Consider the following 144,179-nt stretch of genomic DNA (forward strand, 5'->3'; position numbering starts at 1 on the left):
GAAAATCATTTGTCCAATTCAGAAGTTGCTACGGACTTTATTGAGTAACTATCTCTAATTTGCGCCGATAAAGAACAACCAAGTGTCTTTTTGACCTGAAGTATGTGTCCCTGATCTTCTAATACAAAAAGAAAAACAACAGAATAAAATAACCAAATACACATTTTTATCATGGTTGTTGTAGACACATATTAGCGCCTGCTAATCGACATAGTAAGTATAGTTTCATTGGAGGCACTTTTCAGGCATGTCTATAGGGATTCACCATAATCTACAGTACGGATAATGCCTGCCAGGTTTCATTCCTCCTTGTTATGGTGTTCTTACTGGATGATCTGGTAGAGTAAAAAAAAAAAAAAAAAACCTGCTGCGGTCCATCAACAAATAAAGATATTTGTTTTTGTTAAATCTTATGCAGTTCTTCTGACACCAAATAATGTAATGTTGAAAAGAATATTTCCTTTACATGGCAATTATGCCTAGGTGACAAAGCCAGCTTTGGCTGTTATGAAAGTGATACGTGATCTGCATGATGATCCTTTTCTTTTCAGACCCCTTCTTTAAACAGCACTGTGCTAGATTGTCTTAGGTAGCTCTTTCTAAACATCTGAATAAAAGCTGGTAAAAAAAAGGAATGACATAGTGCTATATTGTGTGGATGTTGGACAATGGGCTATATTGTATGTTAAGATTGGGGGATGTAATTACTACTGTTTTTGCTGAAGTAACATCAGCATTATCTTTTAAATAGCAGTGACATAATTAGCCTAAAACCAGGACTGTATTAACGTCAGTATCATACACTGCAATTGTGCAATGTAAATAGTTGAGACAAAAAAAAAAGAAAGCATGGAAAAATTAAAGCATCACAAGACATCACAAATATCACAAAAGGGGTGAAAGACTGTTTCAGTAACCATTGCTGGGAGTCCATATAGCCATCATTGCTTCCAGTTGGGAACATTGTTATCTTTCATGGCTGCAATGCTCACAATCTAGATAACTCGAGGCATTACTGCTAATAACCACATTTACATTAATGGAGGTAATAACATAGCAAGAAATCTGAAATACACAGACAGTAATGAGTTTAGTACCTTGAATGAACGCGCTGTTGCCTTGGCAGTAGAAGACTTAACAAAAGAGAAACTTGTCTAGTACTGACAAGCATATTTATTAGAATTGTAAATGGATGCATCATTTTATATTATCCCACACTTTGTATAAAAAACACATATCAACCCTTGCTATTCTCCATTTAGGTAAAGCAATTTATTGAGGAAAAGGATAAGCAGCAAAACAATTTGGAGTACATGTGATACACCATGTTTTTGTAAAACACTCAACCAAATCACGCATACATACTTAACACAATAAGTACATTTGACTTTCACTGATTTTAGTGCAAATATTTGTGCTTAACATGAAAAACAGCAAAAACATTCCAATTAAAAACACGCAATTAATTTTGACACATGAATTCCATTTCTATAATGTTCCAGTTATACTACTAGTCGTTCGTTTTACTAATCGAATTTAACTATTGTTAAAGGCATACTTTACCGTCTACATGTTCAGAATACAGTATATCATTTCGGACTGGTGCTTACAGTCCACGTGATGAAATTCTAAAGTGCGTTGTTTTAGAAATGACCACTAGGGGCGTTCAACTGGGTTCTTTTTCTTTAAATTGTATATTTTCCATAAAGTTTAAATGGCAATTGAATGTTAAATAAGCAAGCTACCTTTTTATCTTATAAATGCATATTTTATTTATATTATAGTTATCCCTTTATATTTATCAGGTACTGGTAATCTTAAGAAAACAGTTATGAAACTGAAAAAAATTGTTAACTATAGTATTACACAACATAATGTATAATGTGTCAATGTTGAGCATGAGTTCTCTAGGACACTTTACAAGGTCTTCACAACTATTTGAATAGCAGATATGTATATAAAACTGGACAGTCTGTTTTGTTTTTTCAGGGCTGAGTTTTAAACCGATGCTCTGAACAAGCTGTGCAATTACAAATAATTGACCTACTAGTATGCATGAAAAAAAAGTTTTAAAAAAACGCAGTGATTATCTAAATGGATATTTCTCGTAAAGTGCTTCTCTTCAGAAAATAATTGTAACAAGCTCTACATTTTACACAAGGTCTCTTGCCACTGTATCTATGGTTACCACAGTTTCTAAGCAATAAAGACACTAAAGAACCATCACCATCTCAGATTCCCAGGTTACAAACAAGAGATGTCTCTGCAAGTGAAACTGTTCTTGCTTTATAGACAAGTGGCTCCACCTGCTGGTCACTGTGCTACAAAGGGACTCTTCCTGCTTTATGTTTTCCTGCAGATTAAAATTTCAAATTAGACTGGTTTAGGAGTCTCCCTTGACCGTTAGCCTATATTCCTACTTGCTGGTGGTGAATGCTCTCTGTTTAATTATAAAGTCTGAATTTGAGAAGATATAGGATTTGAAACAATTCAAGGTCTCCTCACCAGTTACATTTTCATCAAAGGGACCATTGATACCTTTGACAGTATATCTTTGATCATTCTAATGCATTATGGTATTAGCCAATTTGTAGGATAAGGACACTTTATTAGGTAGGTGGTACTTAATTAACTTAATGTACTTGGTGAAAATCCATCCTGCGTAACACTTCCATTCAGTGTTTGGGTTACTATGCTCATTGATTTATGCCATAATGTCCCCTTAGTTATTGTATTCCCCGATCAGTTACCAGTCTTCCTTACATGGAACAATCAGTATTGTTGTTGTGGATGGTTGATGACTATACTGTATATCAACAATATGTACAGATTAGTATAAAATGAGACTTCACTTAAATAAAAAAGGGAACCAATCTACTCGAAAAAGGGATACTCGAGGAGGTTCAGAAGCATTTAAACTAGAAAAGAAGGAGGGAGAAATCAACAAAAAAACAGAAGGGAGACTACATCAAAACAAGGGCAACAACTCAGGTAAGATAGCCATTAAATGTATTTATCTAAATGCTAGAAGTCTCAGAAACAAAATGTTAGAACTTGAAGCTGCTGCACTAACAAATAACTATGATGTGATAGGTGTTACAGAAACTTGTTTATCCGAGAGTGATGGAGACGAATATAATATTAGTGGGTATACACTGTATAGGAAAGACAGGCAGGACAGAAGCAGCAGAGGGGGTAGCGCTATGCAGCAAAAATAGTCTTGAAACCCAGGTGTTAAATCTGGATGAAAAAAACAAAACGCAGAATCAATATGGTCACAATAATGGACAAAAATTCAAAGCGAATAACAGGGCATGCTATAGACTGCCAAATTCAGACACCAAGCAAAATAATCTGTTATACAATGACGTTAGAAATGTGTGTAGCAAAGGAGAAGCCATACTAATGGGGGATTTTAACTTTCCCATATAAAATGGGAAAACCTGGTGGGGAGCACGACAGACGAAGTTGAAATTGTAGAAATGACAAATGACTGCTTCCTAACTAGAGGGGAGGCATGCCTTGATTTAGTCTTTTCAAATAACGAAGACAAAATAACTAAAACAGAGATTAGAGAACCATTGGCAAACTCAGATCACAATCTAAAACAAAATGGCCAAAATAGTTTAATAGATCAATTAAAAATATATTCAGAGAAAAAATGCACTTTACAGAGCATTTAAAAGGGACCATAAACAAAGTACACAGAAAGAGTACTTGGAACTGCAAACGCAAGTCAAAAAGGAAGTTTGAAAGGCCAAGAGAGAGATAGAAATGACCATGCCATGGGGGCTAAAACCAATTCCAAAAAGTTTTTCCAATATCATAACAGCAAAAGAACATTCAAGGAGGAAGTAAACTAAGAGATACAAATGGCAAAATCATAGATGAAGAGAAAAAAATAGCAAATATATTAAATTATTACTTTTCACAAGTTTTTACAAAGCAGGATACGGACAACATGCCCGACATGTCGACCTGTTCATATCCAGTTTTAAATAACTTTAGCATAACAGAGGCAGAAGTGTTAAAGGGACAAGGAGCTCTTAAAATAAACAAATCCCCTGGGCTGGATGAGATCATCCCAATAATACTCTTTACATGGCAAATTAAAGAAGTTATCTACAAACTGCTAACAAAGATCATGCAACAGTCTCTTGAGACAGGGGTTGTACCGACAGACTGGAAAATTGCAAACGTAATACCGATCTACAAAAAGGGACACAAAACCGAACCAGGTAACTACAGACCAATAAGCCTGACTTCTATTATATGTAAACTTATGGAAACTATAATAAGATCCAAATTAGAAAATTATCTATATGGTAACAGTATCTTGGGAGACAGTCAGCGTGGTTTTAGGAAAGGGAGATCATGTCTAACTAACTTACTTGATTTTTTTGAGGATGCAACATCGACAATGGATAATTGCAAAGCATATGACATGGTTTATTTTGATTTCCAGAAAGCTTTTGACAAAGTCCTGCATAAAAGATTAATTCTTAAACTGAATGATGTAGGGATTCAAGGAAATTCATGCACATGGATTAGGGAGTGGTTATCATGTAGAAAACAGAAAGTGCTGATTACAGGAGAGACCTTAAAATTGAGTGGGGTAACCAGTGGAGTACCAAAGGGATCAGTATTAGGTCCTCTGCTGTTCCTAATCTACATTAATGACTTAGATTCTGGTATAGTAAGCAAACATGCTAAAATAATTTAATGTATTCAGTCTTGAACAAAGAAGACTACGCGGCGATCTGATTCAAGCATTCAAAATTCTAAAAGGTATTGACAATGTCGACCCAAGGGACTTTTTTGACCTGAAAAAAGAAACAAGGACCAGGGGTCACAAATGGAGATTAGATAAAGGGGCATTCAGAACAGAAAATAGGAGGCACTTTTTTACACAGAGAATAGTGGGAGTCTGGAACCAACTCCCCAGTAATGTTGTTGAAGCTGACACCCAGGGATCCTTCAAGAAGCTGCTTGATGAGATTCTGGGATCGATAAGCTACTAACAACCAAACGAGCAAGATGGGCTGAATGGCCTCCTCTCATTTGTAAACTTTCTATGTACTTATGTTCTAATTAGAAACAAAATGTTTAATCACAATTTGATAAGCAACTCTCCAGATATGTACATAATTGTAAGTGTGAAATACAGATGGACAGATATACCAACAGACAGACACCTTCCAATATCTCCAGAATCTTACATGCTCAATAACTTATGCAAAATAATGTTAATACCATGTTTCATGACAATTAAATAAGTGATTTTCCAGATATACTGTATGGAAAAATGCGAAGTGTGACACACAGGGATAATAATCTTGCTTTATCATACAAAAAAAAATATGTTATGGGGTTTGATACCTTGGCACATGATCCGTTAGTTCTATGCAAACTGTTTAAGCCACTTACTTGTGTGACTTTTATTCAAATAGACTGTTGCTAGCCAGGAGTCTAATTCCATTTGTAAAACAGGAAAATAAAAAAAAAACATACATACAGTACTCTCAATGTAACAGATTCACCTTTATTATTACTTTTATAATGTAAAGAGGACATATTGTATCATTGTAGTATTTCTTTTTCAAAATTATTTGATGTATGCTAGCTACCCCAATGCTCCCTGGGAAGCTACTGTATGGGTGCATATCCCTTACATACAAGACCCAGCAAGAACCATATCAGTATAAAAGACAGGATAACCAACTAAAAAGAACCATACATTATTAACTGGATACATTTTAACTTGAATGATTGGGAACTTCCAGTGCTCTAATAGCACTATTCCTTTAGTGTTGGATAAATGCATTTTCCATCACAGTCTGCTCAATCTTATTATTGCATGTTTTAGACATATTTAACTGTATAGAACTATGTTTTTCCCAATCACAGTCGGACTTTCAACCATAAAAAAATACTAGGGAACTTTGCCAATCCCATCCTAGCATTACAGAGCAAGTATCTTCAAATTTCATTTATACATGTTTGTTGTACTGCCATAGCTAGATCCACCAAAGTGTTGCTAGAAATAAGAACTAGCACCTTGTAGTGATCTGCCATTTAGATGTCACAACCTGATTTTCATGTCACATGTTAACCTCCCTTTGAGTAACACAAGCCATCATCATTGTTGAACCTGAGGAAAATGTGCATACATACCACAAGATGGCACTCTTTCAAGCCTTAAACAGAAACCAACCAAAAACTGATTTATTCATTACACATTTTCTAAACTGCTCATTTATGAAGCAAATTAGAGGGCATTAGTTCATCTTTGTAGGTAAAATGTGTCATTTGCTTTGAAACCACTGAAGTACAGTATGTGCACACAATGCCTCTGACATCCCATATCCTAATGAAACATTAGCAAACTGGTAGAGAGAATAAAATGTATACAAATTAGCAACTTCATTTTTTTATGTACATTTATTGATGTTATTTAATATTACAAATGAAATACACAGAACCTGGAAAAATGCTAATTTAATAAAATCACGAAATTGTGGGCCTGGGGTAAAAACCAGTCCTTAAGGGTGGATTGGATCAACAGTGGACACCTTTTCAGTCAGTCTCAAAAAGAGTGTGAGTTTAGAATATGATGGGTAGTCTTCACTTAGTGAATAGAAGTGCATTAACCAGCTGTGCCACATTGCCATTACTGCGTTTTAATTTGCCGTCTTCAAGTCGGGATTGTGAGGACCATGATAATAACTGATACAGCCAGCCGTGAATCTGGAAAGCAGGCAGACGTTAGTATTGCTATGCAGGCCAGTGCTTTTCAAATCTAGTTTCAGCATGACCCAATTATTTGCCTTCTGCAACCTCTTGGTCTTCACTGAGGCTGTGTGGTCCAGTGGTTAAAGAAAAGGGCTTGTAACCAGAAGGTCCCCGGTTCAAATCCCACCTCAGCCACTGACTCATTGTGTGACCCTGAATAAATCACTTAACCTCCTTGTGCTCTGTCTTTCGGGTGAGATGTAATTGTAAGTGACTCTGCAGCTGATGCATAGTTCACACACCCTAGTCTCTGTAAGTCCCTTAATAAAGGTGTCTGCTACATAAACTAATACAGCTACTGTATATAACATGCTCATTATTCAGAGATACTATTTTTTAAAGAAAAGTATTGTTTATAAAGGCAGTTTTAATAATAATATGGATATGAAGTTGACCATGTGTCTTAAGTGTCTGGGGGTAGAGAATGAACAACTTTAGCTTGCCTTAATATTAGGTACATTACATAGATGTACAGAATTAATATTTGTTAAATAGACGTTTTCCATGATTTTGTAATGAAGTTGCTGCTGTTTTAGTGATGTTTTAATAAGACCACACACACAAGTTCCACATCCAGTGTTCTGCAGTAAAAATGAATTTTACATTTTGTTCCCTATTGCATTTATTTCTTAAAAAGTGAATTTCTTTAATCCATAAATGAAAAAGAATGCTGAAGTTATTTGGTATTTTCCAAAAAAGACCCGTATAGTGTGGAATTTACTTAACGCTATCAACATGTACTTAAGTTGATTTTCTTTTCCCCAGAGCTCTTGCGTGCAGATGTGCTTGGTACCGGTAATGAACGTGTTAAAATCTTTGAGACACTGTAGTAAAACGGTTCAGAGTAGGAGAATAGTCACTGCACTGTTCTCTTATGTAGGCAATTTGAAAAAAGGCTGAATATATTTTACTATTTTGTTTTTAGTTTTGTCTGGTCAATTTGCATTTCTGTGTCTGATTTTGGTGTTTTTGACGAAACCAGAGCTTTAGTTTCTCGCACTCTACATGCAATTAGGGCTACCAGATTTGAGAGTGAAAAACTGGGACTTTTTTTTTTTTTTTTTTTTTTTTTTTACTTCAATTCACTGACGCCGTCCAACCCCGAAGCCGTTAAAATAACAGTATAACACAATGACAATATGAACATTAAACAGGTGTATTTATTGCAGATGATAACAACTAATTGTTTTCTTCATCCCAAAACATGTTAAATGTAGAAAACTCCTGATTAAAAAAAAAAAATAGATCAGCTATTAGTATTTAGAATTTACCATTTAAACGTTTTTTTTTTTTTACTTGTGCAACTTTTTTGTCAACATTTTGTGTTTGTCGTGATTTTTTTTTTCTTTAAAGAAACATTAATTGTCTGTTTCAAGTTTAAGTTTGCAAAGAAAATTATGTATAATTAACCGTAAACGTACCTTCATCAGAATATGTGAATGGTCATACCTTGTATAGTTAATTTTGATTGCTAAGCTCTCATGGTTGTTCTTCTGTTTGATATTTTTCCTTTTCAAAAGCAATAAGGAGCAACATATCACAGTCTAACATTCTCCATACCAAAAAATGGAATAATGTATGTATGCCTTTGTCTTCGGTAGGTATTCACTTCAATTTAGGCCATTTCAGTTTAAAAAGCTGTAAGAGTTTCCACTGCGAGTATTTTTTATTTTTTTTTCAAGAATGCCTTTTCCTGCCCCGAATGTAGCTGTGACGGTAACCATGGCGATCACACACCATCCGGCTAAGTTACGTCACCTGAACCTGAGGTACTGCGAGTTCTTTTGCTTTTAAATACAAATAAAAAAACCATGTAGTCCAAACAATCATTTTGATAAGTCGAAATACAAAATTGCCTTGACAAAATGTTTTCTCAGTACTCAGTACCGGGTCGTACCGGCTTACCTTCACCGACTTCCAAGGAAGTAAAATATTATACTGTAAGTGTAAGCAGTTCCCATGCGTTCACTGCGTTTTACAGACCGTTGCTACGCTGTTACTATGTTATAACCACAGTAAAACTTTTAGAAGTCGTAATTATCTCTTTTTAATTAAATGCTCGATTATCGTAGTTGGACAGAAAGTTAATTCCTGGTTCGATCCCGCGCCATAATGGGTCGAATCTCATGGGTTGTTGAGTCAACTCTGTAGTGCAACTAACACAACACCGTCATCCATCACTGAATAAAAAAACAAATCCGGACGGCTATAGATCAAAATGTTGAGAAAAGTATACTTATTTTTATTGGTAGATTCGACCTGCTTTTGTCTTCTATGCTGTCCAATGATGTCGTAACAAAGGCGGGACTAACAAGCCTTGCTGCTGCTGGGGAGGGTTGCAGGAAAAGAAAAAAAAAAAGATCTGCAGTGTTGTGGAGTGTACCGTTAAACTACGAAAGGAAAGAAAGAGAAAGTTCTGCAGCTTTAAACAAAGGGCGCGTTGAAACTTTGCGGATTGATTGTTTACTGTACACAAACAGATTCCAGAACTTGACATCACCCCGGTAAGTTACGATTTTCAAGCCGCTGATTTATTTTAAAACAATATCTCGTCGTATAGACACACCAGCATGCAAATTGCATTGGTATGGAGGCAACGACGCAGATAGTCGTTCACATGGATGCTGCAGGAAGTGATTAGCTTGTAACCAACAATACGTTTTGTGTAGGTTAACGCTTTAGTTTTATATCTTACAATCTGTTATTATATCCCCCTTTCACGCTGTACATGGGACATATTAATGAAACAACAATGTATTATTTATTTATTTATTTATTTATTTATTTATTTATTTATTTATTTAAATACTTGCAAAAACTGGTTGGGCGTACTATCTACTGTATTGTGTCGTACGGGTTGTAATTCAGTTTTATTGACATGATGAGGAACTGGGGTAGTCCTCAGTCTTAGTTACTGTCTGTAGCCTTGCATTTTTTACATCAAAAAATAACACGTTCATAGATTTTTTTTTTAACTTCATGCCTATGTCATACAGTACCTATTTGGTTTAAACCATAACCCTAGTAGTATTAGTACTGTTCTACATTTCAATAATTGGGATTGTTATTCTGTGAAGTTCATTAAGTTGAAAAATTGACGAATGTTGCTGTATTTGCGTCTGTGTCTTGCGATTCAGATGGTATGTAAAACACAATGTGACAAGCTGGGGCTTTTCAGTACTGTGCAAGTCAACGAACATTCGGCCAGTGCTTTGGAGACCTTCCAAACTGTTTCACATTATGTTTTCTGATCCTAATACAGTGAACTGGACCACAATAAAACACATGAAACCAAACACAAATAAACACGTACTTGTGTCTGCTGTAGGTCCCACAACGTAATTCAATCACGACATTAGTTCGTTTCCCATGTAGTCCTAGTAAAGCTCACAATCCATGTTAAAGTGGACACACCACAACATAGCAAGATAGGCACAGCATCAGTATTTTAATAGGGCAGTGGTTCCCAAACCGGTCCTGAGGACCCACTGTGTCTGCTGGTTTTCATTCCAACTGAGCTATGAATTACTTAACTATACCCTTAATTGAACGAATACTTTGCGTAATTAGACCCTTTTATTGTTTTTAGCTCTTAAGCAGTTGCAGAGTCCAGGTTACTTATAAAATGTTATAGCTAACTTGATCTGCAAATGTTTAAGATCTGAAAGTCTAAGTAAATTATCAGTTATAGTTAATTAATTGAGAGCTTGGTTGGAATGAAAACCAGCAGACACAGGGGGTCGCCAGGACCGAGTTTGAGAAGCCCTGGTGTAGACTGAAGAAGTGAAAAGAAGATTTTAGAGTTGTTGGATGCAAGACCTAGAAGAAATGACAGTAATACTAGGGTGCTGCTTACACAGGAACTGGTCTAAAAATACAATAACTGTTGTTTCAATCAGTGTTTTTTAAATTTTAAAATTAGAAGTGGGAGGATTCCTTTTTTTTGCATTAAAAATAGTTCCATTTTAAAAATTATTTTTACATTTATTATTGCACCATACAGTCAGCAAAAGTCCAGTTGGACTTCAAGCTCACAAATGGAATGTTCTTTTGAAAAATTGTCTGGGAGATATTCTAAGAACAGAAACCAAAAATAGAGATAAAAGTTTGAGGTAAGCATTTTGTTTTTTTGTACGAGTACCTTTATTAATGATGTACTTATTCTGAGGCTAAAATTTACAGTACATAGTAGGCCTACATAATGGGCTAGTACTGCTTCCACTGTTCAAAAACAAATGTCTTGTCTTCTTGCAACTTTAATTAGTATGTTGTTTTCACATCTCCATGATCTGAAACAACCTATCATTCAGAATCAAATGTGGACGCCTGGGATTGGATGCTGAACATTTTTTTAAAAATGTTTGCAATGCAAATCTAACTTACTCCATTATTACTGTGCATGTGCTTCACATTAGAGAATCAGCTGATGAGTCATAGGAGAGAGATCTGCTATACATTACTGTGAATTGCCTAAATATACGTTGTACATATTTTAAAAGCAAATTATGAGTGCATAGTCTGTAATTCAGTTTTAACAAACTGCTGTTTCGTATTGCACTCCACACTCCTCGATTGAAATTGTAAAGGATACATTTTGTGAAGTCTGTCATCATATGTGGTCTTTCTATTTTAATCCTTATTACTCAATTAGGCACGGCAGAGGGTGGAATATCACACTTAACCCCATTCCAGGTGGTGTCAAATAATTGCCTGTTGCATAATTGCCTACATTTATGTTTTAGTATGGAGGTATCTACAGTAGTCCAGATTTTTTCGCAGTTGGGTGATTTAGAACCTTCTGGGTGTAGTTCTGCAGAGGAGTGTATTCTTCAGTCAGAAATCTAAATGGTTTTTTTATGGACAAGAGGTGTGGGGTATTTGCTACGGCTAAAGTTGATTTTAGCATAGGAATAAAGGAAAGGTTTTAACTGTTTCTGGAGTTTGAGAGAATAGCCATAGCAGGGCACTAGGAATTTTTTACAGCTGGGTGTAAGAGCATTGTAGCCTGAAACACTTTTTTAATAGAAAAAAAAAAAAAATGTGTTTGCGCTCCTGTCTACAGTACCAGGAGTTACCTTAAAATGATTAAGAAGGCAATTCATTTGAATACAAATGTAATATTTGTATTGAAATGTATGTCATACATGTTTTTGCATTTGTGATTAACATTTCAACTTTACAAATTTTATTTAAAAGCATAAACTTTTAGGCTTTCAATTTTTTTTTACTCTTACTTAGCGTATCAATAAGTACATGAAAAGTACATCTGTGTAAATGCACTATAAAAAAAAATAACATATATATATATATATATATATATATAAAAATTATATATATATATATATATATATATATATATATATATATATATATATATATATAAAAATTATATATATATATATATATATAATATATATATATATATATATATATTATATAATTAGTTCAAGTTTGAGGCTAGGTGAGAAAGCCGAGTAGTACTGAGACTTGTTTTGTACAGGATGTGGAATAAAAAGGTAGTCATATGAAACTTTCCTTTTCCTTCACTTGATTCATAGGAACATGAACACAGCATTAACCATTGTTTACTGTAATTATGATATTTGTGGTGTAGCATAGCAGGAACGGTGTTAATACTACAATGTATCTAATCTGTGGTAAACCGCACAGCCGGTAGATCGACTCGCCCCTAATCAGCACTAGGTTTCTTTTTTTGTGCACAGGCCTCTCTTGTTTTTTCCCCTCTTTCTTTATTTTGCTCTTTGTTGGTTATTGGGTTGCTTTTATTTGCTTTCTACATTCTCTTCTCCTTTTCGGTTTGATTACTTTCATGGTCATTTTCACTATTTTTGTTTCCAAGATGATTATTTTTCTTTTCAGTAGTCACGTTAACATTTTAGCCTGTGAAGTGCTTAAAACAGAAACCTGCCCCACCATGGCGTAACACTACAACGCAGCTGTCAGTCAGTGCAGTTTCCATGCTCTTTTGTCACCCATCGGGAGGGAGGGATTGAACTGTGTTTTTAGTATGTAGCCAAAAACACATGGCTTGGTGTTAAATGATTGGGTCATTCCATCAAACTTCACTTACTGGTTGGTTAACAAGACTAGCATCACAGTTACCAGTTTTATTTAATGTAAGGGTACAGAGCTTACTGCTTTAAGAAATGCACCAAATTCATTTTGTTGTGAAGGCAGAATTTATCATCAGTGTTTTGAAGTTCTTTTGTCCCTGTGGTTCCTATATGCCTCATTGTGACACAGGCGTTGTACCTAACCTAGCCAATACAAAGTCAAATTCAACACTTTGCCTTTCTTTTTGTTACATTCCAATTGAAGAGGAACAAAAAATACAGACGCACCCTACTGTACAGTAGTTCTTGATTTATACCGCTTTTGCTCTAACAAACTCCACAGCAAACATTGATTAGACTTCTCTTATTTTAAATAGAACAACAGTTATGCAGACATTCTTGAGTTACTGTACTTACTGTCTATATGTATATGCAAATAGTGAGTTTCTTGCCATTTTGTCACATTTCTTAAGTGCTAAATGTTGGTTTACTCACCCTGTTTGCATGAAAAAACAGACTTGTAGCTTAGAAGTTATTATGGGAAGTTCCTCTTTCCCATTATTACATTAGGTTCAAAAGTACAGTGTCCACAGATTATAAACAATCCAACTACAGTAGAACATGTTTTATCGCCAGGTGTCAAAAATATCTGAAACCGTTCTATACAACCAAGAACGAAGTTCCCCTTATCTTCACACAGCAAAAGTTCCTGCTTTAAACTATAATACTGTTTTTAAAATTCCCAAACACAATGTTGCTATGGAGTATCTCATTGCTTTATATATGTTGAAGTTATTAGCTGGTGTATCTACAGTAAGACTGTTCTACAGCACTGTTCAATCTACTGGTAATTACTGGGATTTCAAATCAATTACACCTGTTGTATGCCTACTTGTATACAGTACTGCTGCTGTCTCGCATCATTTACTGACAGATTTGTGAAGTGCACAGGTTTATTTCTAATTACACAATATGAATCGCAATACTATACATGCGATGAGCTCCTTTGTATGATGCTTAATACAATAAACATTATGGTGGACTGTTTTGTTCAAAGGCAGACGTTAAATGATTAAAGTAGCACGTAAACCAAATTTCATCTTGTGTCGTTATCACACTAGCCAAAACATGTGTTTCCTACAGTTTTACTTGATCCAAAAGAGCGAAAGGAGCTGCTTTTCCACACTTTGGTCAGCAGATTGCTTGCTAGAGCTCAATGAAAGAGTTCTGCCAACAGAGGCCCAGCAGCAGCTGCTGTCAAGCACACTTCTATGAAGCTGGTGTTTGTATATTTTGAAAAGGTGTTGATGGTGCATCGCCCAGTATAAAATACACATCTCAACAGCTATTGCCCATACATAATAAAATAAAAATAAAATATTTCCTGTATTACAGTATGCATTAGGTGATCGCTCTTCTAAAAGTCACACCTAGTAATATAACGTTCAGTCTAGGTATATAACTTAAAGCTATCCTTACATTTTTATGAAATAAATATACGTCTTATATAATGCAAAAAAATTATATATATAAATATATATATTTGGACATTTTTTGCGTTACATGCTTTATGCCTGTAAAATTACTGTGTCTGTCATAGTGTTGCGTTAGTGATTTATTTTCTTCATACGGTAATTATTATTTTCAAAGATTTATCAATATTAAAATTCTTATCTGTGGTATCCAGTTTTGAGACCACCTGTCTTCCAATGACTTCAGGTTTGTAGGCTGATCATTCAGAAGAAACAGACAGTTGCACTGGCACGAAGCTTCTGGAGCACTGCAGGTGTCAAAGGACGTGACTTTTGAAGCACTGACTGGATGCTTTCATATTGAATGCCATCATGATTCAGATTATTAGATGGCATGAAGCTTACAGTATTGTACTTATTTAACTTTTTCATAAGATTGCTTGACAAGATATATTGATGTACTGTCCCTGTCTGACTTTACAATTTATCAAAATGCTCTAGCTGTGTATGCATTATACTGAGCTCTCTGTTGATCAAGCAGCCGGGAATTTCCTTAATTGTGTACTTCCTCCTTTGTAGCTGGTTGTAGAGTAGCAAAACAACGATTGTTCCTTGAACATACAAGATAGTGCTTTTGGTACATTTTTTATAAACAATTAAATGCTATGCAGGTGTCAGCGTTTACACGTTTTAAAACATATCTACATACACACACTCTTTTTATATTACATTCTGAGGTATACTTACAGACCTGAACCACACCTAAAGGTTAACATTACTTACACTGAAGCAACAAGCTACCATGAAAAAACACTGTGATAAAGCAAGTCAATCATCAGGCAGCAAACTGATTACTCAGCTGAAAGTTGTTTATCACATGGCACAAAATGACATTCCAAGTCACCAGTTTAGCGAATATGTACTCTAAAATATCATAACGTTTGAAAACAAGTGATTTAACTGTTTTGTTTTATGTTTAATAAAAAATATGAATGTGAAAGGATTTTTTCTACATGTAATTTTGAATACGTGTGTGCAGAGTGGACATAACCGGTTCGTTTTGTGTGGTGACTGGTAAAATATTTAGTAACAGGTCACTGTGACAGGCTGCGTTTTTTCATAGCGGAAACGCTGCAGGGTTGGCCGATTTAAAGTCGATAAATCACTGATTTAAGTCATGATTTAAATCACTGATTTAAGTCATGATTTAAATCACTTGATTTAAAAAAAAAAGATATTTGATTTAAATCATTGCTTCATTTACTACCTATTTTATATAGTTTCTCAAGGAAAAGACATGAAAAGTATGTTTTAAAAATCTTCTATTAACGCAAACATCTTAAACTCTTACTGTCTATAAAAAAAAAAAAAACCGTTAGGGCTGTATGCTGATCACAGCGCAAATGCAAGTGCAGACACGAACGGCGCTTGCCCCCGATTCTGTGACGCATAAATGGAGTGAAGACAAAAAAAAAAATACTGCACTGAAAATGCTATTCTGAAGACTTGCCTTGTCTTGCCCCATTATAGAGCGCCTTCCCCATCATTAACATATTCGCCGAAGTGATTCTGATGATGGTGCAATGGGGTCCCAAATAGACAACTGAGCACTGTGTTAAGACCCACAGTTTGGAGGTACTGTAGAGCAACAACTATGGTACTATAAAAAAAAAATAAAAAAAAAATCCATAATTAAAAATAAATAAATAAATAAATGAAAATCTGATTGAAATCAAATAAATCCAATTTAGTAAAAAAAAAAAAAAAAAAAAAATGGGGAGGGGGGGCGAGTATGGAGTGTGTTAAGCACTTACTACAGTCTGTGTTGAGAAGGCCCTGTGCATTGTTTAGTTACCATTTAGCTTACTGCAGGTGGCTTACAGAAAAAAAAAGATGACAAATGGCAGCCTTACCCACAAACAATTTATTAGAGCAAAAACAAGTGTTATAATGATGGACTTCCTGTGCTTTGTGTATTTCAACTCCAGTACAGTCATTTAATATACTGTAACGTATCAGGTTTCCGGCACACATAAAATAGAATGATTTTGACGGGACATGGAGTACTTCATTTTGCATACAGGAAGCTCATGGTTTTAACAGAAGGATAATCCCTGATTCAGACCAGGATCAGAGGGAATATAGATAAGCAATCATTGATATTGGCATCTTGGTTTGCACGAAGATCTGTAATCATATGAGGATTACCGAACCAGTTGATCCTGTAGTAGAACCTTTATCTGGATGATGATGATGATTGATCATTTGTAATTGTAAACTGCTTACTATTATCGTTTAGTGTATGTGATTAATGGCTTAATGCTGCCTTTGCCCTCAGGATTCTACTGAAAACAATGCCTTGGTCTCAGTGGGTTACGCTGGTAAATTAGTTAAATGGAGTCAACAAAAACTATGCTTTATCCCCACAGGCTTATTCACTTAAAGGCTGTCCTCGTAAGTCTTTTGTAGCAAATAGGCTACTTCGTTTTTGTGCCCAGGTTTCTGACGTACAACTTTAACTTTCTGTGAAATATACCCGTTTTCATTTTTTTTTTTTTAAATATTTTTTATTATTATTTTAATTAATAAATATCTTGCACCAGTGTACTATAGACCTGGGCAAAATGTCTTATGGCAACATTTTGGGGATTTTTGACTTTCTTTTTTACTGTCTTGACATTTATTAACCTTGAGTGCTTTTTAGAATGTGTATAGCATGTCTGTTGATCAGTCAGAAACTCTTAGTTAAAACTTTGCAATGATTTCTGCAGGGAGGCAAGAACAGCAATAGACTGATCTATAACCTACAGCTATTGCCAACCAATACCTGATACTGTGTATTGACATGCATGCTGCGCGCAGTTGGTTGGCAGAAAAATCAAAGTGCTAATTTTCCAATACTCTTCCCCCTGTGTCAGCGGAACAGCTCACATTGTTGGGCCATAATAATTCAAACAATTGCTTTGCTTTTAAGAGTATACCTTTTCCAACCACATCAACCAGTTTCTCCCAGTGTTTTTTTTTTTTTATATAAAAGAACCCCACAAATACCGAAAAGGTTTTTCCATGATATTGTGCACTGCAGTAGAGAAAGTGGATTCGTTGTGTTTGCATGACAAAGGGTAATGATGTCTGTTTACACTTTAGAGTGAGGCGACAGAGAGGACAGAAGTGAGGGATTGAGACTCCAGAGAAATCAAAACTAAGCGAGCAATTTTATCAACAAAGGAACTACTGTTGCGGCCTTGTATACATTACTCCCTTTACTGTGTTTTGAACTGTTAGTAAATCATTTTACAGACTGCTTTTTATTTACAAATATGAGTTTGTGAAAATTGTGGTGCAATTTGAGTAAAGGCATGCCTTCTGCACAAATCACCAACATGTGACAGTGTATAACTTTTTGTTCATGCATACTGTACTGTAGTTTATTAAAAGACACTTGTCGACATTCTGCTGTTTAAGCATTTCTAAGGTTGTGCTCACCAGCAGAGCAGTAGTTGTCTTCACCTGTGTGCAGGACTCATCCCTATTATATGTTCATCCGTAACTTCACACACATAATCTAATTAAACTAGACAAACCTTACAGCAACATGTACAGTAGTGCTTTCATTAGTGTGCCATTACACTGAAGGCAGCATTAGCTGAAACTCTTTCCAATTGCACTGCATATTAGTTACGAACAAAACACTTTTCCCTCAGACACTACTGATTTATAGTAACTAGTGCATCTTATGGTTTTATATGTATTAAGGTTGTTTCCTGTAAAGACTGTGTTGAAAAATATCATCTCGATACATTCCTGCTTCCACTGTTGCTCCCTGAACTACTTTATAAAAGAGCTTGAATGTTCAGCAACATTCTATAAGTAGTAGTAGAGGATTTGCTCACAGAACGACATTATCAGGCAGCTTGAAACTTCTTCTCAGACCCAGCTTTCCTGTTACGGGTACAGTAGTAATCATGCTGGCCCCTTGTTTGTCATGTGCAGTACGGCACTGAAGTCCAATCTGACACTGGACCCCTTTTGAGTCGTGGAACAATCATGCAGCTGTTTATCATGAATCAAAAATGAATATGGACTGAATAAAAAAAAAAAAAAGATAAAATAAAATGTAGCTAGGCTACATTCTTTGCTCGTTTTGATACAAGTCATTGTTTTGTCTAAAATCATTACTTAAAGTGCACATATTGCATGGATGTCAATTCTCAAGGTTTACCCGATTTTCACAATTTGAGAGTCTCATGGCCATGCAATGGATTCTCACGTTTGTTGTTGTTTGCGAGGCTGCGAAACCCTTTATACATGATACAGCGGTAAATCCAATACAACTGTCCAAGCGTATTATTTCATTTTGGGGGGCGGGGTGTCACCATGGAGAGGTGTATGTTACCATTCTATATTCCTGTAGCTGTTATGCAAACTCCCCCCTTAGTCCAAAGATAGAATTCTATGTTTCTGTTCACGCATGTCATCACTCGGAGTCGAAGGAGGGGCTGTCAGATTGTCACTGTCTAGTTCACGCAGAAATTACCACAGAAATAAAAGAGAAATGGACATCAATGAGAATTTAATTATTAAAGTCGAAAAATATAATGTTTATGATGCCAGTGTCAGTGGTTATAAAGACAATAAAAAGAAAGACTCCATATGGTAAGAAATAACTGAACAATTGGAAATTGGTATGTCTATCTCTCTATTTCACCTTAATTTTAGTTAGTGACAGGGAGCAGCACACACTGGTTTCGTATTTCTGTATAAGGACGCTTCTTTGTTTTAATAATGTTGACCAATAATAATAATCACATTCACACACTAACTGCAGATTTTATTAACTGAAAAGCAGTAAAAAAGTATATCAAACAAATTCTCAGTATTTACAAAGAAATATGTGTAGATGTATTCTTTTTGAATAATTTACATGTTAAACCAGATCACATATAAACATTCACTGTTAAATGTCATTGTTTTTAGTGTGTGGTGTACCCAGACTATTTCTTTTTTGTATTTATTTTATTTAGTCTCCACAAAAGGAGCAAAAGCAGGCAGTATTTTCTTTTCATGAATAGCTACAGTTTTCTTTTTTTTTTTTTTTATGTACTCGTGCTGTATTTGTGTCGTTTGCTTCGCACCTGGTGTGCATCTAGGTCAGTGGCGTAGCAGTCAACCATGTGCAAAAATCTTGATCCGTCACCAGCACCCCCCCCCCCCCAGGTTTTTCAGCAGGGGTCTCGCTGGTATGAATACTTAGGGGTTGACATGTCTGATATTGAAAACAGCCATTCTAACCTTGATCCCTGGCCCTTTATCACCCTGTATTGGACAAGGAATTAACTGTGGTATTACTACAGCTGGACATTTCTAAGATACTGTATACTCTAAATAATGAATCACTAACCTCCTATGCACAATGTGTTCCAATGCATATTGCACATTAAAAGTTATCTGATGTGGGAAGTAGTATATAGCAATATGATGAGTATTTTCTTCTCAAGAGAAAGCTCTTCTTTGCCAACATCAAGTGACAAGACACATTCTTCAAGATAAGTCTTCTATAATTGCAGTCTTACAAAGCACAGGTAAAAAAAAAAAAAAAAAAGTGGACTGCAATAGTGGATGTTGAAAATTGCAGACAAAGCCAACTTTAATTTGTTACTGTGTGCCATGCTTTGGGGAGCTGAATGGTGTCACTTGGAGTAAGTACAGAATTAAGTACTCAAAGATATTTGTTTTCCGCTAAGCTGGGCTTGCAGTATGTTGAAAAGAATTTACAAAGATGGCTTATCACAATAAAAGCTCTACAATTAAGCATTAACTTTAAGAACAGGTAAGACTTCAATAACAAGAGCACAGTGTTTCCCCAAGTATCTACAGTAGTAAAAATGGATGGATGTTTTTGATGGCATGGAACTGCAGAGTTCTCAATGACTGTGCAGCTGTCTTTTATCCCATCAATTTCTTGGCCATTTTACAAGTTCCTAGGTGCAGTAGTTGTGTTTAAATTTACACTAGTTTAGACTGTTTGTACTTTTGCTTCACTATATGCCATGGATACCTAATAATGCTATAAGATAGGAACAATTATTTACATTGTCGATAAGGGGGGAAAAAAAAGTATATGAATGAAAAGTTGTTACTGTAATCTGTGCAGTAGTTTAGAGCAGTGGTTCCCAACCTTTCCTCTGCCACGGCACACCTTGACACCTTTAATTATCTTTTGAGGCACACCACCATATTGTCTCCAAATGAACTTGCCCTCTAATCATCTCGGTTTAAGCTGTTTGCCACCCTTGCTGTTCCTCTAACATGATTCACTTTGTTGTACAGACTGTGCCCAGTATTTTCAGTTGACTCACACATTCACCCCAACAAGATGCCAAATAATAGAAAAAATGTGTTTTATGTGATGAACAACACATAATACAAAAGTTGTACCAAATCAAGAAACATCAACTAATGATATTATCTATCAAGACTTTGTTAAAACCTATGTGGTATTAAAGTCATACTTTCTGTAGTGTGAGCGAATACAGTGACATTTATTTATTATCTGAGCTATTTAAATCCTGCTTTGAAGCTGTAACTTTTGAGATTTGAAAAACACACTGTGATTACCATGTGACTCCCGTGAACGCAGTGTAATGTTGCGTCTGGCATGTACACCCGGAGAGCAATGGTGCAGAATGCCATCTGGTTTCGACACTAATTCAAATACAAGGGAAGTTTTGTTTTTTGTGTTTTTTTTTCTGGCATGTAATTTTTCGAAACACTGGTTTAGAGCATACTACATTAAATTAATTAAATGGACATTGACAATGACTACATGTTTTTGTTCTTTCCTTGTCAGCTTTAAAAAAAATAAAAACGAGGCAGTATGCTGTGTCAGTGTGCATAAAGCATACAGTATTTCACCTTATTAACGTTTATAAAATATTATTCTGTTTACTGTGTGCTTCTTTAAAAAAAAACTCCCTTGGAGTTAGGGCTGTGTATCTTTGGGTTCTCAACGATCTAATACATACCTTGATACATGGGTTACAAACCGATGTGTATTACAATACAACTAATAAAACATGGCAAATTGTTTGTCTTTGTTATTGTGAACTTGCAAAGTTCTATTTGCTGTTTTTTTTATAGTAGTAATGTAAACAAGTAAATTAAAAAAAAGATAATATCTCTTATAAAGGTTTACCAAGGTATTTTTGCAGTTTTGCCATGCTTTTCCCATGGTTATACTATGCATACTAGAGTTCAGCCTGGTTTGCCATGTTTATTAATGCTTTACCATACCTTGCTATTCTTTACAATGCTTACCTATGCTTCACCATGCTTTCACTATGCCTTATTACACTTTGCTATGCTTTCACAGTGGTAAACTTGTACAGTAGTCTCTGCGTATAGGATCACCTCCTAAGAGAACACTTTTGTTCTGGGAACCACCTTGTGGTGAAAACAGAATTTTCACATTGTAAATGTTCCGCCTAAAGGAACAAGAACTTCGCTTAAAAGAACACCTTTTTGGCACCGATAGCGATTTAAAACTGATACAGTACGGTTTTGTAACCTGATAACTCATTGTAACAGGGGGAGGTGTTACGTGTGTGGATGATCACTGGATTAAAAGTCAGGACACAGAACACTGCATCTGACACGCCTCACAGGCGTGCAGGTTTTATTCAAACACAGTGGCAGTAGGATACCAACAATGGTAACCAAGTACGGGGTGAAGCAGGTACAAAAACATTCAAAACAAACAATGAAAACACAGCTAATAAATAAAAGGTGCCGTCAATACGGCTAGCGCTACCTCCACTACAAGGAGAGTCCCGCTAGTCTGTGAGCTATTACCTCGCTATACTTTGGGAGGATTTCTAAAATCCCCTAAACTAACCCTAATCTGGAACAATAAAAAGTCCTGGTCCCCCACACAGCCACTGCTTTTCTTTCTATGCTTTTTAAGCCTGATGCCTGTTATTAGCTGTTGTGTCTTTGCTACTTCTGATCTTTCACTGTATCTTCTTCTGATTCTATACGACATACGCATCCACAATGTTTTAGAATGTTCACATCCTAGCCTTGTAGTTAATGTATTAGGCATTGTGTTTTAATGTATTATGCATTGTTCCTCACTATCTTGTAAAGCGCTTTGTAATGATGGTGCACTATGAAAGGCGCTATATAAAATAGATTGATTGATTTGTTGCACAGTGTCAGGGCTCACTTCCTGGTTTGCTGCCTGCCAACAGGTTGCTTTTCTCTTCGATGGTTCGGGCTGTGCCATGACTTCACTGACTCGTCTTGCAGCACGCATCTCCCAGCACAGCACACATTTTCTCTCTGTAGCGTAGCATTTTCTTATGAATGGCTTAGTGCTCTTCAGGGTCCGCCCCTCAGCCAATCGGGGGACTTTCGATCCGCCAAGCTCAATCGGTTGCTTGGCAACGCGTCTCCCATTGCGCCTCCATGATTGGCCTTGGCATATTGTGTCCGGTGTGTCTTAGAGAACATGCTTCGGCTAAGAGAACACTTCGCTTGCTTCCTGAGGGTTGTTCTCTTAGCCAGAGACTACTGTGTAAGGGACAGCTTGAATATATGCAAGTATGAAATATTTCCATTGTATACAACAGTATAATCCAATAATGACATCAGCATTGGTTTGTTTATATGCAAAAGTTACTAACTGCAAAAAATGCCATTCTTAATCAGTCTGTTTATGAAAAGATTATTTTAATCTTCATTACCAGTAAACATATTAATGAACATGACACATAAATACACCCTCAAAATCAAAACATTCACCACAGAAATCTTTCAATATTGGCAATAAGGGAAATAAAATAGAAATAGTTTAGCGTCTCTGTACTCTACTTTATGAAAACCGTGTTGACAGTCTGGTTTGTTTACAGTCTTCAGTGTAGAAGACATACATTGTTCACCTTAAGGTTTTCTTCAGAAACACTTGGCCTACAGAGCACTTCATACTGTTAATGTACTTACTGTATCAGCTGCTGTAGTGAACACTTCTCCTGTTGGCACACGCGTGCTTCTTTTCAAGTGGGGGATTTGCAGGGATTTGCAGTCTGCAAGGCTGCATTTTCAGTATGATTTAATTTTTCGGGCTTATTTTACAGTACAAATCACATGTGATATCAATCTCGATTTATATATATATATATATATATATATACACACAGTGTGTATATATATATATATATATATATATATATAATATATATATACACACAGAATTATTCCACCCTTTTGATTTGAAGCTTGTTGTATAAGTTTGTCTTTGTTTTTGCCAGATGCTTATTCTTTTGTGACTGCCATTTTAGCAGCGTGAACTGTTTTAAAGTGCTCAGTGGCTACCTCTAGTCAAGTTGAGAGCATATTTCTTGCACACTCTTTGCCCGTGAGTGCAAGAGAAAAGTACACTCTCGACTTGATTAGAGGTAGTCACCACACACTTACTGTATAAACATACAATACAGTATTAGAAATCATTACATCTAAATAAATAAGACAAAACATGATATTAACAGACTTTATTTGTTTTTATAGAACAAGTTGTGGTTTAAACGTTTAGAATGATGAGTGCGAGGTCTACACTCTCGGTGAAATGAGTGTAATTGCAGCTAATAGATTCCAATGGGGGCTTTTAATACTTGCAGTGAGCAGGCTTCAGTGATGAAAATACTGGATTGAATTACAGTAGGTGAATGAATGTATAAATGGCAATCGTACAAACTTTGTGTAATGTCCACAAATTGGATTGCTGATCTTAAGCCCCAGTTTGAAATTACTGTAGAGCTCGGTGAGTCTTACCTATTGGTTTACTGGAAGCACAGTTACTGTACATCAGACTCTTAATATTTCACCACAGAATTCCCTCCAGCAGTAGTGAGAGCTGGAATCGACCCATTTCTATATCCTATCAACATCTACTTGGTCTTTTATATCGGTTTCATACAGCTGTGGTCTGAATACTGTAACTGTGCCATTGGTATGCAGCCTGATTACAGTATGTGGCATCCGTCTAAATACACTTCAGTTTAAAGATTATGTGGCAGAGAGGGGGTATCATTTACAGCAACAGTATTACAACTGAACAGAAATAAATATGCTCCTGTTGTAATAGACTGGTCTAGGCATTATCCTGCCCGGTAATCCTATACTGTAGCTCTGTAATGCACATTTGAACTCCCTGTTGGCACAGGACATGTTATTTCCACTAAATAATCCTCATTCATTCATTCATTCATTCATTCTGTGATGTTGTGATCTGCCTTGTGTTAACGAATGATTTATATCAGGACGCTCATCTGATATTCATAGAAAATGGAAACCCTTATGTGCTGATTCTGTCTGTCTGTCTGTCTGTCTGTCTGTCTGTCAGTCACACTCATGGTGAACACAATAGCTTCCTTGATTTTGCACCCATCTTCACCAAAATGTTGTCATACAGTCTTCGCCTCCTATCGACAGTTGCATTTGAATATAATCTGATAAATTCTCTATTCTATACATATATTTTGAACCAGTTCATTCAGTCTCACATTTTTACCTTTTACACTTTTATTGAAATTGCTTTTTGGCTCTTCCTCACAATATTACACTCATAATAAATTATATTATATTGGAAAATTGTACTGTAGCCATAGACCTAAGAATGTGCCTGCATTGGTTATGTCTTTATTTTATCACCGCTGTCAACTACTTACACTTTCTGGCTATTAAGAAGAAATGCTCAGAGAAGCTGCATACAATATGTTTGATGCCTTAGCTTGAAGTAAACAGTGTGTTCCCTCTGAGTATTTCAATATTTTTTCCAGTGCTTGCTGTACTGTGAACAATATGGTACAAAAAACTAGGGCATCAAAGTGTTCTTGCAATAAAATTAAATTAATTAACTTTCAATAGAAACATGGGATACAGCCTTACTGCAAATCCTGCAGGGAATGATAAGTGCCCCATACACATATTAAAAGATACTGTGGTTAACACTCTGCTGTACTGTGCATGCACACTGTTGCTAAGAAACCATATTAAATTGCATATTGAGGGAACATGCTCAGCAAGGGTGATGCATCACACAGGGTCACAGAGCGCTTGGAATAATGGTAAATTAACCGTTTATTGGACATGAAAACCTGACTCTTGGTTGCACTATAGTTCCTTTGAGATGCAGAGATTCCTTGAACAGAAGTACCATTCACAATGCGAGCATGTGGGAGGTACACTGATGGGACATAGCATCCGTACTTCTGGGCTGTCCATTAAATGCCAGCAATGGCATGCATATTAAAACACACAAATGTATGCAATTCATAGCTTTCACTACTCAAACTACTGCCTGTTCTATAGAAAATGTGAGTCTGCAGCAGTGGGAAAGGACACTGAAAAACAAATGGAACAGAATGACATGGCCCATAGCTTCCTGTGAGTGTTTTCATCCGTATTGTGTACATTACATTTATCAACCATTGTATGGGTGTTTTGGAGAATTAAAAGTAAGCATGTTTATATATCAGTGTGCATAGTGTGTAGGTTTGTTTATTTTTTATTTTTTTTACAAAATATATCACTAGCTTTCTAGAATTGTATGAACTGCTTTGAACCTACTGTAGATGTACAATATTGTGTTTGTTTCTTGCTGGTTGGGGGAGGGGGTGGGTGGCCTGTGCTGTTGCACTGCGACTGAGCCGACTGTGAAAAGCAAATGAAGATGCAAACAGCCATTGTACTTGTGGTCGGTTACTTCCTAGTGCCTCTGCCCATATAAGGGAAAAACTTGAACTGCCTCATTTAGTGCTGAATTCAACTGCTAGTCACATTAGCTTAAGTCTGAGGAAGCAAAAAAAAATCTTTATTAATTAATTCTCTATTGTAAACATTCCAATAAGTTTTTTGGTTAAAAAAAAAAAAAAAAAAAAAAGAAGCAACGAACAAAACAATCTTGTTCTCCATCTGTGCTGAATAATGGGGTACACAAGCTGCAGGACAAAACATTGCAAACACCTGCCATATGTTTGCAGGGCACATTGTGTTCATGGCCTGTCCTTTGTGAAGTGATTTATTCCTTGTGCAGGGAATCGCTTTCTGATGGGGAGACTGTCCCATACAGACAAAGGTCGTAAGTTCAGTGCAGTGTAAATTGAAATATGGGATAATTCTGTTGAACTAGTGTCAAACTTGGCAGTACTTTATTAATAGAAACGATAGCATTCAAAGATGGCAGAACTTTGTTGATGTATGTGTGTTTTTTTCATTTATTTGCAGTATTTTGAAAATGAAAATAAAAAGATCCCCTTAGTAATACTATACTAAATAGAGAAGTTGATGTTTAACTTGCAGGCTGATTGTTGAGTCATTCCCATTGTTGTTACTGATTGACTGTGCACTCCCTAAGGCCAGCGTCAGGGATTTCCCCTGGTTGCTAGAATAGATGGTATTAGGCTTTACTGTAAATCGGTATTGGCTCATCCAGGAAAAAGATCAGGGTACTGTTTTATTACTGTGAGAAACTGCTTTTAAAAAAAGACTATTATGCTTGCACAGACATAGGGCTTTATATGTTTCCAGTCAGTTTCACAAATGTAACATATCATATTAAACTGAAGTTAACTGTCCTGAAACATTTTGATATTCTGTTTCTGAAATGTAATATTAATTCAATATGTACTGAGTGGGAGAGAATTGGGGGTCTGAGGAGTATGTTTGCTCTCTGTGACAGTTAATGTAACTTCCCCTTGCTCAATTCAGTTAAACACTCCCTAGAATCCCTTACAAATCGAAGAAGCAAAAATCTGGGTAGCAGTGGAACACAAACCCTAACTTTTTTTTTTTTTCATGATAATTTTTCAGCACAATAAACACAATTATTGATTTTTAATACCAATCAGTTGTTGTTTCAACCATATTGTACTGTATTTCAAGGCATTTTTTGTTTGTTTGTTTATCTACTACTGGTGCAATTTAGTAGTGCAGTCTTTCAAGTGATTCACAATGAATGACAGTGTTGTTTCTATTGGGGCTTTGTAATGGATGTCCGTCTGTGATGAAATAAAGTATCAGGTGGGACAATTGTTTTGCAGTGGGAGTAAGTATTGTATAATATAGTACTGTAAGCAGCACTGCAGTATGGACTGGGTATTATTATTATTATTATTATTATTTTTTTTTTAAATTATTATTATTTATCCAAGGCGACTTACAGAGACTAGGGCGTGTGAACTATGCATCAGCTGCAGAGTCACTTACAACTACGTCTCACCCGAAAGACAGAGCACAAGGAGGTTAAGTGACTTGCTCAGGGTCACACAATGAGTCAGTGGCTGAGGTGGGATTTGAACCAGGGACCTTCTGGTTACAAGCCCTTTTCTTTAACCACTGGACCAAACAGCCACCACAGTGCTCCAAGAATTGATTAGCTACATACCCTTATTGCAATGTGTTGTGTGGCTAAGAGTGAAACGTAGACTTTCTGTCCTTCAAGAACAAACACCAGAAGCAGGAAATATGTTCTATGAACACGTCCAGTTGTGGTATACCTAAAGTGGTTGCAAAACACAAACAAAGCGTGTTTACCACAACAGATACAGTACTGTACACTGGTCAGTGAAGACTAATCTGAATTTCAGCTTCATACTATTGACACTTCAAAATGTGGATGCCTACAGTGCATCATGAAAGACGAGCAAGGCTGTCTCCATGTGCTGTGCATGTGCCTGCTCATAGGGTAATAATGTACTGGCTTGCCTTTGATTCAGTATGCAATTTGCAGTGCAATACAAGAAAAAAGAAAAAAAAATGAGTCAGACTTGTTAACTGCTCGGTGCTAGTATATTCTGTAGCTTTTAGAGTTTCTAAATTATAAGTTGTAACCTAAAGCAAGAGGTTTCAACATTTAAAGGTGGCATTTGAACTACCAATAACTTTTTTTCAGTCTAAGGTTTGTTATTGTGTTGTCTAGATTCCCTCTTTTGTAATACTGTAATTCTATCTTGGGCACTGATTTCGGAACATTTTGGGGGAAGTAGGGTATGAGATTTGAAATGTTGTTTTGTAATTTCAATAGTTTAAAAAGTACTGTATTGCACACCTTCTTAGCACATAAGGTACATGGCTTTCACAGGAAATATTTTGAACCACATGAATTGATCAATATATGCTGTGGTGAGGAAATAACCTGTTGTGTGAGTGGCATTCGATGTTAAATATTCTACAAATCAAATTTGCACCAAGTCAGTTTTGTGTTTTAAACTTAAGTGAAATATATTACACCTAAACTAGTATGGCATAGTCTGCTGTAAAAAATAAAAAGCATGATTTATAGTAGATACAGTAACAACTTGTTTAAAAAAGTATACAGTACTGTAGGTAAGTCTCCTAATGTAAATGTATTAATCCTTGATATAGCTTTCACATCCAATAAGACATAAACATGAGACAAAGTTTTCAAGTTTACTGGTTTCTTCCTGTCTAATATTCTCACGGGACAATATCATTTGCACAGTTCATTGAACTTCCTACTTACCCTGCCTTTCATTGAACTTCAGGACTTCAGTGTTTCCAACTACAGATGGAGAAAAACATGCAATCCTCTGTGTGATTGCAGCTGCCAATTTGTAAAAAGTAACTTTGTATAACAGTTACTGCGTAACTTTATTTATTTATTGATTGATTGATTGATTGATTGATTGATTTAATTGAATAAAAAGGTATCATGTTGCAGTCAGAAATTGTCATCTTCATCTTGCACAATGTAACCATAAGAGTCAGACAGAATGGTCCTACAGTATGTTAATGTACCTAGCTTGGTTGAGGTTTCGGCATAATAAAAACAGACAGTGCTGTGTTCAAATATGACTCTGGCACTACTTCAGCAACTCGTATCTTATCAGTTTAGTCATTGCAATGACATTTGGTGTACAACGGTATTCTATGATTTTGATTACAGTATTGTATGCTTGTCCTGCAAAATAAATAAACCCTTGATTTCTGTTTTATTCTTTTCGGAGGTGGGGGTAGGGGGTGTCATGAATACAGAAACTATGGTGCTTCTACACCCCCCACGGTTCACATGTAGAAGTAGTTTGGTGATCTTGGATTAGCCCCAAGTTTACATCACTGTAATTCATATAAATATAAAAACAATATACCGTACAGTACCAGCATTATTCAGTCTGCATGAGAGTGGCACAGAACTGGGTTCTGGTCAGGAATGAGGTGTAACCAGCGCACCAGATAAGGTTTGGGGTCTGGAAGTAACTTTTACTCTCTAGTTTTAAAACTGAGCGAGTAAAATATATTTTCAGGGGGTAAGAACATTACCTTGAAGTGATGAGTAATCTCAATAAATACAGTACTGTACAATATTTATTGGTAATGGGATAGGCATTAAAAAATATACCTTCCATTTTAACACACATGTGTTCTACAAGGTTCTTTATCGGCTCAGCGCATTTTTTTTCGAGGTATCACACTGACTCTGCAAATTAATTACTTTTATTTTAACATTAAATTCTTGAACTCAGTGAACATGTTTAAAACTTCAATATTTAGCCATACAGATAAATAAATAAAATAAAGAAATGCATTAATAATAAATAATAAGTGAATGATTTCGCTAACTCATGAAACTTTATTGCTCCTTGCATGAAGGGTGGAGGTGGAAAACAAGATAAAAGTGCCGGATGCGTCCTATAGTCTGGACGTCGCGAGTTCGAGTCCAGGCTATTCCTTTGCCGACCGAGGACGGGAGCTCCCAGGGGGCAGCGCTCAATTGGCCGAGCGTCCCCCGGGGGGAGGGAGGGTTAGGTTGGCCAGGGTGTCCTCGGCTCACCGCGCACTAGCAACCCCTGTAGTCTGGCCGGGCGCCTGCGGGCTTGCCTGTAAGCTGCCCGAGAGCTGCGTTGTCCTCCTGTTGATCCCTGTGGGGAAAAAAGCACATAACTTGCGACGCCTTTTATTTGATTTTTTTATTTTATTTTTAAATATGACACATTTCACATTGTACTTGTAAAACATTTTCTCCTTGACAGGCTTTCTATTTCGATCCATTGTAATACACAGTACTGTACTGACAACAGGATTTTAAAGGACTTTCACCTCATTACACTAATCACTTTGTTGATGGTATCTAAGCATCTGGCAGATGTTACAGTAGCTCATGAAAGCCAAATTAACTCCTAATGGAAACGGCTTAGGGGGTATTACTGGATATAGTATGCATTAACTGTGTGGTCCGCAAGCCTACAGTAACCAGTCGGATCTGTGCAATTAAAGTGAGTGTGTGGCAGGTGGTGGGTAGTGTGACACTTGCATATTTTAAACTGTTTATTACCTTGCAGGTTTAAAAACAGCATGGTAGTTAATAAACCTAGAGTACATGTTGGCAAACAACCTGGAGAGTGTGTTTACCCTGCTGTTGCTATCCTGGGAATAGGTTGAGGGGAATGCAGCACATGGTGAGTCTTGATGTTGGATAATAAGCAGCAGAATAATTAATCCAAACGGGTGTGCTTGTTTGCCGCTGATTTATAAAGGAAACTTGAGAAGAATTAGCAGGCGTTTTTGGTTGCAAAGACCACAGTGAGAAAATGTAGTGGCGAGATTGCCTTTTGGTCAATTAAACAAGAAAGCTGCAGCACATACTGGGGTACAGTGGGGAGCACACTGAGCAGCTTTTTGTTGTCGGAATGTTAGTACCTTTTCAAAGAGCTTTGTGACTGAAGAACGCTTTATGCTGGATCACATCTGCTGTATTGTAATTGTAAAATGTCCTCTGGCACTAAAAACAGATCCCCTACCTCTTTGTGTTGTTAAGATGTATCTTAATCTGACAAAAAGCAATAAGTGTAAATATTATATTTAATTTTTTTGTTTATTTTACACACTTAAAAGGGAACTTTTTAAGGCTGTCTTGTCTACCAACCAACACTAGCATGGAGATTACTGCCCCCTGGTGGAAGCACTAAGCTATTTTCCCTTGTTCTAAGGGGAGTGTCTTGCTTTGGTGGTGCTGGCTCAGGTTAGTCCTTATTCCAACAGCAGTGATATAAAGAATGTATTTCTAGTAAATCAATTTCTGCAGCAGACCTAAGGATGGTTAACATGTTCTGTCTTGTATGCTGTAAAGGTGTAACTAAGCAAATTATCAATAAAACCTTGTCCATGTTATGCATATTTGTCATGACATGACATGATGTGGAACAAAGAGCAGCTGTAAAACTCAGGTGAAAGCTTCTTCACACAGACACAACCCCCTCCCCCCTCCAGTATTAAAGTAATTGTAATAAGAACCACCCATAATTGCAAACATCATAAGACAAGGAGACAGTGAAAAGGGTCTATATGGTTTGGCCTCCAGAGAATCAGTTTTGCATCAAACTTGAGATGTGTCACAACTTTGGCCCTAGTGGAGTAGTGCATCATTCAAATATAAAATTGTTGCACATTCCAGCACATTTTGCAAAGTGTTTTTAATTAAACTCTTCGATTTAACCCTGTATCCCACTTGGCTAATGTAAGGCAAAATGACCTAAACTATTTTGTGCTGTTTTCCAACAAAACAGTCAATACAGTAATCGAGTAGTAATTCTTGCCATCTGATGCCACCTCAGAATAAACAAAATGGCAGACCTGCCACGACATTAGATTTCTCCTGTATAAATAATTTAATAGTTTATTACGTAGCTTTAAAAAAAAAAAAGTTACTGACTGCAGTTTTTACATTGTTCAAAACCAGAAGATTCAGAAAAGTGACTCAAATTACCATTTTTATTCATGCAAATTTCAGTTTTTAATTATTGTTATAAAAAGTGTTTTCATTCCCGACATGCTCGTTGGCAGGATATGGCACAGTACCAAAGCAGCTGTTTAAAGCTATAGTGTACAGTAATTCAAAATAAATAAATAAAAACTAACAAAAATCTGCACTATAGGAGCAGGTGTACTACTATTGCTACTTTAATGCTAGCAGGAGGTCATAAATAAAAATAATTTTAAAGTCTTGGTCATCCCTTCATTTCTATTGTATCCGTGCTTTCATAGCTGCTTTGTTATAATGTAAGTGGTGGCTATGCTGAGCAATTTGAGCTCTGAAGGCTAGAAACATGCTGTACGGTATTGCAGGAAACCTCTGAACAATGTTCTTTTAACATGCTTTACTGTTGGTATCCATTTTAAAATGGTAGTAAGATTTGACTGAAGGTTTACTACACATTTGATTATATCTATCTATCTATCTATCTATCTATCTATCTATCTATCTATCTATCTATCTATCTATCTATCTATCTATCTATCTCTATCTATCTATCTATCTATCCAGCAAATACCAATTGATTTGTTTGTTTTCTTGTAGGCAGCAGTGTAAGATTTTGGTGTCTGTTAATATAATAGAAATGGCTGTATTATTGCCCAACCTTGTGTACTGTACAATCACATTTTACAATGTCTGCAGGGACCTAGCTTTTTAGTTACCACAGAAACCACGACAGCGGCTGAGTGGTTGGCTGAGGCAGCTCCCCGTGTCCTATTGGCTGCTGGAGTGTGTGTGAGTGGGGCTGACGAGAGAACTGCAGGCAGATGAGAGAGCTATCGGCATGAGCAGAGGAATGAGAAACTGAAAAGGACACAATATAAGAGAAAAGGTTTAGGTGGGGGAGGAGTACTGGGCAAACTACAGTAAGCAAGGAGAAGTGAGCAGAAGGTGGACAATCCCAAGGTACTGTACTACTGAAATCAGGAAAGCGTGGATAATCCTGGGGGCAGGGCAGGTTCTTGCCAGTCCACAATGAGATTTACATTCAGACTTAATGGTCACAATTGTGTGTCACTTCTGGGTCAGTAGTGTAGCATTGTTTGCTCTAGTAATTGAACTGTTACAGTGTTTGGCTACAAATTGGTCCTTGGATTTCTATGCCCTCTAGATTTCACAAGGACTTGAATCTAGAGCTGTTTCCTGTGACCCAGTTGAAAGCAATGTCTTGTAACGCATGTAATGAACATGATGTTAATGCCCTATGATTTTCAGTTAAGGGAAAGGCATGGTCAATCCTTTTTGTTCTGTGCAAAAAGTGGCAATTTGCCATTTTGTTTAAAAGAATTTTACTGCGTAGCAAATAAATGTTTAGTGTTACAGTACATTCATGTGAATTGATGTTAAATTGGAAGAGCGCTCAGAATATTTTCAGTCACTGTTCTGTTCTGAATACACTGTAAACCCACACAAGCTATGCTACTGAACCTAATCCATAATTAGTTTTATTTGGGATTTAGGCCTATTTGTGGGTTCATCTCCAGGGCAACATTTGAATGCATAAGGGGGGTGTCATATTTCCAATGCTTCAGAAACTGGAGGTTACTGTGCAAACCCCTCCATTCTTCCCCACCCTGTAATGAATCCTGGAACTAAGGTATAACATTGCTTATTGGAGAGAGTTAATGTCCATATAAGGCAACTCCTTTCATTGTGGGTGTCCCAGTGGGGGCAGTATTCTTGTCACCAGACCATCTTTTTTTTTGCTAACCCTATAGCTGGGTTTTTAATGCATGTTGAATTTTGGGGGGCGGGGGAGGGAGATCACTTGGGTGTATTTGTTTTGGCAGATGGAAACAAGTGGGTTGATTTGGTCGGAACAGCTTTTTTTGTTTTTGATTTTCAGTGAAATTTAGAATTGATGCTGAACAATGAAGATTAAAGGGGGTATTCTTGGGTAATGTAGAATGTATGTGCTGTATGGAATTGCTGGGCCAGAAGTGAATGATAGCATGCATCATTGCATCAGAAACTACAACTTAGTAAGTTGCTGCTGACACACAAATTGTGGCTTGTTTTTGCATAAGCCAGGAATGTACTGCAGTGTTTTTTTCTTTCTTTCTTTATTTTTTTAAACCTACTATACGGTTGCTATCTTTGTTTTGGTAAGATTGTATTGTATTGTATTCTGAACTGAATATCTTAATTATTAACTCAGTTGCATACTTGTTTGTATACTGTTTCTTTATTAGATATAGTTGCAAGATACAGTATAGCATAGATGTGGCATCAAAACAGGAAGCATTACAAGGAATGACAGCAGCGTGCAGTGCGTTCCAGGGTCTGAGATGGTCATCAAACAGAGTCTGACCATTTTCTTTGCTGTGGTTATTGGTTTATAAACAAGGTCTGGTTTATTTCCTGACCTGTCTTTTGGATATTCCCAAGTGCTGTTTATTACATTAAGAAACCATTTGGTCTGTTTTTGTCTCATCATCCGTAGATGTTACAAAAATCAGCCATAGTTATTCAGCCCTTTTTTGGCCGCACCTGACTACAGTTAACTGCAGTTGGTGAATGTTTGTGAATGAAGAATGATTGATATTTTTTTTTTTTTTTTAACAGAACAGTATGTTGTCAGGAGATTGTTGGTGTCTGTTTCAATGTGATACAATTTGCGGGACATATCCCCTAATTGATGTTAAAAACGAATAATAATAACACAGAAAAAATCAGCTGAACTATTGTCTTGTTTGTTTCTTGTAGAAAACAAGGATACGCTGATGCTATAAAAAGCAAGACTTTGAAACTGAAGTCCTTCTCCAGTAAGTAAAAAAGGTAACCCTTTCCTCTCTTTATTGTTTAGTTTTGTCATGAACCTTTTGTTAATGTCAATAACACCTCAGCCATAAACAAATGGAAAAAAACCTGTGGTAGCAATATGCCTGTAGTAAAATACACTAGTAATTTATCAGTAGGACAAGTTTCAGCTTTTACAACAAATACTGCTGCCTTTTGTAAAAGTCAAAGGAATGTAACGTCGTGTAGCATTTGCATTGGAGTGCGTATGCAAATACAGTATCGCATTACTATGGCAACTGATTTTCCATTCTGTTTTTAAAAACTGACCAATTCTGTGTTTTTTTTTGTTTTTTTTTAATCAATTTATTGATAATTAAACATGACATTTCAACACAAATATAATGTTGATAGTTAAAATAAGTAAATTAAAAAAATATTTTGACAATTATTGTTTTTATTAATGCCAATGTTTTCAGGCAGACTCTTGATGCTGTAATAAATAGTAAGTAAAGCACCTGAAGACACTTGCATGTCATAAAGTTTATGAACATAATTCGGCTCATTGCTGGCATTAAAATAATCAGGAAAACTTAATTATATTACCACAGTTCAGAAAACAAATGTCCAGTACTGTTGTGAGAGAATCATATTGCAGTCTTCCACCAACACTGTAGTTTAGTCTTACAAATAAAGGTGGTTTTAAAAGACCTGTTTAGCTTATTTCTGGCATTACAATAACAAAATATGAAACAGATTAGTAACAGCCCAACAATGTCATGTGAGAATAATGCTATTTACAGTACTCCACAAATGAAGTTTAGTGTTTTACTGGCATTACAGTAATCAGGATAAAATATGAAACACTTTGATAAAAAGGCGTATTATTATTATTATTATTTATTTCTTAGCAGATGCCTTTATCCAGGGCGACTTACAGCCGTAAAGAAAAAATACATTTAAAAAATCACAGTACAAGTATTAATACAATTAAGAGCAAGATAAATACAATCACTTCTAGTAAGTACACGTATATTACAAAATACGTATCAATATCAGAGCAGATAATAGTGTCAGTGGTAGTTACATCAGGATACGATTAAATGCAAAATACTACAGATTGAATAACACTTGTGTTGACTGACTCATTGCCCATTGTAATTGAAATAGCACCCCTCTGGATGTAAACACATAATGAATCCTCCCAATTCTTTCTTTGCTAATTCTGCCTTGTTGGCAAAATTTAACAAGAGGTGTGTATGACTAGCTTTTAATGGTATTGTCTCGTACATGATCAATCGAGTAACAGCAACATTTGTAGAATAATATCCCACCATCCTCATGTAGATAATCAGAAAATGTTTAGTTTTTGTCTTTTGCTGAAACATTGATTTTTTTTTTCATGGTTGGTGCAGCCTCCATGTTGAGTTTCAGCAGAGACGCGTGAGTAAAGTCACATGATGAAATAACTCCACTTTGCTGGGTGTAATGCCAAAAAAACAAACAAAAAACCAGAATACCTCTGCTTATTTTTCTCTTTTCTAGGAATACTACACAATAGTAATGCAAGGTTACCACTTAAAATGAATGCAGTCTCTAGTGATTTGTCACATTTTAATTTTTGTATTTATTACATTTTTTTTACAAGATGATCTGCAGAAATTATTTAAGCTATAACCACAGAATGCTTTTTGTCTTAGGAGGAAGGGTTAATAGAGTGAGGGGAGACTGATTTCTCAAAGTACACTAAATATACTATGTAGTATTCCGCAGAATATCGATCCCTACGATATATCATGATACCAAAATCCTACGATACCTAACATCGGGGTAAAACCAACTCTGTGATTGTGTGCTTTAAAAACAATATGAAGTAAGCTTACTAATTTCCGCTTAGCGGAAGTGACCAACTATACTGCGCGCTCTGGGAAAATGAAACTACTGCAGCAGTCACGGCTAATGCCGGGGAGAGAAGCTTGATGTGGGACTATTTTGGATTTCAGCCAGATGACAACAGCAATGTGGTTGAATGCGGACAGTCAAAATGTCGAAAGTGTTTTAAATAATTTTCTTAATAAGAAAAAAAACGTATGCCTTAATTTTTATATCAAGAAAACGTGAATATAATAGGCCTTCTTCTGATTTGGCTTTGTCCAGCGCAAATGTAGAGGCATAAAGTGTGTATCCTAGCAACACGCTAATCTACCGTACTACCACTAAAAGAAGCACACTGTCACATTGGTCAATGATGCATCGATTAACCAATATGTAATCGAAGCTCAGGAAATTTAGGGACAGATGGTCAATAATCAATGCATCGGTTAATTGTTGCACCCCTACAGTTTATTATAGTAGCCAGGGTGGTTGTTTGTTTTTTTTGTCTAATTTTACTTTCTTTGCAAGATTTTTAACAACCAAATGGGCAAATTGCCTCCTCTCGCTAGTAAAATGTCTTATGTTCTTATTTAAGGTGCACTGGGGCATTGTTTTGACTGAGACATTTGGCTTGAATACGTTTAAACAGAATTCTGCTCTAATAGCACATAAGAGGAAGGCATCTACATTAGTGGCCCGTTTGTTTTAGAAAATTAGAATTAAATATAATGCTTAACTTTGAATTTTTCACTATTGAATTGCATATCTTAGCAGCATTTTTAGTAAAGCAGTTCTTTGCCAGAAAAATATTTTTTTTATCCGCTGAACTAATTTATTAAATTATTTGGAAGTGGTTATTTTCAAAATATCTAACATTATACAATTGTAAAATGAACGCATAGTGTTTAAAATGAAGGAATACAACATTTGTGTGTATTCCTTAATGTAGTGTTTGTTTAAAAATAAATGTTTTACAGTGTACAGGAATCAATCAAACTAGTCTAGTTTAGCATTATACTCTGTTTATTTTTGTTTTACTTCCTAAAAGATTTGAACAGTATAGATTCATGGAGATATTATGTTGTATGTGACTTTAAGAACATAAGAAATATTACAAACAAGAGGAGGTCCATTTGGCCCATCTTAAGAACATAAGAAAGTTTACAAACGAGAGGAGGCCATTCAGCCCATCTTGCTCGTTTGGTTGTTAGTAGCTTATTGATCCCAGAATCTCATGAAGCAGCTTCTTGAAGGATCCCAGGATGTCCGCTTCAACAACATCTTGCTCATTTGGTTGTTTATTGATCCAAGCCATTTCTGAAGTAACTGTGTAAATCAGCTTCCACAACAGTGTTCATTTTTTCATTCCTTGCTCACATTTTTAGGACACTTCCTAAAATAGCTCTGTATGTAAAACACCTGGCCTAGTTGTGAAATGTCTGCTTCAAGGAAAGTATTTCTGTGTTGTTTTGTTATATATAAGAATTAAGAGATTCCTAATTCTGTTTTTATATGTAAGAAATAAAGAAAATGGTGTATTTTAGTGATGCGCTTTCTTACCAGTTTTATTTGAATTTTATAGTTGGTGGCAATGACCTTTTGAATATACTGCAGTGTTGTTGACTGTGTATTAGCCTCTTTTGCACTTGCAAAAAAATGAATTTGGCAGCCATTTAAATGTAGTGGACATAAGATCCAAAGTATTGCGATAGTATCGAATATCATGATACTGTGCATGGTATCGTAGAACACTAATACCGTGTAGTTGTAGCTGTCACACATGGCTGTTTTAAGATTCAATAGATCTTTGGATCCTCTGACTTTTTTTTTTTTTTGTAAATCCAAACTGTATTTTTTTATCACAGGAAAGCAGGATTTGGAATTCTAGTGAAAGTGAATGGTGTTTCCGCATGACAGAATTTTGGGGAATGCACTGTAGTCGGTTTATTTGCTTCAATACCTTGTTAAAAAAAAAAAAAAGACCTGCAGTAGACAGAACTAACTGTGCATTTATTTTTGCAAATCAGTAGCACCCTCTGGTGGGATATTCAAATATTACAGCAAATAGGGTATAAACCTCTTAATGTGTTGGTGTTTGTACAGTATACCTTCATTTTAATCACATGAAGTGGTTAATTTCAATAAGGCAAAGGTTTTTGTATTGGGAGAGTAGTAGAGGGAATGCAGTTTTTGGGCCATAATTGAATTGAAGAACTGACTTTTGCTGCAGATTTTCACCATGTTGTCTATAAACAGGGAAGTGAAATGGAATCACCTTTACAACAAACAGAAGTCTTGAGAATTATTTAAAAATAGTTGTAGATATACCATGTAAAAGCCAGCCAGCAAGCTTAGTGATTTATTATTGCATTAAATAGGTGTCTGCGGCAGTGGGACTCCGCCTCACAGGAAGTCTATGTAAAGCTTCCTGTCTGATTCATTTTCCTTTTGGGTTCAGACTATTGTATCCTGTTTACTTCTGTACTTGTCATTGCACTTTATTATTCTTGCTGTCTCACTATTGTACTTCCTAAGAGAAGAGAGTGCAAAGGCATCGTTTTTAGTAGAATACAGCATTTTATTGGTATAAAGCGTGGAAGAAACTACTCCAAACAAAAACGTAACTACAAATAACTATTATTTATTTTTTTCCTTTTTTAAAACCATTTGAATAATATATTGATAAGGGGTATTGTGGTTCTAACTGTCCTGATTCTATCCAGTGTCAGGATACATTATGTAAAAGGCATTTACTGTATGCTAGTGTTTTAGGACTCCACCACTGAAGTGTTTTGGCCCAGCCTTGTCTTTTGACTACAGAGCTCACAGATTTTCACAAATAGAGTTTAGAGTTTAGTTTGCTTGACTGAATAAGGAGGGGACAACTAGGCTTTGTCATAGAAGAAGATTATTATTATTATTATTAGTATTATTATTATTATTATTATTATTTACACAAATAGAAAATACTAAAAAATTGAGGGGGTCCCTGATTGGCTCACCTGGTAGAAGCACAGCCGTGTGGCGCGCAGTGTGAGTCATACAACGCAGGTTCATTTCTTGGCTGTTATGAGGGGGTCCCTGATTGGCTCACCTGGTTGAAGCACAGCCGTATGGTGCGCAGGGTGAGTCATACAGGGCAGGTTCATTTCCTTGCTGTGAGAAGTAGGCCGATCTTCGCTGGGGACTCCGAAGGGAGTGTCCCATTGGCTCTGGGAGGGTGGGGGGATATCAGCACTGTTTTTTAAAAAAAAAATGCCTTTCTTTATTTGTTTATTGGAAAAATGTTAAATAATGTCTCGTTTTGGAGTGATGTTTTTTTTGTTTAATTAAATATTTTTACTAATTTAGGGAAAAGTGCATTTGTAAACACAGTCCTACACTCAATGTTGTGGCAGGATTAACTTCACTTGAAAAATAAAATCTGTAAAACCAAAATCATAAGACAGTTGTGATTAAGCCCACACATCATTCCAGTAATCATTCAGAAGCTACATGCACGTTTTCAATCATAACAAACAAGATCAGATCACTAAAGCTCAGGATTGAAGAAACCTAATTCTCTGTGCAACATACTGTAGAACACATGAATTAATCATGTACATTACACAGTGTTGCCTGCCTGCTTCATCTAGGAAGTGTTTCCACAGTGTAGAACAGCTAGACCTGCATACAGTATTTGATTTTGTGACTTTCAGGTGCTGACCATGGTTAATATGAAGTTGTAATTTTATGATGCAAAATCAAACTCCTGTTTGAATTCCAGTGCGCTACTAAACAATTTTAAAACTGAATAATCCAGACCCTTCTGCTGGACCAGGCCTCCAGAGGCAGCATTTTTTAGGGTAAACTTAAGTTGCACATCTGTCCCATTTATTTTCTTCCCTCAGGTTCAGCAAATCAAATATAAAATGCTTGCATATAAAATAGGGCTGCAACAAGGGTACAGGTTCGGAACACATCCCTGAAGGAAGGTTCAAACCTGCGATAGTACTAATTTGCATAATTTACTGATGACGTCAGGGTAGCTACTTGTTTTAGAGGTAATCCATATAAATGCAATAAAACATTCACGTGTAGTTTAAAAATAGGTTATGTAGAACAGTAATCCTGTTTTTGTAATTTTAAATAAATATACACATTGTTTATTTACACGTAATTGAGGCTGCTTGCGACATACAGTAAGCTTGCATTGCAGCAGCACCAACTGCAGTGGACTTAGGCAAAACAAAGCTTTATTTAACAGTCCCCGTTACAAGCACGTTATCAGTCACATTTTACTACTACTAAAAATATTAATAATACTATGAACTTACGCCCACCTCCAGCCACAAGAGGCTGCTAACATCAATCATTGCTTTATCCTTCAGTACAGAGCCTTACAGCTACAGTAGAATAACCGAAAATGCTTCCAATCTTCAGTCCGCTGTTGAGCAACAGTGAAGCTTCAGGCAGGTTCTGGAAGATAACTCTGTGAGCACTTCGGTCTTACCCCCACCCACCTCACCCTGGGCTTCTCCCAAGCAAGACTGCTTCTTCTCCAGTGATGACAATTTCTAAGGGTCTTCTTTTAACAGTTATTGACTTACTGAGTCTGTCATAATCTAGGGAATATGGAGGCTGTCTGACCAGCAAACAAATACGTATTATCAGTATCTTATCAGGAGTTACAGTAACAATGAAATTAAATTTCAATTACAAAACAATTAACAGTATTATAAATGTAAAAGTCCTGTGCATTCTATTGAAAATACAGTTGCAAGTGAACTGCACTTGAAACCTGCATGTCCAATTCTGATCATGGGCATTTTTAAACCACTAAAGCAAGGCAACATCAGGGTATTGAGCAAATTGGAAATGCTGACAAACTTATAGGCCTGTGTTATTGTTTTTTCAGAATGGTTGACAAAGTGATTGCGTGAATGATGAAATCTGCAGCAACATCTTTCTTTTTCTTATATGGTGGTGCATTATCCACCGCTTTCAACACCTCCACTTTTGTCGGGAAAGATAGTACCCGTTTTTGCTCTGCTTCATTGAAATGGCATTGATGCATGAGCCCTATGACAACTCAAAATGCGTCACAGGATCAGTAATCCCGTAACCGCACTAAAATACAGAAGAGAGGTGCTAATCTTGATGCAAGTTAATACATTTCCCAATATCATGTATAATCATCTGTTTGAACTGGTGTGATTTCATTTTATTAAAATCTTTCTTCCCTGGGAGAGCTCCAAAATACCCCCCCCCCCCCCCCAAACAGAAAACGTGTTTTAAGTCAATTGGTATTTATATGAAGTAATTTACAATAAACAACTGCTAAATTTGTCTGGAACCATGTAGAATATTCATAGTGTCATGAAATTCGTCTAATCAGAGTTTGTTTTAATGAGAACGGTCTGTACTTGAAATGACTCATCCTATTGTAAATGCCCCTGCTGGTTGTGTGTTGGAGCTGTACTGTAGCTCAATACTTTACCATTTCTTATTGATATGAAGTTTGCAAATATTTAAGTTATGTGTGCAGAACAGATGCTGCTTATCTGCAACACTAAGGACAGCAGTGTGGAGTAGTGGTTAGGGCTCTGGACTCTTGACTGGAGGGTCGTGGGTTCAATCCCAGGTGGGGGACACTGCTGCTGTACCCTTGAGCAAGGTACTTTTACCTAGATTGCTCCAGTAAAAACCCAACTGTATAAATGTGTAATTGTATGTAAAAAATAATGTAATTGTATGTAAAAATAATGTGATATCTTGTAACAATTGTAAGTCACCCTGGATAAGGGTGTCTGCTAAGAAATAAATAATAACAATAAATAATAATAATAATAGTTCCAGTTCCCTTCACTGAGTCCTTCACCACTGTAATTGCACTAGGGGTGTACTGATAATCAGGAGCCTATCAGCATGGCTTCAATATAAGGAAAGAAAACACAATCCGCTATCGGCAGTTTTTGTTATTTTAGCCAATAACGTACACAGATATTCATGGTTGAATTTCTTCCAGCACAGGATGTAATGTTTGGTCAGGCGTGCTTAATAATGACACAAGAACATTGAGACGGTCATTTTCCCAGTGCTGTGTAATGTGCGATCAAACTGCAGTAAATATGTCTTTCAAAAGAGCGGTGTTTGGATTTTTCTTTTTAAATATCTGAATACAAACAATAAGGTTACAGAGTTGTGTGCAGCAGAACAGACTTGATGCTACATTAAATCCAACGACGAACTGTGAGTAGAATGTTATTCTGATGCTTTTTTTTTAATAAAGCTCTCTTTGAATATTTAAAACTCTGGAATGTTTGCCTGCCCTGTGCTGCTCAACATTCTCTCTCCGCGTCTGAACAGCAAAAGTAGTCATCTTAGTTAGACTGCCGGGTCGTTACGTTGTCGTTGTTGTTGTTATTATTGCACAATGTACTTAAATGGCCTTTTGTAATTTTTGTTTATCATATTTAATCTGCATTGGTCGTGGGTGTATTTGGCAACATTTTGAAGCAGAAATTGATTACTGTACTGTCTTTGTTAAGTAACAAATTCAAGTTTGACTGAATTTTGTAACTGGAAATTTAATATTCTATTGTTTTTTTTTTTAAGTGAACAATTTAAATTGTGCTGCATTCTTAATCCCTGTATGCTTAAAATAAGAATTTAGGTAGATAACCATCAGCTATCGGTATTGGCCAAGAAAAACTTTATCGCTGCACCCTTAAATTGCACCAGACTTGGTTTGCTTTCACTCTGAAATTTGAAAAGTGAACCTGATCATCTGGATGTTTGCACCTGAACAAAATGCTGTCTGGCTGTTGATGCCCAGACAGATGTTCAATACAGTGAATATATCCACTATATAATAAACATGGAAAAACTGCCACACCGAACTTAACCGAGGTTAACTGAGCTCCAGTGCAAATTATCCTCCCCAAACGAACCAGGTATGAAAGGACCCTAAGCTTCTAGCTTTTATCGTGTTTCAGGCACAGCAGTTATATTGTAAATGCCTGCAGGAATGTAGTATTTGAGTGCCAGTCTATAAATTCTTCCCATGTCATACCAGCAAAGATCCTCCAGAGGGCAGTGTTTGACTTTGTATCCCTGTTAAAACAGCTTTCTATTCTCTGTTGTCTCAGTATACTGCAAAAGATCATGTCTAAGGCTGGTGTAAAATGTCTACAGCACAGGAAATCCACTGAGCTGCGATGTGAGGTTGTCAAAACAACTGCACAATGTCCACTTTCATGTAGGTATTTGGCCTCCGTCGTCTTACTGGACAATAACCTGTGTTCTTTGCGCAATGTAGCAGGGTGCTTCTTGCATAATAAAGGCAACGGCCTGTGTTTAACTCAACATTCTCCTTGTTTGATTAATTACAATGTAGATTTAAAATGTGCAATGTGGAAAGGGCTGGTGTGGTTTGAATTAAAACGTTTTGTGCTACTGCTAACCAGAGTCCTGGTGCTGTGATGCAGTGAAATGTTTCTTGCTAATGAAAGACTAGAAAGGAGGCAGTCACCATATGTTTAAAATTAAACTACTGAAGAGGTCTACAGCGATTTGCCAGATTTTAGGTTTTTTCTGCGTCATGCTGATAATTAAAGACCTTGTTTTAATATTTAATATTCTTCTGAAATGGTATACAGTTTGTGTATTAGAAATGTCCCACAATTGATGAGAGGAATTCAAGTTGAAAGCAAAACATTTTTAGGGTTACGGTTAGTCCCTGTTTATATATTTTATTTATTTATTTATTTATTTATTTATTTATTTATTTATTTGGACTGTCAGAAGTTTTTTATTCTGCAACCACACTGTAGATTACCTTCCTGTGGAGCTGGTATTTGGAGCCCCATCCAATGTGCTGCAAGTTTTAGGTGGGTTTGTGATACTGTACCTGCTTCACAGTTTTTATATAATATACTGCACTGTGCAAACAATTGTCAGAATGGGTATTTGTGTGAACTAGAATGATGTGCTTTACACCTCTGATATGGTTAATATTGAAGCAGAATTTCTGTATATTAGGTTATATCATGCAACATTTTTGTGGGGTCGATTTAATGAGCCAAGACGGCATACAATTGTCGTCATACAGTCAATATTTAATATAATCCCTGTAAACCAGTATTTGAATCTGCGGTCATTAAAAGAGACCCCAGTATCATCTTCACGTTTCGAGAGAGACCAGAATACTACATGTTTTTGGTCATGTCATTAAACAAACCGCTCCCATTGAAAACCTATGTAGGTAGGCCCAGGGCCGTACCAAGGGGGGTGCGAGCAGTGCAGCAGCACAGGGCGCTGACCTGAGGGGGCGCCGATTGGCTGACGAATAATAAGTAAAACAAATGTGTGCAATAGCGATTCAAAACAAAAATAACACGACGAAAGAAAGGATTGGCTGAAGAATAATAAGGCCAAAAAAACCCAAAAAAAAACACGTGCGGTTCGGGTTACTCAACCGACCCTATTTTTTCCACCCAACCCTAAATATTTTTTTTACTGATAACGGGCTACACTTTTCGTTATCAATCTGATAAACTGACCACAGTGCGCCGCCACGTTTTTGCTCATGCGGTTTTCCGGAAGCCGCGTAGCAAACAAGATCTTCAGTTCATATAAAATGTTGGGGTCTGAGCAGCACGGCTGCAGTGTATTGCCAAATAGTTGTTTGGCACTGTTTGAAAAATGCGACCACATACCAGAAAAAAGAATTATAACCAGTGTCAGACTCTGGGTGAAACGCCATTTTTCACACTCCATCTTTGTTATTTATCTTGAATAGTAGCCTATTTTATTTCTCGCCTATATTTTTAATGTTTCATGTTCCCGACGCATGTTTTCCTTGTACTGTGTCTGCGTGTGCTCTCTGACAAGCGGCATCGGGAAATGCAATTGATGTGGTAACTGTTTTTTAAAGGGAGATTCACATTTTAATTTTTTTTTTTTTTTAAAGAATGTTATCACATAACGTGTTGATTCAGTTATGACATTTCTAAAATAAACTAAGTAAAAATTAGTACAATAGCTGACCCTGTTTTTTTTTGTTCCAAAACTGACAAACTAAATACTATCCCATAAATTGATGAAAAACAGCACACAAGAGGCACTGCCTTCCCCATTGATCCTGCGTTCCTAGCAAGATCTCTCGACTTGCTGAAAATAATTGTGAAAGCTTATAATACAAAGCAAACATTGTTTAGTATCATATCAGTGTTTACAAATACAAACCACACCTGCTTTTATTAGGCTATCATATAAAACCTTCTGTTCTTATTTTATTGCTTACATTTTGTCATGTTAGTTTTGTATTTGTGACCTGCTATGTCTGGCTTTAATGTCTTTTTTCTTTTTTTTTTAATTGTATGCATTTTATTGCTTGTTTCTTATTTCTGTGATCTGTAATGTCTGTATGATCTTTATGTATTTTATTGTAAAAGAGCTTTGGGATACTATGTTGTATATAAAAAGGGCACAAGTGCTAATATTGTCCTTTTTTTATGCTTTCGTTTTTTATTTGCACCCTGCAGTTTCATGGTCTTTTTATTACGGCTTAGCATGCTGCAGTCATATTTATTCGATTGGACGTATGCTGTTAGTGTGTAGTCTCTATTGTGGTCATTTTGCGGACTTATTTTATTTGAAAGAACTGAGAGTTCTTTTGCTATATTTCATTGTGACTGACTGTGCTGTGTTAAAGGACAGTTGGTCATTTTGAGAGATGTTTATACCAAGCTTTTTCTATTTTGTGGGCAGAATATCATCCAGTTTTAAATAGTCATTGTCTAATCCTAAACATTTTTAAACCAGACATTTAGTGTATGTAAAATATCTTTTTTTTTTTTTAAATGCTTAAACGCTTTTTTGGGGTCCAGTTAGGAGTGAAGAGTTATATCTCGATTTTATATCTCGCACAGGGCGCCATCAGTGATCGGTATGACTCTGGGTAGGCCTTTGGGTAAAAAGCCAGATCCTGTGTCCTCTTGATTTGACATCTTGACAGTTCAAATAATTTTACATGCATTGCTGTTTGAATAGATTGACTGTAGCCCAGACCTTTTTGTGCTCATGGAATTGTGCCAGCTGACAGACAGTGGAGACAGATTTACTGTATAACCCAATGACTCATTGAAATTATCTGCTTAAGGTCTCTGATATTGCAAGGAAGCAGTGCTGGCAGTCAGCTTTTGATGTTGCTGGCTTAACATCTTTTAGCCGTATGTTACAAATTTATGTGTTTGTTTTGGTTGTTTTTTTACTGTTTACAACTGGGGCCTCCTATTGTGTGAAACATTTGGTTATTTTTTACTTAACATTTGGAAACTTACCTTCACCTTGGGATGATGACCACAAGTGAAATGTTATTAATTGGGGAAATATGAGCCAAAACAGAAAGCTGGGTTATCTACCACATATTTTAGTTTTGTTCCTCTCTTTTTAATTTTCCAGAAAATATTTGTGTATGGTAAAATGAAGCAAAATGAGGTGTGACTGAAATTGTGGGAAATCTTTTTTTCTGGACATGTCAGTCACAAAACGGGGGGCTTTGAAAATTAGCATATCTTTGTTTAGAAGTTAAGTATGTTGATTGGGACACCTGTTACCCAATACAATTAATTATACAGAAATATTGCCCTACAATGTCCTGAAATGTAAACTATAAGGCTAATCTTTAGCATCACAACCCAGTGCTCCCCATCTCACACACAGAGTATGCACAGTGTACAGTAGGAAGTAGTTAGTGTGTAAGCATAGCCAATGTGATTGTGTATTCCTTGGCAAAGTTGTATTTTGGATCAAATCGCTTGTCCTGAATCGGAACAGCAATTGCGAAACAGATTCATGCTGTAGTATAAGGCAATTTAAAAGCTGTGTAAACGGGAAATAATTTAGCACCCATCTTCAGGAATGCAGCAGACCAATAGGGAATCCTAATGTGGTTGTTAATAGGGGTGCCACAAATAGTTGGTAGCCTTCACTGGCTTGCGACCATGCCACAAATGTTGGATTTTTTCAACATCATCCTACCCTCTGCGTTTTGCGGTTGCAGACACACAAGAAAAGGCTGTACGACGTTTAAAAAAAGACACAGCTCGCAGCAGTGCAGGTGATGTCATTCCGACCGTCGGAGACCAAAATTGGGTCGCAGTCAGAAGTATAAACCAACCTTAACCCTTTGTGGCCCTATGTCGGACCAGGTCCGACATTACAATTTTTCCTTTCCAGTCCGATGTCAAACCCTGTCCGACATCATCAAAAAGGCGTCATACACAGGTCCCTAGTTTTTCTCCGGAAAAAGCAGAGAAAAGCTTTCAATAGCCGAGAGAAGCCAGAAAAAAAGAGGCGGATCTGAGCAATACGCATAGTCCCTTCACCATAGACCTAACACGGACATAAACAAACAAGACAGCTGCTATCACATCCAGTGCTCAGTGAAAATCGCGGACATTTGTCAAGCTTTTTGAAATTTTTTAGTAAGAAAATAATGACTTGGATAGCATTATTGAGGAGTTTGGTGATAAATCGAGTGATCAGGAGATGATTCATCAGTATACACTACTATGAAGAGATATGTGATAAATACAGCAAACAAGGAGTGGGGCTGGGCTGGAGATGCAGTACTGAGTGTCCTGTTGATATGCAGTGCCTTTTAAACCTGTTTTACTGTGAATAAAATTACTTTTAAACACGTGTAAAATAAACAGTTTGTGTGAAAATAAATTAGACCTGATGCGCCTGACAGACGCTGAATAAATGGACCACAAAGGGTTAAATCGGGTGGTTGGCAGTAGGTTTGTAAAGTTACAGATTGACTTAATTATTTTAATACAACTTTGCGCTGCCCACAATACAACCATCGTAACGCCCACAAAACAAAATTATTTCTCTTCATCCAATGGCCATATAGGAAACCAAAACGTATTAAACACCGTTCTTCGGGTTATGTAGTTTAGAAACCAATCCTTCAGCCCTTCCTCTCCAGTGAACATTCTACCTGTTTAAGGTCTGACTGACATAACATGACATTCTAAACCACTGAGAATCTGCAGATTTATTAACCACAACTGTCAGGAGGTATGATCAGAAAGAATTTGATAAGTACCATGTCTGGTTTTCACTTTACACCAAATTGTTTGACGGGTGCGTAATGTGAAGAAGTTTGCCGTCAGATAGATCTATCAACTCATCAACATTTTCTGTAAAAAAAAAAAAGTATATTTTCTTTTGAGTCCATAAGCATTCTTGGCTATGGAAAGCAATTTAGTATGCTGTCCGGTAATGCTGCGCTTTAAAATCATGGTATACAGTAATTGAAACCAAAACCGAAGATACTGAAATGCAGTTTTTTTTTCCACAGTCAAACGGGTTTAAAAGGCCCTGCATATCAACAAAGCACTCACTAGGCATCTCCAGCCCCGCCCCCCCCTTTCGTTCGCTATAGCTTTCACATATGCTAAGAAATAAATACTAATAATAATAATAATAGTCGTACATACCGATCAATCATCTACTGATCACTCATTTTATCACCAAACGCCTCAATAATGCGATCCAAGTCATTATTTTATTACTATAACATCTCCAAAAAAGCTCTGCAAATGTCCGTGATATTCTCTGAGCGCTGATGCAGTACCATCCAGCTTGTTTCCTTATGACCGCCCCTATCTGATGCCAGGGGCAAGTATGACTATTCATGAGATACGGCCTTTTGTTTATTTTTTTATCTTTTTTTTGGCTTGTCTCGGCTCCTGTCGCTCCCACTCGGCCATTGAATGGTTTTCTCGGCTTTTTTCTATCTCTAGTGGCCTGGTGTGTGGAGTCTGACTTGCCATGTATAATGCACACAAATTAGATGGGCTCAGTTCTGAAGTATGTTCTGAATTACATTTTCTTTTATTTGATTTCATGAAGCAAAAAGTATATTAACCTCTTATTGATTGTTTATTGTTTAATAAAAGCAACATTTCTAAAAGTGATATTCTGTTTGTGTGTGTGTGTTTTGTAGGACGGTGAGGGGGCAAGTTGATTTTTAAGAAGGACAAGTGGATTCTTCTAGCATTTTGTCTCATGGACAAGAAGTTTTTTTTCAAAACTTACACACACTGGTAATAAATTAGGCTACGTGTATATGCAAAGCACTCTGTTTAAATTCTGAAAAAAAATCCACCGCACCGACTTTATAAATTTGAGCCGTGCTGCTTATCGCATCCTCAGTGTTCCGCCTGGCTCAGCTGATGTGGAGAGAGTATTTTCTAAATTCAACTACATCCAAGACTGCAGGAGAATGAGCCTTTGAGCCTTTAAAAAAGAACTGCTGTTTGCCTACGCTACAAAGGACTTTTGGAATTTACACTGAAGCCCCTTATGTCAAGCGTCCGGAAGGGCTTCATAAGGCTGGTAAATGTATTTAAATATATAATTGTAATGGATGTAGATTGTGTAAAATAATTTAGCCTAATTATACAAATATTTATAGGCTAATATTGTCAGAGGTGGCGTACAGTGTTTTGAGATCTACTGCATTCTTCTGTTTGTTACCACAGCATTAACCCTTTGAGTAGTGAGTTCAAAAATGCACTGCCGGTCCTACGCGAGAGAGTTTTTTTTTTTTGCATTCTCTTGATTTATTACGAGTACAGCGTACAAACAAGCTGAAAGCTATATGTTTGTATGTATGTAATGAATATTGATGAAATACAGACAAATCATTTTTACTGTAAATAATTAAAACAAATAAATATATTTCTCGGGGTGATATACACAAATAAGTAGAGCAAGGGGAGTGAAAACTGCACACTGATTCACATATATTGGTTCCAGAATTTGCAAAATAAAGTTGTGAATAATTGCAGAATAAAGGTAAGTGGATCATAGTCTATACTTTTATACTTTATCAGGCATTTTCCATTGCTACCACAAGGTGATTCATTAAATGGCTGTGAGTTCCAAAAATGATGCAAAAGCCTTAATTGAAGAATGAAAGAAAATGAAAGCTTTAATTGAAGAATGAAAGAAAATGGTTCAACCACCTAAAATTAAATGGTCTGCTCCATTTATCTGAAAGACATGTATTAAATAACCATGAAAACTTGTGGTTTGTAATTTATGGATGTATTTGTCAGTGGTGTAATACTGCTGTGCAGTATAGAAACAGTGCTGCATTTATAATAATGTAAAATTTTCCAAGAACATTATTTATTTATGAAATTATTTCAGCAGTCTTAATTTTATTGTAAAATGTTAACTACTATAATATAAATCTTGAAATACCTGATTGGTCCCCAATTAAAGGTTAGATGGCAGGAGTGAGTTCATTAGAAATGAGTCCAATAAAGGCCTGTATATTGTTACCCACTCTAATGAGCTCATAAACCAAATTGGGCAAGTGGGTTAGGGAAAGGTGTGTATTTCCTGGTAAAAGGCAGCACTTTTTTGTTTTTGTAATGTGTAACCGTTTATTTTTTTTACTCATTCTTTTATTTATTTTTTTTATATATTTTTAATTAGGTTTGCTGGGATGGGTAATCTTCTTAAAGTCCTTACAAGGGATATAGAAAACTATCCACATTTTTTCCTGGACTTTGAAAGTAAGTTTTAAGGAAGGATTGGGGAGTGGGGGTGGCCACTGAATTAGTTTAATTCATTTGACACCTGGTTTAAACAACTAAGTGCTGGACACACTCCTTCTCTCCTTCCTAGTACACCAGTGGTTGCAGAGACCAGGGGAAGGTTTTGATTTATTGTTCACAACACAAGACACCTTTCTTCTTGCTTTTTCTCTTTCAGGAACCAAATGGGGAATCTGTTAAAAGTTCTCACTTGCACTGAGCTTGATCAGGGGCCAAACTTTTTCCTTGACTTTGAAAGTGAGCAGAGCTTTTGCCTGGCTTGAGTTGCTTTTTACTAACCGCATGCATGTGTCTGTGTCAGAAGATGAATGGGGGTTGCAAACAGCTTTACAAATTTTCATTACAGTACAAATTTTATCAAAGACAGATTCTGACTATAGCCTACTTTTAATTTTTTACACCACACTATTTTATGTTGCTTTTTTCTCCATATAATTTTATGTTAATATATTATTTGAAACAGGTAAATTTGATCACAGAGCAATTTTCACTACCACTGCAGCCATCTTTTTATACTGTCTGCTTGTGTTAGATTTGCTGCCTAAAGTATGTACCTGGATGTTGCCATTGGTCGCCCTCATGAATTTTACCCAATCACAGGGCTGAATGGGATTTGAATGTGAAGAGCATCGTATTGGAGAGATTTATTCGCCAAAACATTATCGTATTAAGTGGAGGCAAAAAAAACAACAACAAAAAAACAGCAGTGTATTGCCCTGAATTAGTCAGCAAATGGTATGTAAGTCGTTTTAAAGCATAACATTAAAAAAAAGAAAAGAAATTTCATTTAATAAACAAGATACATGATATGTTCAAGGTACCTTGTCTGTTGCAGTTCAGAGGAACCGAAGGGTTATTACAGGGTTCAGTAAAGATGCTGCTTCTTGAAGATAGACCATCAGCCTACCTTGTAATAAATGACCTTTCCCCAGGACATTTGAAGATGGATTATAATGTAATCGTTGCTGTTTGCATACCCCACTTTCTTAATTTACATGCCTTTTTGTTAACATACTGCAGCTTTATGTTCTTTTCCAAGTATAAACATTATTTTCTGGTACCACTGTTCACTCTGTGTGTTACTAATACAGTAAATATTGTTAGCTATTACAGAATAGCCCAATTAATTATGCATCTTTGGCTCTGCCTAATCTGGACTAAATGACTCTAAAATGCATCTTTCTTTTTTATATACACAGTATATAAAAAAATACAACTTTCTTTTATTGTGACCTTATTATAACATTTTTGACTAACAGTTCCAAAGAGAAAATAAGGCCTGTCCAGAAAACACACACACACACACACACACACACACACACACACACACACACACACACACACAGAGGTTTGCTCTATATTGTAACAAACTGGTCAATGTTTAATCCCAACAGAAAATGTAATTTTCAAAAATTGGTAATTAACTTTAACTGGCATTATGGTAGAGCCTCATACTGCAGTCTGTGTCAAATACCAATGTTTTATTATTAATATTTACTGTATGTGCACTGGCCCTACAGTTTGGGTTATTGTAGCACTATGGCTAAAAGTTTTAATTTCTTAAAAAGTAAGTAGCTAAATCAAATTTTCTGATTTTTGATCAGTCTGTGTTAAGGTGCTTTCATCTGAGTTCATGAGCTGGTCCTCGGTTCTAGTTGCTTGCCATGGTTATAAATGACATACGCTAGATTTATGCAAAGTGTCTTTATAGAAGTCAGCGCCATCAAGTGATCTGCCACTTTGAATCAAACTTTCCTTCAGTTTTTCTGGCAATACATCACTGTGTAAAACAAAATATGGGAGCTGTTGCAGTAAGAACCACTTGGAATGATTGCAAACATTAGAAAAAGGGAACAGAAAAATGAATTTGAAGCTACTTGCTCTTTAAATGTGACCATCTGATCTGTATGTTTTTTTTGTTTTTCTTCTGGTGTGAGCAAAATATCTGTTGTGTATTGTCTCTGTGTTGTATTTCTAGCTATGAATCGCTGCATGCATTGCGTATCTTGCTGTTGTCTGAGTCTATATTGTACATTCAAAGTGTATTATGTTTTTTAATGTCTATATTGCTTAGCAGGTTCCAGATCCAACTACATACTCACAACATAATACAATTTTTTTTTTGTGGCCTTGGGTATTCCCTGTTAAGTGAAACAAATTAAAGCCAAATAGATATTAGTTATTTTTGTGAAGTTTCATTCTACCTAATTGGCTTTTTTTTTTTTTTTAGAATGACTGTCAAGCGTAGACTTTAATCGAGCTTGAAATGTTTCTGTATAGAACTTAAAGTTTAATAAACCAAAAAGTATGTGCTTTCAGTGACCTTGCTGTGCTGGCTGTCTACAACAGTTCTATCCCCTTGAATAAATATACATAGATCAAGTCTAAGAGGTCTGCTGTATAATTGCAGACCCTGAAATAAATGTTGGTATGTCAGAATCTAAAGTGTTACGAATCAAAAAAATTGAAACTGCTGCTGAACTGAATCCAGAACAAATGTCAACTAAAAACAAGCCAACACTTGCTTAAGTTCCTCCTAGGTCTATTTAAAAAATCCTGGAGCCAAAAAAAATGCAGTTGTCAATCACTTGCATTATTAAATTTACAACATTGAGAAGCTGAATGAATAAGCTCTTAAAGATATCACTTTTCAATAAATACTAGTATTGTGAACATGGAGGTTGTCTGTTTTGTTAAATATCTCCCATGTGCTGTTAAAATATTAGTGGATTGAAAGGGGGAATAGCTGGTCAGGGTTTAAACAGAGCCTTCTGTATTACAGGGTGTTCTTTTTATTCCTGACATGTCAGCACATCACGTTTTGTGGTCCTGCAGTAAAAACTTTAAATAAATCAGTGAGGCCTATAGCTGTATAGATTTATTCTATTGTGGATTAAAACACACACACACACACACACTGTTTCAAATAGTCAGGTGGTCAACAAAATAGGCAATAAAGAATACATGTGATCTAAGCATACACATGAGTGTTATTAATACATGTGATCTAAGCATACACATGAGTGTTATTAATACATGTGATCTAAGCATACACATGAGTGTTAATTAACACCTGGTGTTCAGGCATATATGGCTTCTTAATAAAGGCATAACTGCATTATGACATGAAAATAGTAATATACTGTATATGTACTAAAGGGTTACTGTATCTGTCAGTAAAATGCTGCCTTTATAAGGTCATGGCTTCCATTTAGGCCATGCCATTCCACCACCACTTGCAATCTCATTATTAATAGCACAGTCTCTTAACTGTGGCTCATGACTACAGGGTTTTTAAACAGGAGCACATCCATTTGATTGTACAGCTTAATATGGAGTAATCTGATCATTTCATTTTACAGGTTAAGCAGACCCTTAAATCTCGTTTGTCTCTTAGATGCGCAGCCTACAGATTGTGAAAGAGATGTGTGGAACCAGGTCAATGCAGTGCTGCAGGATTCGGAAAGCATTCTTTTAGGTCTTCAGGCTTACAAGGGAGCTGGTCAGGAGATAAGAGAAGTACGTCACCTACTGTTACAATACTAGCCAATCCTCTTTTTCACTGGAGTATTGTTTGGCAGAGGAATCTCAGTCACGGACATTCTTTGCATTAATGTCACTGTCTAACCTTGCATATACAGACAGTCCAGTTGCTGAGATATGTAATGGAAGCCTTAGGCTAGATAGACTGTCATTTCCTGGACTAGTTGGTTCCAGTAGCACCCCCTCACAGATTGGAGAGCTCACCCTAATCCTGATGTTAACCCCTCCCTGATGTTCAGTCCTCTCATGCTGGGGCCACATTATGTGTTGGTTTTGTGCTGTAGAATTCCATCCATTCCTGTTAAATATAATACCTGTATTGTCAGATGTTTATTTTAAAAAGTACATTTTAATCAACGGTGCTGTTTATTTGGGTCTAATAGAAATTGCTTTTGTGTTGGTGGTAGAAACAAGTGTTTTTATGATTCTGTTAATGTAATATTATGCTGACACTCTTGCTGCTGGTCCCACATGACACTGAAGAGTCACACTGCTAAAGGGTATAAACTTAGCAGCACTATATTTAGTACAGCTTTTTATAAATCACTTTTATACTCTGGCGACAATGTGTTGTGTGCCAGTTCCAGTCTGGTCTGTAACACCCATCAGCATGTATACTTTAAGCTTTACCGTTTTCATTAAAGTGCATCTAGTATTTTATTTAAGAGTTGTCATGTCAGTCACTTGGATGCAATGGATTATCATTCATGTTTTTGCAATGCTATCAAAAGCTTCTGAACATTTGGTTTGTCAGGTAGCCAAGATGCAGGTTATATTTTCCTTTTAAAGGGTAGCCCAACTCTTGTACTTAAGTTGCAAAAACATTCATCTGTAACTTCCACCTGCCAAGAGAACATTAACTGGGCCTGAAACTACTTGTCAACAGCTTGCAAGTTGTTTCTGTACATTAATAAATATGCAGATAATTTACAGATGGGAGTGAAGTGTGCAACAGAGGAACGCCACAGGGGTCTTGCAGCCTGTCGCTTCAAAGATGATAATATCTTAAATTAAAAATGTCATTGGCTAGCAGTAAGTAAATAATTTGCCCCCTTTGACTTAAAGGTTGATTGTCTGAGCCCTTTTGATCTGAGCCCTATCTCCTGCTCCTCTGGTCATTCTGGGGGCTAGGCCTTGTACGACAACAGAAGACACAAAATAAAATATTTTCCGGCAATATTTTATTGTAAAAGCAAATATAAAAAAGTTCTGGTAGTGGGCCCTATTCATGAAACTGGAAATCATGTTTTTAAGGGATGTAGACAAATGTGAATCAACTTCTATCCTATTTGAAAACAGGTCCTTTAAACGGTTCTTACTATAATATCTCAAGTCTATTCTGATCCTGAGGTTCACTACTGTAGTGGGTACTTTTTAGTCATCAAGAATGAATCTCCTTTTTTTTCTTCTTTATTATAGGGAATACAAAATCCAAGTGACTTCCAACTCCAAGAACGAGCATGGAATGCTGTTTGTCCATTAGTCATCAAACTGAAGAGGTTCTATGAATTCTCGTTAAGACTGGGTAAGCTTTAATCGTTAAGGACTTCACAACAGATTGTTAAGAGAATGCTTTTGAAATGTTTGAATTAAAGAATGTGTGTCTGGCTGATTTAAATGCAAGTCAACTCGTATAACCTATTCTAATATTTAACTTGTATAACCTATTCTAATATTGATATAATTAAAAAATGTAAGAAATGTATTTGTTGACATGGTCAGTGTGTTCAGTGTTTTCAATGTGCCCATCCCACAGAGAAGGCCTTGCAGAGTCTCTTGGAGTCCCTGACATGTCCACCCTACACTCCAACCCAGCACTTGGAAAGAGAACAAGCCCTGGCCAAGCAGTTTGCGGAGATTCTGCACTTTACACTGCGATTTGATGAGCTCAAGGTTAATAATGCTGCTGCTGCTGCTGTTGTTGTTGTTGTTGTTGTTGTTGTTGTTATTATTATTATTATTATTATTATTATTATTATTATTATTATTATTATTATTATTATTATTATTATTATTATTATTATTATTATTATTATTAATTTGTGATGACTTTAAGCATGCTTGTTGTATTGTGTCATGTCACATATGGCACAGGCAGCCACTGTTCACACTGGCTTTCAAATGTGCCCCCGTCCTCTCCATTTGAAAAGTTATGTCTAGAAATTTCAACTTTCAGCGCATCACTTAACAACTGTGGTAAGATGAGTTCCCTTTCAAGTCGAAAATAACCATCAAGGTATGGGATATTGCCGTCAGGCAGTAGCGATTGGCTGAGCTTTTATAGCAAAGCTGCCGATAGGCCTCTGCGCGAGCTGCCACGTAAGCCCGCCCCCTTGGGAGCTTACTATACGCAGCGCGCAGAGACTCACTTCCTCTTTTGTCTTCAGCATTGGTAGCGGTAGGTATTAGAGCCCGTAGCTGATTGTACTCAATAAGCTTAAAGCTTGAGAAGCTGGTTTTTGCCCCTTCTCGGCGTTTATTTCAGTTACACTCTTCGGAGTCGTTATTATTATTTAAGGATTTTATATATTGTGTATATTTTTATATATTTTATATATTTCCTTCACGCTTTGCTTGCATCGCGTTTCTCGTGGTCTCCCGTCTTTCCTTTATTAATTAATTTTGATTATTGTGTTGTGTTTTGGGTTGTATTAAAATATATATTTTTCTGTGTGTATTTTTATATATTTGTGACGCACGTTGCGTTGGCCTTGGCCGCGCGCGTGTCTGCAGCCCCGGTCTTGCCTTGGCTAGACCGCGTGTGTGTGGAGCCTGCTCTGCTGTCTCCCACGTACTGCCTGCGGTAAAAAAAAAAAAAAAAAAACCGCGTGGTAGTTGTACTGTGCCCACATATACTGTGTCCCAGTCACTTAATCACCACCAGCAGTACTGCTGCAGCAAAAAAAAAAATAAATAAATAAAAATCCCATTCACTACACAGAGGAAGACGACCACTAAGCCTCAATCCCCAGCACCAGCAGGTAAGTAGTGCACAGCATCAGACACTGTACCAGCACATAGCGTCTCCGCTCTGCGGGTCAGCTGACGCTTAGGCGTCTGTGCTAGCGTTCTACGCTCGGTACTCACGCTCCGGCGTGCTGCGCTTAGGCGCTTGGTGTCGGCACTTTGCCACTTGGTGCAGCGCTTCGGCGCTTTGTGCAGCGCATCAGCGCTTGGTGCTAGCGCGTCTGCGCTTGGGGACTTCGGCGCATCGACGCTCGGTGCACGCACCTCGACGCTCGACGCTTCGGCGCTCGACGCTCGGTGCACGCACCTCGACGCTTCGGCGCGTCGACACCTCGACGCTTCGGCGCTCGACGCTCGGTGCACGCACCTCGACGCTCGACGCTTCGGCGCTCGACGCTCGGTGCACGCACCTCGACGCTCGACGCTCGGTGCACGCACCTCGACGCTCGACGCTCGGTGCACGCACCTCGACGCTCGACGCTTCGGCGCTCGACGCTCGGCGCATCGACGCCTTGACGCTCGGTGCACGCACCTCGACGCTCGGTGCACGCACCTCGACGCTCGACGCTCGGTGCACGCACCTCGACGCTCGGTGCACGCACCTCGACGCTCGGCGCTTCGACGCTCGGCGCTTCGACGCCTTGACGCTCGGTGCACGCACCTCGACGCTCGGTGCACGCACTTCGGCGCTCGCTCGGTGCACGCACCTCGACGCTCGGCGCTTCGACGCCTTGACGCTCGGTGCACGCACCTCGACGCTCGACGCTTCGGCGCTCGACGCTTGGCGCATCGACGCCTTTACCAGCGATCCCCATGAGGACTGTGTGGCGTGTCTGGGGCCAGAGCACGCCGCATCCGCGTTGGCGGATAGGGCTTTTTGCCATCTTTGTGCTGGTTTCCAGACACGCACCCTCCGCCAAAGGGCGAAGAAAGCAGTGGGTGGGCGCTCTCCTTCCACTGGATCGTCCCACACCATTTCTGCCCCGCCGTCATCTACGGCGACGCCGCCAGGGCGGCTGCAGCTCTCCAGGAGCCCGTCCTCCCAGCTAACGGCTGGTCAGAGGTCCCCCACCAGACGCGCTCGGGAGCGCAGCCCCTCCCCTCGTAGGGTACGCCCCCGTCGGGAGTCTAGGTCGCACTCCAGATCGCCTCGACGGAGAGCACGCTCTCGTTCCCCTCGTCGGGACAGGCGATACAGAGACAGGTCGGGGGTGGCAGAGCTAACCTCCAAAATGTCTCAATTCATGGAGGTTATGATGGGGCAGCAGTCCATCCTCATGTCCTTAGCAAATGTGGTGCCTCCAGTCCCAGGACAACCGACTGGGCCCATTGCTAGTCAGCCAGTGGCCCCTCCACAACCTGCACCGGTCGTCGCTCCTCCAGTGCAGTCTCAAGGGGAGTGGGATATCGATGCGCTGTCTAGAGACGCATCTGACATCCTAGAGGGGGACAGTACAGAGGCTGAGGTAGCCTCCCAGCACTCTGAGGACGAGCTCCACGTGCTGGACACCAATGACCCTACGTGGTCTGTGGTGGACAGAGCAACCCGCCACTTGGGCGTCGAGTGGCCGATGGCGGAACCGCCTCGGCGCTCCTTGTTTGAGTCGCCTTCAGCCCAGTCCAGTCAGTCCAGGATGCTTCCGGCATTCCCAGACTTTATTAAGGAGGTACAGTCCACCTGGGGGGCTCCGGCCTCTGCCCCGGCGACTTCTCGCAAGGCCTCGGCCTTTAACATGCAAGGGGCAAGTGAGGCTGGGTTGGCGTCCTTCCCACCTGTGGACGCTGCGTTCGCCGCGTTGGTGAAGACGCCAACATTATCGGGGCTGACGAAAGATCCTGCATGCCCCAATAAGCAGTGCAGGACCACTGAGGTACACCTCAAGAAGGGGTACGCTGCGGCCACAGAGGCGGTCAAGCTCTCTAATGTGGCCAGCTTGCTGACGGTCTACCAAGCGGCATTAATCAAAGACCTGCCTGAGTGCCCTTCGGCGGCCCTCAGAAGCGAGTTGGGGACCGTCAGTCAACTGCTGGTGAAGCTGGCCCAGCTCAACGTGCGGGCTCAGGGCAGGAGCATCGCGTCTCTGGTGGTGGCCAGAAGGCAGCTCTGGCTCTCGCAGGCGAGAGTGCAGGAACCTGATAAGGCCCCGTTGCTGGATGCCCCAATTACACCGGGACACACATTTGGTCCAGCGGTGGAGGAGATGCTGCAACGCTCCGCCAAGGCGCGGGAGGCGTCACAGCAAATGGCGAAAATGTTGCCAAAACCGTCGTTCCAGCCGAAGCGGCCTCAGGAACATCAGTGGCGCAGGGCACCACCACAGCACCAGCCACGGCCAGGGGGTACTAAGACCTCTCCCTCAAGCACAGCAGCGCGCGGTCAACCTCCTTTTTCAAGACCGCAGCACGGAGGGTGGCGCCCTAGAGGTGGTGCCAAGCCACGCCCTCGGGGCTCTGGCCAGGCCCCTCGCGAACGAGCCCAGCCCAAACAGCCCTGAGAACACCAGGCAGCTGTTAACCCTCCCCTACACTGTCTCCCAGCTCCAGTTCTGGCAACAATGCACCAACGACATCTGGGTGCACAAAACTATATCCACCAGGTACACCCTTCAGTTCCAGTTAAAACCTCCCCCCTTTCGGGGGGTGGTCGTAACTGCAGTGAAGGACTCGGTTCAGTCCTCAGCTCTGAATGTGGAAATACAAGCATTGCTCAGCAAGCGTGCCATTCAACAAGTAGACCCTGCTCTGATCGACCAGGGGTTCTATTCCAAATACTTCCTGGTGCCCAAGAAGGACGGCGGGCTCCGTCCTATTTTAGATCTGCGAGTACTGAACAAATACCTGCGGGTGTTATCGTTCAGGATGCTTACGCACAGGCACATCATCCAGTCAGTCCGACACGGCGACTGGTTCACCACCGTGGACCTGACAGATGCGTACTTTCACGTTCCCATCTGCCCGGGTCACAGGAAGTATCTGCGTTTCGCATTCCAGAGCAGGGTATACGAGTTTTGTGTCCTTCCATTCGGCCTGTCACTAGCTCCTCGAACCTTTTCGAAATGTATGGATGCCATTCTAGCTCCCTTGCGGGCTCAAGGTGTCCGACTGCTGAATTATCTGGACGACTGGCTCGTCTGCACACAGTGATGGTTACAGACCATCTTCGGCGGCTAGGTCTGAAGATCAATTCAGAAAAGAGCCGCCTAGTGCCGAGCCAACAGACCGAATTCTTGGGTCTGCATCTGGACTCAGTGTCCATGGAAGCGACCCTGTCGACACAAAGAGTTGCCTCAATAGAGCGGTGTCTTTCCCTATTCAGGTTGAGACAAACAGTCAGCATGGAGCTGTGTCAGCGCATGCTGGGGTTGATGGCTGCCGCCTCACAAGCCCTTCCTTTGGGCTTACTACACCAGAGACCTCTGCAGGCCTGGTTCAATGCCTTCGCGTTGCATCCGCGGAGAGACAAACACCGCAGGCTAAGGGTATCCCAAGCCTGCTGGGAAGCGCTACGCTGGTGGAGAGTTCCGTCAAACCTCCGCCAAGGCGTACGCTTGGGTCCCATTTTCAGAAGGCAGGTCATCACGACCGACGCTTCCAACCACGGTTGGGGAGCAGTCTGGAACGGGACAGGGACCCGTGGAGTGTGGTCAGGACCCTGGAGGTCAGCCCACATCAACGCTCTGGAGCTCAGAGCGGTGGACCTCGCCCTCCGGCACTTCTTGCCAGTGCTTCTAGACAAGCACGTGTTAGTGCGGTCAGACAACACCACAGTAGTGGCGTATATCAATCGCCAGGGCGGATTGCGGTCCCCCAGTCTTCACCAGATGGTAACGCGGCTGTTGCTCTGGGCTCAACCGCGTTTAGCCTCTCTGCGTGCAGTTCATCTGCCGGGCAGAGTCAATTACGCAGCGGATCTCCTGTCCAGAGGAGGTCCTCTTGCGGGCGAATGGCGTCTCCACCCTCAAGTGGTGGAGCGCATCTGGGAATGGTTCGGCACAGCGCAGGTCGATCTCTTCGCTTCGCGAGAGACCACGCACTGTCCCCTATGGTTCTCGGTGAAGGACCTCGACAGCCCCCTGGGGGTGGATGCACTGGCTCACGAATGGCCGCCAGGGCTCCTGTATGCCTTTCCACCGATTCCGATGCTCCCCGCCTTCTTGGAGAAGGTCAGGGTAGAGCGAGCGACAGTGATTCTGATCGCTCCTCGGTGGCCTCGGAGAATATGGTTCCCGAGTCTAGTGCAATTACTGCACGGTCGCCCGAGGGAGCTCCCTCTGCGAGCGGACTTGTTGTCCCAAGCTCAAGGAGAGCTTTGGCATCCGAACCCCAAACTCATGCAGTTGTGGGCTTGGCCTGAGCGGGAGCGCCTGTCAGCCTTAGGGCTTTCGACTGCAGTTATATCGACCATCCAGAGTGCGAGAGCGCCCTCTACTAGGTCGCAGTATGCGTATAAGTGGCAGTTGTTTCAGAGTTGGTGTCTGGCTGAGAGCCATGACCCAGTCTCCTGTCCTATGGCAGTAATATTGCAGTTTCTGCAGAAACTGCTGGATGAAGGGAAATCTCCTTCTACACTTAAAGTGTATTTAGCCGCCATTTCGGCTTGTCATGTACGCATTGACGGTTTATCACCTGGTTGCCATTTTTTGGCATCTCAGTATCTGAAAGGTGCAAGACGCTTGCGGCCTCCAAGAACGACCAGTTTACCGTCGTGGAGCCTTGATGTGGTGCTAGAAGCCCTTACCAAGGCACCGTTTGAGCCTCTCCACAGTGTGGATATGAAGCTCATATCTATTAAGACTGCATTTTTGCTGGCTGTGGTATCAGCAAAACGCGTGAGCGAGTTACATGCACTTTCAGTGCATCCTTCTTGTACTCGTTTTGCAGGAGACGGTTCTAAGGTCTCCATGCGCCCTAATCCGGCCTTTTTACCAAAGGTTATATCCCCGTTCCACATGAACCAGTCAGTCGAGTTGATGGCGTTCCATCCTCCTCCTTTTTCTTCCCCAGAGGAAGAGCGGTTACACATGCTCTGCCCCGTGAGGGCATTGAGGTGTTATATTGACCGTACAAGGACTGTGAGGCAGACAGAACAGTTGTTCATATGCCATGGTTCTAGATCTTTGGGTCAGCCGCTGTCTAAACAGCGCCTTTCCCACTGGATAGTGGATGCTATTAGATTAGCGTATGAATCTGCAGGCCTTCCACCACCAGGGCAGTTGAAGGCGCATTCTACCAGGGGTATGGCGACATCCTGGGCCCTCTTTCGAGGGGTGCCGGTGTCTGATATTTGCGCGGCAGCCAGTTGGGCTACGCCGCATACTTTCATGAGGTTTTACAGGTTAAATGTACTGGATTCCTCTGCTCCACTTTTTGGAGCATCTGTTTTGCACTCTATGACGCCTCAGGATGCGGACGTATAGAGTGGTTGATAGCATGGTGTTGACTGTTCCACCTTTAAGACAGGTGTCATTACGAGCATAGACGCTGAGGCGCAGCTCCGCATATGCCTAGATGTACTGCCTACGCAGTTGCGTTATGACGTAAGTCTGTCCTACTGCCGAGAAACCTCCCTCGCGACGGCTTGGGTACACTGTTCCCATACCTTGATGGTTATTTTCGACTTGAAAGGGAATGATAGGTTGCGGATGCAACCCCGGTTCCCTGAAAGAGAAAATAACCATCAAGCCGCGTGGTCGCTTCAGAAGTCTTCCGCGGCCTGAAGAGCAAAAGAGGAAGTGAGTCTCTGCGCGCTGCGTATAGTAAGCTCCCAAGGGGGCGGGCTTACGTGGCAGCTCGCGCAGAGGCCTATCGGCAGCTTTGCTATAAAAGCTCAGCCAATCGCTACTGCCTGACGGCAATATCCCATACCTTGATGGTTATTTTCTCTTTCAGGGAACCGGGGTTGCATCCGCAACCTATCGTTTTCTCCAATTTGAATCTACTAAACTACCTAGCCCCTCTTTGTTGTTTCTCAAAATGCTGAATGTTTCTATCAATTTATAAAGTATTCCTCTTTTTTGTTTTCACAGATGAGAAATCCAGCCATTCAAAATGACTTCAGTTATTACAGGCGGACAATAAGTCGCAACAGGATAAACAACATGAATGTAAGTTTTTAAATACATTCAAAATAGAGGAACTTTATTGTTGCCATCCAGTTCCATAATCGTAATGAGGTTGGGTTTTGTTTTCACAGATAGAAATTGAAAGCGAAGTGAACAATGAAATGGCCAACAGAATGTCCCTGTTCTATGCTGAAGCCACACCAATGCTAAAGACCCTCAGCAATGCCACAACAAATTTTGTCTTTGAGGTAATTCCCACTTCGATGTGTTTCTTTTCAGCATTTGTTAAAAGTTAAACAAAAAATAAATAATACACGTATTATATTTTTTAGAACAAAACATTGCCTTTGGAGAACACAACAGATTGCTTGAGTACTATGGCCAGTGTCTGTAAAGTTATGTTGGAAACACCGTAAGTATCAAGTCCAAGACTTTAATAGATAGCAATAATACACAATGCATTCACTTAAACGCTGACACGAATTACCCAAGTATTCTAAATTAGCCCCAGCCAGTGCAAAAAAGCACTGTTAACCCTTTGTGGTCCATTGTCGGACCTGGTCCGACATTGCAATTATTCCTATCAGGTCCATTGTCGGACCCTGTCCGACATCATTATAGAAACGCAAAAAACGGGTTTTAGTCGTTTTTTCTCCGGAAAAAGTCAGAGAAAACCATTCAATGGCCGAGTGGGAACGACAGGAGCAGAGACAAGTCGAAAAAAAAATTAAATAAATAAAAAAAGGCGTATCTCATGAATAGTCATACATGGCCCTGGTATCAGATAACGGGGCGGTCATAAGTAAACAAGCTGGCTGATAGTGAGTCCCCGCACAGAGAACACAGACATTTGCAGAGCTTTTTTGAGATGTTATAGTAATAAAATAATGACTTGGATCGCATTATTGAGGAGTTTGGTGATAAAACGAGTGATCAGGAGATGATTGATCGGTATGTATGACTATTATTATTATTATTATTATTATTTATTTCTTACATAGGTGAAAGCTATAGCGAATGAAACGGTGGGGCGGGGCTGGAGATGCCTAGTGAGTGCTTTGTTGATATGCAGGGCCATTTAAACCCGTTTGACTGTGAAAAAAAAATACTTTTAAACAGCGCGTCTAAAATTAACTGCGCGTGTGAAAATTAATTAGACCTGGCGTGCCTGACGCGCATTTAATAAATGGACCGCAAAGGGTTAAAACCACTTCCTCAATATTAGCAAGATGGTTTTATTTCAATGTAATTAGTCTGTAACACAGGGCAGTCTGGAAGTAACTGATTTAATGGTGACACTTAAAACCACAATACTTAAGTATGGAGTCATGAGCTGCTTTGTCCCCTAAATCTTTGGGTATGCTTTATGTTGTCCCATTATAGTATACAGTGTCATGTGTAAGCTCTTCCCTACCACTTCTGTACTGTTGATAATTCTGACACGTACATTGTAATACTAATATAATTGGTGTGCTATTTTAACACTTAGGGATAGATTCCCTAAGACATTTACTCCAGATTTAATAGATTTTTTAATGGAAGTTACAATAAAAAATAAATAAAGAACCTAAGTGTTTTTTTTTTTTAAGCTTCTAAATTAAATGTTACTTTATTTAAGTTTTCCTTTGCTGAAAAACAAGTTCTAATGATAATTTTGACCAACGAGCTTTGATAATCTATAGTTTGAAAGTGATTCTATCAAAGCATATATACAGTATAGAAAAGATTACAAATGTATAGAATAATGGCATCTTTTCCCTTTGTTTCCTTAGGGATTACACAAGTAGATTCAACAGTGAAGACACCCAGCTGTTCTGTATGAGGGTCATGGTGGGGGTCATTATCCTATATGATCACGTGCATCCTGCTGGTGCCTTCACAAAAGCATCAAAAATTGACGTAAGAACAACTTTTGGTTTGTAAAATAGGGTGACCGGTTAAAGTAAGTATGCCACTTTTAGAAAGTCCCAGCAGCAGCAGCAGCAGCAGCAGTATTGATCAGATGAATGTACAGCTTTCAGGATTTAATATAATATTGCCATATCATTCAAACACAACATACTTTGAAACAAAAGAAGGTAATCAGTAGATTTAATATTGGCATTCTTTTGAAATGATTACACATAGCGTAAAAGGTATGCTGTGTTCTTGTCATTTTTTTGTGCAAAAAAATGCATAGACTCACCAGTGAAGCAGTTCAACTCATTTTACACAGGATATATCCAACGCGAATGTAGAGGCCTAAAGTGCGTATCCTAGCAACGTGCTGACATTTATCTACCGTAATAGCACTAAAAGAAGCACACTCAAAGTTTTTAATGCAAACCGGCAACAGGAGACTTCAGACTGGGTTCTAATTTGATGCATCGATTCACCAATATGTAATCGAAATTTTGGAAATTTAAGGACAGATGATCTATAATTGATGCATCGATTTAATTGTTGCACCACTAATAGATGTACAATATTATTATTACAGTGCACTCCGTTTATAAGAATCACATCCGTCCCAGATGATTTGATTCTTATAGGCTGTTGATTCTTAAAAGTGGACCGATCACTGGTGAAGTGCTGCAGTATCAGTATGTTGGTTTGAGAATGAGGGCTTTGTTACAGTATTTTACTGTCAGGACTACCACTGCATTTAAGCATCATGCTTCAGGAGTATCATAAGTATTAGACACTCTCATTCCCTCCGCCCCCACCACCTGTTTACCCAGATATGATTTATTCCTCTCTCTCTCTCTCTCTCTCTCTCTCTCTCTCTCTCTCTCTCTCTCTCTCTCTCTAGTTCAGCCCTTTTTTTTTGTTAGGACGTGTTGTTGTTGTTCCACTCCGTTGTTTATTGTTTATTGCCTACATGTTATTTTTTAGTGAAAACCTTTCCCTATGACAAAATAAAACATTATATTTATTTGTTTTATTTATTTACGGTAAAAATGATTTGTCTGTATTTAGTCAGTATTCATTACATACATACAAACATATACCTTTCAGCTTGTTTGTACGCTGTAATAATCAAGCGCATGCAGAAGACAGAAAAAAAACTCACTCCCGTAGGGCTGGCAGGGCATTTTAGAATTCACTACTCAAAGGGTTAAAGGAACTTTCTTCAACTGTTTTAGAGTCGGGAAAAGTTGATTCACATTTGTCTACATCCCTGTCTTTTTAAATGTAACAATCACTTTCATGCTGTCCTTATCCCTCAGTGGACTGGATGTTAGTCACGCAAAGCGTGCAAGGCTGTGAAACAGATTGTCCCGTTATATTATAGAGTGTCATGTGTAAGCTCTTCCGTACCACTTCTGTACAGTTAATTTTGACACGTACATTGTAATACTAATATAATTGGTGTGCTATTTTGCTTCATCACTCTAGATCAGTGTTTCGCAAACTGTGGGTCCCAAACCAAAAAGGGATTGCAAGGCTATTGTAGGGGGTGTCGCGTGATCACAAAAAATAAGAACTTGGATTAGGGCTTCTGATTTTCGGTTTTAACCAATAAAACACTATTAATGCTATACAAGTGATTTGTGGTCAGTAGCTTGATACCATTTTCATGTTTTCTTTTTAAAATGCTTTACTTTTTTTTAATTCACTGTGCAATAGTTGTGCGCCCTTTAGACCTGTGAATTGACAGACATCTTTAGAAACGTGTTTCTATTTTCAGACGTATGTAAAAGAAAATAACCTTGACAATAAAACGGCTTGTACCAAGTCAATCTTTCAGCTGACACGATATTGATATTGTGATGGTCTTTGCTTGATAGTTGAATATCTTTCTTACAGATGAAGGGATGCATTAAAGTTCTGAAAGAACAACCCGCAGACAACGTGGAAGGTCTTGTGAATGCCCTCAAGTAGGTTTTGTTATGTTATGCCAACTGACATATTTAGTATTACTCTGGAATATGAACACATAAGTGGTTAATAAATAAATATGATTTAGTAGCTAATACTGTGTTAACATGGTCGATAGCGTGTATGGGCACTAAAGGCAGGCAGGACTTCGTTGACTGTATTGTGACTGAAACTGTACCATTGCTGAGTCAATAGCTATTTGAATTCCTTCAGATCAATTAATTTTGGGAGTGTTCTACATAAAACACGTATAATATGAAAACCAAGCCCCTGCTATGAGTTTGTATACTTTACATTCATGTGTTGCACAGCCACTTTACACACATGTCTGTGTGTTCTGCATGTTAACACTTTAGGAAATTTACCAGAATACATGCTTTTATTGAATCTGAATCCTCTGTCAAAACCATTGTTGAAGTCCAAGAAAGTCTAGTTACCACCAAATGGCCGAAATGTAATTTATAATACATCAAATAAGTGTTTTCATATTCTGTGAAGTTGTTATTATTATTATTATTATTATTATTATTATTATTATTATTATTATTATTATTATTATCATGTGCAAGAAATAATTGTCACTCATTCATTTTTTTTCCAGGTTCACCACAAAACACCTGAATGATGAGACCACTCCAAAAGCTGTCCGGGCTATGCTCCAGTAAATATTTTTATAAGAAGAGGATCTATGTTCTGACCTCAGAAGATGTATATGTTTACATAATTTAATACAACTTGATGTTCATACTCATGTGTATTTACATAGCCATTCCCTCCCGGTTATTGAAACATGTATAAAAGTACCCTTATTCTGAATTCAATTGTCAATGCTATTCTTTCATAAAGCACAATTTAATTATACCTTACAGCCTTATCAATTGAGACATGCAAAACTGCTTGGCACACAGTATATATTTTTTGTTTGTTTTGTCGTAACCATTTTATTACAGTTTAAAGCAGAAGGGCACTGATCTCATAGGATTTAGACTTAGGCAGTCCTGCCTTGTATGTGGCTGTTCAGGGAAGCATGGTAAAGGTAGCACAGATTTGTAATGTTTTGTACGTTGGTGTTTTGATGGTAAGTTTGGATGTCTGAATGGTTACCCTGAGAGCAGTAGGCTTAAACTGACATGAAAAATCTAAGAATTTTATAACTCACAAAATCTTAACCAAAAGTGATTCTAGAACTCTCTCTCTTTTGTTGTGACTGAAAGGCACCTCGGATGCATTAATAAAATAGATGTTCGTAGCTTTGAATTGGCAATGTGAAGAGTGGCCTTTAAAAAAAAAAAAAAAAAAGTACTTTCTTGTGTGATGTATTTTATCTTTGTCGTTCCTTTTTAAAATAAATTGCAATTGATGAATTATGCATGTTGTAGTGCTTAAGTGGAAACAGCCAAGAGCACAACTCATTGAAGCCAGTGCTTTCAGATCAAGGTATACACCTTGTATCTGTTAAAAATACACACACACACACACACACACACACAAAAAAAAACACATTTTCATAAGTGCAGGCTAAAATGCATTAATGTGTGCCCCGTGCTATTGTCAGCATCCTGAAGAAATCCTAAGCAAACTGCCCTGCACAGTAACACATACATATTTATTGTTTTATGGTAAAACAAAACTTCAAAAATAAAATACTATACAATGAAATAGCAGGAAAAAACTAATAAATACCAGTAGATAAACAAACAAAAAAAGCTATCACTTTAAATGAGTGGAAATTATTAAAATCCCTTGATTCAATAAATTTAACAAACTTTATACAAAGACTTTAAATATATGGCTGCATAAATTAAGACAAATTATTATAAGGAGACATGACAAGAGGAATGCATTTCTTAAATGTTAAGATGGAAATACTGTTAAAGGTTAAGCCTCTAATTATTGCCAATGAATCCTTGCACCAACAAATTGCAAAACACATTAAATATCCCTCTCGTTGTTGTTTCCAATTGCATTAATAAGTAAAATAGCATTCACTTATACTGTATTAGTACATTTGGTGGTTATAGCACACATTCAAATGGGAATAAAGTCTGTTTAATTTGCTTTCAAACAAGGCTTCTTCTGGTAATGATTTGAACCTAATTATGTTCATTTTATGCATTATGTTTTCTTGCAACATTATTACTGTTGATAATGTTTGACCAAAGGGGCATTAGATATTTTTATTGTGAGCTGATTTTACTTGTGTATGCAAGAGTGAAAGACTTGTCGCATGGTACAGTTAGTAACATCAGTATTAAACATTCACAAAATTGTGATGAGTGTTTTCAGCAAATGTTTTCAAGCATTTTCCTTTTTTAAGCTTCAGAAATCGCCATTTTTGTTGAAATGTTTAAACTGAAAGGTTTTGTGGCATATCATATAATGATTGTAAAAGCTAAAGTACATCCTTGAAGTATGATTTCTTAAGATTACCTATATTTAAGAGTAAGCCTGTTTTGATAAGCAGTACAAGAAAATGAACTGCAGAATTGAAGTAAAAACTAATGTTCTTCCAGTGTCAGTATTCCATGAGTTAAATATTTGAGCCTTTTAAAAGCCTAAAGTGTGCAAAACAAATGCTAACTGCCAGCTATAATAAACATTCAAAAAAATATTTTTAACTGACGGGATTGTTTTAAATTTGTCTTGTATAGTTTGGAAAAAGCTGTTCCTGGCTTCTTTACTGGATTTGCTTTGTATTGTACATTTATATGTCTGTGTGAAGTGAAAATAAAAACTGGTACATTTCCTTGATGAAGATTTTGATCCGGTTTGGTATGCGGTACCCATTCAGTTGCTACATGCATAAGAAAATCTAACCAACCAAGCAAAATTAAGCATAGAAGCAACAGAAAGCCCTGATCAAAGGATGAGAGTGTCAATGCCTTTTATGATTCCCTTAATATTAAATATTTATTGGGGGGGTGGGGGGAAACAGTATAGGGCATTCATGAAGCACATCAAGTAAAGTTATACTGAGAAACAGAATCTGCTGTCCTAACTAGGCAGGCATGGAGCTGTTTTGCTAAATCAGACATATTGCCCAAATGGATCCTGAGGTTCTCTGAGATACAGTTTAATGGAGTTATTAATCAGGAGGTGGTTTTATTCCCTAATAAATATGTAAGGTTGAATTATGCGTTTTAAATGCATCCGATCGGTCTTTCTTGATGAAAGTTTTAAATTGTGTAAATTATTCATAATACACTGCTTTTGGAAAACATAAAAAGAATAAAAAGGAACCACACCATAATGTGCTGCTCCAATGACTGCCATTCCCTACTCTGCAGGCAGATTTATCTCTGGCTTGGTGAGTATTATTTGTGCATTTTTCTGAAGTGTTTATAAGTAGTTGATGTTGCGTGTAATTTCCCCTTTTAAGTACAGGTTTGTACTGTACCTGAACACACGTCTTTGTCCTACAGCTGGTGGAACTATTCATTTTAATCAAGGGCACAGTGCTGGGCTATTGAAATGTGGCCTAATTGCTTCCACTACCAAGCTAGTACCAGTGTGTGCTTAGCAAGGGAATGGGCAGTTCCTATTTTTGAGATTCAGCCTTTTCTAATGTGAATAGACTAGCTTTCAGAGTGAATAAATAAGACATTGGAAAGGGTATACTGCATGTGTATAACCCATTTTTAGAGTAAGATTTTAAACTGTATGAAGACAGATCATGCTTGCTTTTTCTCAGAGGGTTTTGGCTTGAGTATCTGTCAGATCTTTTATTATTATTATTATTTCTTAGCAGACACCCTTATCCAGGGTGACTTACAATTGTTACAAGATATCACATTATTTTTACATACAATTACATTATTTTTTTACATACAGTTACCCATTTATACACTTGGGTTTTTACTAGAGCAATCTAGGTAAAGTACCTTACTCAAGGGTACAGCAGCAGTGTCCCCCACGTGGGATTGAACCCACGACCCTCCGGTCAAGAGTCCAGAGCCCTAACCACTACTTCATACTGCTGCAGTGTACGACAGTTTCTTTGGGGTTTTTTTTCAGATTGTTAAACATGATTTTAAGTGGTGACCAAGAAAAGTAATTATTGTTATTAATCCCCGATGAAGGCACTTGAAATTGTTTTCATTTGGAAGAGTTTTTATGGGGTGGAATAGATCCTGTGTATGAGCTTTTAAATGAATCTATTGATGTGCTACATTTTTAAGAGCAACATAAAGTACAACATTTTTATAGGTTATGTAACTAATGGTAAAAGCATAGTGTAGTAATGTATTGTGAATGTATAATGAAAGTTTGCTAAAGCATGAGTAAGCAGTGTAATGGAAATGATAGAAGCACTGTATATTGCTGATCTGAGTCTTGTATATAACGGACATGTGAAACATGCAGAACAATTCACCCTCTGAGTTATAACGAATGTCTCATTGACATTAGGCAATGCACATAAAAAACATATTTGCTCACAGCAGAAGGAAAACAATACAATCCTGAAAACCAAGAATAAAACAAACGAAAAACAAATGCAACTGAATTTACATAGTTTAAAAAAAAAAAAAAACACCTGAATGATGAGACCACTCCAAAAGCCAAATGTATTTATTTTTTCAATCAAAGCAGAACAAATAGCTCAATATATATATATTCTTTGTTGTCAAAGTAACAGCGATTAGAAACATACACTCTTTTTTTTTATGAAATGTGACATTACAATTGGAAACATTATGCAGAACTGTGGCAGAGCTACTGTAATTAATGGGCTGTTGAAATACGTGGGTGCTAATATTAGGGTAAGGGTTAGAAGTTTTATGCAAAAATGAAATATTTTGCTATCTAGCCCAAACCCCCAGCAAATTGAAAACTGCACAGTGTGCATGGTAGACAGTGATGATCTGAGTAGAACTGAAGGGTCCACTCAGTGTTTTAAGGCTAATTTGGGGCTGGCTGTGCCATGTATTCTCATCAAACAATAGCTCATTAAAGCTAAATAGCTCCCTATAAATATGCATGAGCGTTTCTGGTGTCTGTACTGTAGTACTATTGAGTACCAATGCTAAAAAGCATAGTTTGTGTGCTAAATGGGGACTTTTCAAACCCTAATTAAAGGAGACATGGGACTAATGGCTCTGGTATTCAAATCATGAACATTTTCAAGGAAATTATTTAGCACAATAATCCACTTAGTCTCCTGTGCAGCATATATTATTAAAATAAACAGAAATCAACCAGAAATTAGTTCTAGCGTCAGTGTATTTAAAGATAAACATAGCTGTCACAATTTATTTTTATTGTTTTATTTACAATTAAAGAACATGTCATAGTAAGTACCCCCAGTAGTTGCTTAATGTAAATAATATATTTTCTTATTTGTATAAACTTGTCCACTGTTAATTTTTTCTTTAATATTTAACATGTATTGGACTTTAATATGTATTCAGAAAACAACAAATAAACAGCATGCCATTAGTATAAAATGATGCATTTTAATTTGATTGTGGATAAAATGTTTGTCAAATAAAATAAGTCAATATTTAAAAATGTAAATGTAATGTGTTATTACAAGAACGCACAGGATAATTTGGATTTTACAAAACCTTGCTGCATAAAGTATATCAAGCTTCGACACTCTAGTAATGACTTTATGGGTGTACATACCACCACTCTGTAACTATATTATTTATAACCATGCAGGTATGCGGAAAATGAGGTCTATTAATATGTGTGTTGGTATTAAGATCCATCACTGTTTAGATCATTAAAATTGACCAAATGTCTTTGCTTGAAGTACAGAATGTCACAGATGTTTCTATGCCATAGTTAAATATGTAGAAAGTATCAGGAAATCATGATATCGCTTAGGATTTATAGAGCATGTATGTGGCAGTAAATGATTGGACTCTCTATTTATTGCTCATCTTTCATTTTATGATCTTTTAAAGTCCATTCTTATTTACAGTACTTGGTGTTTACTGTTAAATTACTTTATGCAGTTCTACTGCTACTGTATTTAGCCAGTGGAGCAATGGGGCAAATTACACACACAAGAGCACTGCTGCAGGACTCTCATTCATACATGGTAAATTACAACAAGGTGCCTCAGCACTGAGTATATCAATTACATTATCTGGCTTCTTTTATTGTCGTGCACACAAGCATTTGTGCTGAACTAGCACGAAGTGCCAACATTTGAATTGTGTCTTCACAGCAAATCATTGGCCTGAAGGTGAAATTAGTGCAAAAAGCAGTTAACATTAATTAGTATGCATGCTAATAGTTTTTTTTTTATATAATCTGAAGTGCTGCAGGTTTCTTTGAGAGAATTTTCAATTTTCTACTTAATGTATCTTCATGGAACATCGGTAGGCATTTGGACATGTGGAAGCAGTGATTTATATTGTCTATAGAACACTGTCTGAGGCATCTTTCTCACTAAATAACCAGGTCACTTTCACAGGTGTGCTGTCCTTTCACAAGGCTTCGCTGTTTTGTTTTTTTCCTGCACAGTGTTGAGCTGTTCATCCCACGGCCTGTTTTTTATGAAAAGACTAACAGCAGCAGAGAATAACTCTCACCCATGTTATCTTTTGGAAATAAATGGTCCACACACTAAGAGGCCTATGGGGGCAGCTACTATATTTACGGTCAGGCAGTGAGATCACAAGGTCAGCAAATTATATCGATAGCTACATGTGACTTTCAGGCCAAAGGTTATCAGAATATCCACATCTTCGGTATAATATGACATCTATGTTTCAGAATGCTTGAAACTTTAGTATTTCACGTGGGCAATGGTGCATTTTGTTCTCTTTATCGTATGTAGGTATATGTATCTATCTATATCTATATATCTATATCTATCCGATTTGAAAAACATTCCAAAAGCTGTATTCCAAATGCAAACTGGACCTTAAAGGTGTTGTAAATAAGGTTTTAACATCTTCCTGTATGTTTTATTAAAGCTGGTATTAACATTAAACAGTGCTTGACGTTCTGAAAATCCTAGGTAAACAAACAGTACTCTAAGGAATTGCGTACCAAAATTAGAAAATTTGCAAAGATATGTTTTACAAAATGTTTTTTAACGACTTATTGAAGGCAGCCAACTTTTTCAAGGTACTGGCACCTGTTTGGCTGAGACTGTGAAGTCTAATTTGTAAAAAGCCTGGCATTATTAGATATCATTCCACTTCTGTACTGTGAGCATAGTGTTAGTGATTTATTTTCTCACTGTAAGGATAAGCTAGTTAGCTTGGTAACTATCCAATTCTGATATCAAATACATATAATTGACTATTACAAATTGACTATTAGAAAATATCTAAACCAATATTGTGTCCACCAAGACTTACAGTACATGAGCAAAATAGTGGCATATTTAAAACATATTTACTGTCGATTTAATAAAACAGCAACTCAAATGTAAGACAATAATGTTAACAGTATTAGAATAAATAGTCAAATATTGCTACTGTTATTCGGTGCAAACTGGACATTATCATTGTTACAATGTTTCAACCATATTTTGATGGTAAAAAAAAATACTGTATGTTAAGGCTAAAAGGCATTGACTCATTTCTAATGGTAACAAAAGTGCTCTGACATTGATTCATTTCCAGTAGACAGTGCTTTCTCAGATTCATTACCTTTCATCCCAAATGCTGATCATGAGAAAGATGACCCTTCTCACTTTTCAGATCAATAGCATCACTTTCCTTTAGGTTACAGAATCCTAATCACCCAGAATCAATCACCGGGTTGCAGACAAGACTTTAAAAAAATAATGTATCTTACACCAATGATACACATTGATGATCATTGATGATAATAATAATAATAATAATAATAATAATAATAATAATAATAATAATGGGTAAAGAAATCCATGTAAAGTTAATTTATCTTGTGACCTTCAGGAAGTATTCATTTTTGTTTATTTTCATTTTAATGTGATTGACTTCAATTTGGATTTATAAGGTACTGTAACCTTACAGCAGCTCTGGTTGTGGCCCCTGAATGGCTACATTTAAGCCGTCTGGGACTTTCCAACAGGGTTACTGAAACCCTGCAGAATGCCAGGGCAGCATCCACATGTTCCCAGTACAGGTACAAGTGGGGCATCTTCCAGACGTGGCATCTGCCTCGTGGGTTCGACCCCACGACTTGTCCCATGGCAGTAATACTGCAATTTTTGCTGGACCTATTTGATGAGGGGAAAGCTCCCTCCACATTAAAGGTCTATCTGGCAACTATTTTAGCTTGCCAAGTCAAGATTGACTCGGTCTCCCCAGGAGCTCACTTCCTGGCGGGGCAATTTTTGAAAGGGTTTCGGGCGGCTTCGGCAGACTATGAAGGACATTGTTCCTCACTGGAGGTTAAACGTGGTGCTTAATGCACTCATGAAGCCTCCATTTGAACTCCTGCAATTCAGCTCAGCTGAAATGTTTATCATTTAAAACAGCTTTCTTGCTTGCTATCATCTCCATAAATCAGGTGAGTGAGATAAAGGCATATTCTATTGCGAAAGCCTGCTTAATCTTTAGCCTTCTTGCTGAAGACTATCTCAGCTTTCCAGGTCAACCAGTCCTTCAAGGAAGTGACAGGTCTATATGCTCTGCCCAGTTCGGGCCCTCGTATACTATGTTGATAGTACGAAAAGTTGGAGGCAGTCCAAACAATTTTTTGTCTGCTATGAGGCGAAGTCCCATGGCCAAGCCCTATCTAAGCAGCGGCTGACCAAGTAGATAACAGACACGGTCAGGACTGCCTATGAGCTGGCAAACTTGCCCCCTCCAGAAAAGCTCACTGCCCTTTCCACCAGGGGCCTTGCAACTTTGTTGGCTTTATTCCAGGGTACATCTGACAAGGACATATGCAATGCAGCGTTGTGGGCTACTTCCCACAACTTCATTAGGCTCTACAGATTGAATGTCGTGGATCCTCAGAACCCTGGTTTTGGAACTAGAATGTTAAGGGCAACTTCCCAGTTTATCCTTACAACACAGGCATAGACGTGAAATTCCCTCCATTTTTTGACCTTAGCTACTTGTTACTGGGGTTCCGAACGGTAATGCACAGGGCATTAGCCTTGTAGCATTCCGATCATTCTGCAATCTTGCCCTTGCGACGGCTTTGGTACACTTACCCATTCGGTAATGGTTACATTTCCTACTTGAAAGGGAACGTTAGGTTATTATCATAACTCTGGTTCCCTGAAATAGAAATGTAACCATTAACCTTCAAGGTTGCAAGGTTTTGAAGAAAAAATGACGCTGAGATCTATGAGCGCAGTCATTTCGATCCCTCAGGGGCGGGGTCATGACTGCATCACAGGCTCAAAGGAGCAGCTTTGGTATACAATTTTCAGGATTCGGGTCTTTATGAAGTAAATACCCATTCGCTAATGGTTACATTTCAATTTCAGGGAACCAAGGTTATGATAATAGCCTAACAATTTTTCCCTCCAGTTAGCAAGTTTAAGGTTGTTGTTGAAATACATTTCCTAAATGTGATGCATAGAAACTGCCAAGTGGAATGCATATTTTTAATTTTGTTCCTTTACATCAGGTTAATGAAATGCCCTTCCACAGATGGTCTGGTTCTCATTATTTGTATTTCAAATTTAGACCCACATTTAGCTAAAGAAAACACGTTTCCACAGAAATAAAAAAAAGAGTACAATCACTGAAACTGCAAGTATATTGTTGTAGGTAAAGATCATAAACTACAATCAATGGCACATAATAACAAAGAGAAGAAGCAAAGATATCCCCATTCTCCTCCAGATAAAACAGTTATAACCAGATTGAACTGAAACAGGACTGGCCAGTATTATAGTGTAGGTATTTTTTTCACTGCAGTGAGGTATATTAATATTATTATTATTATTATTAATAATTAAAAATAATATTTAAAATAATTTACAAAGTTCTGACTTTAACATTTTTTCAACCATTTTAAATGTGGAAGAATGCTTTGTTATCATAAGGTGCCCTTCTTTAAAGTAGAAGAACCAGAAAACCGTATTGTGTAACATTGTGTAATTTCTGCTGTTTACTTGATCAGCATTTGCCTTTGCTTGCTGACATTACAATACCAAATTAGGCCACAGATGTCATCTTCATTAACATATTTTACACAACTAAATAAACTATACTTGTGTAATTGCCTAAGCCACCATGGGAAGGTGCTATTGTGATTTCATAACGAAGACAGTTAAGGATGCTTGTTATGGCATGAATATGGATATTGGGTTGTAGTAAGAACATACTATTCTCCCCTTAGCTGCCTCCACAGCCCTTCATAAAACCACAAGATAATTAGGCACATCTTTACTCCCACTAGAATAAAGATTTAAGAACATGAAAAACACATGTTGCTGAGTGGGCCACATGATATATGCAATGTGGAAATACAAATGAGTTCCACTACATTCATAACAAAATAATAGACAGCAGTGCTACCAAACACAAGTAGTATTATGATTTAGCTGACTGTAAACATCATGTTAATAATACAGATTGTTCTGGTCCCCGTATCATAAGAAAGACATCGAGACATTGGAAAGAGTACAGAGGAGAGCAACACGACTAATTCCAGGATAAAAAGACATGTCATATGAAGATAGACTAGACTGAAAGAAGGAGAGTCAGAGGTGCCTTAATAGAGCTATTTAAAATTGTCAAGGGGTTTAACAAAGTAACTGCTGAGAATGATTTTTCACAGGTCATAGGTGGAAGCTGAAGAAGGGCATATTCAGAACCGAGGGGAGAAGGAGCTTTTTCACAGAAAGGGTGAACCATTGGAACAGGCTGTTGGACAGAGTTGCTGAAGCAGAGACTATCGGATCCTTCAAGACTAGACTGGATGCTGTCATGAACAATATTGTATAATCCTCTCTGTGACCACAATAAGACTTTTAGCTAGCCGCTTGGAGGCAGGACTGTCCGTCTAGCTACGGATTCCCAGAAGTTTAATTTCCCCTACTAACCTGGTTAGGGTTTTTTTTGTTCTTCTTCTCCTGAGTCCTAATGGACCACACTGGCACCAAAGCGAGCGAGTATAGGTGGGCTGAATGGCCTTTCCTTGTTCTGGGATTTCTTATGTTCTTGTGTTTTTAAATGGTAGTAACATAGGTGCTTAAGCAAGTAAACCATATGTGACATTGTTCAAAATGCATATTAAAACTATCTCCAGTCTCTGACACGAACACATGCTTCATGAATAGCTTCTTAGCTGGAAACACACTTTGAATCAACCTATAGAATTAACTAATTGTGCTTCATAAAGTCAAATGAAACCTGCAGAATAATGTTATGTTAACATATTGAATTACTTACCGCTTTGTAGTTTTCCATATACTGTACTTAATGAAAAACTGACAATTTGAAAAATATGACATTTCAAAATCTAACATTAAATACTGTACTACTATTATGGCTTCTAGTACTTTTGCGATCTCATCTTGTAGTTTCTTTGATTACATGATGTTAAGTATATATAATTTTTTTAAATTATGTCTCAATCCTAAAATCGACGCTACACTTTTGGCCAAAGCTCTAAGTCTGATTTGATCATTTGATTGATCACCCTTTGTGTGCTCTTATTATTAAAACCGGGATTGTTCAAGCAAGATCACTCTGCATTATGACATTGTAAAATATTTTCAAGTTCAACACAGCACCAAATGGAAGCGCACATTTTTTTTAACAAAGTGAGAGTCTGACACAGACTACACAGTAAGCCACCAGTTATATACATTGAATTGAATTGAATTGAGAGGAATTCTAATCTGAAGGGAAATTGTGATCTTGCGTCATTACATTATAAATGAATAGATATATTAATTATGCATTCAAATTAAATCTCGGCAAATATAGCTAAATACATTTGGATATTTTAATGAATTTTAAATATACTCTAAACATGAGGGGGGGAGGGGAGGGGAGGGGGGGGGGGGGTGCATGAAGTCCCTGTTTTTGTTCCTTTTTGTTTAACTGCTAACAGATTCATATTTCATTAACAATATTTTGTGATGAGGCTCAAGCTGTGGTGATATTGTGAACATTTTCAGTTTGTGGAATGTGTGATTGACCAATCAGAGAGCCTGCTGTTTTCTAAAAAAGCAATAACACACCACAGGGTGTTGTAAGATGGTCCCCTATCCACAAGCCTAAGGGTTTTGTTAAATCAGGAACAGTGTTTCCCAGCTCTGCTGGTATGGTGACATATTTGCACAGCTTGGAACACTTATTCATCAGTGAGTTTACTCCCTCTGTTCTTGCCATTTTGAACATAGTCTGTTTATCAGCCCACATACAGTAGCAATGCATGAAGATATAAAAAAACAAATGCTGCATGACAAAAGCATAATTACAGTATATGTAATTCATTGTTTTATACTAATCCAGTTTCTCTGAATTATGCACATCTGTGTTCACTGAGTTCACAGCCTGAGTTCACAACCTGAATCTGAATTTTATTGAAGCAATGCTGTAACGCTTTCACAGTATTCTCTCTCTCTCTCTCTCTCTCTCTCTCTCTCTCTCTCTCTCTCTCTCTCTCTCTCTCTCTCTCTCTCTCTCTCTCTCTCTCTCTCTCTCTCTCTCTCTCTCTCTCTCTCTCTCTCTCTCTCACATACTTCTTTTATGCTCTGAATACACTCTTAGTCAGGGGAGATATTTAAGGAGGACACAGAGATGTTTTGGACTCCTGTAAGTGGATTGTTCATGCACTGACTTACAATATATCCAGACAACTTTTAAGTAATCAAGAGAAATCACACAGACCCATTCAATTTTTAAGTTTTAACACTAGAACTGCCAGATTTTCGAACTACCTAGAATCACCACGTAACTCATTTTGATCCATACATTTTTAAACTACTTCGTTATGAAAATGAAATACATACTATCAGATACAACTCAAAAGTTTTATTCATGAACATCATATCTAACATTTGCATCACAGAAACACCATAATTAAATGGGAAATTAAACATAAAAGGCTTTATTTTCTAAATGAGCGTATATACAGCATGACTACAAACAGTGAAAAAATATTTAAAATATATACATTTCAAAAGAAACGGGTATGTACATATACCCGTGTACAGGTGTAAATGGGTATATGTACATACAAAACTGTAAAGCCGAAATCATTGTTTCTAATACTACAGAAAAAGAAAATAGTACACTACTTCTGGGCAATGCCCAGCCAAGGCCGTATGAAGCAGCAGGAGTCGTCGTATGAATACCGGCTCATCAGTAGGTTAGTTTAGGGGATAGTGATCCCATGTGATGTATAGCGAGGGTTACGTAGTGGAGCAGGTTCCTGGAGCTGGACGCCTCGTTTATAAGGCTAGCGCTCGCCCTGTGTGGCACCTTTTATTTGTATTTTTTTGTACTGTGTTTTATTTTGCCTTTTTTTACGGTTTACTGTATGTGTCCTCCATGTGTTATCATCGCTGGTAGCGTCACATGACCTGTTTATTTACTTTCTTTTGTATTAATAAATCCTGAGCGGTGTTTTAACTCCACCTCCCATGTCTCTCTGTCATTCATATCACCGGTTACCCACACACGTGACACGAGTACCCTGTCACAGGCACATAAGTTGTTATCCTACACCTTTCACTAGCTGGCCTACCACAGCTGCTGATACAGAAGAACTGAGCTGCAGCCTCATTTAGCCTATAGATTACTGCCCTGGGAACTGCAATGTGCCAGAAACCCTATTGTATCCAGATAGTTTCTGAATTTCCCAAACAGTGAGCTGACATCAAGCAGTGTACTGCCAGGACCAACAGCTGTGCTATTAATGAGGGATCCAAATGATATTTTAAGCTTCTATTGGATACAAGAAATCACACAAAAATGGAAAAGAAAATCTATTTCTAAAAGCTTATCCAATTTTGTTAACTGTATCCTGTGTGTCTGACCCATGTAATAAAATCCTCATTAATAATCATATAAATTCCACCGCTTACAGACCGCCTAATGCATTGTGTTTTTTTCGTGGTAGCTGCTGAAAGTAGTCTAAAGCTATGTAAATCAACAACACAATGAATAAGTGAGTGGATAGAATTGTTTTTGTCTTTTTTAAACCCGCAGGTCACCACCCTCAAGAAAAAAACAAACAACTGTGCTTTGCTAAACCTTTAGACCAGATGTCACACTGTTTAAACCAAATTAAATCAAATGAAACAGGAGATTAAAATGATATAAACAGCACCATGTTTGCTCTAAAGTCCAAATAACACAGTTGAGCCATTGCAAGGTCATTTCCATGCAAAGGTGATGAAGAGTAATGCCAGATAACAATGTGCGCAATCTCTTTTTTATTATTATTTTTGTACCAGATTACAGTCTTTGAGATCAGTATTTAAAAAGTAATGTGGATGTGTGCAAAGAAAATAAAATCAACCTGTTCCTCTTGTACATGGTTTGATATTGTAGCATACCACCCCTTGTGACAGGCTATGGGGTTTTGTGTTTGGGTGTTCACTCTGGAAGTATGGGAGTGGACATTTGCTGCTGTGGGCAAATGTCCCATGTAATACATTTATTATAGAGGGAGCAATCTGTCTACGATTTGCCCATGGGGAAAAATATACAGTAGGCCTATGTGATAATACATGTATTACGAGGTCCCATACATTTCTTTTGCAGCTATTTTGGCAACCAAGCTGTGTCTGTCAATTTCAATTCTTGTAAACAAGAAGACAGACATTTTTAAATAATACCTCTAAAATAAACTGCCAACCAGGACACAACATATAGTACTATATGTAATAAAAGTCAATTTCTAGTATTTATTTTTGTATGGTAAAGAAACGAATAAGAATGAATACAGGCACTTTGCTAATATTCATTGATGATATTAGGCTGAATCTGAAGCATATAAAAATATATTGTTGTTCTATGTATAGGCTAGAGGTTTTCCTTGAGAGGCAGAATGATTTGCTTATCCTCACTGGTAAAACATTAATAAAAACAGAGCTTACATTATTAAATAACAGATTCAGTACCACATAATATGTATGTATTTCAATTGTATATGTTTCGTCAACTTAATTACAACTCTCACAATTCTTTCCCCCAACTACATAAAATCATTTGGAAGTCGGAATATGAAGTTTAACACCTGAACTGTGCCAAGTACAATATTCTAGTTCAAGGTTATTTCAGATTCTAAGTTGTACTGTAAAACTTCAAATAATTGCTGGGTTTCCAATACACGCCGGTCTGCTGGCAAATATTGTAAATAAACGCTGGGTCTCTATTAAACGGCGGGTCTCTGTCATTGCCATTGAAGATGAGGAAGATGAGGAGGAGCTTGAGCGTAATGAACTGCTAATAAGTGACAGCGATGAAAGTGACTCCCAGGATTAATAAATAATAATAATAGAAAATGTAATTTAAGGTAGGCCTAAATGTAATGCATATTTGTTTAATGCAATTATTACGTCATTAAAAGTTTGGATAATTTTAAGCGTGCTGAAAGTAGGCCAGATAAAAAACTTTTGGTGTATTTTAACGTGTTTTGTTGCATTAACAATGTACAAGTTTGAGATTAAACAATACATTATTTTTGATAATGATACTTATTGCTTTTGTTGTTAATTTTTAAAAACATTTTTGAAGTTTGTAATTATTATTATTATTATCAATGGTAGATCTAATTACGTTTTTAATTACAAATTCGTACTTCTGCTTGTTCATTTTCCAACGTTTTGCATACCGTATCCTTGTTAACCAGTGCATATAAAAAGACAGTAATAATACTTTCGCTGTATACTTGAGGGTGTACAATACAATGTAATTTTGTTATAAAACAAAACTGTAGTTCCGACACACAACATTTTAACAAAGTTGCTGGAATGTTTAAATTGAGTTACGATGTTGCTACAAGGCTGTGTGTTAGCGGCTTCTCAATGACCGATTGAAGCATGTGAAGCTAGTTATCTAATATAATCGCAGGTCTCCAATACGCGCCGGATCTGCTGGTCAGAGGCATTTAATTTAAGTTTTACGGTAGATATCTTTTTTTACAGTACACCCTATATAGTGTGCTTTAGACATCCATCTATTTCACAACCCCTTGTTCAGTGTAATAGACTTGACATATCATGCTTTGCACCTATTATATGCATCCACTATGTCACATTTCCCTTTCTTTAGTTTATCTTTCCCAGAAGAACAATTTCTCAACATGAAGGTCAGTCGATTACAAAGCTGAAAAGGATTGTTTTACCTTTTTAATCAGTGCACCTGTCTCTAGTATCTACAATGTCGTGTTTACTTTCAAGACACAGAGATAACATACTTTTAAGAAACCTATTCATGATTAGGTGTGGTGATTGTGTAAGGTAGTAATAAACCTTACAAGTGGATGAGTACCGGTAAGTGAGATAATGTAGACAGGAAAGTTGTGTTAGTGTTACCTGATAGCTCTGCAAAACAGCATTATCAGTTTACGAAACATATTTCTATTACAGCCCTGCCAGTTATTTGAAACCCTTTACATTCGAAAATCTAAAAGTACTAATTCATTTAAATAACTAAAATACAAATGCAAATTTCCACAAGGAATGCAATAATGTAACCTTTTACACCAAGTAAGGAATGGCTGATAACAATAATGTACCTGTAACTAAGTGCATCTGAGCTGTCTCTTGCTGTTATATCGTTAAAACAGTTTAATTCCTTTCAGTAAATTTGCCTTTTCCCTTGCACTTAAATCGGTTTCACTTGTATTCATTATGTGCCATAATAACCCAAATGAATGATAACATGATAATACAGTATATCATGCAAAATGTTATAAGAAACTGCACTATACTTAGAACAGATAAAGAGGGTGGTCTGGTTTGCATGATGCAGTAACACCCACTTCCCATGCTCTTCTGGTCTTCTCTTTCTCTAGCATTACCTGAACTTGTCAAGTGGTTTTTAAACCAACCTGTAATCAACAATAAACTTGCAAGTATTTTATATTGCACCTCGTTTTGTTGTAGATCTTTCTGGAGGACCCTACAAAACCCATTGGAAACAACAAGTTTGGAGTGTGTGTGTGTGTGTGTGGCACTTATGCAAGTTACAGCATTAGTATCATAATAGTACTTATAAATACTTGACCCAAGCAAGAAAGTACATACCCGTCGAGGAGTACAACTCATTATCACATTGGTCAGTAGAGGTAATAATTCCTCATGGGCATATATCTGTGGTTTTGTCAAATATTAAAATAAGTGAATCCTCCCAGCTAACCCAACATATTTCCTGATTTATCATCATAACTATCATCATTTTCAGCGCTATATATCCTGAATGCACAGTAATGATATATATATATATATATATATATATATATATATATATATATATATATATATATATATATATATATATATATATATATATAGTCGGCCTTAAAATTGATTACTGAGTTAATGATTTCACTCATCACAGGTCACAAAAGAGTGAACGCAGTACCGACCTCTGCATCCTCGCAACCACATCACAATCGCAGGACTTTTGTGAAACGGGCCCCTGGGTCTTTAACAACTTCTTAAAGTGCTATTACAGATTGTTAGCACTAATTATGACTACAAATACAGTTATGTCTTTAATCTTCATACCTGTGTTATTCTCAAAGACAGAAACAAAGACAATCGTAGTTATTCTAGACAGGATATTCGAATAATCCTCCTGCAATCAGCTCCTCAGCTTTGGTCTGAATTCCAGTTTATGTATATTCAAATAAATCTCTAAAATCATCAATTTCACCTGCCATGAACGTGAGTTATTAGTTGTTAGAAATTAAATAAACTCCCAGTCCATCATCTTAGAAAATGTATGTTAGATGTGTCACTCGTGTTACTTGGGAGTGAGTGGTGAGTAATGATCAATGGCGATATGCCTAGTGTCAGTAGTATAACTAGATTGTTTTCCATCATACTGTTCTTTTTTGATACCCTCTGGATTATCCCATGCAGTATGAACAAAATACTTATATTTGAGGCCCTTGTCAAACCCTTGGATGTCATTCAGCTTTTTTCCTATACTCCCTGTTATGTGTGCCTTTATGATGTATTCCATCCAGTGGGTTGGTTGTTTCTTTCAACAATGTTCCCATTGTTCCACCCCCCTTGTTTTAACACCTCAGGCAATGCTATTCACAGCCTGCCTCTGGGTGGTGCTACAGTATCACATCTATGAGTGGAATGGAACTGGCTGGCACCAGCTGAAACCATCTGACTGCCACAAACACAGACAGTGCAGACAAAAGAAACTGCAGAGAGCAGCAGCCCTGGGGGAACAGCTCATCAGCAGCATCAGCAGCTAATCTGGCTCTGATGATTCATCTGCATTGCAGATCCTATCAATTTTCCTGCTGTGACAGCAGCCGGCTCCACACTGATTAAGGGGATTCTGGGGGGCTTAGGAGGCGGGACAAACGGACAGGAGGCATCAGCAGCAAGAGGAAAAAAGTAGGATTAGGGGAGCCCGAAATGAGGATGGAATATAATGGCTGCTGTGTGTCCAAATTATAAGGCATAAAACTCTATGAAGAAGGACAGAAGTTTGTCTCTTCTGAGTCAGCACCTGTCGGGAGGTAGACTCCTGCAGACTCCTGTAAAGAATGTAGCTTTGTTCCTCGTTGTCCACATTCCAGGTTAATCTGGATATGTTCTCCACATACATTATTACATATGGTGGTGAGGGAGCATTTACAAATATGTTAATGTTTGACATCTTTGTATGTCTTTTTTAATAGTGGTTTTCAAAGTAATGCATATAATATATTTCATATAATATATCTAAATTAGAGCAACAAAGTGAGATGTTATTCATACAGGTTTAAACCCTGAGTCATGATAACGTTTTTTGATTTCCTGTTAAGTCCCAGTCAGGATTGTACTGTCTTTCCTTGCAGAAGCTATTAAAATCATTACAATCAAAGTGTACGTCCAAATACGGCTGTATTCTAATGTTGGTGGATTACTGTAACTTATCTCCCAGCTCTCCAACAGGAATCTTTACCATTGGTGGGATGGTCAAGATATTCCCAGTTGAGCCTTTGCCCTTGTGTATATATATATATATATATATATATATATATATATATATATATATATATATACATACACACACACAAGATGCATGTACTTTCTACTATTGAAACAATTTGCTGATTCCAGTCCACTGTGAAGGATATAAAGTTACACAGACTTAGCAAATCGCCTAAAAAAAGCACACTGAATAGACAGTGAGTGAAAGCCTTGTTAGAACAGTGCTACCGAAGCAAAAACTGAAAGGGTGAGCTCAGTAAGTACCAGACGCTATTCCACTATGTGATTTTTCTAACAATTCCTGAAAATAAAGACACAACAATATTAGAGGTGAGATGAGGAGACGAGGCAACGATTTTCACCAACCAGACACACTTTATTGAAATAAAAGCAATTGCAACTGCAGAAGGAAAGAAAACAGCATGTATTTTTCTGATTCCATTATGTATTAAGTGAACCACTGCGCTGTGAAATGTATGATGGTGTTGCAGAACTTGGAATGTGTTAAAGACTTCAAAGCTTTTTGAAAGAAAAATAAATCTGCTTTATTTTTGTTTTAGATGCTTATGGGTAAAGTGTCTATGTCTTTGAATGAAAAACCTATAAAATATGTTGCGAGTAACTTTTAGGAACTGCTAGTAACATTTGCAAGTTTAAACATTTCTGGTTTTTTTTAGCATCTTAACCAGTTTTGTGCAATAAATGGACACAGCTAATTTGCCTTTTTTAATTTATGTAAAAACAAAATGGCAAACAAGATTATACATAGATGCCTGATGAAGTGGGTTAAGATTGTGCAAATAATCCACTGAATATGCCAATGCCCAAGAGTAGAAGACAGCTGGGTTAAGTAAAGCCACCGTAACAATGCAGATTACGTTTTAATAATCCTTTTGACAAAACAAGAATTAACCTGGAATCAGGTGAACAACAAATAGGGGGCAATCCACTGGTTTGGATGCGTTAAACACAGTATGACAGACACAATGTATTTTAACTCAGCAACATTTTCATTCTTGAACTAACCTGGTATAAAACCATTTGAATACACAGACATATCAAGAATTATACATCAACTGAGACATTACCCAAACACAAAGTAGAAAAAGGTGTAACCTGGCTTGCAACTACAATGTCCTGTTAAAAAGCAAGCACCTGTGCTTGTTTCATGATTAGTGGTTAAACACAAGATGGTAATAATACATTTTAAATGCCATTTTATGTGTATTTATTTAGACACTATCTGCTTGTCACAAAAAAGTTCATCAATGTCACAAGTCAATGTATGGTTTGAAGCTATTGTACAGGGTTGCAGATACATTCTATTCAAAGGGGTCTATAAAAGGGGCTTTCAAAGAACAAAAGTTTAATGACAAAAGGGGTCATCAATCCTGTAGTACAAGGGCTTGCAATTAATGGTATAAAGTTACGATTACAGGCGTAGGCGGCGCGTATAAGAGGCTTGGGGAGGCTAAGCCTCCCCAAAATAAATGACCTGTTTTTCAACAACAACAGAAAAACGGTAACAGTAGTCATTATGCACTTACTCCACAATGCACTTTTGGTTAGAAACTCAAACAAGCTCAAGCCATGTGCATGATGTAAACAACGACAGCTGTCTTGACTGTGAGCCTCATGACAGTAATACTATTAAGGTCTAGATGACCTTAAACTCCCTCTCCATTATGACATCATCCAATCCCTTTGATTAAGTTATAGCCTTGTTATGCACTCTGGGCCAGCTGTTATTTCTATTTATTTATTTATTTGCGTATTTGTTTATGTATGTATTTATCTGCATACAGTAGTTCATTCACTACAAATTGGGGCTTTTCTCAGTGTCAGGAACTACAGTACCCGTAAACTAAAGCTCTTTCTGTCCAGCTATAAATAACTTTAGTAGAGCATCCAGATCTCTAAACATGTCAAAAGGTTAAACACTTTGAATATTAAAGTTCTTTAGTATAGTGCCAAAAAAATAACAAAACAAATACAGGTAGCTATATATTTTGAAGGTTACAGTGTTACATTTCAGCCATTCTAACTAGCAAAGCTTAGTAGTTATTTTACTGATTTTGCTGTTTGAGTTGACTGAATTCATTGAATAGTAGGAATATTATACAATATGCAAAGTATTCTGCTGGCAAGTATCTGGATTAATTATTTTTGGAAGGTGGTGGGGTGTGTTTATTTAATCATTTGTACTTATTTGACAGGCTGGTTGATATTTATGGTGTATACTGTACTTATGGCGGAGTATATTCCTTTATGCACTAGTGAAAAACAGTTTGCAAAAAGTATGCTGTAGACATTAATCTAGCTTACTATTGGAAATGTAGCCTGTATAGAATAGTACAATTAACAAACAGAAAATGAAGAATTAAATACCGGTATGCAATAATAATATAAACTAAATTATATAAATTGATGTTTTAAATTTTTTATTTATTCATGACTGATATGATTTTGTTAACCAAAAATGTATTAATAAAAGATTTTAAAAAAAGCAATAAAGGCATATTAATTGTAATGATTTTAATGAAACCTGATGCATGAATGTTACATTTTCCACAATATATATTGCATGGCATTACAAACAATTACTTTTTATATAATAATAATTTAATAAAAAAAATAAAAAAAACTATAATAGCCTTTAATTAAAATGATGTATGATGTTTTATTTGTAGTGAAATTAAAATGAGGTATTCAGATCAAATAATCAGATTAGAGACAATTATGAATTTGTCAAACTCCCACATGTAATTATTAGTTAGATACACTCAATCGTTTAGACAATTTTCAGTGCTAATTATATCTTGGAACAGCAGCTTTAGGAAAAAGGGCTGATTAAAAACACAATACCGCTAACCAGTAAAACACTTCAGCAAATCCCCCAAGGCTTTATCTCTTGAGAACATTTCTTCCAAAAAGGCTGCTCTTTAAATTTGGATTTGCGATTTTAAAATTTGAATCTGCCTACTTTGCTTCAAGTGAAGTAGGCAGGGGAAGGCAAGGGAAGTAAGGGGCTAGACGACTACGAGAAAAGTGTTCTGTGTGTGAGTGACGAGCACAAGACCCTGCGTTAGAACCAGGAAGACACAGCTCCTCTGGAATGCACTCACTCCAGGAAGGAACTCGTTTCATTTCAATGACACTAATGTGAAAAACTACCTGATAATTAGATTTGGGGTTTGGGCATACAGCTTATTAAGAAGAAAAGAAAAACACACGAGTCAGAGAAATAGCTCACTCCATTTGTCTTCTGTGACTTTGAAAAAATGGTGTCAGGATGTATGGAACAATAGGCTTCTACACAGGGCATACTGTTCTGTAGGTACAGACATGAAACATACTCCAAGTGCATGTGACTATTACTATTACTAGAGGTAATGATTTTTGGTTTTTACTGTTAATATTATGTATAATGTATGTTTTATTACAATATATAAAATATACAAATAATTTTCACCAATAAACACTACATCTATTTACATTACCAATACTAGAGAATATGTTCAGTATCTTTCTACCAAAATATAACTTACTGGTTGGTCCCCCAACCCAAGACCTTGTTCAAACCATGGACTTATTTATTCAATTAAATAGCAGACCTGGTTAGAACAAGATTCACAACCTTACGCCACACTGAGATACACGATCTTTCATCAATGATTACCGAATTTGAGGATAGAAATGTGAAGCTAATTTGGTTCATGACAACCAAGTCCTTACCCTTAGCCTGTCAGATCTGCTGCCTTGCCCACTGTAACTCAAACAGACTTGCAACAGGGGGATGGTCCTTCGTGTATCGCAATTCATTACAAAACCAAGGGATAATACAGAAATGGCAATGTCACATTTCTTTAAAAAAAAAGCTTGGCTTATTCTATAATCAAGTTTCTTTTTAGTGTTGTCAAACACTTACAGTAGAGTGAGGTGTGCACTCAAATAGAGAAGGGGGAGAGTGAACAACAGTCAGTACCAGGTAGAGACTGAGTTGCAGTGGGAAGGAATAGAAGGAAAAAGAGTGCACTCTCTGCCAAAACAGCCACTGCAGAGCTGAGTGTTTCGAACAGGTATATAGATATGTTAAACACGGTGCTGCAGCTCCCCAGGGGAAATTAAAAAAGGGCAGCAATAATCATAGGGGATCTGATCATTAGGAACATAGATAGTCTGGTGTGTTGCCTACCCGGTGCCCGGGTGCAGGATATCATGACACAGGTGGACAGGCACTTGGGAGGATCCAGTTGTCGTTGTTCACATACGAACAAATGACATAGGTAAACAGTCAGGAGCCTCTGCAAAATACATTTATAGAGCTAAGGCAAAGGATTAAAAGTAGAGCCTCTACGGTAGTTTTATCTGAAATATTGCTGGTGCCACGCGCAGGGCCAAGACAAGTGAGGATTAGAAGCTTTAACAAGTGGCTAAAAAAATGGTGTAGGCAAGAAGGGCACAGGTTTATGGGGCACTGGGGAACCTTCTCATGGGGCGTGGCCTGTACAGGTGGGACAGAGGAGACAATGCACTGGGGGAGACAGTTAACAGAGCAATCAGGCAGTTTAAACTAGGGACTTGGGGGACAGGGAGGCTAGAGCCAAGAGGAGTTACACTTCAAACTACACAGCAAACAACAAACTGTTGATGTTCATGAACTGAAATGTTAGAAGAAGCATTAGAAATACATTTCTAGAATTAGAAGCCGTAGTCAATGTGGATAACTATAACATTACAGGAATAACGGAATCCTGGTTAACTCCAAACGATGGAGACGAGTTTAACATGGAAGGATATAGGATAGTTAGGAAAGACAGACACAATAAAAGAGGGGGCGGGGTCGCAATATACATTAAAAATTACTTAGAATGGGAAATACTGGAAAGTAATGGCAACAACAATGAATCAATATGGATTAAATTAAATGAAAACAAATCTAAAGGTTTAATAGTGAGTCTGTCATAGGCCCCCAAGTTCTGATGAATCATAAAAAGAAAACTTATATGCAAGCATCAAAAAAATAAGGAAGGAAGTGGACACCCTAATTATGGGAGGCTTCAACTTCCCAAACATAAACTGGGACCACATGACCTAAGACAGCAGTTCAGACATGGGAATAATAGAGGTAGTGCAAGATTGTTTCTTATCACAAATGCTGAATGCCCCAAGTAGCTACAATTCATGTCTAGATTTGGTATTGACAAACAATGAAGTAAGAATATACAGTTTACAGGTAATAGAATCACTAGGAATAAGTGACCATAATATGATAAAGTTTGTGGTATACAATTTCAGGAGAGCAGATTACAAAGGAATGCAACAGGAGCTTACAAACATTGACTGGGATAGAATACTAATAGATAATGAAGTTGAAAACAATCAGATTAAATTTATCCCAAAAATGATAAAAGGTAAACTTAAGAAAAAGAAACCACAATGGGTAAATTGGTCTATTAAACTGGGTATTAAAAATAAAATAAAATGATATATTTCTGTTAAATCAAAGGGAGCAGCCTCACAAATTGAATACAGAGAGGCCTGTAGAGACTTTAAAAAGCAGACTAGGAGATTGAAAAGGGAATTAGACATTAGGGATCAGTATTAGGTCCTCTGCTGTTCTTAATCTACACTAATGACTTAGATTCTGGTATAGTAATCAAAGTTGTTAAATTTGCAGATGACACAAAAATAGGAGGAGTGGCAAACACCGTTGCAGCAGCAGCAGAGATCATTCAAAAAGATCATAGACAGCATCCAGAACTGGGCAGATACATGGCAAATTACATTTAATATAGAAAAGTGTAAGGTACTGCACGCAGGCAATACAAATGTCCACTGTAAAATACCATATGGGAGATACTGAAATTGAAGGAGGAATCTATGAAAAATATCTAGGAGCTTATGTTTTCTCAGAAATGTCTTCATCTAGACAATGTGGAGAAGCTATAAAAAAAAAAAGGCCAACAAAATGCTCGGATATATAGTGGAAAGTGTTCAGTTCTGGTCACCGTGCTACAAAAAGGATATTGCTGTTCTAGTGCAAAGAAGAGCGACCAAAATTATTCCTGGTTTAAAAGGCATGTCATATGCAAACAGGCTAAAAGAATTGAATCTATTCAGTCTTGAACAAAGAAGACTACGTGGCGATCTGATTCAAACATTCAAAATTCTAAAAGATATTGACAATGTCAACCTAAGGTACTTTTTCGACCTGAAAAAAGAAACAAGGACTTGGGGTCACAAATGGAGATTAGATAAAGGGGCATTTGGAACAGAAAATAGGTGGTACTTTTTTACACAGAGAATTGTGGGAATCTGGAACCAACTCCCCAGTAATGTTGTTAAACCTGGCACCCTGGGATCCTTCAAAAAGATACTTGATGAGATTCTGGGATCAATAAGCTACTAACAACCAAACAAGCAAGACGGGCCAAATGGCCTCCTCTCGTTTGTAAACTTTCTTTTGTTTGTAAACTTGCTCTTATGTTCTTATGAAACTAAAAGAGAAGTCAGTAGTTTATGTGACAGCAGTGGTAATTTAGTGACTTAAGACTACCAAATCGCAGATGTACTTAATCAATACTTTGTACAAGTATTTACAAAGGAAGATTTATACAATTATTATTATTTATTTCTTAGCAGACGCCCTTATCCAGGGCGACTTACAATTGTTACAAGATATCACATTATACATTATTTCACATTATACAGATATCACATTATTTTTACATACAATTACCCATTTATACAGTTGGGTTTTTACTAAAGCAATCTAGGTAAAGTACCTTGCTCAAGGGTACAACAGCAGTGTCCCCCACTGGGGATTGAACCCATGACCCTCCAGTCAAGAGTCCAGAGCCCTAACCACTACTCCACACAATACACCAAAGTTAACAAAATGTACACAAACATCATTACCAGAGTTTGTTATAAAAGAGAATGAAGTACTAAGGAAGCTAGCAGCACTTAAAATAAACAAATCCCAGGGGCCTGATAGAATCTGTCCAGGAGTCCTCAGGGAAACTAGGCAGGCTGTGTTTTAAGACAACCTAAAAACTTAATGGAAACCTGGTTTAAGAAAGCTGTACAATATCAGTAAGTTGCTCAAGGCCAAATTGGAACTCAACATTTAAATATAGCCTCTCGTATTTTAATATGAATTAGTTTATTTGCATTTGGAACGAGAATTTCTCAGTCTAAAAGGAAACACACACAAACTACTACCAAAATAGAGTGAGAAAAAGGTGAGACTTATTTTTATTTTTCCATGGAAATTGCCTCACTGTAATCCATATAAACCTAGGTTGTTTCCTCCTGTTGATTTCTCTCCAATGTATTTTCCGAAGTACTGGTACCTTCACACCTTCACATTTGTTGGTATTGTATTACAATAGTGTGTCAGCGTTGGTGTTTTGTTAAACATATCTTCCTCGCAATGACTCTTGTTGTGTTTCTGCTTTTCGGCGTCGCTCTCATACTTCCTAGGTGTTACCTTGTCAGACATTTTCAGGTTCTGATCTGCGTCACGTTTGTGCCATGGCACAACTGATAAAAGTGGCACGTGACTTGATCCCAGGTCAAGTCATATGATCAGGCAGTCGCTGCTCCTCCAACGCAATACAGCTTGGTAAAACAATACAGCTTGTTGTTTGGATTTATAGTCACACGCTACTTATTAATTTTTTAGATATAGTATTATAAATTATATATATATTTTTGGGGGCCCCTCAAAAGCTGAGGCCCTGGGCTGCAGCCCCTAAAGCCCCTGTGTTAATCCGACCCTGGGTACCACAGGGATCAGTATTGGGACCATTGCTATTCTTAATCTATATAAATGACTTGGATCAAGATATAATCAGTAAACTATACAAATCTGCAGATGACATAAAACTGGGAGGGGTAGCCAATTCCCAATCAGCAACTTTAATAATACAAAGAGATTTAGACAAGATTCAAGCTTGGGCTGACACATGGCAGATGAAATTTAATGTGAATAAATGCAAAGTCTTGCACATAGGGAGCACAAACATTAGAGGCAAGTACAGCATGAATAGTAACGAAGTAGAGGAAGCTATGTATGAAAAGCCAACTAGGCAGTGCGGAGAAGCTATAAAAAAGGAAAACAGAATGTTAGGTTATATAGCCAAGACAGTTGAATTCAAATCAAGAGAAGTTATATTAAAATTATACACTGCACTGGTACAACCACATCTAGAATATTGTGTTCAGTTCTGGTCCCCATATCATAAGAAAGACATTGAGGCTTTGGAGAGAGTACAGAGGAGAGCAACACGATTAATTCTAGGATTGAAGGGCATGTCATATGAAGACAGACTGAAAGAGCTGAATCTGTATAGCCTAGAAAAAAGTAGAGCCAGAGGCGACTTAATAGAGGTATTTCAAATTGTCAAGGGGTTTAACAAAGTAACTGCTGACAATTATTTTTCACAGGACACAGAGAACAGAACCAGGGGCCACAGGTGGAAGCTGAAGAAGGGCATATTCAGAACTGAGGGGAGAAGGAGCTTTTTCACGGAAAGGGTGTTGAACCACTGGAACAGGCTGCCGGACAAAGTTGTTGAAGCAGAGCTGTCAGATCCTTCAAGAATAGACTGGATGCTGCCATGAACAATACTGAATAACCCTCTCTGTGACCATAATAAGACCTTTAGCTAGCCGCCTGGTCCGTTTAGCCAAGGATTCCCAGAGGTTTCATTTCCCTTACTAATTAAATGGTTAGGATTTTTTTGTTTTTCCTCTCCCCAGTTCTAACGGACCACGCTTGCATCATAGGGAGCGAGCATAGGTGGGCTGAATGGCCTTTTCTCATTCTAAAATTTCTTAAATAATTTACATGAAAAAAAACATGCCTAGGACATTTTTCCTTTTCAGCTGGTTTAATTGATACTCAAATAACCTCCGAACTCATTTTAACTGCAATATGACCTGAGTGCTGATTAAATTAAATGGGTTGATATCACAGGCAGTAATTTGCCTAATTAAATAGGAAATTAAAACTAGAAACACTTTTCCTCACATCAACATATTAAATGCAGTAGGATGTCATGTCTGATTAGCATACTGTGAAAGATCCACTTTTGCAAATTAATGAGTGCATGTACACCATCAGTGCTTTTACTATATTTTTAGTAAGAAGCAAAAGGGCCATATTTTAATGTTATATCCCAAGTGAAGTTACAGGAGTTTACTACATTCATATTGTACAGATAACATGGACCTTTTACACATATTTGTATGTAAATTTCCTCTAAATGAATTTAGGCATTTAGGCCCAGATTCATAAAAGGATTGCACATGTTTTGCGACCGTAAAACGGGTGCTGAGGGTTCTGAATTCTTGGATGGGATTTATAAAACAAACGCAATGGCATAAACACACAATTAATATGTGATTTGCGGGGGCAATGTCTCTGTGCGCTTTAGCCATTGATGCATATGTAATTCTGCATATGCAATTCTGGGGCATTTCTGAACGAAACCACTAAAATTGGGAGGGGATTTTGCAAATGAGGTCTATTAAATATTCCGTCTAATTTACTAAAGCTGCCGGTAATTGCAGGCCTCGTATTTGATTGATTATTTTAAGCAGGCGTTAATTTGCTGCAGTCAGACAGTAGGCTATATACAAGTCAGTTTGTAAATGACGGTTTATAATACCAGTATTGTATTGTTTTGCAAACTCCAATTTTCAATACATGGTTCATAGCTTACATGACAAAAAAGAAAGTCTGCAAAAAGAGAATATAGAATCCATGTAAAAAAGGTTCTTAGAAGCACAGGTCTCCCCACAGTGGCAAAGCAAGGTTCTAACAAGAGCCTTTGCTTCTTAGAGTGTAGGCATTATTAAAAGAACGGCGGTGGAGATTAAGAAAAGATGGAACAATATTCAGAGGTGCACAAAAGAAAAAGTCTCAATACAATGAGGGCTCAATGTTAAATTTGAGTTGGAAAGAAAACGGTAAAAAAAAGACAGATGAAGCAGTTAGTCTGTAGCTAGAGCAACAGTTTCTCGACCATATATACCATACAGATATGCTTTAAAATCATACATAGAGTAAGAAATACAAACATAAGAAATAGGAGAGTTGTAACTGCATAAGACTTTAAGAAGATATAAGTCGTAGTTAAACTGAACTACAACAATGGAAGGATTATCCACCTGTTTGACTGCCATGGATGTAAGTAAATGTCATGGGTGGGGTGACCAGGGGTAACCACAAGTAAATAAATAATTTGAATAGTACCAACTACGCCACCTTGAGTTTGAAAAGGGCAAGGACCTTCATGACCGAGGAGTAATAACCTTCCCGGAACAGGTTATTTTGATCCCCGGGGGGTCCAACACACACACTAAGGGAAACCCAGGTAGGTTCAAACAAATTTTATTGTTTCTCAACAGGGTAAAAATGCCTTTAATGCCATATATATATATATATATATATATATATATATATATATATATATATATATATAAATGTTTGTGTTTAGCTGCCACACAAAGAGTCCAGTAAAAGTATTGGGGCTGTCCAGGTTTGAGCAGACAGTGCCAGGAGTCTGGTGAAGAGACAAAAGGGAAGCATGCAAAAGCAAAAAATAAAAAGATGTATACTGCTCAAAAAAACATCTTTCTAAAATCCCAATGAGTTTCGCAGTGTCTGGTATCTTTAAAAAAACAAAAAAGCCCAATATGACAGGATATGAAAAGCAGTCACAAAAAGTTGGTGCGGTACATAAACAAAAAAAAAGAAAATCCAAAAAATAAACAGAAAAATTGTAGCACAGTCCCGAAAAAACAAAAATCCCAAAACAACAAAACAAAAGAATCCAAATCCGTTAATTACCCTACAGCCAGAATCCCTCTTTCAGCGTAGCCAAGACTGTCTTCTTTTTTTCTTCTCTTCTGTCCATGTAACGATTCCAGCAACCAGTTTTCCTGCAGCAGCCACATCCAGACTGCTTCCCAACACCGCTCCCTTCCTCCTCCCTGTACTTCCTACTAATGTAGGGAAAGTGCTCATGCAGCTGGTAAAATAGTGTGCACACAAAAATAAACAGTGATTTAAATGTGCACATTCAAAGTGCAGCAACAAAAAGAAAATACAAAAGAAAAACAAATCAGGTAAGTGTACATCATAAACTGAAAACACAATAATAAATCATTTCAGTGTACAAAATAATAATAATTAATAAAACATCACGTGTGACATAAATCAAACTTATTGTTTCTGAAGTTTGAAAAGTCTATATGGCTGGAATTATTCTATACGAAATAAGAAGTTGAATTAATATGTGAAGCACAGTAACCTAGACTACAAACTCTGAAGTGGTACATTTGTTTATTAAGAAGCCACCGCACGTTCCATATTTTATTCATTTGTCCTGGTGATGTATTTCGAGCTTGTAACACATCTTCATGTGTTACAAGTACTGCTTGTACCAAAACCTCCAATTCCATATTGGTAAATTTCAGTTTTCGCTTCTTAGCATCCTCATCACTATGGCTAGTACCAGGGTGAGGTCTTTGTGTGCCGTTCATTCATAGCCTACACATGCAGGGCTGATCCAAACCCGCTATTTATTGTGAGAGGTGTGTAATTCTCCACCGCTAATTGCAGTGAGCGGTATTTAAATTGGCTGATTGCGGAATCCCCTGCTTTACCTAATTAGTCTTATAAAATAGGTCGTTATTTTGACGATGAGTGCGGCCGTACTGAACACGCACATTACGTGGCTTTTTGTGGTCATTTTTTCCCCTTTATATATTTGGGCCTTAGTGTATACAGAAGGCAGGGCTGAATAACCATGTAGTTTCCATACACCGAAAAGAGTGATGTTGAAAAGGGTTTTTATAATCAACAAAAATATGGTTTTATTTTTATCACATATTTTTAGTCCTGGCCTGACTAGGTCTAAAATATGGGGCATCAGGTGCTGTATTGCACAGGTGGCCATTTTGCAAACAACCCCAGAGTTGGCAAAAAACATGTTTGCTAAATCAGACAATGTGGTCGCAAATGGACTTTGTTCCTGTTTTAGAGCCTTTAGTCCAGTGGTTCTCAACCCTGGTCCTGGGGACCACAGTGTCTTCTGGTTTTCATTCCAGCTGAGCTCTCAGTTACTTAACTCGACCCTTAATTTAACTAATAATTTCCCTAATTATACCTTTTTAATTGTTCTCAGCTCCTAAAAAGTTGCAGATTTCAAGTTATTTATAAAATGTTATAGCTAACTTGAAATCTGCAAAGAGCTGCAAAGAGCTGAAAACAAAGTAAAAAGGTCTAATTAAGCAAATTAACTTTTCTGTCTCAATCAAATATCAACAGACCTGTCAACTGTCTCTTACCTGCCATGATTTCTCTTTCTTTTGGAACAAAAGTGACACCATCTATTCTTCGCTCTCCCGCCACACTCCCAGTATAGTACTTGACCACCTTGACTCCCCTCCATTTGCTCTTCCTGCTCTCTCCTCCTTCTCTCCTCTGTCCATTATTGATATCACCAGCATATTGCTGAAATCAACTACTGCCACGTGCCCCTTGGACCCCTGGCTGACAAATCTTTTACATCTCTGTGCCTCTGATCTTGCCCCTTCCATTATGTACACTCTCAACCTGTCCCTGAACTCAGGCTTGGTTTCTGCTGCCCTCAAGATTTCCAGAGTGCTCAAAAAACCCTCCCTCGACCGGGCTGTCCTATCTAATTTACACCCTATATCCAATCTTCCTTTTCTCTCCAAAACTCTTGAAATGGCTGAGCCAGCCAGCTGACGAAACAGCTTGAATCTCTGCAGTCTGGCTTCCGGCCACATCACAGCTCTGAAGCTGCTCTGCTAAATAATCTTCTGCTTAATGCTGATGCTGCTGCTCCCTCTGTCCTTGTCCTCCTGGACCTAACTGCTGCTTTTGACACCATAGATCATAACATTCTTCTTGACCGCTTTCAGAAGCATGCTGGAATCTCTGGAACCTGTCTCTCCTGGCTGTCCTCTTACCTATCTGGACGCATGCAGTCTGTTTTCTATGATGGAAGCTGTGCTGACGCAACCCCGGTCACTTGCGGTGTCCCTCAAGGGTCTGTTTCTGGGCCTCTTCTCTTCAACATGTACATGCTTCCCTTGGATTACCTCATCCGCCAACATAGTCTCATGTTTCACTGCTATGCAGATGACACCCAGCTCTACCTAAAACTCGACCCTGGATGCCCCTCTGCCATGGTCCGGCTCTCAGCTTGCATCCAAGACATCAAGGCCTGAATGTCGGCCAATTTCTTCAGCTCAACACTAACAAATCTGAACTTCTTCTAGCAGGATTGAAAACTCAACTCAAGAACCTCAATATTGCTGCCTTGAACTTTGGAAACTGTCTGGTGCTGCCTTCCCCCACTGTACGAAGCCTTGGTGTACTTCTGGATAGTAACCTCTCATTTGATGGCCAAATCTCCTCTGTAGTCAAATCCTCCTTTTACCACCTCTGAAACAACTCAAAATGTCCGTCCCTACTTTTCTCTCCCGGATGCAGAGATACTTTGTCATGCATTAATCTCCTCTCAACTCGACTACTGCAACTCTCTCTATGGTGGTCTTCCGTCACATGCCATAAACCGATTACAGCTGGTTCAGAATGCCGTTGCCAGGATCCTTACCAGATGTAAAAAACATGATCACATTACTCCCTGTCATGCCCAGCTGCACTGGCTAGTGTAAAGTTCAGGATTACTTTCAAAATTCTCCTGCTTGCCTACAAGGCCCTTAATCACACAGGTCCAACCTGCTGACCCACTATGTCCCTGCACGCAAGCTGAGGTCCTATGACTCTGGTTTGCTTGTCACACCCAAGCAAAAGTGCACCACACTCAGGGAGCGCTCTTTTAGCTTCATGGCCCTGACTCTTTGGAACTCTCTCCCAGCTCTAGTGCATGTAGCGCCCACAGTCGCTCTCTTCAAATCAGCTCTCAAGACCCACTTGTTCTCTCTTGCTTTCAATGCTCTTTAGCCTATATCTGTTACTAGCTGCTGTTTAAACTGCTATTTCAGGGTTTTCACTTCATCAACCCTCGCTGTACATTACTTCTGGGATTACTATCCCCTAAACTAACCTACTTATGAGCCAGTATTCATACGATGACTCCTGCTGCTTCATACGGCCTTGGCTGGGCATTGCCTTCACAAGTACCGCTTGCAGTTTCAGGGTTGAGTAGCTGTCGTTCCTGCAGAGCAGACTCTCTCCTCCTGAGTATACGTAGCTCCCCTCTGTAGAATGGCATTGCAGTCGCCCCGAGTGATTTCCACTGGATGTTTTTAAACTGACGGACACTCGGTTGAGACCCGCCCACCTGCTGATTGAGGACCGGCACAGCCAATCATCCACTGCCCCTCCTCTCAACCAAACCCAGCAGGCAGCAAAGTCTCAATCTATTAATCAAACAAATCAACTCCAAAAAGACACACAAAATAAACCCATTTCCATATACAAGTTACACCAACACTAATTTCCCATTGTACAGGGCAATCGCCCTGCCACAGCATTGTTCCTCACTATCTTGTAAAGCGCTTTGTGATGGTGGTCCACTATGAAAGGTACTATATAAAATAAATATTGATTGATTGATTGATTGATTGATGCAGTCAGCACGATGGCTGCGTGTATGATAAGTCGTCCTCGTCAGGTAAAAAAAACATAATTTCTGTAAACTATGCAGGACTGATTTTAACAGTGGAACATGGGAGTAAGAATGATGAAGTGTGTGGTAAGCACGAAAGATCACAAAAACACGAGAAACCAGTGGCACTCACAAAACCAGCGCTTCCATAACATCTTTCATTGTCAAAGAAAAAATAGAGATGAAGAAAGTTACATATGCAGAGACCTTTGCATGTTGTGACTAGTTCAGCATATCTGTAGTAGACATGTTCCCAGACTCACACATTGCAAAGTATTCTGCAGGAAAGTCTAAAAGTCACACAAATAGTGAAAGATAAGCGTTTCTATTACAATATCAGCATCAACATTGCTTTAGAAATTCAGATTGATTGATAATGATATGTTTTTATATACAGCAATAGTGTGTTCATTTAAAGCAGAAGATAGTTGACAATGAAATGATACTGACAGTGGTATTATTGATCTGCCACATATGTGCAGTGTAATGAATAATGTTGCAATACCACATTGTTGTGTATTTTGGCTACTTTAAACATATATTTTTATGATGGACTTATTAAATTTAAACAAACTCAACCTTTAGGTTTGTTGTTTGATGAAAGTAACAACACCACCTGGACATGTTTACTGTATAGGCTGATTGGCTGCTGCCAAATCAGCCACCTACACCTACAGCACAATAACAATCACAGGGGCCAAGAGAGAATTGGATTGTGAAGCATGGCGTGGGTGTTTTTCTGTTTGATATTTTTGCTTTTTAAAAGCAATTAGAAGGAAGCAATACAGTAGAACAGCATACCTGTGCCGTATATAGGTATTCACTTCAATTTAGGCCACTAATATTTCAGTTTACAAACCTTATTTTGAAAACTCAATGTTGACAGGTATACATCAAGGGAAAAAATTAAGGAGCTCTCAAATTGCATGCATACCATGCAATTGTTTCTAATAAAGGGATAATAATAAACACAAAAAGTGTATGTTCAAAAAATGTTTTACACAAAACTTTATTTATTTATTTTAATCTTTTTTTTATTTTTATTTTATTGCAAAATTGCATTTCACTACATTTATAAAATAAGTAATAATAATATCGAAAACATATCTATATAAATAATAATGATATATAGCTAAGTAGGTATATTGGTTTATCCCTCCTGGGCTATGTAAGAGAGAAAATAGTCCCATATTTCATTAAATTCACTGTGTTTATCCTGTATCCTTGCTGTGAGTCTCTCCATAGATGCATGATTATACATTGTATTTCACCACTGAGAGACTGATGTGTTTGTTCTATTTTTCCAGTTTAGTAAAATCACTTTTTTGCATTAGTGAGGGAAAGTAATAAGTTGTTTTCCTTTTGGAGTGGTTTTGAATTCTGATAGATCCTCAAGAATACACAGAGCAGGGGAGAAAGGAATATCACAGTGCATGGATATAATTTTGAGAAACCTCGAAATGGAGTGAGGTAACCAGTGGTGTACCACAGGGATCAGTATTAGGTCCTCTGCTATTCCTAATCTACATTAATGATTTAGACTCTGATATAGTAAGCAAACTCGTTAAATTTGCAGACGACACAAAAATAGGAGGAGTGGCAGACACTGTTGAAGCAGCAAAGGTCATTCAAAATGATCTAGACAGCATTCAAAATTGGGCAGACACATGGCAAATGAAATTTAATAGAGAAAAGTGTAAAGTATTGCATGCGGGCAGTAAAAATGTGCATTATAAATATCATATGGGAGATAGTGAAATTGAAGAAGGGAACTATGAAAAAGACCTAGGAGTTTATGTTGACTCAGAAATGTCTTCATCTAGACAATGTGGGGAAGCTATAAAAAAGGCTAACAAGATGCTTGGATATATTGTGAGAAGTGTTGAATTTAAATCAAGGGAAGTAATGTTAAAACTCTACAATGCATTAGTAAGACCTCACCTAGAATATTGTGTTCAGTTCTGGTCACCTCGTTACAAAAAGGATATTGCTGCTCTAGAAAGAGTGCAAAGAAGAGCAACCAGAATTATCCCAGGTTTAAAAGGCATGTCGTATGCAGACAGGCTAAAAGAATTGAATCTATTCAGTCTTGAAGAAAGAAGACTACGCGGCGATCTGATTCAAACATTCAAAATCCTAAAAGGTATAGACAATGTCAACCCGGGGGACTTCTTTGACTTGAAAAAAGAAAAAAGGACCAGGGGTCATAAATGGAGATTAGATAAAGGGGCATTCAGAACAGAAAATAGGAGGCACTTTTTTACACAGAGAATTGTGAGGGTCTGGAACCAACTCCCCAGTAATGTTGTTGAAGCTGACACCCTGGGATCCTTCAAGAAGCTGCTTGATGAGATTCTGGGATCAATAAGCTACTAACCACCAAACGAGCAAGATGGGCTGAATGGCCTCCTCTCGTTTGTAAACTTTCTTATGTTCTTATGTTCTTATGTAATTGTCTATTTCCTTGACAGTATTGACATGATTGGGTAGTTCAGAGTCCCATTAAAAACAGCCTTCTGTTGGAAAGATGCGCTCTGTGAATCATTTTATATTGAATGTGGTTGATTTTTGCATTCTTAGAAACTGAGAGGGTAGTATTATATATTTTTTCCCCAAAAGACAGAGTCATTTGGCAGATTAAGATCCCTGACCCATTTATTAATTGGGACAACAATCTCCCCCTCATTGGTATCAGGAAATGGTATATGTTAGAGACGAGTCGATTCACCCCTCTGTGTTTTATGAGATATTGGGCTGGGCCAGAGGGGGGCAAGTGTTTTAGTTCAATAGTTTTTAGGGAATGTCGTAATTGAAGATACAGAAAGTAGGTGTTTTTATGGAGGTTACATTGTTCACTCAATCTCTCATATGAGAGGATCTTACCATCTTCAAAGGGGTGGTGTAAATGGATGATACCCTTTAGACTCCAAGAGATAAACTCAAATGGTTTCCCCTGCTATGAGGAAGTCAGGATTGTGCCAAATGGGAGAATATTGAGACGGGTGCAGATTGGTCCCAGTGAGTTTGTGAGCTCTTAACCAGGCTTTAACTGTAACAGAGCTGCATGGATGACTGAGGCAGGAGTGTTTCTGAATCTCTACAAATGGAAGGTCCTTAATATGTAATTATCCTAAATCTGAATCCTCCAGGTCTAGCCAGGCTGGGGAGGTTGCATCTTGAGGGTCTAGCCATTTTCTAAATATTTAAGTTGGAAAGCAATAACATATTTAAGAAAATCAGGGGCTGCTAAGCCACAATGGGATTTGCAACTTTGAAGTGTAGCTAATTTAATCCGTGGTTTTTTATGTTTCCAATAAAATTTAGTAATAGCCTGCTTAAGAGTGTTAAACCACTGGGTTGTAGGATAAGTAGGAACCACAAAGAATAAATAATTAAGTTTGGGCAATATATTCATCTGAACTGCAGCTACCCGCCCGCCCTATTAGAGAGAGGAAGGGAATTCCATCATTCAAGATCTTCAACGATAACTTGAACTGTGACATTAGGGCCTTATCGAGCACTATATTCTGCAATTTTGAATACTGGCCTTGGATACTAGGAGGCTGTGTGGTCCAGTGATTAAAGAAAAGGGATTGTAACCAGAAGGTCCCCAGTTCAAATCCCAGCTCACTCACTGTGTGACCCTGAGCAAGTCACTAAACCTCCTGTCTTGCTGGTGAGACGTTGTTGTAAGTGACTCTGAAGCTGATGCATAGTTCACACATTCTCTGTAAGGTGTCTAAGTAAACAAATAACAATGTTTTATTCTCCAAACTGTTTTGTGGTTTTTTTTGTTTTTTTTTAAATATTTTGTTAAATTGCATTCACTTTTACATTGTACCCAGTTCTGTGCATTTCATTTTGCTGTTGGGTCGTTAACGGGGAATTTTACATACTGCTACAATAGTACCAGATTTAAAAGTATGTACTGTATTAGCCCATCTGTCATCTCTTTTGGCAAGTGATATTTTCAAAATCATATCGTTATGAATTAAAATACTTATTCTGTTGAAAATATAGTACTGTACCAATAAAACCAATACAGTATATCTAAATGGAAGCCTACTTATTTTAAAACACAGTCCATTCAGATATGTATTTTTGATATTGTATCTTTTTTGTGTTCCCTGAAAAACGGACAAGGGTTGGAACGGGCCAAAATGAAATAACCAGATATGCATCACACGTGTTTAACCATCACTGAAGTCCAAACTTTACAGGTTGGATATGTGAGTGCTGACTGTAGATGGTAGTTGTATGCAAGAATGGTGCATGCAAGAAGCCAGTGTCAGGGCATGGTGATCACTGTTTTACAACCCAGATGTTGAACTGAACACGTGCAAAGGTAGTATGTAACAAAGTATGTGAAGCTGATTTGTAGGAATCAGTGTTACAGTGATTGTGACTTAACCAGTGCCTTAATCACTGTAAAAAAGAATCTGTCCCTTTGCCCATGACTACTGTATTTGTAGTGGCCAGGGTCGCTGGAGACAGGGGGAGTAGAGGCCATGCCTCTCCCCCACACACTTTTAAGAGTAGAGGCCATGCCCCCACCACACACACACTTTTAAGAGTAGAGGCCATGCCCCCCCACACACTTTTAAGAGTAGAGGCCATGCCCCCCCCCACACACACTTTTAAGAGTAGAGGCCATGCCCCCCACACACACACTTTTAAGAGTAGAGGCCATGCCCCTCCCCCCGCACACTTTTAAGAGTAGAGGCCATGCCCCCACAAACACACACTTTTAAGAGTAGAGGCCATGCCCCCACAGACACACACTTTTAAGGGTAGAGACCATGCCCCCACAAACACACTTTTAAGAGTAGAGGCCATGCCCCCCCACACACACACTTTTAAGGGTAGAGACCATGCCCCCACAAACACACTTTTAAGAGTAGAGGCCATGCCCCCACACACACACACTTTTAAGAGTAGAGGCCATGCCCCCACAGACACACACTTTTAAGAGTAGAGGCCATGCCCCCACAAACACACACTTTTAAGAGTAGAGGCCATGCCCCCCACACACACACTTTTAAGAGTAGAGGCCATGCCCCCACAGACACACACTTTTAAGAGTATGGCCTCTATACCCCCTCACATTTTGACCAAAAAAAAAAAAACTGTGGCCAGTGGGGAAAAAAGGCACTTGTATAGAAGCACAAGTTTAGTTGCTGTTATAATCTGTGTATACTTCAACTTCGTGAGATCTTTGTTCAAAATATAAACGCATTCTCAAAATAATATTTTTATTTATTCTTAAGAACTGTTGCAGGGATTTTTATACAAACTGTACACCTGTGCACATGATGGTTTGTTTACTTTTTTATTAAAACTTTAGGCTGGAAAAAGTCTTTAAAAATTTTATTTTTTTTTTTCTTTAAGGAGGTCTTACCGTTTTTATTGCACAGGACCACATGGTGAGATCTGAAGGCTCTTCAAAGAATTAAAGCCCAACTACACCTGAGCACACTTTGTTATTTCTTTCCTCGAGTACATTTTTCATTATCGCTGGTACAGTTTGCACTCATGTCGTGCACATGCCCAGAATATAAAATTACAACAAAGCAGTCTTTTTTTGTACAGAATGTACTACCTATACATGCAAGTTACAGGTTCTATTTCTATAACACATTTTCCAGTCTTCTCCATTCATTTACATGTTTTTTGTGCATTACTTAAATAAGGTCAGAGAAACTTAACCTTTGAAATTCCATTTTTTCGAAAAATAACATTGAAAAGGATTTTTATATAGCGCCTTTCATAGTGGACCACCATCACAAAGCGCTTTACAAGATGCAGCAACAACAAGAAAAATCCATAATACTTTAAATACAGAGAAATGCATAATACATGAAACTAGTCATAGACATCTCTGAGTGTTAAACCAAGACCCGCCACACACATGTAAGTTTAAATTTTTCAACTAAAAAAAGTGGTGCAAACTTTTCACTGCAAAAAAGTATCATGTATCTGGCTCTTTATAATTAATTGCAGTCCCTGGTCTGCATTTTTGTAATTTATAATAAGTTAATACATCATCTGTGTCATTTTGCACATGTCAGCTTCTCTCCGCAGTTCTTGCTAAACTACACAGCAATAGCAGTTTTACAATAACCCTACACAAGACATGTGAACTTATAGAATGATTCTGCTTATTACAATATAAGACTTTATAATAATAATATGATTTTACTTAAACAATTATTTGCCCAGGTTACTATGAGTATGATACTTGAGAGATGTTGCAAATGCATTTCAATCTGTATGGAAATCCCAGTGTTTACGACTGCACATTCCTGCATCATATGCTATGTCCCACGCAAAGCCATAATGACAACTTAAAGACAGTTTAGAGAACATACTCCTTTTGATGGGCAAATGAAACCTCCTGTTTTTATCACGAGAAGCAATCAAAGACATTTCTATGAAATGTAGAAGTCCACACGTGTTTTTTTTTTCTTGAAAGAACTTTTGTAATACTTAAATTTATCTCCATTCTACAGCTGTAAATAATTGCTTCAGTATTTCATGTATTTTATGACCTTAATAAGTAGCGGGGTTCCGAAAAATATGTTATATGACCCCACGTGTTGCTACAAGTGTTTAAATAACGTACCTGTCATTTTTCTTTTCATTGTTAAAATCCTGACAATGTTTTACACTTATAACTTTAAAATCTGTTTCAAAGCTTTTTTCAAAATGTCTGCTCTAGTGCACTGGGGTTTGAGATCTGACCTCTAAATCACTGCAGGAAGAGCGATAAAAAAATAAAATAAAAAAATAAAACAACATAACAAGTGCTCTGGCTTTTCTGTTTCGTACCACATCCTGGATCGTTATTGCTGTGTTACCTTTTTGATAATGTTGGCCATAATCCTTACACTATCAGTGCACTAGAACGGACATTCTGAAAAGAGCTTTGAAACAGACTTTAAAGTTATCAGTGTAAAAAGCTGTTAGGATGTTAACAATACGTACATTATTTAAACAGTTGTAACAACACGTGGGGATGTGTAATGCTATATTTTGCAAAACCCTGCTACTTTAAATTAGATGTGAAGATCTTTTCCAAGCCTTCTTTATTTGGAAAGTTGACATACTGTACATAAAATGTACAACACCTTTGTAGCTTGGCAATGCATTTCCACCCTACAGTGGTATGCTTTTTAATTTATCAAAAACTTAACACACTACATACGTCTTAGTATTAATTAAGCCTCTTGTTGTACGGAAAACAGAAGGACATTGAACTGGAAAAATGGGTGATTGTATGTAAAAAATAATGTAATTGTATGTAAAGATATTGTGATATCTTGTAACAATTGTAAGTCGCCCTGGATAAGGGCATCTGCTAAGGAATAAATAATAATAATAATAATAATAATAATAATAATAATAATAATAATAATAATAATAATAATAATAATACCTGGACTCTAATAAACACCTGCAGTTATGTACTGGTTACATTTGTGGTCTTGATGAAAACATGTACCACTCACTCATCCAGTTTAATTGTATTTTTAATGAGTTCAAATGAATGTTTGTGTTTTATAATTTGGAATGTATACTGCATGCTATTAAACATTAAACAAACAAACAAACAAACATGCCTCGTACTGTGCCCTAATTCTCAGTGTAAAGTGTACAGAATTGTGGAAAAGAATGCCTAAACGTAAAATAGTGGTGGGAAGACAAGTGCATAATTTATTATCTGTCTTAAGCCCTCACTGAACACATTTTTCCATAGCAACTCCATGGGGAATGTACAAATATGGACTATTATTAATATGTGTGGAATGGTATTATCTTGGGAGATCAAACTGCCATGCAGTTCCTCAGAGATACATGGAATCATGATTAAGTGGGTCAAGGAGATTTATGGAATAGCCTCTAAAGCTCATTTTAAACAGAAGTGACATTTCAAATTTTGTTTGCTTCCCTTACTCCACTAATCTTTAGTATGCTATGGTATATCACATTATACTAAATCGGGTTAGATAAAACTATAGGCAAGGCAAGGCTAAAACTAACAATCCATAAAAAAATTTCAATACATTTCTTACAAATGGCTTGACTTTTGTTATTTGCTTTTATAACCATCACCAACAAATAATGCACTCCTAGCTTTCTATTTTAATTTTATTATGCCAAAAGTGGCAGTTCTTAATGCTTAATGACAGGGCAGAGGAGCAATCCTACTACACCCCTGAATCCCATTGCTCCAGCCTAGTGAATGTTTATAGTAATGTTACACAGAGCCAAAAATTGAGTATTCAAGTAAATCTTAGCTAATTGCTATTATTTTACAGGACTCAGTTTTTATATATGAAACATCCACACAATATGTGAATTTTAATTTTTATCAATAATTTATTTGAAGCAAAGAAAATGTATTGATGGCTTCTTGTAGATATTTTAGTGCTACACTTCCAGTCAACTTTTAGAGGTTGTATGAGAAATAAAAATACGTCAGTTATAGGAAAAGCAGTGATTGGAACTCAAATTCAAGCCAATGCCTGAAGTTTCAATTATTTTGAGTTTGTTTAAAGAAAATAAAATTACAATGTTTACTTTTTCTGGAAAACTTTATATGTAAATAAAATACGCTTTGGAAAGTAATTGTCTAAAAAAATGTAACGTTCTGAATTGTGTTTCGTACAAGAACTCAAATTCCCACATGCTATGAAATGCTATGAACAAAATACCATTAAAAAAAACATATACAGGTTTAACCTATTTGTGCATTTTTCATGTAGGAAAATAAAAGATCTACCAAGTGATAGCAATACATATTGGATAAGATTTACTGGAATTATTTAGTTAACTATGTGTCAGTGAAACACCAGCCAGAGTCCAAGAGTGGCAGTATTTAGATCAGCCGCTGTTCGGTTCATTCAAATTGACCTCTTTGCCTAGGTGGAGATTCTTAACTCATTTTTTGCTGCATTTGTGTTTTACATTGTATTTAAGTTTTCTTTGGGTTAGATTTGGTAAGTGTTATTGATGGTAGCTCCTGGTGTTATCCTTTATGTGAATTACAAAGTGCCTTGAGACAAAATATACACAAGGCTCTATGTAAACACGTATTATCTTCCAAAGAAAAGGGACAAAAAGAACTTAAGAGTAAGGTTAAACAATTAGAGACTGTATTTCAAACAAAGACCACTTTCAGATTTTAAGATCCACATAGTTCCTGGGATGGTGGTTTTAAAGATGAAATATTGCCTTTCCCCTTACAGCTTGATTGCACTTGTATTTCACTGATGGATCACAGGGTGGAATAGTGCCCACCACCAATGCACTTTTACCAGATGCTTCTGTTTGGGGTTCACTTTGAAAAATAATAATATCAATATGATCTTGCACAGTAGACAGAAGGAGAATTTCCTGTGAATATTAGCTTACATTTTTACTCATAGCTACTCATAGTACAGCACATAATAACATGTAAAATATAGACTGTTATTTACATGTGTGGAATTGTATTTTCTTAGAAGATAAAACTATCATGCAGTTCCACAGAGGGATGGAATCATGATTATGTGTTTGAAGGAATAGAATAGTTCAAGCTCATTTTAAATGAGTGACCAGCTGTTTCAGCTGCTCTACTACTGTCTAGTATACTATGCTATATACTATTATACTACTGCAACGATTACTACTAATAAGAAGAATGTTGTGTAAAGCAAAGAAACTTATCATAAAGCTACTGTAGTCCATGGTAAATAATGTGGATGTCAAAGGATCAAGAAGCAACAGAATGTAGATATTACTGGAAAATATGTGCCACATATGCAAAATATAAGGAATCAAATGCATATTGCTGTACTGCACCACACATAATTTATTTGAGGTTAAAGGAAAATTTGATACAGATTTCATTTATTTATTAAAGAAAGTTATGCAACACCCAATGCCCCTGTGTGAAAAAGTAATCGCCCCCTTAGACTCAATAACTGGTTACGTCACCGTTAGCAGCAATAACTGCAAAACGCTTCCTGTAATTATTGATTAGTCTCTCACAGCGTTGTGGAGGAATTTTGGCCCACTCCTCCATGCAGAACGGCTTCAACTCAGTGACATTTGTGGGTTTTCAAGCATGAACTGCTCGTTTCAGGTCCTGCCACAACATCTCAATGGGGTTTAGATCTGGACTTTGACTAGGCCATTCCAAAACGTTCTTGTTCTTCAACCATTCTGATGTAGACTTGCTTGTGTGTTTCGGATCATTTTCTTGCTGCATGACCCAGCTGTGCTTCAGCTTCAGCTCCAGCTCACGGACGGATGGCCTGACATTTTCCTGTAGAATTCTCTGATACAGAGCAGAATTCATGGTTCCATCAATGATGGCAAGGCGTCCAGGTCCTGATGCCGCAAAGCATCCCCAAACCATGACACTACTACCACCACCATGCTTGACCGTTGGTATGAGGTTCTTACTGTGGAATGCAGTGATTGGTATTCGCCAGACATAACAGGGCCCATGTCGGCCAAAAAGTTCCACTTTTGACTCATCTGTCCAGAGAATATTGTTCCAGAACTCTAGAGGATCATCCAGCTGCTTTTTGGCAAATTTGAGATGAGCATTCATGTTCTTCTTAGTGAGCAATGATTTCTGCCTTGCTACTCTGCCATGAATTCCATTTTTTCCCAGTGTCTTTCTGATGGTAGAGTCATGAACACTGACCTTAGCCGAGGCGAGAGAGGCCTGCAGATCCATGGATGTTGTTCTTTGTGACTTCCTGGACGATTTTACGCCTTGCTCTTGGAGAGATTTTGGCAGGACAGCCACTCCTGGGAAGATTCACTACTGTCCCAAATTTTTCCATTTGGACAATATGGCTCTGACTGTGGTTCGGTGAAGCCCCAGAGTCTTAGAAATGTCTTTGTAACCCTTGCCTAATAGGCATCAACAACTTTTTTCCGGAGGTCTTCAGGAATTTCTTTTGATGTGCCTCTAGAACCTGTGTGCTGAGAGACTGTATAAAATAAATAATACCAGTACTGACCAGTACAGTACTGAGCTATATTGTAATTTTCCAACATGTGGAATATATTTGACTTTATTAATGATTCAATGGAATCAACCAAAATTACACATTTCTCAAATTATAAATTTATTTCCAAAAAGAATGAAGTGTCACAATTATTGGCACCCTTGTTTTCAGTACTTTGTGCACCCTCCCCTTGCAAGGATAACGGCACTGAGTCTTTCTCTATAATGTTTAATGAGATTGGAGAACACATTGGGAGGGATCGTAGACCATTCCTCCATACGGAATCTTTCCAGATCCTTGATATCCTTTGGTCTGCGCTTATGGACTGCCCTCTTCAATTGAAACCACAGGTTTTCAATGGGGTTCAAGTCCGGAGACTGAGATTTTGTGGGGTTCAAGTCCGGAGACTGAGATTTTGTGGTCAATTAACCATTTCTTTGTGGATTTTGATGTGTGCTTGCTGGAAGATCCACTTGCGGCCAAGTTTCAGCCTCCTTGCAGAGGGAACCAGGTTTTGGCTAAAATATCCTGGTACTGGGTAGAGTGATGCCGTTGATCTTAACAAGGGCCCCAGGACCAGTGGAAACAAAACAGCCCCATAAAATGAAAGATCCACCACCATATTTTACAGTAGGTATGAGGTTCTTTTCTGTACACGACGCGAAACCCACCGCTGGTGTGCGTGGCCAAAGAGCTCTATTTTCGTTTAGCAAACTCCAGGCGCTTACATTTTTTGGTTGCTCTCAATAAAGGCTTTTTTTCTGGCAACCCTTCCAAATAAACTATTGGCATGGAGGTGGTGTCTAATTGTAGATTTGGAGACTTGATGACCCCAAGATGCAACCAAGTTCTGTAATTCTCCAACTGTGGCCCTTGGATTTCCCTTTGCCTCCCGAACCATCTGCCTCACTTTGCGTGGGGGCAAGATACACTTGTGTCCTCTACCAGGCAAGTTTACCACTGTTCCAGTAGTTTTGAACTTCTTAATTATTGCCCTAATAGTGGTAAATGGTATATTTAGTTTTTTAGCTATTGTTTTGTACCCATTGCCTGATTTATGAAGGTCAACAACCATTTGTCTCTTTTTATTTGTGAGTTCTTTGTTGTTCCCCATGGTGATGGATGACAAATGGATTTCATATGCGTGTTACCTCATTTTTATACCCCAGTGAAACAGGAAGCCATGGAAGGCCACAATACAGTTCCTTTAGACTGAGATGAACTTAAAGAAGTAGAATGTTAATGCAGATTTAATTTTGTTTGATTTTATTTATAAGAATCTTTAGGGGTGCCAATAATTCTGACACCTATCTTTCTGAGAAAAATGTGTATTATTTGTAAATAAAAAAACTTTTTCTCTGAGCAATTGTATTAAAATAAAAGAGTATGGTTTTCCCATATATTTGAGCATAAAATATAGCTCATTACCTGTGTTGTTTATTTTATACAGCCTTTTTTGCTCATCAAGGGTGCCAATAATTTTGGAGGTGACTATATATATATATATATATATATATATATATATATATATATATATATATATATAACACGGCTTGGAAAAATAACAACCTCTGATTGGTTAAACAGCATCACATGACCGTGCGTATACATAGCGTATAGTACGGCTTGCATACTGATGAGCCGTTCACACTGAATAAATCACTATACACCACTACATTCTAAATTCCATGACAAACTGCCATTTTATTTGTTACTAGTCATAAAACCACAGCCACAAATGAGTGGCATTTGACCTATTTCCTTTAATATATTTGGGGATGAAACTTCACCTAACTGGTACAACACCAACTTTCTGAGTGAAGACAGCAGTCCAACTGAAAAAAAAGAATTAAATGAAATAAGTGCACCAGCAAGAGTAGACACATAACAGTAGATGAGAAACTGCTAAATGAAATAGAAGAAAACAAAGATCGAAACACACACACACACACACACACACACAAAACACAGCATGGGCTGGTTAATGTACTTAAAGAAAAAAATTTGGACATTAATTTCATGGAAATAAGTCGAAAAAATCTCAACAACATTAAGAGAATTTTATGCCAGTGCAAGAAGTTCAACTGCGGACCAGTATTCAGTCTCCAGTTTTATAGCGCCGAGCAGGACTAAATACATGTCTTAATATTTCTGCTGACAACGAGTTTAAAACCAGCAATAATGTATTCCTGTCAGTCAGGAAAACTCTTAAAGCAGGTAAAGACAAGGCCAGACACCACCCCCCAAATTACCGGCCTGGATTTGAAGTGTCTGCGGGAAACTGAGGTACTGTCCCCTGACACCGCGGTCAGATTGGTACATAAAGTCTGGTTCGATCGTCAACTTAATCTGGCACGACTTGATTTGATCATTTGAAACTCCGCCCATCATAAGAGCTTGTGCTCAGTCCTCTAATTTCTAGTGAGATGGCACTTTCGATGCAGAAATTCACAATAAACGAACAATTTATTTTTAATAAGCGAACAAAATTAATTAAATTAAATTTGGGACTATATTACACTGCGGATGTACACACAATAGAAGTTTCTGCTTTTGTCTTACTTTAACTGTGTTTTAATTATTTTTCTTCCCACAAATGACAGGTAGCCGTGTAAACCACTTCTGGGTGTGGTATATATCATGGGAACCACATGGTCTGTTGTGGTTTATACCTTACATATATACAGAGAGCGAGAGAGAGAGTGAGAGAGAGATCATTTTCTCTTTACTTACAATCTTGCCTGTAAAACTCATTGTGAAACTCAGCGAGTATTTACCTTCCTTTCTTTTCTCTCACATTTAGCTCCTTTGCAAGAACTCATTCTGTAGCTTTAAGAGCAATGCTCCCCTTCATCTCCCAGCTGTTCCACATGAATGCTGATCACAAAGCTGGCAGGTATCCATAGCCTACCAAAGCCTCAGCTGTTCAGAGAAACCATCCTCGGCCTGGTTCCAATTCTCATGCATGTGGTCTCCGCTAACATTCCTGTTAAAGTTTAATCCCATAATAAGACACTCAGCTGTCCAGGAAAAGAAAGAGAACTTTCCTCTGGCAGATTCCTTTTTCATTTAAAAAAAAAAAAAACTAGCAGCAAGATGTCTCAACCCTTTGAGCAGTTGCCTTTGTCATTCTTCGGCTTGCTTTATACTAACACCTTTTCTGTGGTGTTTTATTACTAATATATGAGTAAAAAGATCCTTTGTGCTAATGTTGTAGGGTTTATGGCAATCCTACCAGATGTTGTACTCTAGTCTTTGTTGTGCTGCAAGTAACCATTCCAGTTAGGAAGATTAGGAAAAGCTTGTCTTATGGAAAAGGTATCATTTTACAACTGTGCTTTTGCAGTTTAATGAATCGTAAATGGGTACGATAGCATAACTCAAACAATTCAATTGTGTTGCATGTTTTTAGGCATGTTCAGCTATTTCTACACATAGACCTCATGCTGTTCTCATAAAAAAATATGCTGTGTATAAATGTGTTAAGCCGTTTTATATTAACTTTTTAAAACAAAATGAGTCATATAATTCTAACTATTATTGTATGTTATATGTACATAACATGTTATGTATGTTTAAATGACATGTATAATTATAAAAAATAGGTACAAATTTAAAGAACTGGAAAATCACGCAATTGGTATTTTTTTTAAACCTTCTACGACTGCTGCATTGTTTCCATAACATGTTAACCTTTCACTTACCAGATAGAACTTATATATGATAGGTATAATACAACTTACATTTTTTGTATTCATTTAACAAATTTCTCTTTTAAAAATCGGTCGGGAATTTTATGCAGACATTTTACTAATATTATAACAAGGGCTCAGTTTTAGTTTAAAAAATGTAATTCTGTAATACTGCATTTTTGTGTTTTTATCTAAAAACAACTTTTGTATTAATCACTTTTATGATATTAAGGATATCTGTACCTCAAGAGTAGCTACAATGATATGAATGGCTATGCAAAGTTTCAGGCACTAGACCCTTAATAAACCTGCAATTGCTGGTTATGCTGTGGTCTTTTTTGGCTTTTTCATTGGCATTATAATGGTTTCTCAATTCAATAGTTCTGATATTTAGCACATAAGTTGTTAGTGTGTCAATGCAATTATGTAAATAATTAAGCAACATGCAGACCCTGGATCTGACTGATTGTTACAACTACAGTCGTTTCAGTGTCATAATGTGAATCTACTGTCAAATATTTCAGTGCTGATTAGGTTGCTACCGTAACCTTCCTGACTTAATCTCAAAGTTATTTATTTTTACTAAGAATATGTTAAATAAGTACCGGTGACTTCTGACCAATAATACGTGACCATAAATTGCAATCATACCATCACCCTGGACTTCAAATAGCAACATACATTATTATAGTTTTCAGAGCCTGAGAAACTTCAACAGTTTGTTGACAAGGTTAAAGGTGAGGTGCATAGTAGAACAGTGAAGTGGGTGTCTTAACACAGTCATTGCCCCTGCTAAACTTGACCTTGATAGCATTCCATTCTTACTGTAGCATACCAAAACATAGTTAGTACATTGACTCTTTTGTGTAACAAGAAAGTGGCAACAAATGGGGACAGCTACTTATGTTTGATCAATGATGGTCAGATATTTTCAGAAAGGTATTCCAGTATGGTCTGCTGGAGATAAGAAACTGGCAATGTATGCCTTCATAACCAACAGAGGTATGTTAAAAACAAGCTACAGTATAAGAACATATGGGGAAATGGGTATAACTGGGCAGCAGTGTGGAGTAGTGGTTAGGGCTCTGAACTCTTAACCGGAGGGTTGTGGGTTCAATCCCCAGTGGAGGACACTGCTGTTGTACCCTTGAGCAAGGTACTTTACCTAGATTGCTCCAGTAAAAACCCAACTGTATAAATGGGTAATTGTATGTAAAAATAATGTGATAGCTGTATAATGTGAAATAATGTATAATGTGATATCTTGTAAAATTGTAAGTCGCCCTGGATAAGGGCGTCTGCTAAGAATGAAATAATAATAATAATAATATAACTAACTGTATAACCCCCTTTAGTCCTGTACCAATAGTATAATGTATTTGGCCAAAATGTTTTAAGTATGTCTTTCTTGGTGCATTAACCTATAATATTAAATAGCCAGTATGCCATTGGCTCCCCAAATAAGCCTATGCTCTACCCTTTGACACAAAATCTTGCGCAAAAAGGATATTCACATGAGAAAAGGATGGTGTTCTCTGAAGTCAGTTGAAGGGTTGAGTAATGTAATTTCTTCAAGATTAAGGCCTGTTCTACCAAAAAGTAGTTTCCTGAGAGATGTCAGTCAAGTTTATCCTATTGACCCTTGAATTGGTTGACCTGTGCAGGTCTAGGTAAGTGAGGGATATCCTGCTGTGCTTTCCAAACCAGTTCCTGACCCCTCTGGATTAATGGATAGAGGCATTGTTGTCTTGTTAGTACCCATCCCAATCAGGAAAGAAATGATGCATTGCAGGCAGATTTGCTACTGTACAGAGGTGCAGCCGAGGAGACTTCTGTGGGTATAAAAGCTAAGTCTACAGCGGCACCAAAATGGGAAATAGCTGTCAAAGGAAAATTGAAACTACTGAATGTTACAAGCAAAAATATGGAAACAAGGGACTTTAATTATAGTAGAGATAGTAGTTGTAATTCATCTTCTGGTGAGAACATTTCCTCCAAAAGTCAAAAGAAAAAACTGAAAAAAGAAATAAATACATACATATATATATATATATATATATATATATATATATATATATATATACACACACACACACACACACACACACACACACACACACATATCTATGAAGGGGGAAGCAGTGGGTTTTTTTAATCTTACTTCTCATCCCTTTAAGGAGGGTGTGTTTTGCTCAAGTGTAACGACCTCCCCCCCCCAAAAAACACACAAAATGGGTTGAATTACTGAATTACTGCACACTGTAGTACACTAAACTGCTACAGTGATTATTTCATTTTGTAAAAAAGGAGGAAACACAGAGATACTGTATATTTGAAGTGTGACTATGGGATATCATCTTTGTGCAGTTTGCTGTGCTGAAATTATGTCTCTTATACTATATTAAAAGACACACAACGTATAAACTTAATACAAAACACAAAAATGAAGATTGTACTCAGGAACCACTGCTAAACATATATACACTATTCAAATCAAATTCAAATCAACTCTCAAGACCCACTTGTGCAAATCACTTCAAATCAACTCGCTTCCAATCAACTCTCAAGACCCACTTGTGCAAATCACTTCAAATCAACTCGCTTCCAATCAACTCTCAAGACCCACTTGTTCTCTCTTGCTTTCAATTCTCTTTAAGCCTGATATCTGTTATTAGCTGTTGTCTAAATTGCTATTTCAGGTTTTTCACTCTATCTTATTTGTATGATTCTGTATAACACACACATCCACAATGTTTAGAATTCACATCCTTGCCTTGTATTTAATGTATTTGCTGTCTGTATTTAATGTACCATGCCCTGTATTGCCCTGTATTTCACTGTATTTAATGTATTATGCATTGTTCCTCACTATCTTGTAACGCTCTTTGTAATGGTGGTCCACTATGAAAGGTGCTATATAAAATAAAGATTGATTGATTGATTGATTGATATTGTTATCCTGTCTTCCATTTTAATCTCTGTCCTGTTTAAAGGTTGTGCCTAGCCAGTTCTTCAAACCATTTAAAATGCTGAATCAGACAGCCACCCCATTTCACCTTTACTGTTCTGTGTTAACAGCTGTTCTTGCTTCAGCTGTTTCATATTTATAGTTAGTGTAACCCATATCTGCAGTATTACAGTTACAGCCTCATTGGGCTTTAACTGAAAGGGTTTTATTCTACACTTGATCTTGAACCAGCTACTGGGAAAGGCACTGGATAACCTACAGGAAAAAAAGCAGGAAATCAATAATTTTGCTTCTTGTATGCACACCTGATTTACTATTGATTTTTCACTATCTTGGGGGGTAAATACCTTCTGTACAGTGAGATCGTTCAAAAAGCTAAACCTTTTAATTCATTTTTATATAAACTATTTATTTTAGTTTCTTTTATCTATAGCACAGAACACAAGTGTAAAGCTCTCTGAGATGTGGATTGAAATCCTTGTCCAAAAATAGATTTACCTCAGTCAAAGTGAAAATGAGGGCTGCAAGGCAAAATGATCAACATTAGGAGATTTGTGAGACTGTTGTTGTGCTAATTACTGATAAGAAGATTTTTTTTAAAGCCTTGATTATTACACCTGTAATTTAACCCTTTTAGTAAGAATTCTTACAAAATCATCTTCAATGGCAATGCAATGGTTCTGTACTGGAAGCAGCAATACACAAAAGCATTATGCACTGGTAATGTAATTCAGTACAATGTGACCATATTTGTTCCAGTGTTCTATTTCTGGACCAGTGTGTGTAATGCTTTCATTTCACAGGTTTCACAGGGGATTTTCAAATTAACTGTTGCCTCTCACTAGAACGTCCTTTTCAATTGTACTGCTATTGGTCTTTTGAAACAGTCTATGCCTACCTATGCTGACTGGTTACAGCAGAAATGTAGGTAGTCCATGTACCTGACCAAGAATATTAACCAAGGATTTAAATGAAAACCCAAAACGTAATTTAAATTAAACTATGCTGAGTTTGTTGTCATTCGGCAATATAATCACTCCAGATTTTGAAAATCTAAATTTTATAAGAATAATCTCACATAGTGAGTTGTTGATATATGGGTCTGAAGTAAGAATTTTAAGGTTTACACTTTACACCTCATGCACTCTAAGATGTCAGACAGCAATCTATGATGGTATTTAAACTTGCACTTTCTGTTCACTAATTATTTTCAAGTCTTTAATGTATTCACTATTATTTCAGAATTTGAATTCACCATAACAGCATAAATAACCAATAAAAACAGTCATTGTCTTTTTGCATGTTGTTTACCAGTTGTGTTATGGTGCAAAAAAAAAACCCTGGCTGCCTTTCCCTAAAAGAACTGTTTCTCTCCACACATAAACAAGCCTATTGATTTATCCTAGTTCTTTGTGGAGAGTGGTCACAAAATACAAAACAACAGATGGATGCAGTCTGCAGCCTTTAACCTAGATTTTATAGAACTAATCCAGTCAACAAATCTCTAGACTGAGGCGGGTTTGTAGCTGTCCAGTTTTATACTGTCTTGAGTGTAACCTCAGAGCCCTTTACATTGGAACAATGGGAAAATGGTTAGCCTTCTCAAGCAAGTCCATCCCAAGCATGTTCTGTTTTATCAGAAATAATAGTGGCTGTTAAATTGAAGCTGATGTCACTAAGTGACCTCACAGTGGGTAATGCATCATTAGGAGCAACCTTAAGAAACCAGGCCATTGAGGATTATAGTTCCTGAGGAAGAGACTCATCTGACCTGAATGTGAACAGTCTGGGAAGGCTTGAGAGGATTTCTTTGTAAATTAGTTAATTAGAAATCCCTAATTACAGGCTACTAATCTGTCTACTAGTGCATCTGCTTATGTTTGGTGCCAACTGTTTGATTGACAAAGTCATGTAAATGGCATCCGTGTTGGGAAGAAGCCTTGTATCTATAGGGTGACTAATGCCCCTGGTGTAAAGACTGCCTGTTTAGCACCGTGCAGTTTGATAGACTGCATTGTGAATGTACAGTAACTATTGTAGGGGAGTTAAGCCTTGTCATCAGGGATGTTGATTGATCCTGCATAAACTGAACCGTATAGGCTTGGTAGTCCAGTGGTTAAAGAAACAGGCTTGTTACCTGGAGGTTCCTGGTTCAATCCCAGTCACTGACTCACTGTGTGTAACCCTGAGCAAGTCACTTAACCTCCTTGTACTCTATCCTTTGGATGAGACATAAAACCGCGGTCCTATTGTAAGTAACTTTACAGCAACAGTTGCTGATGCATAGTTCACCCCCTAGTCTGTGTAGGTTGCTTTGGATAAAGAATGTCTTCTAAATGACCAATTAATAAATAATTTAATCTATAAAATAAATTACTGGGCCCAATTCACAAAACTTTCAGGAATGCTTTTAAGGGCTGTTTTTTTGCTGTTAGGTTAAACAGCGCTATGGAAACTTAAGCCCCTTTCACACTGGTGTGCTCTAACCGGGTCGGTCAGGACCAGGTGTCATGCGGGTCAGCTACGTGATTTCACAGTGCTTTTGATAAAGCAGGGTTGACCTGGGTGACAGACGCAAGTAAACAATACGCATATCAATGCCCTGGAAGCAGCTTGTTACAGACGCTTCCATCCAAGCTTCTCTGGATTGAACTGTCGGCCCAGATTATGGTTAGAGTAAATGTTTCTTCATCCCTGCTGCAATCTGGCTCATGGTGTGTCTCAAGCAACAAAAATCTGGCTAAACAGAATAAACAAAAACGTTCCTTGCGGAAGTGAAACCTTCACACAGGCGTGGCTGTTTGTTATTTAGTCCGCTGTCATGCATTTTGTATCGCTCAACCCGTGTCAAAGTGTGTCGACCCACATCCTTTGGAGGGTCACTGGGACCCAGGTACGACCCAGGTACGTGGTTTCACACTATGCATTATTGTGACCCGGGTAGCCAGAACCTGGATCCGGACCCGGGTAGACGTGCCAGTGTGAAAGGGGCTTTAGAATACACTAATACACATTATGAAACAACATAGCTCTTGCTAGTTATTAAAAAAACATTTGTTGTTACATTTTAATTTATGTATTAACCACATCCCCTAAAGATTAGATATATTCATAACATGCAATTATACCATATATCGTATTTACTATTCCAACAACTTATCAGCTGTGCTATAAAGTTTATTAACCAGATACATTGGTTTACTGTGGAACACCAAAGTATATGCAATATTTCAAAGATTATTACAGATTTGAATATACAGCAAATAAAACACATTCTAAAGCCTGAATAGTGAGCTCTTTGATTTGGGAGGTACAGAAAAAAAAATATTATTATTATTTATTTCTTAGCAGACGCCCTTATCCAGGGCGACTTACAATTGTTACAACATATCATATTATACAGATATCACATTATTTTTACATACAATTACCCATTTATACAGTTGGGTTTTTACTGGAGCAATCTAGGTAAAGTACCTTGCTCAAGGGTACAGCAGCAGTGTCTCCCACTGGGGATTGAACCCACAACCCTCTGGTCAAGAGTCCAGAGCCCTAACCACTACTCCACACTGCTGCCTTACACTATACCTTACACTATACTCCCAACCAACCAACACTTCTAAGTGTCAGGGATCATGATAAGAGAGGTTTCTGTAGAGTGACTCAATTGACACACACAATAACTGAAAGCAAACACAGCGTTGTATATTTTTTAAAGATCTTGAATGCAAATACATCAGTACCATTAAATGGGAACAGTGTGCTGCTGCATAGCAAGCTGCATTTGCTAAACGCTGAGCTGGATTTGCTCAATACTTACCAGGCAGAATCCAATGTTTGTTTCTACTGGGTTGGCTTTAGTGCAGAGTATAGGACTGACCTTGTAATAGGATTCATTTAATATTAGTATATACATGCTAGTCCTATGTAATGTATTAACTACTGCATCTGAAACTTTAAAGACTACATAGTTTTTCCAATAGCTCTGTAGTAGTGCTGGGTTTAAAATGAATGGAATTGTTTGGTCAATAAGTAAACAAAATGTTCACGAGTAAGAAAAGTTCTGTTGTGGATTCATGCACTAATGTAGCAATTTTCTCAAGATTTACAGTAAATTATTTTAAAGAAGTAAAAAAAAAAAAAGCTAAAAAAAAAACAAAAAACGCTGGCTCACTAAACCAACATACTTTCATTTCTCCTTAAAATAAATGATATATGCTAAAAATGTAATCAGTTTAGTCCAGATGGAAGTTGGGGATACCACACTTCCACTGTGCAGGATTGTGTGGTTAATTTGTTTCTGCTTCATTGTACCCACTGATGGCTTGTCCTGTGAAGACATCCTATTCTTGGTCAGTTCATTCTGAGACTTCTCACGCAGTTTTAACTGACGGAAGACAACCTGTCACTTTAGTTATATTTTAAGGAAACCACAAGCCTTAAATCTTATGAGCCCAGCATCAGAATTGAATTTCATAATGATTTATAACAAGTAACACTTGAAGCGACAAGCAAGCTAACAAAATTGGTCTACCTACAGTAAATCAGGTTCTCAAAACAATATATTTCACACAAGAACATAAAGCATGGGTGATTATAAAGTGAACTGACCACAATGCTCTGTAGTTGTGGAAAGAGATATTCACTGTTTAAAAATTAAACATAATTATATTTTCACAGTTCACAGTGCATCCAGTGTTACACACTTTGCATCGTTAAATGATCCACTTTTTTGGGTGCATCTCTTTGAAAATCAAGCCCTGTCATCAGTGATGGCTCGTCAGATATGGTGCTGTCTACTTGAAATTTTTAAAATAAATAAGCTTATTTATTTATTTATTTATTTATATGTAATATGAGACAATAAATCTATAGTTTTACGTGGAGCTAGCCATCCGATCCAAATTCTCCACACAGTCACTGCTGTACGTTTGGAGGAGGCAGTCGCGCTCTTGTCTCCTCTGTAGTTATGATTAGCATGTCTGTTAGCCAATCATATTCTTTCATTTCCTCAAAAGGCTTGCATGGAACACTGAGTACAGCAGTCTAAAAATTAGCCAAAGGTGGCATGCCTCCCCTCCCCTTTTGCCTGTTTTAGCCAATCACCGGACATGTGCCATCCCACATTGATGACCTCGGATGCTAATACTGACGAGAGTGAAAGGAACAAAGAGCGGTTGAGAAGGACGTAGTGATTGCCTATAGATTCATTAGATACCATTTTAATATATATTTTTAAAATTATAATCTTCGAATTGTAATGTACCTTTCTCCGGAATTAATCTTCGGCTGAATTGCTTCTTTTTAATGAAATAGGTACATTTCATATGTACAGAATGGTATATCATTATTTTATTGGTCATTTATTCGATTTATTTATCAAATTAAGTCGATATGATGTGTTTGATTTTTGTCTGCCTTTCTCTTGCCAACTTTCTTTTAGAAAATATTTTATGTAAATTATGTTAAAGTGACGTGGTCTTGAAATCTAAATGCTATATTAATGTTGTATACAGTGCATTTTTAAACATACGCTGGCAGTATGTAACAGTTACGTTTATTAGAATAACCTATGCTGGGCTACTGTCTCCTTTTCTCTGCTGGCTAGTGGAGAAAATGTGTTTATTAACAGCCTTGAATTGGGGTAAAACATTAAGAAGGTATGAAAAGTGTTGTCAGTAGAATACAATAATAAGATTCTACTGTTGCTGGGTGCTTAAGTGGCTTTTTTCTGCCTACTCATTTTTTTTTTTTGGTTGCCAGCTGCCACTGGCTGTCACATTGTAACTGAAAGACAAATACTATATCGATGTCCAACTTTGCTGTCAGTTGTTGGAGATCAAAAAAAGACCATGACTGTCAGGTCATCTCTTTCATGTCTTTTGGGAAGTCCCCATTAAAGAAGCACTGTTGTTAATGAAGTGATATTACACTATGACCAAACCAGCATAGTATTACAGAACTATTGTAGACAGTTTTGTAGTGACAGAAAAATATCCAATAAAACAAAAATCAGTTTACATTAGATCATTCAGTATTCACAAATCTCTGTTCATAAGTTTGTGAAATGGCATAAAATCTACAGCACACATATTTGATTTATTTTAAATGGCATTAAATTGACTTCCTACAGGTTCTTTGTTTGACAGAGAATAAACAGACTCCTCAAATTGCTTATTCCCAAACTGCGATTAAATAAATGTATGAATTAGTTTTGGTTTCCGGGAATCCAGAACTTAAACAAACAGTAACTCTTGCCAAGACAGAACACCTTATCAGCAAAGAACTTCCTAACAGCCAACCCTGTTAGCCTGGGAGCTATAAATCTCCAGGATGTGAAAGACAGATGAATCCTTTTAATCAAAATGCGGTTACTCTACAAAAAAAAGAAATATATATATATATATATATATATATATATATATATATATATATATATATATATATATATATATATTACATTGTTCAAATATGATGCTGCAATTTTGTAATACCTAGGTTTTAAAACAAAAGGCATTATAATAAGTAGTGTGAAAATAAAAGGTGAATGAAAGAGTTACTTTAGCTTTGTAAATAAATCAGTTTAATTGATTTTATCATTTCATCAGCTTAACTATCGAGCGTTGGCACTATGCAGGCTTTGATGACAACCACGCACACAAGTAGGAAAAACTGTCAGGGTTAAAATACTGGTATGTCATTGAAACATGGAATTGTGAAGCAGGTGGGAGTAAAAACTAAAACACACATAATAATCAAAACATCTAAAGAAAAATTATAGCAGTTATTAATTAAGGTGATTATTGAGTTGACTCACAACTTCACAAACCTTACAGAACCAGCCAGATTAGTAAGAAGGGGCAACACAACCATGATGTATATTGCAGAGTCTGAAAATGTATCACCTAGTAAAACAGCACACTTCCAAATGTATTGTTTGTAACTATTTGACTATGAGTGATGTTGTATAGAACTGGTTTGCTGTTGGCATACATTTGTAATACAATAACATTTTTCACTTTACCTGCATTTTTAGGAGGGTTTATAAAATGGTACAGTTTAAAGAAAGTTAAGTTAAAATACTGTAGCGTGCACGGAGGAAGGCAGCAGCAAGGCTGGTAGGGGACGTAATCACACAGGAAGACATAAGCCTGATATACACGCCTTACAACTGAGCCGACTCTTTTGTACAGCGGTATTTAAGACTCACCTCTTCAAAGAGCACCTGTAGAACTCCTCTGTTTGTATCCTGGGACACTATCACCCTTCATGTAAATGTGCTTTATTTTGCTCTTATCAGCCCCTATTTTACTGCATTTAATCCTGTACTTCAGAATACTGTAATCTGCCAAGTTTTTAACCTATAGTACTTTGTATTTAATCACATCCTGATGTAACTATCACATTTAATCATATCCTGATGTAACTATCACTATTATCTGCTGTATTATTGGATTGTGGTTTGTCAAACTTGTACTTTACTTGAACAAAAGTTATTGTATTTCTTGCTCTTATTGTATTACTTGTATTGCAACGCATGAAATGTTTTTGCTTACGATTGTAAGTCGCCCTGGATAAGGGCGTCTGCTAAGAAATAAATAATAATAATAATAATATCAGTGCTATGCTTTAGTCTGTGTGGGCTTTTATAAAAGTTCATAAATTTAGGCTTTATTTCTGGGCGATTACATTTGAAGCTGGTTGATTCCTGTTGATAAGTGTGAAAGATTCTATATCTAGCAAGAACATACTGGAATATTTATATGCATTTAAATTATTATTATTATTATTATTATTATTATTATTATTATTATTATTATTATTATTATTATTATTATTATTTGGCAGATGCCTTTAACCCTAAAGAAACAGTGGATCAGCACATTCAGGAGTTCATTTGTGCCAAATTGCAGTTTGACAGGTATGAATTATACAGTTTGCAAATGATAAACTGTATTGGAGGGGTGGGGGGGGGGGGGGACTGGGGGGGGGCAACTCTATATGTACATGTACAATAAAAATACTCTTTCATGCTCTATCAAGTGAATGACAAAAGTGTACTGTATAAATGATATATTTTAGGATGCAGGATGCAGGATGGAGTTTTTTACACCCCAAATGGCAAAACTCCAATAAACTAGCCTTCTTAACAACAACAACAACAACAACAGTGTCATCACTCTTGTTCATCAGATTAGACGGTCCACCACTGGTATTGTTCAAACCTGAAGATTATGTCGAAATGTGGCTAGGCGAAGGATGGCATGCAGCTACGGACACCAACAATAAGGCATGAAACCCGCAAGTAGTACATTAGGTCTATAAACAAAACTGATATCAATCTTCCTTAATGATAAGATCCGGTACCTTTTTGTTTACAAATTAAGCCCTGAGCAGATTATTAGATTTATAGATTTTACGAAATAAAGTATGTAAGCTGTGAGTGTCTAATGTAATTCTGTTCCTTGTAATACCAGGGAACAGTTTATTATAACCGAGAGTGTATTTTAATATAAATATACATTCATATCACTCTATCAAGTACCACAATACATTTTGAAACATGTGTTGCACCTTTGTTTTCTTGTTGTCCCTACCATATGACCTTGTGAATGGTTTGTCGCTCCAATTTTAATCGCATCCCAACACATGTATATAACGTGTTTGTATTTTTGTATCTTTTTTCATTTTGTAAATAAAGTGTGGAGTAGTGGTTAGGGCTCTGGACTCTTGACCGGAGGGTCGTGGGTTCAATCCCTGGCAGGGGACACTGCTGCTGTACCCTTGAGCAAGGTACTTTACCTAGATTGCTCCAGTAAAAACCCAACTGTATAAATAGGTAATTGTATGTAAAAATAATGTGATATCTTGTAACAATTGTAAGTCGCCCTGGATAAAGGGTGTCTGCTAAGAAATAGAAAATTGATTGCCAATTTGGGGATGGCCACCTGTATAAAAGAAGAGCCAGATCCTGTGTAGAAGGGTCAGATAGTTTGGGAGTAGGGCTGAGAACAGCAGGGTGTGCTCTTTGCTCTAGCACTGAGATAGCATAACTTGGGTGCGTTTTTTGTAACTTGATTTAGTTGTTTATTTAAATATTTTGTTTGTTTTTGAACTGCAGTCTTCTGCCTCTGTATTTGCTATTGCTACCGCTAGCCAGCTATGATGGCAACGCTACACACTTTGTCAAAAATAAATTAAGTGTGTGACAAAATAGTACATTTTGGGAACATAACATATCGTTCTGTCTTAAAAGTCATTACAAACATAGCCACTGTTAACCTAAGGGCAGCATGTAATCGTTTATTGAATACCTACAGTTATAGCTGCTGTAAACACATCCAATAAACTATCACTATTTTCTCTGGGTAAAAATTGCCTCCTACCTAATTATAGGGTTACATCATATTACACTAAGGTTACATTAATAGCTAAATAGAAAGTCGAGCAAGACTCTGTTTATATTAATTGCCAGGGAACAGGCCAAGCAATGTTCCCTTGCAATGTCAACTGATCTGTTACTATTTTTATCATCACATTTTCAGCTATGCTGCTATTTGGCAGACACATTGGTAGATGGACTGTGCTCTGCACTACTGTATAACCTTTTGGGATTTACAAGTATGAATAATATAAGGTATCTAATAATAACAGCCCTTAGCACATTTCTGTACTTTTTGAACAAGGGGTAAGGGAATCAGAAGTTTCTTTGTTGGAATCTGAACAGAATATTTGCACTTTTTTGATGTGATCGTTAATTTTCATTAAAGTGGATGGGACTTTCTTGTAATGCTTTAATGTCTAGTTTGAGAATTGCGAATATATTATTTCCTATATTATTTCCTTATTTCACTTTATCCTCCCATAAATATCAAACATATTTAGACACTTCCAATACCAGAATGAATTGTCACTCAAATAACTAATTTCTTATTCTTCCCTCGATAAAAAATATGTCCAATGATCGGCAAGGAAAGGATTTATATCTTACCTCAATCCATTACATCCCCGCTGTGCGTTAAAGTTTGCCTCCTCTTCCCCAGCTAATTTATGGGCAGGGGTACCTCGAAAGGCTAGGCCAAAGGCCAAAGAATGTAATGTAAAATATGTATAGTGTAGTGTTGTGTACTCCAATGGTGCCTGAGCCTTTCTAAAAATGGGGGTGCCAAGATCCAGGGGGTGTTAGGGTTGTGTGGGGGGGGGGGGGGGGACGACAGTTTTTAGGAATAAATGAAAAGATTATTTTGAGAATGCACTTTTTTATTTCGAACAAACATCTCACAAAGTAAAAGTATACACAGAGTATAACCGCAACGAAACATTGTGTGGCATACAAGCCCCTTTATTCCGCTGTACACATGTTTCTTTTGTCAAAAAGTGAGGGGGCATCCCCACTTTTAAAAGACAATTTGAACTCATACCTATTGGATTTGCAGCAAAGGCAATGCATTTATGCAATTGTAAAGATAGGGAGTGGAGGCACTTGGATGTTTTTATTTCTGTGCTTTTGACACTGTGCTGCACAACCGTAAGTTGTAATGTAATCAGACCTCCTCTTAATAGCACTATAAATATCCCTCCCAATCTTTACAGTTTGAAAGAGAAAAAAAAAACACTCAGACTGTTATAATGTTTGCTTTTTTTAAATAAATACTTTAAATGGCAAGGGATGGTATATTATTGTTGTTGCTTGGTTCTGAACATACAACTCTTTAAAAAACCGTTGGAGGTTAAAGGGTTACATGCGGATAATGTTATTGACTGTGAAATGCAGGAGAAAGAAGTCCCTCATGTACACAGGGCAGGTAGAAACTTGAGCAAACCCAGCGCTGGAGGACTATTCCCACACATCCCTAGCAATGTGCCTCAACCTGCCTGGGAAGGCCTTCTTCTTACCTTCCCAGTTTCCATGACGATTTAATCCAAGATACCACTAAAAGCATGAGTAACATACATTATTAACTGGGTGTAGAATACACGTTTTTTTTTTTTATTATTATTATTTGATCTATGCCAACCCTAAATAGTGATAGAGCCACCAGTTCAGCATGTATTTATTTATTTATTTTCAGTTTTTTAGTAGAGATCTGTTTTTAAGGGTCTTGTATGTGGCAATGAACTTTAGGACATTCCCATAAACACTGGCAATAACAAAGGTTTTGACCTGTGATCCATTAATAGTTGTGGGGCTCTTTGGTGATATTCACCAGCGTTCTCTAAAGAGTTGAGCCTGGGTGATTAACCTTTTGAGCATATGTGACCTGTCACACAGGACAGGAATTTAAGGTCCCAGTCTGAAACACAAGGGTACTAATAAAATAATAATCCTGCCACTCAAAAACTGTTTTCAGCCCTTGCCATACAACATGAAAATATTTAATAGACTGCAGGTTTTTTTTGTTTTGTTGTCTGAATCATGGTCACTTCTTTGGGGTTAAGAGTGATGTTGTTTTATAGATTTATGTCTCTTGTCTCAAAGGAAAAACTAGAAGCCACCACCCTCCCTTATTATTATTATTATTATTATTATTATTATTATTATTATTATTATTATTATTAATATTAATAATAATAATAATAATAATAATAATAATAATAATAATAATAATAATAATGTGCCACAGTTACTTGGTCTATTGGGGTGCCTGCCACCACTGAAGAAAAACACAGATTATGTCAAAAACAGATAGTAACAACCAAGGTGCATTCTGGGGGGTTGGGATTGACCAATAAAATTATTATTATTATTATTTGTTTATTTAGCAGACGCCTTTATCCAAGGCGACTTACAGAGACTAGGGTGTGTGAACTATGCATCAGCTGCAGAGTCACTTACAATTACGTCTCACCCGAAAGACGGAGCACAAGGAGGCTAAGTGACTTGCTCAGGGTCACACAATGAGTTAGTAGCTGAGGTGGGATTTGAACCGGGGACCTCCTGGTTACAAGCCCGTTTCTTTAACCACTGGACCACACAGCCCAACTGGACCAAACACTGAAGCCCCAATGAGGTTTTAAGAGGAGGCATCAAATAGTTATATCTTTGCATTTGCTTGTTTTGAATTATTATTATTATTATTATTTATTTCTTAGCAGACGCCCTTATCCAGGGCGACTTACAATCGCAAGGAAATACAAATACATTCAAGTGTTACAATATAAGTCATACAATAAGAACAAGAAATACAATAATTCTCAAGTGTGACAAACCACAATTCAATAATACAGCAGATAATAGTGAAAGTTACATCAGGATATGATTAAGTAGTGATAGTTACATCAGGATATGATTAAGTACAAAATACTACAGATTAAACACTTGGGAGATTACAATATTCTGAGGTACAGGATTAAATGCAGTAAAATAGGGGGCAGATAAGAGCAAAATAAAGCATATTTAAATGAAGGGTGATAGTGTCCCAGGATACAACAGAGGAGTTCTACAGGTGCTGTTTGAAGAGGTGAGTCTTAAGGAGGCGCCGGAATGTGGTCAGGGACTGGGCAGTCCTGACATCTGTAGGAAGGTCGTTCCACCACTGCGGAGCAAGGGTGGAGAAGGAGCGGGCTCGGGAGGCAGGGGAGCGTAGCGGAGGTAGAGCCAGTCTTCTAGTGCAGGCGGAGCGGAGAGGTCGAGTGGGGGTGTAGGGAGAGATGAGGGTCTGGAGGTAGCTGGGTGCAGTCTGATCAAGGCATCTGTAGGCTAGAACAAGAGTCTTGAACTGGATGCGAGCGGTGATCGGGAGCCAGTGGAGCGAGCGGAGTAGTGGAGTAGCGTGGGCGAAGCGAGGTAGAGAGAACACCAGGCGAGCAGCAGAGTTCTGGATGAGCTGGAGCGGACGGGTGGCGGACGCAGGGAGGCCAGCCAGGAGGGAGTTGCAGTAGTCTAGGCGGGAGAGTACCAGGGCCTGGACCAGGAGCTGGGTAGCATAGTTGGTGAGGAAGGGTCGGATTCTTCGGATGTTGCTCAGGAAGAATCTGCAAGTGCGTGCCAGAGTGGAGATGTGCTGGGAATAAGAGAGGCAGGGGTCCAGGGTGACTCCAAGGTTTTTAGCTGAGGAAGAGGGAGAGAGTGTGGTAGATTCCAGAGGAACAGAGATAGAGAGATCAGAGGAGGGGGAGGAGGAGGGAAAGAAAAGGAGGTCAGATTTAGAGAGGTTGAGTTTGAGGTGATGCGAGTGCATCCAGGAGGAAATAGCAGACAGACAGGTAGAGATACGGGAGGAGATGGTGGAGTCAGAGGTGGGGAAGGAGAGGAAAATCTGAGCATCATCAGCATAGAAATGGTATGAGAAACCATAGGATGCGATGAGGGGGCCCAGGGAGCGGGTGTAGAGAGAGAACAGGAGAGGACCCAAGACTGACCCTTGGGGGACTCCAGTCAAGAGAGGGTGAGGTGTGGAGGTTGCTCCACGCCAGGTTACCTGGTAAGTGCGGTTGGAGAGGTAGGAGGAGAACCAGGCCAGAGCAGTGCCAGAGATCCCCAGGTCAGCAAGAGATGATAGTAGAATAGAGTGATCAACAGTGTCAAAGGCAGCAGAGAGGTCGAGGAGAATTAGGACAGAGGAGAGAGAGGCAGCTCGGGCACACTTAAGTGAGTTGGTGACAGAGAGAAGGGCGGTTTCAGTGGAGTGAGCAGAGCGGAAGCCAGATTGGAGAGGGTCAAGCAGAGAGTGGTTGGACAGCGTGGAATTATGTTCCACGTTGGATAACCAAAGGTTCTAAGGGCTTTATTTATTATCACTATGTAAAGTAATATATACTGTATACATCTTGTCATATTTCAAGCATTGTCATGCGATTTCCTCACTGTTTCTTAATTAGTAGCAACACTATAAAGGTGACACAGTAATTGGTAATGTTGACTCTTTAAATACAAAATCCAGTAGAATGAGTTTCTCTTTGATCTTGCTAGCTTTAACAAGTGAAAGTCAACTATCACTACTGTGCTGCTCAATAAATGATTAATGGTTTGCAGTCCGGTCAAACAGAAATGTACCATTAACACATTCAAATTTAATATTAACAGCCCAGCGAAAAGCATGGCGGTCCAAAAGCCTTTTTGAAGGACTATTTGCTGATTAAACAAAGTCTGACATTACAGAAAGAGTTGGCAGAGAGCCAAACCAGAGAAATAAGATTCAACCACTTGGCATTAAATAGCTAGACAGACATTCTTTTTATATGGCCTCCACACTCTGCTCAGGAACTTGCCTTTACTCTAGGAAAGTTTGTGCTCAAATTAAAAATAGTTAAGCTAAATATAGAAGTAACACTTTATCACAGTAGTAAGTAGGTTTCACGGTTGTATCATCTTTGCAGCTATTATCCCCGTAAACCAAAATGCTTTGAGGTTTGTAATATTTGTGCCTGTGAGTTCTAAGTTAATCATTTCCAGTTTTTTTCAGGAACTAGGAAACAGTTGGTCATGACTAAATGGGCTAAGTATATATTCCTATCTCATTTAGATTAGATTATTTTTTTTTGACATATCCGTTTTGTTTTATCCACTTTTTATTATACAGTAAGTGGGTCTGGATACTGGCGGCAAGTGAGATAAGATAATGTAAATAAATCAATAAATGTTGAATTATCATGAAACATTACAATGTAATTCCACAAAAATAAAACAGCTAATCATTTGAACTTTATACTTCTTTCCATTATAGAACTGATGTGTGTGGGTGTATGTATACTCTTTTTACTTAATAATTATTAATAAGCTCTTTTCAATTTTGTTTTATTTACATTTTTGTATGACATTTTTGTTTTGACAGATAAAAATGTGCACGCCTTGGGGTGTGATATGTTGTTTAGGATGTTCCTACTGAAATTCCAACTTAAAAATCAAGTTGTTTTTTTGCATCAATCCGTCTTTTTTTTTTAGTTAGTTATTTAACAGACACCTTTATCCAAAGCAACTTTATTTTAGTGCCTTTATTTTAGTAAGCATCAGCACCATCTAGTGCACACCAGTGTATTGCCAAAGAAACAAAAGTACACTTAATCCAACGTGGCACTATATATAATTTTGGTTTCAACAATGCTAAAAATCTGATTGCAGCTAGAACATTGGTGTGGATCTAAAAAAAATATGTTCTGTAAACTAGCAAAGACACAAAACATATTGAAAAAAATTGCAATATTAATAATATTTCTAGCTAATAAGAATGTTAATCGACTTCTTATGGTGTTATGATCTTTTCATATCACCATGAATACACATTGGTATACAAATAAAATATTTATGTTAGGTATATAGTTAAAAATTACTATAGTGCATATGTTTAAAATGGCAGTGAATACAGCTGTTCCCCGGGTGCCTATAAGTGGGGTCACATTGAAATCTACTGCTGGTTCAGCAGCCACACCCCAGAACGTTTAAGTTATGCACTGATAACTGACTGAGACATGTGTTGTGCGTATCTGTATGTGCCCGTGTGGTTTACAATTTGATGGTTGTGTGAATATACTAGACCAGACTAAGCTTTTGCCCCATTTTACACGCAAACATGGAAAACTATGGAAAAGCAAATGTACAATTTAGACATGAAAAAAGTAAGCTGCTAAATTAACACAGAACTTTACCATACATTCTCATAATGGTAAGATCTCCAGCAGGCACCACAACCTTCTACCGTTAGGTTGTAATGTGTAACAAAAAAGAAAGAAAACCTTGCACTGAATCTTAAGTGCAAACAAGAAGCCAAATAATACTGATCACTATTGATTTGTATTTCGCCAGATCTTAATGTATGCATGTAGACGTTATGAAGTTGTGCTCCAAGCTGTCTCTGGGCAGCTGAGAAGAAATCCATTACACACACACCTTCACCCAGGCTATTGCTTTAGAAGAACTTTTTTTTTTTTTGTTAATAGGGCCCAATGTTCTGTATTCCTTTAAGAGATCTGCATATAACTATGGTCACGTTGAGCAAGGAAGGAAATTCCTGTCGTAGCATATCCAGGCCACACTCAGTTTGCCAAAATATGCAGGAGACTGTGTGGTCTGTGAACGCAAGCCCTAACTACTATAACTGTCTAGAGCCAGAAGAACAATTGCTTTGAATAGTAATTTGTAAAATATTTTAAAACTGAATTCTGCACAAAACAGAATGTTTGTAGATGCTAATATTGAAAATAATAGATGGGGTATGTGTATCTACATATATATATATATATATATATATATATATATATATATATATATATATATATATATATATATATATATAATGCAGCAGAGGCTGTCCTGGTCAACTGGTAACATAATTAAATGGTGCTTATTCTATTCACAGACAGGCGCAGCCACGGGTGCATTACCAGCCCAAAACCAGCCCAAAACCAACGAGAGACATACATTATTATGTGATAATAATATATTCTGACCCATATGTTATTTGATGTATTCTATGTTTCTTAAAGCATACAAAAGTGAATGAAACATAAAACATTTCTACATTTATTGTTTGACAGTTTTTTTAATCTGTTGCAAATCTTATTAAATAGCAAGACATGTAGAATAACTTTTTTTATTTATATTGTTTTTCATAAACAGCTGAAATAATGTATATTTTTAAAGTATAACAAATGTAACTCACTAAATGCAAATACAACTTTGTGAAGTTTATATCAGCAAGTATTTTTTCCCTTTATCTTAATTTCCTTACTCTTAAAAATGTCTCCTAAACTCTTCTAGTATTATTATGAACCTCATTGTTTACATATTCTTGTCATTGTTGGGTTGAATGTCCACGCCTTTATTTAGAATGTATTGTTTCTTCTCTGTTGTACTGTGCTCGTTGTAGCTGCCGAAGATAACAAGGATATTTTATTTCAATATAACATACCGTTTCCATGGCAACATATTATATATTATATATTATATATTATATCATAAGCCCTTGAGTTGTAGGTTCTCTGCTTATATCTGGGCCATATTTCGAGTCGTTTATTCCAGTCTTTAACTGTTAACAGAGTAAATGTTTTGAAAACATCCCCTAAGTGATTTTGTTTGTTTGATTTTTTCCTGGTCATGAATTTTACCTCGAGAATAAATAAAGTTTGATGTTCATGGAACTGTTCTAGAAAAGTTGTTGGTTTCTTTAACTGTCTAGGAAAGGTACATGCAGCTCATTAAAGTTAAAGTGTTGTGAATGGGGTCCAGCATATTGTTTGCAATGGCAGATTTGGCTTCAAATATCTTCAAAGGAACTTGCTTTGTATTGAACACTATTGAGTCCAGTTTACACTACCAAAACCAGAGCATATTAACATGTAAAGAGAAATCTATATTTATACCCTGGAATATATTTAATAAAACACTTGCTATTTCTTTGACTATGGAAACACTGTGGCACAGTACAACATGTAATAGAAAACCACTTTATATTTCAATTTGCCTGCCAAGAAAGAATAACAGGCCCTTTGCTGATGCAAGTCAAGACCAGTAGTGCAGCATGTAGCTATAGCATGTCATTGCAACAGTTGGTCTTTTAGTTTCATTCCTAATGTTGATGCTGGACTTTATCAAACACAAGTAACACATTCATTCCAGTTGTTTCCTGCCTCCTGTTAGTATGCGAAAAATGATTATTTCCCTATAAAAGCTACTCTGGTTCCACTTATTCTCCTTTTTGTTCACTCTGAAAGAGATTCACAGCTCCAGCTGTCAGAGAGAATGTGCCTCTCGATTACGTGTACCACAGAAAGCTGCCCTGTCTCATTGGCTGTTTGGCAGAAGCTCACAGGGAAAGCTAACTTGAACCCCCCGGAATGGCCACATTCTAGGGCAGTAAAATGAGGTGGACCGTTGACTAATCATTTTAAACGTACTGCTGCAGTGTGCCATGTGTTTTAACAGTTGTTCCTTTAAGTTTGCAACATCCACACCTGTTTTTTTTTTTTTTTTGTACAAGCCTTCCATTCATAATTTAGTCAGGGAAATATTAAAAGCATTATAATTGATTAACAGTATAACTTGATAAGGTTGCACTTAATGTTGTTAAAAGTACAACACTGTGATTAGATATATTCCTACATGTTTGCATAAAAAATTCATCTGAACAAGTTTAATCAGCCTTAACAACTTTAAAAGAAAATGTTAGTGAACAAACAAAGATCCCTATTCCTATTCACATAACAGTACACAAAAAAGACCTACAATTAATATGAATTTGACATGTATGCACAATAAAATATATTTCAGTAGTTCAGGACAAACCCCACGATGCTGTTGCTTAGGTAAAAACAAAGTATTTTATTGATGCAGTATGCAAGGAATGAAACAAAACTAATTTGGCATTTCACCTATCTGGATTGAAGATCTCGTGCCAGGCCATAGGACGACGCAGGAGACCCCCAAAATAATATCCAGATAAGTCTCACAGATAAGGAGTAGTGTGAAATGGATTACTGATTGATACCAGCTGCAGGTCTGATCGGCTGCCTGGCTGTTTACGATTAGCATGCAGGAGAGGAAAACAAAACCCTTAACTGGCAAGGGAAATAAACCTCTGGGAATCCATGGCTAACAAAATGCCTTTCCTCCAGGCAGGCGTTCTGAAACTAGGGACAGAGTGAATTAAGTGCTTTTCTGAGATCAGAATTGTTAGTTCTATGTATAGCCTATATGCCTTGGATGACCACCGCCCTAGCTGTTTAATTAGGTGGTCGGGGACTCCTTGGTGGGAAGCTGAAGAGGCTGCTACAATTCTGAATGAATGGCCTGAATATTTGTCTGCTGGGAATCCATGCCTGGGCAGAATCTGACGAAGATGGTAAATGAAACAGTGGCGAGTGACGATAGTTTTCTTTTCAGTCAAAAAAGGGTGTCCGTACTTGAGGCTCCCTGAAGAGTTCGGAGATGAGGGAAGAAGAGAAGGGATTCATAGGGACTTAGTTGAGAATTTAATTTGAAGTAAGACGAGAGTGTCTTTGCCTTCTTGGTCGCTTTTACTTCTTTTTATGTTAAAAGAAATTGTGTCTGAAGAGAGAACGGACAGGTCGTTAATGCAAGGGTGAAGAGAGGGAATGAAGGAATGAGAAGAGGCTGTAAACTCGGAGCACCTTAAAAACCTGAGAAAGCCAGTAGAAAAAGAGCTTCAAGAATTTTATTGAGTGAAGCAGAGAGGTACCCGGACGAGTTATGGGGTGCAGATATATCTATGATGAGATGCTTCTTTCCGGAATACATCCTAGTGGTGACCCCTAAAGGATTAATAAGAAAAGGCAGGGGAATCGAAGGGGCCGATCATGAATTTGTTATCAATTTCCGGTTGCAAAAGGGAATCGACGGACAGAGGATCAGAAATGGCAGGCTGGAGATTTTTGCAAATAGTGCTAGATGAAGGGAGGACTACGAGGCCATTAGATAGGCCATGCAAAAGGTAGGAGACAAATTGTGGGTCAGGGTGATTAGTGAGTTCTGAAGCGAGCGCTTGGATATTGACGGGGTGGATAGAAACTTTAATAGTCATTTTAGCACATATTCTTTTGGTTTTAGATTGAGAATGAGAGGCTTAGGTCCTCGGGGGCAGATGGTTTTTGCGTGTGCTTCACCGCAGGTACTGCAAATGTGTTAAAATTGTTGCAAACTGGCGACCTCCTGAAAAAATAATGGGAAGACCATGGATGTCCAATGAGCCAGAGGGAGCGAAGAAGACAGATGTATTAGAGATAGTTCTAGCAGCGAGACAGGCAGAAGCAGGAAGAGTTAGATAGCAGGAGATAGTAGAATGTGAGGAAGAGTTACAAATAGAACATGTGAGAAGACATAAACCGGTAAAGAAGCGCGAAAATAAATCTTGCTCTACGACTCTCCTGTAGATGCACTGATCCCATTGCTGGAGGCGCGCTGTGGCTTTTGCTGAAACATCTTTGTGGTAGTCATAGAAAGTAGAGCCTTGGAAACAGACAGAATGATAGAAATATAGTCATCTAATTCACGGCGGTGATCAGGATACATCTCGCAAATGATATCTCTGTACTGACTGAAAGTTAGCATGAACTCTGAAATTGTTAGAGTTTTGAAAAGATGGGGTTTGGAAAATTTTAAAAAGACAGAAAGATTTCCGCAATCGGCAATCTCGCTGCTAATGGAATCTAGAGTGTTTGTAAGCAAAGAAACAAGGTTAATATCGGCACCTGAAAGAATTTGTTGACACAGAGAGAGACAGGTTTTTTTGTTTTTTTTAAGAATAGAGCATTATCCACGGGAGGCAGGGGGACTGTGCTGCTGAGAGAAAATCCAAAGGAAGCTGTGAAGGGAAGCTGAGCGTGAGAAGAGAAAGACTGGAGAGCTGAATAGAGCTGTATAAGAGAGGAAGGAAAGGCAGAAAGGGTAGCTGCCGGGGCGTTGGGAGCTCAGAGAGAACACAGGATTGGGAAAAGAGGCTGAGGGGGCTGGTTGGACATCCACAGAGGACATGAGATTAGGGGAATGGGCTAGGGGGCTAGATGAACACTCTTGGAGGACGGAACGTTGGGAAGAAGGGGGGCTGTGGGCTGTGGGGGCTAATTAAACACCCACAGGGGGAAGTGAAGGAGGGAAATGTGAAGTGGGGGCTTGTTGAACGCCCACAGAGGACAGGGAGTGAGGAAAAAATGAAGTGGGGGTTTTTTGAACGTCCACAGAGGACGTAAAGTGAGAGAAATGCAAAGTAGGGGCTCGTTGAACACCCATGGGGAATACACTTGCAGGGGGAGGGGGAACTGCAGCCTGATGAAGTAGTGTGGGATGAGGCTCGGGAGCAATTTGCTGAGAAGGGGATCTAGAAGCCGGTGTGGAGGCAGCTTGAGGGGAGCACGAGGGATCCGTGAACAGGCGTGCGCACACTCGCTGTGGCTTGGGGTGGAGAGTGAACAGGGAGCAGAGGCAGGGAAGCTGGGCCTCGGGGTGGAGTCATTGCAAGAGCGACTGGAACTTGTTTGCAGGGAGCTTATGTAGAGCTCTAAGAGTTGAACTTTGTGAGCTGAACTGCTGAAAGGGATGTTTTCTTTTATTTCGAAGCTGCCGTTGGAGTTTTGGGTTTGTCCAGGACTTAATATCGGATACTGGGGGATGGGCGATGATTTGGGAGCTTCGGCGGACCGTGAACCGCTTACTTGTCGAGCAGGAATCGGCAAAGACGAATGAGATGGCTTCTCCGCCAAGGTGGCTGAAAAAGCCAGAGTGGAGATAACGGTAGAACAAATCTGCTGCTGAGAGGTTCCCGGGACAGGCCGTATCGTGTTCAGGGGAGTTTCCAAATCAGAGTCGGCAGGAAACAGGTCTTCGTCGAAGACGGTGTAATCAAGGATAACTTCCATTGCAAAAAAGAAACAAAAGCAAAGTGTGGGGTGAGTACACAGGGTATTTATAACAGTGATGATTAATCAGTATGAAATGAATAGGTGATAATTGAATGACATGGCGAATGAGGGTTTGTCCATCCCCCCAAACCTAAGTTATAAACTTTGTTTTTTATATGGCTAAAACTCCTGTTGTTTACATTTTGTCTGTTGTTGTACTGAATGATTTACAAAGATGTATCACTTGATTTCCACTTGCTCAGGTACAACTGTGAAAACCTTTAATTATCAGCGATGAGAAGGAAATGGTTGTGATCACTGCCCTGTACCCCTGTGCTCCGCTTCAAAATGGTACAATTCATCAGTAAGTTTTCATGCATTTCCTGTTCATGAAGAGATGAGAAAAATGTGGCTTACAAATATTCGAAGAGAGAAATGCACAGTCACTAAACACCCCAAAGTTTGTAGTCTGCATTTTAAGAAATACCTAATTGAACCAATACCAGGAGGCTGTTGGAGGCTGCATCAAGCACTGTTCCAGTTCTGTTTGACTGGAATCAGTACTCCTTGCCGGCCCAAGGCTCGGTGTGTAGGATCAAAGAGAAAAGCCAGTACAGAGTCCAGAAGAAGAAATGGACTGTGCTTCTGTAGTGCAGTGTCACGATTATCGTTTGAAGCCCGAACCATCAGCCCTTGATTTATCCATTTCTAAAAACTATTTAAATGTGTAGCATACATATATTTACAAATGCTCACAGTATATTTTTTTTCAATGATAATGTTGTGAAACTGTACAATTTTGTATTAATTGTTATTCTTATATACAAAGCAGATTTGCAAGCTACAAGAACTGGAACCCTGAACTTTACACCCTACTATTAAACTGTGTGGCTTCTCATTCTTCTTCAAGGATTTAAAATAGTTAGCCCTTATCCTGATTTCTTCTGTCACCCCATCTTTGTCTGACACAAACAGAAAAAGGAATTCGATGAGTTTGGAGAGTACTTTTATTATAATAATGATACTACGACTACTACGACTACTAATAATAGTAGAGGCAGCAGTGTGGAGTAGTGGTTAGGGCTCTTGACCGAAGGGTTGTGGGTTCAATCCCAGGTGGGGGACACTGCTGCTGTACCCTTGAGCAAGGTACTTTACCTAGATTGCTCCAGTAAAAACCCAACTGAATAAATGGGTAATTGTATGTAAAAAAATAATGTTGTATGTAAAAATAATGTGATATCTTGTAACAATTGTAAGTCGCACTGGATAAGGGCATCTGCTAAGAAATAAAAAATAAATAATAATAATCTTTATTTTATAAAGCGTAATTCATGTAGCACATCTCAAAGCGCTTACAATATAAAACACAACACACATAATCACAGCAAATTTTCTGCTTATTAAAACACAGCACACATACAAGTTCAACAAATGCATAATTAAGTAGGAATGCCAATTTTAAAAAGAGATTGTTCAACATTTTTTTTAAGTCTTTGATTGCCTTTGGGAGAGTGTTCAATGGCCTGCAGATTGCCATCTTAGTTATAAACACATTATGCACCACATAAAATAACAACAGGCAAGAAGTAACAAATGCTAACTGAAACAGTTTAAAATTTATTTTAAAAAAATAATTAAAAAGAAAAAAAATAATTAAAATAAATACATCAACAAAAATGTAATAACTCCCCTTCATAGTCACAGAGGTTGCTGGAGATACAGCCAAGCTGCCAAGACTCCTGCATTAAACAGGAGAGCGACAGATTAAGCACTCCAGCCCACCTTCACTTTTCTTCTTCTTCTTCTTCTTCCAAAAATAATATATATACAGATGTGCTCAAATTTGTTGGTACCCTTACAGCTCATTGAAATAATGCTTCATTCCTCCTGAAAAGTGATGAAATTAAAAGCTATTTTATCATGTATACTTGCATGCCTTTGGTATGTCATAGAATAAAGCAAAGAAGCTGTGAAAAGAGATGAATTATTGCTTATTCTACAAATAGATTCTAAAATGGCCTGGACACATTTGTTGGTACCCCTTAGAAAAGATAATAAATAATTGGATTATAGTGATATTTCAAACAAATTAGTTTCTTTAATTATTATCACACATGTCTCCAATCTTATAATCAGCCTATTTAAATGGAGAAAAGTAGTCACTGTGGTGTTTGGTATCATTGTGTTCACCTACAGTGAAACATGGAGGAGGCTCGGTTATGTTTTTGGGGCTGCTTTGCTGCGCATGGCACAGGGTGCCTTGAATCTGTGCAGGGCACAATGAAATCTCAAGACTATCAAGGCATTCTGGAGCGAAACGTACTGCCCAGTGTCAGAAAGCTCTGTCTCAGTCGCAGGTCATGGGTCCTCCAACAGGATAATGACCCAAAACACACAGCTAAAAGCACCCAAGAATGGATAAGAACAAAACATTGGACTATTCTGAAGTGGCCTTCTATGAGTCCTGATCTGAATTCTATCGAACATCTATGGAAAGAGCTGAAACTTACAGTCTGGAGAAGGCACCCATCAAACCTGAGACAGCTGGAGCAGTTTGCTCAGGAAGAGTGGGCCAAACTACCTGTTAACAGGTGCAGAAGTCTCATTGAGAGCTACAGAAAACGTTTGATTGCAGTGATTGCCTCTAAAGGTTGTGCAACAAAATATTAGGTTAAGGGTCCCATCATTTTTGTCCATGCCATTTTCATTTGTTTTATTATTTACAATATTATGTTGAATAAAAAATCAAAGCAAAGTCTGATTTCTATTAAATATGGAATAAACAATGGTGGATGCCAATTACTTTTGTCAGTTTCAAGTTATTTCAGAGAAAATTGTGCATTCTTCGTTTTTTGTGGAGGGGTACCAACAAATTTGAGCACGTCTGCATATATATATTATATATACACTACCGGTCAAAAGTTTTAGAACACCACCATTTTTCCAGTTTTTATTGAAATTTAAGCAGTTCAAGTCCAGTGAATAACCTGAAATGGTACAAAGGTAAGCGGTAAACTGCCAAAGGTTAATAAAAAAAAGTGTAGGTTACCAAAAACTGAAAAATAATGTACATTTCAGAGTTATACAAAAAGGCCTTTTTCAGGGAACAAGTAATGGGTTAACAACTTACAGCTGTTCTGCAGCAATAAAAGTAAATTAAGCCTTGAAAGTTGATGCTAACAATTCCTACAGGTGTCCCAACTTCTGTTGATTACTTACAAACCCTCTGTCTGTATAAAAGCAGTGTTGGAACTGACTGTGTTACTACACCCTCTTAAGCATTATTTGGACAGTATTGTACTGCAGGAAGTAGTATATTGCTCTCATAATGGCGAGAAAAAGGCAATTAACAAAGGAAGACAGACAGACCATTATAACCCTTAAAAGTCTAGGTCTTTCCTTTAGAGAAATTGCAAAGAAAGCCAAGGTGTCAGTGAGTACAGTTTCCTACACCATTAAAAGGCACTTGGAAACTGGAGGAAACTCTGACAGGAAGAGGTCTGGCAGACCCAAAGCCACAACAGAATCAGAAGACAAGTTTCTGAGAGTCAACAGCTTGCGTGATAGGCGGCTCACAGGACAACAGCTTCAAGCACAGCTTAACACTGGTCGAAGTAAGCAAGTCTCAGTTTCAACTGTGAAGAGAAGACTTTGAGCTGC

At 37.7% G+C, this 144,179-nt stretch overlaps 1 protein-coding gene across 10 annotated transcripts; it reads left to right on the forward strand.

Moving 5' to 3' along the window:
- The first annotated feature begins 9,051 nt into the window (after positions 1 to 9,051).
- Positions 9,052 to 70,590, forward strand: LOC117411198 (CYFIP-related Rac1 interactor A). 10 transcript variants are annotated; one of them, XM_034018484.3, is made up of 12 exons: positions 9,207 to 9,296; positions 34,872 to 34,943; positions 51,285 to 51,364; positions 54,804 to 54,925; positions 56,369 to 56,474; positions 56,706 to 56,842; positions 63,943 to 64,020; positions 64,110 to 64,226; positions 64,311 to 64,390; positions 65,751 to 65,877; positions 67,768 to 67,838; positions 68,441 to 70,590. In XM_034018484.3, exons 3-12 carry the CDS (start codon positions 51,295 to 51,297, stop codon positions 68,502 to 68,504), a joined length of 972 nt encoding a protein of 323 aa, XP_033874375.1. In that variant the 5' UTR covers positions 9,207 to 9,296; positions 34,872 to 34,943; positions 51,285 to 51,294; the 3' UTR covers positions 68,505 to 70,590. The 10 variants fall into 10 exon arrangements, with proteins under 10 accessions (XP_033874368.1, XP_033874375.1, XP_033874369.1 ...); XM_034018478.3 differs by lacking the exon at positions 51,285 to 51,364 and adding an exon at positions 51,564 to 51,643; XM_034018481.3 differs by lacking the exon at positions 51,285 to 51,364 and adding an exon at positions 51,564 to 51,643 and having other exon boundaries at positions 9,220 to 9,296; positions 34,872 to 34,930.
- The last annotated feature ends 73,589 nt before the right edge of the window (positions 70,591 to 144,179 follow it).

This window comes from Acipenser ruthenus, chromosome 6 (genome assembly GCF_902713425.1).
Source record: "Acipenser ruthenus chromosome 6, fAciRut3.2 maternal haplotype, whole genome shotgun sequence".
Classification (NCBI taxonomy): Eukaryota; Metazoa; Chordata; class Actinopteri; order Acipenseriformes; family Acipenseridae; genus Acipenser; species Acipenser ruthenus.

Excerpts from the sequence above, each read along its gene's own strand:
- LOC117411198 (XM_034018477.3), top strand. The coding sequence starts at position 9,067 with ATGCTGTCCAATGATGTCGTAACAAAGGCGGGACTAACAAGCCTTGCT. Across the intron at positions 34,931-54,803 it reads GAAACTGAAGTCCTTCTCCA|ATGCGCAGCCTACAGATTGT; the intron begins GTAAGTAAAAAA and ends TTTGTCTCTTAG. Across the intron at positions 67,839-68,440 it reads GGTCTTGTGAATGCCCTCAA|GTTCACCACAAAACACCTGA; the intron begins GTAGGTTTTGTT and ends TTTTTTTTCCAG.